This window comes from Pan paniscus, chromosome 18 (assembly GCF_029289425.2).
Source record: "Pan paniscus chromosome 18, NHGRI_mPanPan1-v2.0_pri, whole genome shotgun sequence".
NCBI classification, from domain to species: domain Eukaryota; kingdom Metazoa; phylum Chordata; class Mammalia; order Primates; family Hominidae; genus Pan; species Pan paniscus.
Window position 1 is genome coordinate 56160313 of NC_073267.2, and position 144179 is coordinate 56304491.

General features: G+C 43.9%; 2 protein-coding genes and 2 pseudogenes across 6 annotated transcripts; 1 reads left to right on the forward strand and 3 right to left on the reverse strand.

Moving 5' to 3' along the window:
• Positions 1–328: 328 nt before the first annotated feature.
• On the reverse strand, positions 329–64341 carry MYLK3 (myosin light chain kinase 3). 3 transcript variants are annotated; one of them, XM_055099278.3, is made up of 13 exons: positions 62023–64340; positions 39012–39102; positions 36665–37097; positions 31156–31616; positions 29541–29646; positions 28545–28638; positions 27975–28084; positions 26190–26331; positions 19153–19223; positions 10703–10831; positions 8687–8839; positions 7589–7721; positions 329–5808 (listed from the first exon to the last, which is right to left on the reverse strand). In XM_055099278.3, exons 4-13 carry the CDS (start codon positions 31592–31594, stop codon positions 5749–5751), a joined length of 1437 nt encoding a protein of 478 aa, XP_054955253.1. In that variant the 5' UTR covers positions 31595–31616; positions 36665–37097; positions 39012–39102; positions 62023–64340; the 3' UTR covers positions 329–5748. The 3 variants fall into 3 exon arrangements, with proteins under 3 accessions (XP_054955253.1, XP_034795989.1, XP_063453654.1); XM_034940098.3 differs by lacking the exon at positions 329–5808 and having other exon boundaries at positions 7181–7721; positions 62023–62066; XM_063597584.1 differs by lacking the exons at positions 329–5808; positions 36665–37097 and having other exon boundaries at positions 7181–7721; positions 62023–64341.
• A 24417-nt stretch (positions 64342–88758) lies between these two features.
• On the forward strand, positions 88759–90844 carry LOC129394115 (nuclear factor erythroid 2-related factor 3-like; annotated as a pseudogene).
• Positions 90845–100948: 10104 nt separating this feature from the next.
• On the reverse strand, positions 100949–130727 carry C18H16orf87 (chromosome 18 C16orf87 homolog). Of its 3 annotated transcripts, none has more exons than XM_034940099.3 (4): positions 130287–130727; positions 123627–123723; positions 108525–108707; positions 100949–101975 (listed from the first exon to the last, which is right to left on the reverse strand). In XM_034940099.3, exons 1-4 carry the CDS (start codon positions 130350–130352, stop codon positions 101857–101859), a joined length of 465 nt encoding a protein of 154 aa, XP_034795990.1. In that variant the 5' UTR covers positions 130353–130727; the 3' UTR covers positions 100949–101856. The 3 variants fall into 3 exon arrangements, with proteins under 3 accessions (XP_034795990.1, XP_034795992.1, XP_034795993.1); XM_034940102.3 differs by lacking the exon at positions 108525–108707 and adding an exon at positions 103231–103341 and having other exon boundaries at positions 101952–101975; positions 130287–130690; XM_034940101.3 differs by lacking the exon at positions 108525–108707 and having other exon boundaries at positions 130287–130678.
• A 9055-nt stretch (positions 130728–139782) lies between these two features.
• The window catches only part of LOC129394253 (creatine kinase B-type-like), a 6866-nt pseudogene continuing 2469 nt past the window's right edge, over positions 139783–144179 (reverse strand).

The following is a 144179-nucleotide window of genomic DNA, read 5'->3' on the forward strand; positions in this document are numbered from 1 at the left end:
CCCAGCCTACATCTTTGTCCTGTGCTGGATGCTTTCTGCCTTCAAACGTCGGACTTCAGGTTCTTCAGTTTTGGAACTCGGACTCGCTCTCCTTGCTCCTCAGCTTGCAGACAGCCTATTGTGGGACCTTGTGATCATGTAAGTTAATACTTAATAAACTCCCCTTTATATACATATATATACACATATTACATATATATACATATTACATATATATATAGATATCCTGTTCTGTCCATCTAGAGAACCCTGACTAATACAGATGCTTACTAGTTAGTGAATTCGTGTGTTTCAGTACTGTTATTATAAACACTTCTTGGAAGCTCACTTCTTTAACCGTTCTTCATGGTTTATTTAACTGATTAAAAAGTTTTTTTGTCATGAATGTTTTCAAATACATACAACAGTAAAGAGGACAGTATAATGAAACCCATACACATCACCTAGACCCAAGTTATTAGATGTTGCCATACTTGCTTAACTATACCTTCCTTTTTCTCTGAAGTCATCTAACCACATTGCCAATATCACACCTCACAAAATTAATAGTAACTATCATCAAATGTGAAATTCATAATCTAAATATCTCAAAAATATCTTTTTATTGCTTGCTCAAATCAGGGTCAACACAAGGTTCACACTTGACATTGAGTTGTGAATTTTTAATTATAAATCTAACACATGCAGGCCAGGCGCAGTGGCTCACACCTGTAATCCCAGCACTTTGGGAGGCCGAGGTGGGCAGATCACGAGGTCAAGAGATCGAGACCATCCTGGCCAGCATGGTGAAAGCCCATCTCTACTAAAAACACAAAAATTAGCTGGGCGTGGTGGCGCATGCCTGTAGTCCCAGCTACTTGGGAGGCTGAGGCAGGAGAAATCGCTTGAACTCGGGAGGTGGATGTTGCAGTAAGCCGAGATTGCGCCACTGCACTCCAGCCTGGCAACAGAGTGAGACTCCATCTTGGAAAGAAAAAAAAAAAAAAGGAATACATGCTCATTGTAAAAAAAAAAAAAAGATTCAAAAGGTTCAGAAAGATAAATGAAAAGTGGAATTCCCCCTCTCCCAATCACCCACTTTTCACACTCCACTGTTAAGTTTCTTGCATATCCTATGGTTTTTTAATGCACATATAAGCATATGTCTCTTCACAAATGGGATGATACCATATATACATTCTATAATTTGTTTTAAGAAAAAATGGCTTTCAGTATATCTAGATCTATCTATAACAGCTGTGAGGTATTCCACTACATGGATGTGGCAAAATTCATTTAACTAAAACCAAACTAATAGGCATGTGTTGGTTGTTTTTACTGGGCCATTAGCAACAGTGCTGTAGTAAACATCATTTTGAATAAATCTCTATACAATTGTTCAAGTACGGAGGGATAAATTTCTAGAAATAAAATTTCTGGATGAAAGAAAGCATGGGAATGACTTTTATTTGGATACATATCCATCAAAAGTGGGAGAATGCCATTTTCCCCACAACCTCACCAATTCTTCACCAATCTGACAGGTGGAAAAAGTGTGCCCCAACATCCTTTTAGAGTTTCTCTGCCCAGCAGTTTCCAGTGACTGTACATGCAAATGGAAAAGTCCCATTAGAAATAGTTGACCCAACACAGTTGCAATCAAATATTTGAGCTAAGTACACACCAGCAAATTACTAAAAATATCCAGAAAAACTCAAGCTTCATAAAACCTCAAATTTCAAAAAAAGGATGCTAAAATCCACATAGGTCACTTGTGTTGGCCTGGCCTAAACAGACCCCTCAAAGGAACTTTGGAGGGAAATTGTTTCTCTAGGTAAGGAATAACAGCATAAAGGGAAAAAAATTAAAATTGTTAGATACAGGATTCTCTCTAGATCTGCCCTGTCCAATATAGATGCCACTAACCACGTGTGGCTATTAAACACTTAAAATGTGGCTAGTGCAACTGCAGAACTGAATTTCTAATTTTATTTAATTTTAATACATGTAAAAGTGGATACTTCAGTTATTGGAAAACTGTGAGTTATGTTTCAAATAACTTGAGTATGTAAATACATTTTCCACAGTAAGTTTTAAGAAATCTAAATACAGATTAAGTACATCTGATGAAAACCTAGCATCTGAATTGACAGGTTTTTTTTTGTTTGTTTGTTTGTTTTTTGTCAGGGGTGGGGACAAAGTTTTGCTCTGCCACCCAGGCTGGAGTGCAGTGGTGTGATCTCAGCTCACTGCAACCCCTGCCTCCTGTTTAAGTGATTCTTGTGCCTTAGCCTCCCAAGTAACTGGGATTACAGGTATGCGCCACCACGCCCAGCTAATTTTTGTATTTTTAGAGATGGGGTTTTACCATGTTGGCCAACAATCTGCCCACCTTGGCCTCCCAAAGTGCTGGGATTACAGATGTGAGCCACCATGCCTAGCCTTGACATGTGTTTTTAAGTGTAAAATATACCAGATTTTTGAGACTTAGTATGAGAAAAAGAATATAAAATATCTCTTTTTTTTTTGAGACAGAGTTTTGCTCTTGTTGCCCAGGCTGGAGTTCAATGGTGTGATCTTGGCTCACTGCAACCTCCACCCCCTGGGTTCAAGTGATTCTCTGGCCTCAGCCTCCCTAGTAGCTGGTAAAGTATCTCAATTTTATGTTGATTACATATTGAAATATTTTTGATACACTGTTATATAAATTATTAAAATTGACTTTCAATGGGTTTTGTTAGAGAAGCTACTAGAAATGTTTTAATTATGTGTATAGCCTGTACTATATTTTTGTTGGGCAGTGCTGCTCTAGATATGGTAATTAACTGTCTTTTTCTGGGGAGATGTTTCATAGCATTCTCCAGAATCCTAAGTCGAAAACAAGGTATGAACCGCAATAGAACTATAAAATATACTCTCTAGCTCCTTCTGGAGGCTGCCCTCAAAAAACCTTTTAAAGAAAGATAACTGACATTTAAAAAATAAGACATTTTACCAAATCACTATCACTGTCTCATCAAAGGACAACTTCCAGCAGCTGTGTCTTCTGATGTTCATTCTTCAGCTGACCAACTTGGAGCAGGCCTAGACTTGCTGGTATTGAAACTGTTAGTTCCCAACAAGGGTTAGCCTTCCAGAGGAAACTTAACAACTTGAGAACTGCAGCAGCAGGATAACCTCTCCACCTGCCTACCTCTCTGTCAAAAAGCAAGAGCCTCTGTTACGGGACAAAAATCCTGAAAGGTAGTGAAACTGTTGCATGTCTAATTAAAATCTAAAATTCACAACATTGACTAAAGCTGCTCACCTGAGGCCAAGCACAGTGGCTCACGCCTATATTCCTAGCTCTTTGGGAGGCCAAGACAGGTGGATCATCTGAGGTCAGGAGTTCGAGACCAGCCTGGCCAACATGGCAAAACCCCATCTCTACCAAAAATACAAAAATTAGCTGGGCGTGGCAGCACACGCCTGTAATCCCAGCTACCTGGGAGGCTGAGGCACAAGATCACTTGAACCCGGGAGGCAGAGGTTGTAGTGAGCCAAAAACACACCAGTGCACTCCAGCCTGGGTGACAGAGGAAGACTCTCTCAAAAAAAATAAAAAACTAAAGCTGCTCACCTGAGAAAAAAAATGGGAATAGCACAAAAATCATGTAGAAGTAAGGAAATTTTAAAGATTGTATATTTTTTCATAATAAAGTACTCCTTTAACCATTTTACAAGTTGGTAAAGTATCTAAATATACATGTATACAAGTTCGTAAATGTGTTAGTTGAAGCTGGGTGTGGTGGCTCACACCTATAATCCCAGCACTTTGGGAGGCTGGGGCAGGTGGATCGCTTGAGCTCAAGACCAGGTTGGGCAACATGGCAAAACCCTATCTCCACTAAAAATACAAAAATTAGCTGGGTGTAGTAGCGGGCACCTATAGTCCCAGCTACTCATGATCGCCTGAGCCCAGGAGGCGGAGGCTACAGTGAGCCAAGATCACACCACTGCACTGCAGCCTGGGCAACAGAGTGAGACCCTGTCTCAAAAAAAAAAAAGTGTTAGTTGCTTGCCATGTTGAGAACAGTATGATTTCAGTGAAGGGATGACAGGGCTACTCTAATGCATGTAGAAAAGTGTTTAAATGTACAGTGGACCCTTGAACAATGTGAGGGTTAGGAGTGCCTACCCCCTTGCAGTAGAAAATCTGAGTATAACTTTTGTCTCCCCAATAGCCTAATGTTGACTGGAAGCCCTATCAATAATATAAACAGTCAATTAACACCCATACACACATATGTGTTCGTGTGTGTGTGTGTGTGTGTGTGTGTGTGTGTGTTTGTGTGTGTGTATATATACATATACTGTATTCTTTTTTTTTTTTTTTTTGAGACGGAGTCTTGCTCTGTTGCCTAGGCTGGAGTGCAGTGGTGCAATCTTGGCTCACTGCAAACTCCACCTCCCAGGTTCAAGCAGTTCTCCTGCCTCAGCCTCCAGAGTAGCTGACATTACAGGCATCCGCCACCACGCCCCACTAATTTTTGTATTTTTAGTAGAGATGGGGTTTCACTGTGTTGGCCAGGCTGGTCTTGAACTCCCGACCTCAAGTGATCTGCCTGCCTCAGCCTCCCAAAGTGCTGGGATTATGGGCATGAGCCACCACACCCAGCTTATATACTGTATTCTTACAATAAAGTAAGCTAGAGAAAAGTTACTAAAATCATAAGGAGGAAAACATATGTTTACTATTCATTAAGTGAAAGTGGATCATCATAAAGGTGTTCATCTTCATCATCTTCCTGTTGAGTAGGCTGCAGAGTGGGATGAAGAGGAGAGCATGGTGTTGCTGTCTCAGGGGTGACAAAGGTGAAAGAAAATCCACGTTTAAGTTGACTGCAATTCAAACCCTGTTCAAGGGTCAACTGTACATGTATATAGAAAGTGTATGTGTGGAGTGACAACATTGAGAGTGCTACAGCCTGAGGCAGCAGAAGAGCAGCTTTCCTTTATATCTCAGGATGTATCATTTCTGTGTTTCTCAGAAAGCTGAACCTCATTACATTCTTATCTCTTTCATAAATTGCCTATCAGCTTCCAGACTTACAAGACCAGAAATTTATAACTAAGACAGAGGGGTTAAGACAGGCAGAATTAGGAGAGAGGTGGAGGTGTGTGGAGATGTAAAAAGCACAGTCAAAATGATCACTTCTCTGATTTGGCTATGAGAGTTGACATATTTTGACATTTCAAGTGATGCTGATTCTCAAAAGGGAGCATAAGTTAAAGCAAGTTTGAAGATCACTGTCCTAAATCCACATGGCTTAACACAAGAATGGGGTAGTACAATAAAATGTCAGCTCACACCTGAGCAAATCAAAATTCTAGGAATTCTTTGTACTGGAGGAGATAATACTGAATAACATGGCCCCTGCAAAGTAGTCTACTGAGTTCCTTAATCAGTGTGAGTTTAGAATTTAAATTCGACAGATGCAAAGTATCTACCTAAAGCATCCCTACACTTACCACCAAAAGTAGGTATATTTGAAAGGTACTCAGAGCATTTCACACGTAGTGATCTTACAAGGCAGAAAAAAATGTTCTTAGGAAGCTTCTTTACAGCCACTTTTCATCCACAAGGAAGGCAGCAGCCATAACCATTTTTACAAAATAAGTGGAATCAATAATACCAAAAAGCCAAATTATTTAAATGTTTGAGTCATCTCTTCACTTCACCACTGGCCTCAGTAATTTCTGGACCCATTGGAGCAGCAGAGTTGAAGATTAGGGAGAAGTTGGAAATTTCCTTAACCTGTTGGCAGCAGTCACCACATAGAAATGTTTCTTGAGGCAAGGAGAGAATAAAAGAAAAGAAAAAGCATGTATTTTAGACCAGTTGCCTTATGAAGAAACAATAAAAGGATTTAAGTGAGTCCAGCCACTGGGGTTGGTTTAAATCTGATACCTAAAGGGAAACAAGTTTCTAAAATAATTATAGAATAGTCACATGACTTTCAGGGGCATGTTGGGAGTAAATATGAAGTGGGAAGATACATCATCCTTCCCTCTTTTTTTTCTTTTTTTGGGGAGGGGGTGGGGGGGGGGGTCAGGATGGGGTCTGGCTCTGTTGTCCAGGCTGGAGTGCAGTGGCGTGATCTTGGCTCACTGCAACCTCTACCTCCTGGGCTCAAGCAATCCTCCCACCTCAGCCTCCCAAGTAGCTGGGACTACAGGCAACCACCACCACGACCGGCTAACTTTTGTCTTGCTTGTAAAGATACAGTCTCACTAGGTTACCCAGGTTTATCCTGCCCTTTTCACATGAAAAATGGAGCACCCTAGAACAGTGTCTTATTTTTATTTTTCATCAGCCTACATCATGCTTTGATAGAACAGTGTTTTTCAAATTGTGATTCACAACCGAGCAATGGGTCATGAAATCAAATTGGTGGGTTGTGAACAGCATTTAAAAAATAAAATCAAGTGGCACAGAATAGAAAATATCAGAATACATCATATTCTGTTAGAGAAAATGTTGTGATTTTTTTTTTAAACAGAGATGGGAGTCTCCCTCTGTCACCCAGGCTGGAGTACACTGGCGTGATCACGGCTCACTGCAGCCTCAAACTCCTGAACTCAAGTGATCCTCCCCATTCAGCCTCCCAAATAGCTGGAACTATAGGTGCAGGCCACCACGCCTGAGTCAAATTTTTGTTGTGTGTTTCCCGGTAAGTGTGTACATGTATAGGTATTCTTGTGTACTGGCTCCATACATAAAGGGTTTTGTTTGTGCTTTTGGATCACCAGTGAGGATCTAAGTCCATATTAAATTGTTGGAAGCCACTTCCCTGGATCACAATTGCTTTTAAGATAGGTTTTATGTCCATGGGACTAAAGAATTCTGTTGTAAACAAAATTACAAAGTTTTAAAAGTTTAACAGGCCTTTCTTATCTCCCATTTCTGAAATGTGGAAGAATCAGGCCTCAAGCTCTAAGCAGTTAGTTCAGGAGCTTCACGATGATTGCCACTGAGAACATATGCTTAAGCTTCATTCTGTCACTTCAAGTGTCCATATAAGCACAAACCAAATGTAAGTTTTATGCCAGTTATTTTTGCTCTGTGACATTTTTAAATCAAGCTAGCAGCTTTTGACATGAGAGAGATTTTTCCCCCTAAATAATCTTTCTGTTTAGAATCAAAATGTAAGTAAAACCTTGGCTACAGGCTGGGTGCAGTGGCTCATGCCTGTAATGCCAGCAATTTGGGAGGCTGAGGCAGGAGGAGTGCTTGAAGCCAGGAGTTCAAGACCATCCTAGGCAACTTAACAAGACCCTGTCTGTGCAAAAAATAGGAAAGTTAGCAAGGCATGGTGGTACATGCCTGTAGTCCCAACTACTTAGGAGGCTGAGGTGGGAGTATTGCTTGAACCCAGGAATTTAAGGTTACAGTGAACCATGATCATGCCACTATACTCCAGCCTGGGCAACAGAGCAAGACCCTGTCTATAAAAACAAACCCAAAAAGAAGAAAAAAAAAAAAAGAAAAGGAAACTTAGCTGCAGTTTTTTTCCAAGGACAGATTAGGATGACAAATTCCACCTTTACTAAGAGAAAAACCAAATACCTTCCATTTTCTTTGAGCTATGTATTTCTGCAGCAGTAGTTGGGATTTGAGACGAGTTTTGGATCTTGAAGCTTTGGCAGGCAAATTATTCAGCCACTCGTGTTTCAGGCACTGTGTGGCACTCATTCTGCAGCTGTGAAATCAAAGGGCAGTTAAGACTTTTAGTTGGAGTTGCCTTTTCTCATCCAAAAATCTGTTCACTTGAGTAGGAAGCCTGAGTCAGTGGAACAGATTAATCATTTAGGCAGATTCATGCCATGTACCAAAAAGGGAACTCCTTGTGTCTAAAATTCCCTTCCTTCAAAGTGCCAGAAGGTTGTCAGCAAAATGTTCTCTGACCTCTATAGGGGGAACATATTCCAGTGATTCTGGGAGGAACCACTTCCCAGAGGGGGCTGAGAAGTTGAAGCAGGGCAGTAGGAAGGCTAGCTATGACTGGAATTGCTCTTAAAGAAGCAAAAGAACAGGAAATTTGAAGGAAGCTCATTTCTCCTTCCAGAGTATAAAGCCAACTTGTTCATCTGACTTAGAATTTTTTTTCCTCTCACATAAATTTTCACAGTCAGAAAGAAACAAAATTGTAAAAGTCAGGGAAATACAAGCTGTCTTAGAGCCCAGACTCCTGGGCCTTAGCCTTGGGTGGTTAATACCTTTGGTTATGTCCAGTTATTACCTTATTCTGAATATCAAAAAACTCAAATGGCTTGACCCATGACTTTGATATAGATGCTGAAGCCTAAATAGATCTTCTTCACCAAGAAACAAGGTATTCAGATCTTTATTCTGGAAATAACATCTGCATATCTCAGTTCTTTTCTTCAACCTTAGCCTATGACAACTGATAACTTGCAGATAGGACCAATCTACATATGCTTCTTTCTAAAACTATATTTTATGCCCCTACTTGTTTGTTGTTTCATTGATTTCCTTTGTCCCTTTCTCTGTTCCCTTTATTTTTCCAAAGAAGTAGCAAACTAAGAAATCTTGAATGGAATTTGTCCACAGGAAGAAGGACCTTCACGGTCAGCAGTCCTGCCCAGCTCCCAGACCTGGGGTCCCCATCAGAAGGGCCCATGAGTGACAAGCAATGAAAGGTACCTCTTCTCTTTGACCAGCAACCGGGAAACGAAGTCCTTGGCCTCCTCCGAGAGCCCTTCAAAGGTGTCAGCATCAAAATCCCAGCTACAGTTTACAATGAAATTCATGGTCTCTGCATCTGTTTCCCCTAGAAATGGGGACAAGCCACTGAGTCTATAGAAGAGAGAAAGGACCATCAGTAGGCGGAGGCCACATTTGCCAACATGCATTGGCAGAATAGAGAAGCTTACAGAGTTCAAGTGGACCTAGCCAGAACCAAGAGGGTTCAAAATAAAAGCACCTCCACTACTTCTCCACAGGATGGAGTCCAGTGTGTTCATTAAAGGGAGGAAGCGGAAGGATTTAAAATTTGGAGGCAAGAAGAATTTTTGGAATAAGTCCCCTCTTGTGCTCACCTCTTTCCACCTCATTCCTGAAGTAAAGAGTAAAATTAGGGCCCAACTTGGTATACCCAGTTATCAAGTACACATTGATTTAATTTTAGAAATAGCAATAGCCTTCCATGTCCTTGAGACAGCCAGGCTTATTTAGATGCTACCCAGGCCCCAAGCCAAAGGAAAATGGGCTTTATTAGGTTCCCGCCTGAGGGAGGGTAGAGAATCAGGACACCCTGACAGCCAGCCTCAGGGATCTGAACTTCCCCAGCCTGGCGCAGCTCCCATATCTGAGTGCAGGGACAGTGCGCAGCAGTTACACAATAATCCGGAGACCAGAAGTAAAACATGACTTTACCTCTGAGGAAGCAGCCACGGGAAGTCCACAGCCAGACAGAGAAGAAAACAGGGAGCACAGGGGTTCAATGATGCCACAAAGGGTATCCTGCCCTGCCCCCCACCCCCTTACCCCTTCGGTGCACTCCAGCCTCATTTGGGTTTTTATTTTGTTTTGTCTTTAAACAGTGCCTCATTCTGTCACCCAGGCTGGAGTGCTATGGTGCAATCATAGCTCACCGCAGCCTCAAACTCCTGGGCTCAGGCAATCCTCCCGCCACAGCTTCCCAAAGTGCTGGGATTATAGGCATGATCCAGCTCCATTTGTACCAAAGCACCTGCATGTCTTTGCTGGAGGGCTTTCTCTCCAGCTGAAGCTTGCTTTACCCACCCAGAAGTATCAGGAAATCAATTCCACCCCATCTCCATTAGTCCACAAGGAATAACTGGTAAGAATTAGTGTATAAATACCCCCTAGATGAAATAACTCTCAGGGGGTATTCCATGATGCATTCTGGAGTTCCCCAGTAGAATGAAACTCCAGTTGCCCACAATCGGGCCTTACTCTCGATGAATACCTTCGTTATTTCCAGTTATTACTTTTATGTCTCAGTACCAAAAAATTCAATGGCTCAAGCCATAATTTTTTTTTTTTTTTTTTTTTTTTGAGACATGGTCTTGCTCTGTCACTCAGGCTGGAATGCAATGGCATGATCATGGCTCACTGCAGCCTCAACTTCCCAGGCTCAAGCAATCCTCCCACCTCAGTCTCCCTAGTAACTGGGACGATAGGCACGCACCACAATGCCCAACTAATTTTTTTTGGTTTTGGTAGAGACAGGGTCTCCCTATGTTGCCCAGGTTGGTCTTGAACTCTTTGGCTCAAGCAATCCTCCCACCTTGGCCTCCCAAAGTGCTGCGATTACAGGCATGAGCCACCATGCCCAGCTCCACCCATAACTTTGATACAGCTGCTGAAGCCCAAGTAGGCCTTCCTCACCGAGAAACAGGCCTTTAGACCTTTGTTCCAGGGAATAATATCGGCACATCTCAATTTTTTCAATATTAACCTACTAAAATTATAACTTGGAAATACGACTGCCTTGTAAATATGGTAACTGGCTTGATAACATACCCTTCCCTGGCTCCTTTCCTTCCCTATCTCACTACCCTATTCCTCTATTGGGGTTTCCTGGGGTTACCTCCCAAATAGACTACTTGTGCTCAAAATTTTCCTTCTAAGATTACCCAAAGGAAGACAAATGACCCCCGTCCCCACTTCAGAGCCAGGGTGCTAAGCACTCACAGCATGTAGGTGATGACTCCCACACTCCACATGTCTGTGGGGAATGAGACAAACTCATAATTGACGACTTCTGGGGCCAGGAACTCAGGAGTGCCGAAGTTCACCTTCAGCTTCTCTCGAGGCTTGTACCTGGGGAGAAGGGGAGGGTACAAAGAAGCATGGGGTGAGGCCTGGGAGATGTGGTGCTGGGGCTCATTTCTGGTGGGATGCAGACATTCCCCACTTCCCATCAGCCATATGGCCTGGACCCCACACCCACATTACACCTGTGAATTACTGGGGAATAATCAGATCCCAGGCCCCAAACTTCTGGCTTTTCTAAGTCAGCGATAGAATCAGAAAACCACAGTCTTCCTCCTCCAGGCATTTGCTTCTTTCAGTAGTCAAATTTATGAAACAGAAATTAGGAAGGGGTTAGGGGCAGGCAGAAAATGGGAAGTTATTATTTAATGGGTATAGAATTTCAGTTTTGCAAGATGAAAAAGTTCTGGAGATTGGTTGCACAACAACGTGAATGTACTAATTGTATATATTTATGGTATATATGATGCCTTTTTTTTTTCTTTTTTTGAGACAGGGTCTCACTCTGTCACCCAAGCTGGAGTGCAGTGATAAGATCTCGGCTCACTGCAACCTCTGCCTCCCAGGCTCAAGCAATTCTCTCACCTCAGCCTCCTGAGTATCTGGGGCTACAGGCACACGCCACTACATCTGACTAATTTTTTGTATTTTTTGTAGAGATGAGGTTTCACCATGTTGCCCAGGCTGGCCTCAAACTCCTGAGCTCAATCTGCCTGTCTTAGCCTCCCAAAGTGCTGGATTACATGCATGAGCCACTACACCCAGCCGGTATATATGATGCTTTGATACATGTGTACATTGTAGGATGGCTAAGTCAAGCTAATTAACGTAAGTATTACCTCACATACTTATTTTTTGTGGTGAGAACACTTAAAATCTATTCTCTTGGCAATTCTGAAGTATACAATACATTAACTATAATCACCATGTTGTACAATGGCTCTCTTGAATTTATTCCTCCTTTCTAAGTGAAATATTGTATCCTTTGGCCGACGTCTCCCCAGTGCCACATGCCCTGTCTTCGGTAACCACCATCCAACTCTCTGCCTGTAAGAGTTTGTCTTTTTTAGATTCCACACCTAAGTGAGATCACGTGGTACTTGTCTTTCTGAGCCTGGCTTATTTCACCTAACATAATGCCCTACAGGGTCATCCATGTTGCTGCAAATGACAGGATTCCCTTATCTTTTGAAGCTGAACAGTATTCATCTGCATATATACACCCCAGATTTTTTATCCACTGATGGACACTAGGTGGTAACTTTTATGTTATGTATTTTTTTAACCACAATTCCAAAAATAAAAAATTAGAAAAAGTTCTGGACATGAAGTTTAAGGCTAGGAAGAGAGTCAACGGTTGAGTGGGAAAGGGGGGCAAACAGTGTGTTTTAGAATCACTCTTGAAGAAAAAGAGTCTCTAGCTAAAATTTCATGGGCACTTTATTTGCCAGATACTATGCTAAAAGTTTTATACATGTATAGCATCTCTTTCCCTCCTCCCAATAGCCCTATGAAATAGGTAGGATTATTGTCCCCATTTTATAGATGAGGCAAATGAGAATAACAATAATAAAATAAATAAAATGAACATTCTGCCAATATGCCCTGCTTCCTTTAAATCAGCTTTCAGAGAGCAGTCTCCTCTCCTCCAAATTTGCTGAGAGCCAGGCAGACAAAGACTCAGCGCCAACACAGCTGAGCCCATCCAGTGAAAGAGCAGCAAGGTGACGGGGGTTGAAGGACTGGGCCTAGGGGGGCAAGCGCTCCTCTGGCACCTGTCCCTCCCCTGCCCAGCAGCTGACCCAGGACTCAAGGATCAGGAGCCGAACTCCAACTAAGGGAACAGCCTTCCCCTCAAGGAGAAGCCCCCAAAGCCACTCTCCCCAGTTGCATTACTGTTCCCAGTGCCTCTTCGTGCCCCACAGCCACACCTCGTGTCATGTGACTTTGTAGTTCCCTCCACAAGAGGTGTAATATATCACCCCCACTGACAGTGGGCCCATGCCAACCTAGGCCATCAGAGCTTGTCCTCTTTCTCCTTCACCATCACCCTGAGAATGAGGGCACACGGAGCAGACCCACCCTCACTGACCTGCACCCTGGATTCAAGCCCAACTGTGCCCAGTCTAGATCAGCGACTCCCAGTCAGGGGTATGAGGGTAAATGCTTCACAATCATCTATTTGTTTTTGTTGTTGTTTTAAAGCCCTGATTTGTAGCATTTGCAATTTCTGTGGTGTAGATACCAATTTCACCATGGTCAATGTCAAGGTATTATCATGACGTCACTGAACGAAGGTGGGAAGAGCTGCACAGTGGCACCCCCCTCAAGTATTTCCACCATAGAGACACGATGGGCAGAAGCAACCTCAAGCACAGAGCACAGCAGCATAGTTAGGAAGCAATGGAGTCTGAATATTTAGTATCTTCTATTTTAATATAATTTCTTTATTTGTAAACTTACAGAATTTAATTCTTACTAATGGCTGTGTTTAACAACTGGATTACAAAACTCCTTATCATGAGCTAATACAGTAAGTACTAGTTAAAGTTGCATCCAGCATACCACTCCCCCAGCTAAATCACAAATGTGTGGATAGGAATAAATTACTGTCATGTTAAGCCTCTGGTTTTGGGGTGGTTTGTTACACAGCAGTATTGCAGCAATAGCTAACTGAGACATTCACCCCAAAGCTGTCAAAATATCCATCAAAACGCTCTCTTCATATTCTTAGCACAAGTCTGTCTATGGCCATAAGGTCAAATAGGAGACCGTATCCTCACAGGGCTCGGGGAAGGCATCCTCTTACTCTGCCAAAGGATCTGATGAAATGGGATCTTTTGTGCTCTGACTCTAGTCTGAGCACTGGACTGGGAGTCAGGGGACTCCCAAAATGTTTAAGATAATTTCCATTGTGTCTCCAGCCTTAACCCTGGACATGTCACTATTTAGATGCACTGATGGCTCTCACTGCCTGGCCTGGGATAACCCTGGTCCCTCTTGCTGGAGATCCTGATATCGGAGAATTGTACAAATATGTGCCTCCACTGCACCAGGAGCCATGTCCCTGCTGAAAACCAACTTTATTTTCTATAGTTTGTACTGGGGGGAAATTAGCATTCCCTTTGTCTTTACAAACATTTAGTTATTCTGCAGCATGGAATATGCTTCCTTAACCTGCAAAACCCCCACAGATCCTCTTGGAAAGACACCGTGCCCAGGAAGCAGGCCAGTTTGGCAAAAAACAATTTGCTAAATAAAACTGCTGAATGACCTGTGTGCCAGATGATGGAGGTTGTTTGTGACGTTTTCAGTCCACCTCACAGCCAGAACCCGTGTCTCTGCCAGCCCGGCCCCACGGAGTGCGGTTTCCTGCATTATCATGGGTTTTGGGTGCCTGCCCGTCACCAGAGCCCAGCTGTTTTCCATGAGTGGCCTGCTCTTACATGTGGCACCATGTTTATTTTCTGGAACTTGCCCTCTGCTTCTGGTCCCGCCAGCAAATTCTTGCCCTTGACCAGGTTAAGGAATTTGTCTGACACTTTTGAATGGATTGGGCACTGTAGTGTTATGGGATAGATAGATGGATAGATAGATAGACAGATAGATGTTATGAGAGATATATATAGCCCGCATATATATATATGTATATGTATATATATATATAGCCCACATATATATGTATGTGTATATATATATAGCCCGCATATATATGTATGTATGTGTATATATATGTGTGTGTGTGTATGTGTGTATATATATGTGTGTGTGTGTGTGTGTGTGTGTGTATATATGTTTATTCCTGGCTTCTAACTTGCATAGTCCTTGTTATAATGTTGGGACACTTTAGGCCTCAGGAGAGAATCTCTCTCTCTGTCCTTCTCCAGTCCTTCTTTCACCTGCCCAAGGCAGGACTCTAATCTGACTGTGGATCAAAAGACTCTCATTCTAGAGAGGGTCCTGCCCCCTACCCTAAAGGAAGGAATGCAACACAGAGAGGCTAAGAAAAAGACAGGCCTTGCTGGGTTTAGATCATGAGCTTTTTGTCCAATCACCTTTCTATGCCATTGTCAATCATGCCTATGTATTGATGCCTCCATAAAACCCCAAGAGGACAGGGTTGGAGAGCTTCCCGATGGCTGAACATGGGGAGATTCCTGGAGAGAGGGGGCACCCAGGGAAGGCATGGAAGCTCCATGCCCCTTCCCCCATACCTTGCCCTGTGCCCCTCTTCACCTGTATTCTTTGTAATATAAACAAGTAAATGTAAGTAAGTATTTCCTTGAGTTATTTGAGCCATTCCAGCAAATTAAGCAAACCCAAAGAGGGGGTCTTGGGAACCCCAACATGAAGACATTCCATCAGAAGCTCCAGAGGCCTGCACTTGTCACCAGTGTCTGGGGGAAGAGGGGGTATCCTTGAGGACTGAGCCCTCAACCTGTGGGATCTGACGCTATCTCCCAGTAGGGGATGTCGGAACTGAACTGCAGGACACCCAGCTGGCATCCACTGCTCACTGGTAGGGAACCCAGCTGCCCGCTTTTGATCACAGAAGTCTTCGGTGTTGTTTGCTGTGGTGTGAGAGCAGAGGAATTACAATTTGAGAGTTTTTCCCCAAACAGCCACTCAGCATGGAGGCTTTTGGCTTGACTAATTTTTGGTAAATTGACCTATAGCCCTTTTCACATCCCCACCAGGTAAGACTCTGTGGCCTATAGGATAATGTTCAGACGTGTGAGCCTCGCATTCAGGATTCCCCATTAGTGCCCTCATCTTCCACTGTATGTTCCCCCAACCGGCCCGCACATACACGGCATGCACCCTGTTCTCAGCCCATAACTCACAGGGCCCCCCCACCTCCCCTCCAGGCAGTGCTGCACTAGAGCCGGCTCTCAGGTGCACGGGAGTCCTGAGTGCCTCTCCTTCCAACTCCACCTTCAGTGATATCATCTTGGTAGTGTGTAATTAGCAAACCCTGGCAAAGATTACAAATCAAACCCATCCCCTCTCACTCCCCACTCCCCCAGGCTGGTGCTGAAGCATTTGCCAGCATAGCAGCATTGCCTGCAGACAGCAAATCCTGTCCATCAGTCTCTGCCAACTGCTCAGAAAAGCCTTCCCAGATTTCAGGGGTGTCCAATGATTGCTTCTTTCTTGGTGTTCACAATGTGTCCCTGCAAATGCTCATTTGGCAGTGGGCCATCAGGTATTTGAGAGTGTACTGCATACACCAGCGTGTGCATTCTCAGTGAAGACAATATTGCCCCATGGGGGACAAACATAGGTTCTTGGGGGACAAAACAACCTTAGCTATTGCAATGGTTTGTGGCTCTCCAAAGGGCCACAGAACATAAACAGATACACAGTACTTAATACCACTGATAGTGGTATTAAATTTCATGGCATAGGGGGACTAGGCGATTGGGGAAATAAAGTCAAAAAGGGCTCACTACAGGGCAGGCAGCGATAATGAAATAGGTTGAGAAACACTGCCCTAGTGTATACAACGTGCAAGCATGTGAGAGGCATCTGAATTTTATAGCACATTACCAGGGAAAATACTAAGCAATTTGCTAACATGATAGATTGAATGTGATTTTTTTTCTGTTCATGAACTACAATACACTGTGTGATAGAGACCCTGAAAGTCTCGTGGGATGATGTGAAATTCCTCCTGCGGTTACACTAGCAGCACATGGGGCACTGAAAATGCATCATCACACTGCAAATGGGTAATGTTTACACTTCAACCAGTGGAGGAGTGACCAGGAAGACCAGCACTGAGGGTGTAGGTGCTGCTTGGGAGGCAGGTGCTGGAAGGCAGAGCTGAGCTCAGGCGCGCGGCTCTGCATCCAAGGGCGATGCTGTGTTTCCTTCCACTCGTGGATGTGATAGAGGGTACCGCGTGGCCATGAAATAACAAAACTACTTCTGCATGGAAAACAGCCATCAGGGCCAGGCGTGGTGGCTCACGCCTGTAATCCCAGCACTTTGGGAGGCTGAGGCGGGCAGATCACTTGAAGTCAGGAGTTCAAGACCAGCCTGGCCAACATGGTGAAACCCTGTCTCTACTAAAAATATAAAAATTAGCCAGGTGTGGTGGCGGGCACCTGCAGTTCCAGCTACTCGGGAGGCTGAGGCAGGAAAATTGTTTGAACCCAGGAGGCAGAGGTTGCAGTGAGCCTGACAGAGCAAGACTCTGTCTGAAAAAAAAAGAGGAAGAAGAAAACAGCCAGCCATTAGGAGAGAGAAGGAGCTTCCAGAAGAGTTGAAAATTCAGCTGCAGCTCAAAGACCTACCTAGAAGATATGTGATTCGGCCTGCCGTGGTGGCTCATACCTATAATCCCAGCACTTTGGGAGGCCAGGCAGGCAGATCACGACGTCAAGAGATCAAGACCATCCTGGCCAACATGGTGAAACCCCGTCTCTACTAAAAATACAAAAATTAGCTGGGCGTGGTGGCGGCCACCTGTAATCCCAGCTACTTGGGAAGCGGAGGCAGGAGAATTGCTTGAATCCAGGAGACGGAGGTTGCAGTGAGCCGAGATCGTGCCACTGCACTCCAGCCTGGGTGACAGCATGAGACTCGGTCTCAAAAAAAAAAAAAAGAAGATATGTGATTCCCAGAGAAATGTCATTCTCGGAGGAAACAGAATCCTGGAGGAATCCTAGAAGCTGGGCATACAACTACTGCCATGTTTACGAACTGAGGATGCCTGAAGGTTTAGGGGAAGCCTTCCCAAATGCCAAGGGTCTGCTACTACCACTGCCAAGAACCCACACCACTGGGCATGCATGCCGTGGGCAGGAGCTCTCCAGGCGCACAGTATTCAGCACACATGTGACTGGACTTCACAGCACCTATCTGTGAAGAGAGTAGGGTGATGGTGAAGGGGGCCACTGAGTGGGGTGCTGGGCTGCTCAGTTCTGTGGGTTCCGCAGGCCTCCTGGGGCTAGGACATGCTAGGCTATGCGATGCATCTGTCACCACCCCTGCCCTCCAGGAAATGACCAGTTTAAATACAAAAAGTGAGTATGTGACAGTGTTGGGTGGCGCCATGGGTAGTGTGGCACCCCTGGGCTACACAGCAACATTAGCCACACTGCACTAGGCTTCAGGCATTTTAAGAGACTATGAGATTTTTAACATCATATACAATGGGCCTGATGTGGTGGCTCACGCCTGTAATCCCAGTACTTTGGGAGTCTGAGGCAGGAGGATCACTTGAGGTCAGGAGTTTGAGACCAGTCTGACCCACTTAGTGAAACCCCATTTCTACCAAAAATATAAAAATTAGCCACGTGTGGTGGCAGGTGCCTGTAATCCCAGCTACTTGGGAGGCTAAGGCAGGTGAATTGCTAGAATCCGGGAGGCAGAGTTTGTAGTGAACAGAGATTGCACCACTGCACTCCAGTCTGGGCAACAGAGCAAGACTCCATCTCAAAATAATAATAATAAATAATATACAATGTTTATTTATTATTTATTTTTAGACAGGGTCTAGCTCTACTGCCCAGACTGGAGTGTAATGGTGTGATTTTGGCTCACTGCAGGCTCAAGTGATCCTCCCACCTCAGCCTCCCAAGTAGCTGAGACACCACCATGCTGGGCTAATTTTTGTATTTTTTGTAGAGATGAGGTCTTGCTATGTTGCCCAGGCTGGTCTCGAACTCCTGGGGTCAAGAGATCCTCCCTCCTTGGCCTTCCAAAAGTGTTGGGATTATAAGCATTAGCCACTGTGCTGGGCCTACAATGTTTACTTTATGCCCTGAAACTTGAGAACCTAACCTCCTGGATAGGATGGGTCCACACTGTCTGTGTATTTTCTCATTTAACCCTCATAACCACCCCATGCCAGCAGGTAATGTATTATATCACCATTTCACCAAGATGTAAACCAGTCCTGAGTGGTTACAGAAACACCTACCCATGGCGCCACCCAACACTGTCACATACTTTTTGTATTTAACCTGGTCATTTCCTGGAGGGCAGGGATGGTGACAGATGCATCACATAGCCCAGCACCTCCTGGCCCCAGGATGCCTGGGGAACCCATAGAACTAAGCAGCCCAGCACCTCGCTCAGCAGCCCCCTTCACCATTACTCTCCTCTCTTCTGACAGGTGGAGTGAAGTTCAGTTAATTCCATAGCCTTTTAGGAAGAAGCAGAGCCCACAGCACAAAGCCAGCCCATGCAAGAGCAACAAGGCCTGTCTGCAAGTCAAAGGCCACCAGCTTCTGCACACAAGAGCTTTCTTGCATCAGTTCCAAAACTCAAGCATTAGCTGGGTCAGGAGTAACCATACCCAGAGAGCCACAAAGAGTCCCAAGGAATTTTGTTAAGGTATCTAAATAAAACCCCCTTACCTTCTGGCCAGCCCAAAGTCAATGATCTTAATTTGATGTCCTGTCTGATTGACGCACAATATGTTCTCCGGCTGGGAAAGAAAGAAGTCTGCTTAGCCCAAGCAATAGCTGAGGAGGTCTGCAGCTGCCACACTTGTCTATAGGCCTCTGTTTTCCAGCCTTCAAGGGACATGAATGGCTCAGGGCAGCCCTGCAAGGGCTGGATAGATAATGGAAATACATGAAGGGGCTGGTGAGACAATAAGGATTGGTGTGGAGTGTGGGGAACTCGAGGCTCCCAGCCTGTGTAAAGGGACAGCACTACCCAGTACCAGACACTGGTCACCATGTAGGAGTGCAGACACAACGCCAGAGTTTTTCAGTCCTCAAGAGAAGCCGGGAATTCAGGGGTTTTTTGTTTGGTCAGTTTTGTTTTTAATTTAAAAAACAGAGATGGGGTCTCGCCATGTTGCCCAGGCCTGTCTCGAATTCCTGGGCTCAAGAGATCCTCCAGCCTCAGCCTCCCAAAATGCTGGGCTTACAGGCGTGAGCCACCATGTCTAGCTAGGAATTCAGGTTTTTATGTGAAAATTCCATGCTTTTAAATGTTAACAACTAAACGAAATCTAAACTCACGTCTCAGAACCCAACAGAATACCTCTGTGATATATAATTGGCCCATGAGCTGCTTGTATGGGGCTGGGTTCCCAACCCTGGCTGTACATTGGAATCATCAGGGGAGCTTTTAAAATCCCAATGTTATACTGGAATGCTAAGAGAATTTTAAAAAAAAGAAAAAGAAAAAGTCCCAGTGCCGAGGCCTCAATCCTGACCAATTACATCAGAACCTCTGGGGTGAGACCAAAGCATCACTGGTTGGTTAAGGAGAGCAGAGCTGCTGAATGTCCACCTGCCATTCTGCAGTGACAGCTGTGGCCCATGGCATGAGGGTGGCAGCCTTGGCACGCCTCTCCTCTTAGGGCATTTGGATCAGCTCTGAGGCCCTGAGGGAGTCTGGAAGGATTCTCGCTGCTCATGCATGACAAATTTGGGGGTATGTGTGTTGGGGGCTTGGGGAGAGAAGCTGAGTGAAGATGTAGGGCTTATGATAGACAGGACTTGCAGACCCAGGGTCCAGTGCCTGAGGCCCAGGGGCTCATTACCTGGTTCTGTAGCCCGAGATGAGTCCCTCCCCATTCCTGAAGACTCAATGTCTCCATATGTAAAACGGGAGTAATAACCTCTTCCTGTCTGTCCCCCCAGAGGGTGTGAGGATAAAATGACATAACATGCATGAAACACTTTACAGCTTCCAAAGCAAATGTCAGCTACTGTTTCTCCCAACAGAAGTTTTCATTGTTATTTATGTTACAATGGGGTCGTACAATTCCTCAGATAGGTGTGAGACAATGGTGTTTAAAAATCTCTGTCTTCTATATAAGATCTAGAATAACACTGTCCAATAAAAATATAATGTGAGCCACATATATAGTAATTTAAAGTTTTCTAGAATGTACATTTAAAAAGGTCAAAAGAGAGGTGGGGGGGTCAGCCCCCCGCCCGGCCAGCCGCCCCGTCCGGGAGGGAGGTGGGGGGGTCAGCCCCCTGCCCGGCCAGCCGCCCCGTCCGGGAGGTGAGGGGCGCCTCTGCCCGGCCGCCCCTACTGGGAAGTGAGGAGCCCCTCTGCCTGGCCAGCCGCCCGGTCAGGGAAGGAGGTGGGGGCGTCAGCCCCCCGCCCGGCCAGCCGCCCCGTCCGGGAGGGAGGTGGGGGGGTCAGCCCCCCGCCCGGCCAGCCTCCCCGTCCAGGAGGGAGGTGGGGGGGTCAGCCCCCCGCCCGGCCAGCCGCCCCGTCCGGGAGGTGAGGGGCGCCTCTGGCCGGCCGCCCCTACTGGGAAGTGAGGAGCCCCTCTGCCCAGCCACCACCCCGTCTGGGAGGTGTACCCAACAGCTCATTGAGAACGGGCCATGATGACAATGGCGGTTTTGTGGAATAGAAAGGGGGGAAAGGCGGGGAAAGGATTGAGAAATCGGATGGTTGCCATGTCTGTGTAGAAAGAGGTAGACACGGGAGACTTTTCATTTTGTTCTGTACTAAGAGAAATTCTTCTGCCTTGTGATCCTGTTGATCCGTGACCCTACCCCCAACCCTGTGCTCTCTGAAACATGTGCTGTGTCCACTCAGGGTTAAATGGATTAAGGGTGGTGCAAGATGTGCTTTGTTAAACAGATGCTTGAAGGCAGCATGCTCGTTAAGAGTCATCACCACTCCCTAATCTCAAGTACCCAGGGACACAAACACTGCGGAAGGCCGCAGGGTCCTCTGCATAGGAAAACCAGAGACCTTTGTTCACTTGTTTATCTGCTGACCCTCCCTCCACTATTGTCCTATGACCCTGCCAAATCCCCCTCTGTGAGAAACACCCAAGAATGATCAATAAAAAAAATAATAATAAAAAAATTAAAAATAAAAAGGTCAAAAGAAACAGGTGAACTTAAATTTTATAACATTATAAGTAATACAAATAATACTGATTTTTACCATAAAACTCACCTTTTTTGGGGTGGGGGTGGGGACAGCGTTTCACTTGTTGCCCAGGCTGGAGGGCAGTGACACGATCTCGGCTCACTGCAACCTCCGCCTCCCAGGTTCAAGTGATTCTCCTGCCTCAGCCTCCCGAGTAGCTGGGATTACAGGTGTGGGCCACCACACCCAGAAAATTTGTTTGTATTTTTAGTTGAGACGGGGTTTCACCATGTTGGCCAGGCTGGTCTCAAACTCCCGACCTCAGGTGATCCGCCTGCCTCAGCTTCCCAAAGTACTGGGATCACAGGCATGAGCCCCTCACCATTTTAAAGTGTGCGATTCAATTATTTTTAGTATATTCACAGAGTTGTGTAATGATATCACTATCTAATTTTGGAACATTTTCATCACCTCAAAAAAAAAAAAAAAACATACCCATCATCAGTTCCTGTCCATTCTTTCCTCACTTCCCACCCCATGGCAATCATTAATGTATTCTCTTTCTCTGTGGATTTGCCTATTCTGGACATTTCATATAAATGGAATCATAAAACCTATGGCCTTTCATGTCTGATTTCTTTCACTTACCAGAATGTTTTCAAGGTTTATCCGTGTTGTGTAGCAGGTATCAGCACTTCATTCCTTTTCATGGCTAAATAATATTCCATTGTATGGATTAGACCATATTTTGTTTATCCGTTAACTAATAAAATTAATGAATATCTGGGTTGTTTACACTTTTGGCTATTATAAGTAATGCTGCTAAAAACATTTGTGTGCAAGTTTTTGTGTCAACTTATGTTTTAATTCTCTTAGGGGTATAGCTAGGAGTAAAATTGCTGGGTTATATGGTAATTCTATGTTTAGCATTTTTAGGAACTGCCAAACTTTTTAAAAAGCGAATGCACATTTTACAACCCCACCAGCAATGTATGAGGGTTCCAATTTTCCCATATCCTAGCTAATGCTTTTTTTTTTTTTTTTTTTTTTTGAGATGGGGTTTCGCTCTTGTCACCCAGGCTGGAGTGCAGTGCCCTGATTCCACTCACCGCAACCTCCACCTCCCAGGTTCAAGTGATTCTCCTGCCTCAGCCTCCCGAGTAGCTGGGATTACAGGCATGTGCCACGACACCCAGATAATTCTGTATTTTTAGTAGATATGGGGCTTCTCCATGTTGGTCAGGCTGGTCTCAAACTCCAGAGCTCAGGTGATCCACCTGCCTCAGCCTCCCAAAGTGCTGGGATTACAGGCATGAGCCACCGTGCCCAGACTTTAACACTTTTTATTGTCTGTCATTTTTACTTTTTATTGTAGTCAGTCTAGTGGATATGAAATAGTATCTCATTCTGATTTTGATTTACAATTCCCTAGTGACTAATGATGCTGAGAATCACTTCATGTGCTTAGTGGCAATTGTATGTTTTCATTGGATAAATATCTATTCAAATCCTTTGACCATTTTTTAATTGGGTTATTTCTTTCTATTGTTGAGTTATAAGAGTTTGTTATATGTTGTAGATACAAATCCTTTATCTGATATATGATTTGGAAATATTTTCTCCCATTCTGTGAGCTATTATTTTGCTTTTCTCATGGTATCCTTTGAAGTATGAGATTTTTTTCATTTTGATGAAGTCTAATTTATCTTTTTTTAATTATACTTTTAGTGTCATATCTAAGAAACCATTGCCTAATCCAAGGTCATAAGGATTTATTACTATGTTTTCTTCTAACAATTTTATAGTTTTAGCTCTTACATTTACGTCTACAATCCATTTTGAATTAATTTTTGTATATGGTATGAGGTAAGGGTCCAACTTCGTTCTTTTACATGTAGCTCCCTAGCATGGGGTCCCAGCACAATTGTTGAAAAGACTATAATTTTCTACTGAATTGTCATAGCACCATTGTCACAAATCAATTGACCATAAATGTAATGGTTTATGTCTAGACTCTCAAGTGTATTAATTTGATGCACATATCTAACCTTACATTAGTAATATGTTGTTTTGGTTTCTGTAGCATTGTAGAAAGTTTCGAAATTGGGAAAAGTTAGTCCTCCAAATTCGTTCTTTTTCAAGATTGTTTTTGTTATTCTAGGTCCCTTGAATTCCCATCTGAATTTTAGGATTTCATTAATATCTGGAAAGAAGCCAGCTATGACTTTGATAAGAATTATGTTGAATCTATAGATCAATGGGGGAGTATTGTCACCTTAACAATATTAAATTTTCCAATCCATGACCATGGCATGCCTTTCCATTTATTTAGGTCTTTGAATTATCTTAACATTTTGTTGCAGTTTTCAGAGAATGTCTTGCACTTATTTTGTTAATTTTTTTCTAAGTATATTTCTAAGTGTATTTTTTCTTTTGATATTGTCACAAATGAAATTATTTTCTTGATTTTATTTACAGATTGTTCAGTCCCAGTATTTAGAAATACAATTGATTTTTGTATATTTGTCTTGTATACTGCAACCTTGATGAATTTATTAATCCTAATAGTCTCCTCTCTTTAAGATTTTTTATATACAAGAGCATGTCATTTGCAAATAGAGACAGTTTTACTTCCTTCCCAATCTGAATGCCTTTTATTTTCTTGCCTAATTGCCCTAGTGATAGCCTCCAGTAAAATGTTTAATACAAGTTGCAAGAACAGATATCCTTGTCTTATTCCTGATTTTAAGGAGAAAACATTCAGTCTCCTACTACAAACTATAGTGTCAGCCGTGGGTTTTTCACAAATGGCCTTTATCAGGTTGAGGAAGTTCTGTTCCTCATTTGTTTATTATTTTCATCATGAAAAGTTTTTGGATTTTGTCAATTATTTTTTCTCATCTATTAAAATGATTACATGATTTCATCCTTTATTCTATTAATATGGCACATTACGTTGGTTGATTTTCATATGTTAAACCAACCTTGCATTCTTGGGATAAATTCCACTTTGTCATGAATATAATCCTTTTTATATGTTTTTTTCAGTTTGCTAATACTTTATTGAGAATTTTTGCATCTATATCCATAAGGGATTTTGGTCTGTAGCCCTCTTTCCTTGTGATGTCTTTGATTTTGGTATCAGGATAAGATTAGCCTCATAAAATGAGAAGCAAGTGTTCCCTCCTCTTCTATTTTTGGAAGAATTTGTAAAGGTGTTAATTCTTCTTCAAACATTTGGTTTTTATTGCATTTGCTTTTGGGTTCTTTCTCATGAAATCCTTGCCTAAGCCAATGTCTAGAAGGATTTTTTCCAATGTTATCTTCTACAATTTTTAGTTTCAGGCCTTAGATTTAAGTCCTTGATCCATCTTGAGTTGATTTTTGTATAAGGTGAGAGATGAGGATCCAGTTTCATTCTCTTACATGTGGCTTGCCAATTATCCCAGCACCATTTGTTGAATAGGGTGTCATTTCTTCACTTGTTTTTGTTTGCTTTGTCAGTCAGTTGGCTGTAAGTATTAGGGTTTATTTCTGGGTTCTCGATTATGTTCCATTGGTCTATGTGCCTATTTTTATGCCAGTACCATATACCACTCAGCACCTATTTTTATGCCAGTACCATATACTACTCAGCCATAAAAAGGAATGAATTAATGGCATTTGCAGCCATCTGGGCTAGATGTGGTGGCTCATGCCTGTAATCCCAGCACTTTGGGAGGCTGAGGCAGGATTGTTTGAGTCCAGGAGTTCAAGACCAGCCTGGGCAACATGGTGAATCCTTGTCTCTATACAAAATACAAAAATTAGCCAAGTGTGGTGGCACGTGCCTGTAGTCCTAGCTACTTGGGAGACTGAGGATCACTTAAGCCTGGGAGGTCCAGGCTGCAGTGAGATATGATGGCACCACTGCACTCCAGCCTGGGCAACAGAGAGAGGCCCTGTCTCCAAAAAAGAAAGAGAGGAGAGAAGAGAGAGAGAGAGAGAAAAGAGAGAGAGAAAGAAAAAGAAAGTGAGAGAAAGAAAGAAAGAAGAAAGAGAAAGAAAGAAAGAAAGAAAGAAAGAAAGAAAGAAAGAAAGAAAGAAAGAAAGAAAAGAAAGAGAGAGAGAAAGAAAGAAAAGAAAGAGAGAGAGGGGGAGGGAGGGAGGGAAGAATGCATCGTAGGATCTCCTTTTGTGTGTCTGTGAGTCATGCCAGCTTGCTCACAGAGAAGTCCCTTCAGCACGGAGGCCTGGCGGGAGGAACTTTCACTGTGTATTTTACACACTACTCTGTTGTCTATAGTTGTTACCAAAAGCCTATGTTCCCTTTTGAACTTTTAAAAAAAGTAATCTTAAAGATATTTTTAAAGAAGAAAAGCTCATTGTTTCACTTAATCTTCAAATAATACTTAAAGAGGTACCATTATCCAGATGGAAGAACTACAGCCCCAAGAGGCAGCAAGAGTGGCCTGTCCCAGACTCCAGAACTACAAAATGACAGAGAGCCAGGAATGGAAGCTGGGACTGTCTGTGGATAGAGCTCTCAATGGTGAGAGCACACCAGGGGCTAGGACACCAGGGGCCCCTACCGCATGCCCAGGGCAGAACCCACCTTGAGGTCCAGGTGCAGGATGTAGTGCTGGTGCAGGTAATGCACACCCTCACAGATCTGCCTGGTGAACAGGACCACATCCAGCTCAGTCAGGTGGTACTTCTCATCTGTGATCCGGTCGAAGAGCTCACCCCCGTCCACGCTGCCAGAGCAAAGGGAGAGGCAGGCACCAGCCTAAGCAAGGCTCTTCAGGGCTTGTCCACTGTCATTATAGGGCCAAAAGAGGCCAGCCCGGGTAGGCCCACCATCACACCCCATGGGTCACAGGGCTGCTGCCACTGCCCTTGGGTTTTTTGTGTGTTTTGTTTTTAGACAGAGTCTCACCCTGTCGCCCAGGCTGGAGTGCAGTGGCGCGATCTCTGCTCACTGCAACCTCCGTCTCCTGGGTTCAAGTGATTCTCCTGCCTCAGCTTTCCAAGTAGCTGGGATTCTAGGTGCTCACCACCACACCCGGCTAATTTTTGTATTTTTAATAGAGACAGGGTTTCACCATGTCGGTCAGCCTTGTCTCGAACTCCTGACCTCATGTGATCCACCCACCTCGGCCTCCCAAAGTGCTGAGATTATAGGCATGAGCCACCCCGCCGGGCCTGCCATTGGGGTTTTATTGGGACCTTTGCTCCAGTCCGCTCCCAGCAAAGATTAGGCGTGGTAAAAAGGAAGTGACAGGTCAAAGGGAAGAGGGGATGGCCATCAGTGTTGATGATCCAGGCACACTCTGGATGATTCTGACCAGGGCTGTGAACTCATTCACCTATGGAGGCCAACTCAGACCTTTGTGGCATAAGCCTAAATGGGCCAATAAGGCCATACATGAAGCAAACATGTTCTGAAGACACATAGTCTTTCGCTTATCTTTTCTTTTTCCACTTTCAATAAGGACATGACATGACAAATGTTTTACTCTCTTCAGCTCTGCCCATAAGGAAAACAGCAACACAAGCACAAATACGAACGGCCTCTGAGCCCTTGGCCCCAGCACTGGGGCGGTTGGTTTTGGGGATTGTGGCAAAGGAAGCCTGGTCACCCTGTATACAAACAGCAACCCCTGGGAGCTCCCACACATCACTTCCACTTGGAAAGGCAGGCCCGGCATTTACTACATCTTTTACGTTTTCAAGAAAAGCCAGATATCTAGGTTTTAATGTGAAGCTTCCTAATTTCCAATGGTTAACAACAAATCCCACATTGCCAAAAATAGGCAGAGTGTGGTGGCTCACACCTGTAATCCCAGCACTTTGGGAAGCTGAGGCAGAAGTATCACTTGAGTTCAGGATTTCAAGACCAGCCTGGGCGACATAGCAAGACCTCATCTCTACAAAAAATTTAAAAATTAGCTGGGCATTGTGGCACACGCCTGTGGTCACAGCTTCATGGGAGGCTACAGTGGGAGGATCACTGGAGTCTGGGAGTTCAAGGCTGCAGTGAGCTGTGATCACACCACTGCACTCCAGCCTGGGTGACAGAGTAAGACCTTGTCTCTAAAAAAAGTTTCAATTTAATTTAATTTTCAAAAAATCACTGAAAGTAGTATAGGTCAATTGACATACATACACCGGCAGGTCAAATCAGGCTCACTGGCCACTGGTTTGTGACAAAGTTGCTTTGTCCTCCACATTCCGTATTGGAGGTCAAATAGCCAAGCCAGAGAAGACAGGATGACACGGCCCTGGACGTGCCAGGAAGGGGAAAGGAGAGAGAGGGCTTTGCCTCGAATGAAGGCTCTAAGCCCCAGCACTGAGCCCTGGCTTGAGCCGAGGCGGCCGCCCCGCCTCTGATACTCACTACTCCATGACGAGGGTGCAGCTGTGCTTGCTCTCGAAGGCGTCATAGAGCTGGATCAGGTTCACGTGGCTGAGCTGGTTCATGATGTTGATCTCGTTCTTCACGTCCTCCTTGGGGGAACCAGAGGACAGAGGGATTTCCAAGCGAATGAGTCAGGAAGAGGAGCCAGCTGACCTCCCAAGACAGACACATAACTCCTCATTCTTCCTTAGTTTCCTATTCTCACACCAGGTCTCCCTGACTCAACACCCAAACCAGATTCTACAACACAAAGGGCCTGAGTGTGACCCACTCATCTCACAGACAGGAAACCTAAGGCCCAACAAGGACAGGACCTTCTTGCCCCAGGCCCCACAGGCAGCTCTACAGAGCTGTGCCTGGACACCTGCGCATGGAGGGTGGGTCTGGACCCAGGGCTGTGAAGGGGACTGCCTGACTGGAGGGTGGGAATTCTGGAAAAGAGCAGGAATAAGTAGCATTTCCAGCTCAGCATGGGAGCCTGGGGGCCCTGAGGGAAGGAAAGGAATCCTGAGGGTGGCCACAGGGACCTGGCCCAGGCAGACGCCTCACCCGGTCCTTGGCGCTCTTCACTTTGATGATCTTGGCAGCCAGTGGGAGGCCTGTGGACTTCTCTGTGCACCTGTGGACCTGGCCAAACCGGCCCCTGCAGAGACATAGCCACACGGCAGGCTGAGAGCCCAGAGGCTCATCCCACACCCATCCCTGGACTTCTGGGTCCGACTCATCCACACACAGGCCATGTGGACCATCCTACATCCCAGAGTGCAGCCTGTCATCACCCCAAAACCCTGCTGGCTATCCCGAAACCTGCAAAGCAACTCTTCACCCCACACCACCCAGGCCATTCCACATCCCAGGGAACATCCCCTCATCCCTCACCACTGAGGCCATCCTGCACCCGAAGGAACATCCCCTTCACCCCACACCACCCAGGCCATCCTGCACCCCAGGGAACATCCCGTCACCCCACACCACTCAGGCCATCCTGCACCCCAGGGAACATCCCCTCACCCCACACCACCCAGGCCATCCTGTACCCCAGGGAACATCTCCTCACCCCACACCACTGAGGCCATCCTGCACCTGAAGGAACATCCCCCTCACCGCACACCACCTGGGCCATCCTGCACCCCAGGGAACATCCCCTCACCCCACACCACCTGGGCCATCTTGCATCCCAGGGAACATCCCCTCACCCCACACCACCTGGGCTATCCACCCTAAAGAAGCTTCTCCTCACCCCACCTCATGTCGGCTTTCCGGCCACCTCCAGGCTGTGCCTCCCATACCCACAGGGTGCCCGCCCTCCTGAGCCTCCCCTCCCAGATGCCACGTGGGCTCTCGTGTCCTCTCAAGCTATTCTCTTTCCCCTACTCTGTGGGCCACCATGCACCCCATGCTGTACAGGATGTCCCACCCCAGCCTTGGCTCCATCAGCTCGAGAGAGAGTCATCCTGCAGCACCCACCCCAGTTCTCCAGGTGGTCCCGACCCTGCCCCGTGACTCCTGCTCTAAGCCCCCCCACCAAGGCAGATGCCCACCTACCCTCCCAAGACTTCGTGCTGGCACACCTCGTAACCCGCAGAGATGGAGGTCTCCTTGACGCTCACTACCCGGTGTTCAAAAGGAGCTGGTGGGGCCGGACTGTCATCTGCTCAGGAGGCAATAAGGACCTGTGAGCCTCCTCTGTGCAGCCCACACCTCTCGGTCACCTGTGCCAGACCCACTTAGCTTCTCTTGGTCCACCAGGCCCTACGTACAGCCCTGGTATTTGAAACCTTTTCTCCAAACCATCTCAGTAGAGCCATCCATTCGGCAGAGAAGGGAGCCCGTGACAGACAGCACTCAAACCCAGGTCTCCCGGCACCCAGGACAGTGCCCTTGGCAAGGCCGAGAAGTTCTATCCAGTCTGTTCATGACGTCTAGAAGGTGATCCTAGTGGATCTGTGTGGCCCACAGGAAACAGAGGGCCCATGTGGACAAGGTGATGGGGCAGTTAGTGACACCACTATTTTTAAAGGGACTGTAAAGTCAGGGCTGTGGAAACTCGTGAGGGTGTTATGAGAGGGAGGCAGCTGGGGAAATAAACATCCACCCTCTCTCCTCTCACCCTCCATCTCCTGCCAGCTGAGCCCAACCAGAAGCTCAGCATGACAGCCCGTGATGGAGCCAGAGGGGCAGGCCCCGGGGCACAGGATTGGGGAGGGGGTGGACAGGGGATCTGTCGGCAAGGGAAATAGAGGACGGCCAGCACTTGGAAAGGTTTGCTTGTTTGTTTGTTTTTTAATGGTTTAGGGTTGTTTTATTTTAATCTTGTCCTTCAGAGGTGATATGAATACCTAGAAATGTTAAAGGAAATAGACTAAATGAATAAAACAGAATCTAGAACACACAGCAAGTGCAGTGGTATGAACCGGTTGTGCACCAAGGGCTGGAAGGAAGTTGGCTCGGGCTAGCGTTTGTTCAGTGCTCGCCATGGGAGCACTTTGCCTGCTCTCCAACTACCGGGAACACCGACAGTGGTCCATGGACAATTCTCAGACCAAGGAGGGTGTGACCCTAGGGCTGGAGGGGTTGAGGGCTTTTAGATCATAAGAACACACCCTGGGTCACTAGCCCGGGTGGGTGGGAATGGCTGACAGTGGTCACAGACACCAATTCATGTCTTCGCTTTTTAACAGAGCTTTCTCTCTCTCAATCCAAAATGAGACTCATGGTGGCAAGCTCAGGTGGGCAGGTGGCGGTAAGAAATCTCCCCAGTGGCCAGGCACAGCGGCTTATGCCTGCAATCCCAAAGCTCTGGGAGGCCAAGGCTGGAGGATCACTTGAACCTGGGTCAAGCCTGCAGGGGACTATGATCATGCCACTGGACTCCAGCCTGGGCAACTGAGCAAGACCCTGTCTCCAAAAAAGGAAATGTACCCAGGTGGGCCACACGTGTCCCCTCTCCCTTACCCCTGCAGCCAGCCCAAGTTCAGGCCCCACATCTCTGCGCCTTGGTCTCCAGCCCCAGGATGTACCTGGAGATGTTCCCGACTCTTGGACGCCCCCAGACTCATATGATCTACCCCTGGAAGCTACAGGAAGACTCCCCAGGAGTAGGGGCTCCAAACTCCCTCCCCTCAGGGCTCGTGTCTAGCCAGGCAACAGCCCCACTTACCCAGAACCACGCTGCCAGCCTCGGCGCCTGGGGGCGTCCTCCTTACTGCTTCGGCTCTCACCGGAGCCCTGGCTGCACAGTCCTGCTCAGGCTCAGGGTTTCCCGCCCCTGGGCTTTTGCCCTGCTGCAGGCCCAGGGCCCCAACCTCATGGTCATTGTCGTCGCTCCTGGCCAAGCTTGGTCTCGTGCCAGGCTCGGCCCCAGCCCTTTGCTCCTCCTCTGCCTTCACTCCCCCGGGGCTGCTGCTCTCCTGCAGCGGGGAGAGCTCTCTGGCTCCTTCAGGGGTCTGTTCTCCGGGCTCAGTCCCAGGGGCTTGGAGGCAGCGCCCGGTCCCAGGTGGGCCCTGCTTGCCTGGCTGGGCAGCTGCTGGAGCCTCTGTGGTGAGGGTGGGTCCAAGGCTGCCCCTGCCTGTCATCAGCATCTCCCCAGGAGTATCCATCTCTTGTATGTGGATGGAGATCCTGGGGTGGAGAGAAACATGGTGCTGAGGTTAGAGGCAAGGACTCTGGAGTCAGAACAGACGTGGGTTCCAATGCCCACTGCTGCCATCATTGACAATGGCCCTGGGGCCCTGCTAGACAGGACACCAGGGCAGGAGCTGACTTCAGTGACAGTTGGTGCCATCAGCTCCCAGGATCCCACCAGATGAGGGTCCTGGGAAGCTTGAGAATGGACAGGGGTGAGGACCATACACCCCTGAGAACCTGCTTCTGTCCCAGGAGAACTGAGGCTTGTAGGCGGGAGGCCCGGGTCCCTCTACCTTCCCCTGGGCCCAGTTTCCCTTTCACTTAAATGAAGATAAGGAGAAACCAACTCAAACGTCACACTGGAAGCCCCACATCAGAAGTATTTGTTTAAAATCAGTCAATTCCAGCTGGGCACAGTGGCTCACACCTGTAATCCCAGTGCTTTGGGAGGCCAAGGTGGGAGGATCCCTTGAGGCCAGGAGTTTGAGACCAGCCTGGGCAACATAGCAAGACCCCACCTCTACAAAAAATAATTTTAAAAAACTTAGCCAGGAGTGGTGGTCCCAGATACTCAGGAGGCTGAGGCAAGAGGACTGCTTAAACCCAGGAGATGGAGGCTACAGTGAGCTATGATCATACCACTGCACTCCAGCCTGGGCGACAGAGTGAGAGACCCTGTCTCAAAAACTAAAATAAAATAAAATCAGGCAATTCTCATAAAAGACTAGACTTTCTGTTCATCTTGAACAAACAGAAGAGCTGGCTGTGCTGGGCCCACGTGCCCACATGGTTGAGGAACAGCTCTCCACCTCAGCACAGGCCCTGCGCACCCTGGCAATGCCCCAGCTCACTTCACTCATTTTCACTGTCCAGACTCTGCAATACTAGGGTTTGTGAGCCCAGATGGAAGTGGGAAAGGCCCTCTGAGCCCCGACCTCTACAAGGAAGGACCCTGATCCTGGCAGTCAAGTCACCCGGGAATCCAAACCCTCCCTCTCCGAGTCTCCCCACCTCTGGCTGCCTCTTGGTGGGGCTTCTTTTTGCTGGGCCACAATCCCACAGCACGGGGTCTATGTGTGTTAGGGGGTGAGGGTGACAGTGTCTGGCGGGGACTGAGTCTCAGCAGGGAGGCAGGTGGCCTCGATTCTGGGCTTAGCTCTGCCAGCAGGTTGCTGGACAGCTTTGGATAAGTCTGGCCTCAGTTCTCTCTTTTGTCTTCAGGGACGGTGATACCTTACAGATGCACCAAGAGTCAACCAAGAGAGGAAGGCACAAATGCAGGGGTTCAAAAGGGCTAAAATGGCACAACTGCTGTGGAAAACTGGAGGCTCTTCAGAAATTAAAAGTAGGATTACCGCATGTTTCAGCAACTCCACTTCTGGGTATATATCCCAGAGAATCCAAAGCAGGGTCTCCAAGAGACATCTGTACACTCATAACTGTAGCAGCATTACTCACAAAAGCCAAAAGGTGGAAGCAACCCAAATGCCCAGTGATGGATAATACATAGACAGAAGGTGGTGTCTACGCATTATATAGCACAGAATACTATTCAGCCTTAAAGAGGAGGGACGTTCTGACACACACTACAGCATCGATGGACCCTGAGGACACTGTGCTCAGTGAAATGAGCCAGGCACAAAAAGACAAATCCTGTGGCCAGGTGCAGTGGCTCACATCTGTAATCCCAGCGCTTTGGGAGGCCAAGGAGAATGGATCACCTGAGATCAGGAGTTTGACACCAGACTGGCCAACATGGAGAAAGTCCATCTCTACTAAAAATACAAAAATTAGCTGAGTGTGGTGGCACGTGCTTGTAGTCCCAGCTACTTGGGAGGCTGAGGCAGGAGAATAGCTAATCGCTTGAACCCAGGAGGTGGAGTTTGCAGTGAGTTGAGATCATGCCACTGCACTCCAGCCTGGATGACACAGTGAGACTCCATCACACACACACACACAAAAAGACAAATCCTGTATGATTCCACTGATATTAGGACCCTCAAATACTCAGATTCATGGAGACAGAAAGTACAATGGTGGCTGTCAAGGGCTGAGGGGCAGGAGGTGTTATTTAGTGGATGATGAATCTCAGTTTTGCTAGATGGAAACGTCCTGGAGATCTGTCTCACAACAACGTGAATATACTTAACACTACTGAGTGTACACTTTTAAAAGGTTAAGATGGGGCTGGGCACTGTGGCTCACACTTGTAATCCCAGCACTTTGGGAGGCTGAGGCAGGAGGATCACTTGAGGCCAGGAGTTCGAGACCAGCCTGAGCAACATAGTGGGACCTGTCTCTACAAAAACATAAAAAATTAACCAGGCATGGTGGCACATGCTTGTAATCCCAGCTACACTGCAGGCTGAGGCAGGAGGCTCACTTGAGCCCGAGAAGTGGAGGCTGAAGTGAGCCGAGATGGCACCACTGCACTCCAGCCTCGGTGACAGAGTGAGACCCTGTCTCAAAAAAAAAAAAAAGGAGGGGGGCGCTAAGATGTTAAATTTTACATTATGTGGTTTTTACCCCTATTTATTTATTTATTTATTTATTTGCGACAAAGTCTCGGTCTTGTCCCCTAGGCTGGAGTGCAATGGCACAATCTTGGCTCACCGCAACCTCCGCCTCCCAGGTTCAAGCGATTCTCCTGCCTCAGTCTCCTGAGTAGCTGGGATTACAGGCACCCGCCACCATGCCCAGCTAATTTTTGTATTTTTAGTAGAGACAGGGTTTCACCATTTTGGCCAGGCTGGTCTTGAACTCTTGACCTCAGCTGATCCGCCCGCCTCGGCCTCCCAAAGTGCTGGGATTACAAGCATGAGCCACTGTGCCTGGACAGTTTTTATCCCAATTTTTTAAAAGAAAACAGTGACGCCTTTCTCCAGCAGCTGAAGGCCCCGTCCCCGTGTCTGAGCTGCTGGACCTCTCTGACACACCTGTCCCTAGGTGCGTGTGACTCACTGGGTGGGAGGTAGAAATCCTTCCAACACTGTGCCTTGGGACTGGGCATGGTTCGGTAATGACAGGTAGGAAGGGAAGTGTGGCATCCATGGCAAGGCACTCCAAATCTAACTCAGGCCTCCTGCCAGACCAAGGGACACAGGAAACTGCTGCCAGTCAATGGTCAGCTGAGAAGGCCAGCAGTCATGACTTCCCTTTGGGTCTTCACTTCCAGGGGCATGAAGTGAAGCCCCTAAAGGCACTTACAAGCAGCTCCTGCCACCTTCAGTACCCAAAGCTGTCTACCCGCCATGTGGCAGACTCACGGCAGGCAGTGCTGACCAGGTCCAGCTCAATGCCTCAGTAGTCATGGCCTCAGGATCCTCTGGGTTTGTTTGTTGTTGTTGTTGTTTGTTTCAAATAGGGTCTCACTTTGTCTCCCAGGCCGGAGTGCAATGGTGTGATCATAACTCACTACAGCCTCAACCTCCTGGGCTCAAGTGATCCTCCCACCTCAGCCTCCCCAGTAGCATGCATGGATTACAGGTGCACGCCACCATGCCCACGGTAGCCCAGCTAATTTTTGTAGAGATAGGGTCTTGCTTTGTTGCCCAGGCTGGCCTCAAGCTCCTAGGCTCAAGCGATCCTCCCGCCTCGGCCTCTCACAGTGCTGGGATCAAGGCATGAGCCACAGTGCCCGGCAGGATCCTCTGCACAGGCAGCCATGGCCCGTCAGAGCTGATACTTGACTTCCAACCTATTTTCCTCAAAATACACCCATGTCTGAGGTGAGGAAGGGCAGGTAGTGATCTCCTCTCTTCCTGAGGCCGCTGCAGGTCTGCTGGGCCTGAATTTAGCCAAGGGTTGAACCTGAGATAGAGAACTTTTCTTCTCTGTCAGAATCTTTTGAGGCCCCTAACAACTTCATAGACAGTTCACCCCCAGCCCCAGATTCCACATTTAGTGTCCTGGTTCCGATCCCGGGATGCCTGCCAGGAACCCCTTCCTCCAGCCTGCGAGGCCTCCTGCGAGGCTCCCATTTCCTCCTAGAACCAAGTCTGACAAATGATCTGGGCTTCTCTGCCTGTCACCACAGCAAACACAGACACCAGATCCACTCCCTGAGCCAGGCCTGGGTTCTCCATGACAGGTCAGGGCCACCCTAGGCAGGCGCAGAAGATGCTAGGAAACACCAGGTCCCTCCGAGAGAAGCCCGGGGCCACAGCGCCCTTCAGCAGGGCTGCCCTGGGGACCGGGACGTGCTGGGGAGGGCATGAGAGTCTGCAGGTTCTTTACTCTGCTACAGACGTCTGCCTGCCGAGAGCAGGTCCTCAGGCTGCGTTCTAGGGGCAGGGCAGCTGCCACGACTCCACCTCCAGGACTTCTGCGTGAGCCTGCTGAAAGCTCCCGGGGCTGACTCAGCCTGCACCCCTCTCACATTCCTGAGGGCCCTGTCCTTCTCTCCCCACCATATTATTTAGAACTTAATTAAATGCCGACTTGAGGAAGCAGGATGGTGCAGTGATTGGGGCACAGGTTCCGGAATCCGGTAACCCGGATTCAGATCCCAACTCTATGAATTCCTAGCTGTGGGGCCCTGGGCACTGGGAGCCTAAGTATTCTCATCAATGAAATGGGGATAACAACCACATTCACCTTCTGTGGATGGCTTGAGAATAAAAGGTGAACCCGGTGAAATGCCCAGCCAATGGCCAGCCCAGGGGCAGGTGCTCCGTGAGCCCCATCTTTTAGCTACTGTTAGTACTGATCTAAGAGCTAGTGATTCTCAACCCTGTTCCCCATTAGGACCACCTGGGGAGCATGTAAAAAAGAAAAATCTAATTCCTGAGACTCACTCCAGACCAATTCAATCAACATCTCCAGGCATCTTTATTTTCCAAACTCCTCCCAGTTATTTCTAGTGGGCAGCCGGTGAACAGTGGTACTCTAAGCTCCCAGAGGCAGGGCCCAGGCCTCCTCCCCATTCCCCTCGCAAGAACAGCCCAGGAACATGTATGCAGTGGATGCTGCCCACGGCCGAGCTCCAGCAAGGGGCCACAGTCCATCCCCTCCCTCGCCCAGCCTGGAAGAGCTCCCCTTACCTTGGAGGTGTTTCTCCACCACTGTGGGCTGCCCTGGCCTGGGCTGGCAGCCCTGGAGGCCCTGGGCACTGGGGGCCAGGCCCTGGAGTCAGCCTCGTGCCTTCCTCTAAGGGCTCAGGGTCAGGCCTGCTGGACGATGCTCCTTGTCCTGCACCTGGTGCAACCTCCAGGCTCGGGGAGACCACATTGACCCTGCCGGGTGCTGGAGCCAATTCCAGGCCAGTCCTGAGGTTCTCGCTGGGTGTCTCAGGAGCCTTGGCTTCCACCTTTGTGGGCAGGGGCAGGTGGCCAGGGAATGCCTGGGCTGGGCCAGGAACACCATCTCCCTGGCCCGGTGAGACCACTGCCTGGGCGGGGTCAGCTCCCAGCCCTGACGCTCTGATGGGGGGCAGCCTCTCCACTGTCCCCTCCAGCACGTCCGCCTTCTGGCTCTCTACAGGAAAACAGGCAGGACAAAAATGCACTCCCATGTGGAGGAGTCTGCCACAAAGATACTGCAAGGAATCTGCACAAGGCCATTCAGTGCTCAGGTTTATAATAGCCAAAGACTGGAAGCAACCCAAATGAAAGGGGCTGGTTGACTAAACCATGATGCATCCAACAAGGAGTGCGGCACAGCCGTGAAAAAGGAGAAATTAATATCTCTATGGAAGCCTGGGCAACACAATGAAAGCTTGCCTCTACTAAAAATAAAAAATTTTTAATGAGTTGGGCATGGTCACATGTGCCTGCAATCCCAGCTACTTGGGAGGCTGAGGCAGGAGGATTGAGCACAGTAGATAGAGGCTGCAGTGAGCCATATTCACGCCACTTGCACTCCAGCCTGGGCAACAGAGTGAGACCCCGTCTCAAAAAAACAATCTCTAAGCACAGCTGTGGAGTGATCTCTGGATATACTGTAAGTGAAAGAAAGCAAGGTGGAGAATGGTGTGTCTGGCATCCTGTTTCTCTAAGAAGGGAGCATGTGTGAGTGTGCATGTGTGCACATGTGCACATAACCACTGATCATGTTTTCTAGTTAGACTGGACCTCAAGGGAAAGAAAAGACAAAAGTTTTTTAAATGGTTACTTACATATCAGGGGAGGAAGCAGGGTGCAGAGAACAAAGGTAGAAGATAGACTTCTCTTTTATTTATTTTTTATTTTTGAGACAGAGTCTTGCTCTTGTCACCCAGGCTGGAGTACAGTGGCGTGATCTCGGCTCACTGCAACCTCCACCTCCCTGGTTCAAGCGATTCTCCTGCCTCAGCCTCCTGAGTAGCTGGGATTACAGGCACATGCCACCATGCCCAGTTAATTTTTGTATTTTTAGTAGAGACAGTATTTCACCATGTTGGCCAGGCTGGTCTCGAACTCCTAACCTCAGCTGATCCGCCCACCTCAGCCTCCCAAAGTGCTGGGATTACAGGTGTGAGCCACCGTGCCCGGCCTCTTATTTTGAAGTAAAAAAAAATTTCATAGTGATGGAGTCTCACTATGTTGCCCAGGCTGGTCTCAAAACTCCTGGGCTCAAATGATACTCCTGCCTTGGCCTCCCAAATTGCTGGGATTACAGGAATGGACCATTGCACCTGGCCTCTAGACTTCTCTTAATACACATTGTTTTGTCTATTTGACTTTGGAACCACGTAAATATCATGCAAAATTATACAAGAAAATTAAAGGTTAAGAAAGTAATCCATAAACATTTAAAGCATTTGAGTAACAAGTTGGTGGCATAGCCTGCACAGAAAGGTACTACAGCTGGCCCTTGAGCAACACAGGTTTGAACTGCACGGGTTCACTTAGATGTAGATTTTCTTCCTCCTCTGCCACCAAGACAACAAGACCAACCCCTCACCTTCCTCGTCCTCCTCAGCCTACTCAATGTGAAAATGACAAGAATGAAGACCCACTTCCACTGAATGAATAGGGAATATATTTTATCTTCCTTGTGATCACCGTAATAACATTTTCTTTTCTTTAGCTTACTCTAAGAATACCATATTTAACAAGCATGTGTTAATTGCTTATTTATGTTATCAGCAAGACTTCCAGTCAACAGTAGGCTATTAGTAGTTAAATTTTGGAAGATTCAAAAATTATACTTGAATTTTCAACTGTGCAGGAAGTCAGTTCCCCAACCCCGAGTTGTTCAAGGGTCAACTGTATTCCAGGTGGTTTTGAAATGCAGCAATTGACTATGTGTCTCTGGTGGGATATATATGACAAAAAACCCTGCAAAAACAAGAAAAAAAGAAGCTTTGACAGTTGCCCAGGAATCATACTGTGGGCCGTGTTGTTGGGGCCTTTATTCTGAAGCTGTTGTGTCTGCAATGTTAGATAAAGCAAATGGGGTCCCACTCACCTTCCCCAGGCTCCCTGGCATCAGACTGCACCCCACTGGTGCTCAGCACATGCTTTGGTTTTCCTCCCTCTTCTTCCACTCGCTCTTTATTCTAAAATAACAACCATAAAAAATGTCATCATTATCATCAACATTGCCATTCAGGCCACAGACATTTGTTTAGCACCTCCCCCTTGTTTAAGATAAGGGCATTTAGGTTACTTCACACAGTCTCACAGTAACATTGGAGAGTAGATACTGCAATTGTCACTTCAGAGAGAAGGACACTGAGGCCTTCCCAACGTCATAAAATTTAAAAGAGGAGGCGCCCAGCTTCACACCCAGAACCACCTCCTTTTCCAGGGCTTCAACATATTCCCCATAAGGGATGAACCCAGCCCCCGATACAGGGTTCAAAATAGGCTGGACCCCAAAGGACTTAGACTACAGATGCAAAATAATCATTTAAAAATATATACACAAATATATATATATACATACATATATATATATATATATATATTTTTTTTTTTTTTTTGAGACAAGGTCTTGCTCTGTCATCCAGGCTGCAGTGCAGTGGCACAATCTCGGCTCACTGCAACCGCTGCCTCCCAGGTTCAAACGACCCTCCCAGTTCAGCCTCCCGAGTAGCTGGGACTACAGGCATGGGCCACCATGCCCGGCTAATTTTTGTATTTTTAGTAGAGACAGGGTTTCACCATGTTGGCCAGGCTGGTCTCAAGCTCCTGGACTCAAGCTACTCTCCCTCCTCAGCCTCCCAAAGTGCTGGGATTACAGATGTGAGCTACCACGCCCGGCCAGAGATGGAAAATAATCTTAATATGCCAACCCAGATCAACTGGTCATGGCTACTACAGCATTGGTTTCGGTTGAATTCTGAAGTCAAATCCATGCTTAGGGGGAAACAGTGCCAAGGTCAATTAGTAATGTGTGCCTGGGAGCTGGGTTGGGGGATCCCATGGTCACCTCTTTACAGTGTAGCAGTGTAGCCAGGGGCATGGACTCTGGAGCCAGCCATGCTGGGTTTGAACCCCACCTTCACCACTTGGCCAAGATCCTTAAATTCTCTGCATCTCACTTTCCTCATCTGTAAAATGGGGATAATCATGTTATCAGCCTTGTAGAGTCAGTGGGAGGATTTGGGAGTAATGTGCAAATGTCCTAGAAGTGTGCCCAGCACATAGTGGGTGCTCAATAGCTCTGCTGATTTTGTCCTGCCAGGAACCAAGAGCTATCAGTGTTAAATGAGCCCAGTGTAAGGAACTGGCCCAGAGAAGCTCTCAGAAGCTTTTCCTTAAATCCAAAGGGTCCACACCAGACCAGTGCCTGGCCTGCCCATGCTTTCACCCATAAAACAGCCCAGAGCCCTCAGTATGCTTAGCTAGTCCACACTCAAGCAAATATTTCCAGATGGTCTGACCTCTTGCTGGGTCCTCATGCAAGAGCATGGTGCTTCTGGGGTTTGGACCCTTCCGTGAAGTCCCTAAGATGAATCCTGGCACATGTTGCAGCAGCAGTGCCAGCCACAGCCCAGAGCCTTGCTGGGCCCCCAGGCATAAGGCACTCACCAGTCTCCGGGCTTCTGTGGCCAAGGCAAGAGAGGCCGCTGTATCAGTGAGTGCCTTATGCCTGGGGGCACAGCCAGGGCCTTCCCCTGCCTTGCCACAGAAGCCCTTAATTAGAAGCCCAGAGGCCAAAAACAGCTCAGGACATATTTTGTTGGGCTTGCAATTTTTTTTTTTTTTTTTTGAGACAGAGTCTCGCTCTGTTGTCCAGCCTGGAGTGCAGTGGTTGGATCCCAGCTCACTGCAGCCTCGACCTTCCAGGATTAAGTGATCCTCTCACCTCAGCCTCACGAGTAGCTGGGACTACAGGCACGTGCCACCACCTCCAGCTAATTGTTGGTTGATGTTGTTTTATAGAGACAAGGTACTCACTTTGTTACCCAGGTTTAAATTTTTCAATTTATTCCCAACTTTTAAAATCTATGAGATTTTTACAGTCAGGATCCATTTTGGGGTGACAGAATTGTTTCCCATTTTTATTGTGGTGATGGTGACATGGATGGAAACATTTGTGGAGCTATATATTTGAAATGTGCATAGTTTGTGTGTATGTGCAGTTTATTATATGTAAATTATACCATCATAATTATTATGTAATTACTATACCTTAATAAACTCACTAGAAAAAAAAAAATCTAAGTTCCCAGCTTTTCTTAAAAAATCTGAGGATGGCGGGGCGTGGTAGCTCACGCCTGTAATCCCAGCACTTTGGGAGGCCGAGGAGGGTGTATCACATGAGGTCAGGAGTTCAAGACCAGCCTGGCCAACAGGGTGAAATCCTGTCTCTACAAAAATACAAAAATTAGCCAGGCGTGGTGACAGGCACCTGTAATCCCAGCAAACACACACACACACACACACACACACACACACACACACACACACAGAAAAAAACCTGAAGATCTGGCAACTCTAGGCCAAGATGGCAAAACTCGGCTAGGGCAGTCCCCTCTAAGCAGGGCACCACAGCTGTCCCAAATGTCTCCCCAACCCTAAGGTGGTGGTTCCACTGTTTGTCTACATCATGCCCACTCCTCTCAATTACTACCTGCTCATTATTTTGCGATTCCAGGACACCAAGCTTTGACCTCTGAACAGTAAGGACATAGCACATGGAGAACACACAGCCCAGCACCGGTGTGGGGGAGGCACTTCATCAAAACTGCTCACTGCCGCTGTCACCATGATCACCAGCGTCATCAATGTGGCCCAGATCCCCTGCTCGGCAGACAGCTCCCCATTATCCTTCTGCAGGCTCTGTCCTGCTGCCCCCGGAGCTGGGGGAACTGGAGGCATGAAACAGACCTCCTCCTCTTTTACCCACTGGCAGAAAGGGACTTGGACAGACTGTCCTTTGGCAGACCTTGTTGGGCTCAAACTGTCCTCTCCTTCCCTTATCTTTAGGGTAGGCAGGCGCATGCGTACGCACCCCCCACCCCCAGCTGGGTGCTGTCTTCAGGGCTCAGCCTTCTAGTCCCTGCCGTTTCTGTGCTTCCTCACACACCATTCTAGAAGACTGGTGCCTCTGAACACATATGCCTGGGGCTGTTTTCCAAGAGACCGCACCTGGCTTCCAGGGATCATCGAATTCACTGCTGGAACCAAATGAAGTGCCGCTGGGGACTTCTGAAGATCTCAGGAGGACCTTCACAAAGTCCTGGCACGATTTTCAAATTTAACCGCCAGTTGCTAGGATTTAATTCCATTCCACAGATGGTTGCCATGCCCCACTCTCCCAGGAAACACAGTCCCCAAGAAGCCTCCATAATGCACGGCGTTCAGCACTGACGATGTGTTTAGCAGCTGTGGCTGTGTCTCAGTTCACCGCTCATTCTCTGAGCCCTTCCTGCAAGACCTGCCCTGGCCTCAGAACACGGAGGGAAGCAGAGGCTTCCTGTCATGGGCCAATCAGCAGCCGACAGCCTGATGGGGAGACTGGACCAAACCTAAAGACATTCCTAACATGTTTATTAAACGCCAGGGCCAGAGGAGAGATCTAGCAAGTTCCAGTGGGGCAGGACAGACGGGAAATGGCACAAGAACTCAGAAAAGAGGAAGCTCTGTGACTTCCCTTACCCAGAAATGCCTTCATGCAACACGTATAACAGCTAATTTCATTAATACATGAAGTGCTCTTACAAATCAATAAGAAAAAGGCAAAAAAACAAAATAGGAAAGAGGGGGAAAAGATATGAGCAGGCAGTTCACAGAAAATACAAAAGGTTTCAAACCTGTGAGTGATGTTCAGTCCTCTAGTAAAATAAATATAAATCAAAACTGTGAGACATAAACCAAAACTAGCTTTGGATATATTTGAAATTTTCCATAATAAAAACCTAAAATTTTTTCATAAGTTCAAAAGGTTAGCTTTAAGAGACATATAAATAATTGTCTTATCTGGGTCTGATACAAATAAACTGTAAATTTTATTTTATTTTATTTTATTTTATTTTTGTGAGATGGAGTCTCGCTGTCACCCAGGCTGGAGTGCAGTGGTGCAATCTTGGCTCACTGCAACCTCCGCCTCCTGGGTTCAAGTGATTCTTCTGCCTCAGCCTCCCGGGTAACTAGGACTACAAGCGCACGCCACCATGCCCGGCTAATTTTTGTATTTTTAGTAGAGACGGGGGTTTCACCATATTGGCCAGACTAGTCTCGAACTCCTGACCTCGTGATCTGCCCACCTTGGCCTCCCAAAATGCTGGAATTACAGGCGTGAGCCACCACACCCAGCTTTTTTTTTTTTTTTTTTTTTTAAGATGGAGTTTTTGCTCTTATTGCCCAGGCTGCAGTATGGTGGTGCAATCTTGGCTCACTGCAACTTCCAACCTCCTGGGTTCAAGCAATTCTCCTGCCTCAGCCTCCCGAGTAGCTGGCATTACAGGTATGCGCCACCATGCCCAGCTAATTTTTGTATTTCTATTAAAGACAGGGTTTCAGCATGTTGGCCAGGCTGGTCTCGAACTCCTGACCTCAGGTGATCCCCCGACCTCAGCCTCCCAAAGTGCTGGGATTACAGGCTTGAGCCACCTTACCCAGCCTAAAATATTTTTAAAGTATAAGATAATCAGGGAAATTTGAACACCGAACTTCAGTAATACTAAAAAGTTATCATTTGGCCCAGTGCAGTGGCTCGTGCCTATAATCCCAACACTTCGGGAGGCTGAGGCAGGAGGATTGCTTGAGCCCAGGAGTTCAAGACCAGCCTGGGCAATGTAGTAAGACCCCGTCTCTAAATAAAAATAAATAAACAAAGTTATTCACTTTTTTAGGTGTGATGATAGTATCAAGATTATGTTTTTTAAAAGAGCCCTTATCTTTTTGCTATAAATGCTAAAACATTTTTGAAAGAAATGATCCAACATCTCAGATTTCCTTAAAATAATCTGAAGGGGGAAGTGGGTGGGGAAAAGAGAAAAAAAAAAAACATGCACAATAATTTCCCATTTTCATTCACCAGAAAGGCAAAGAATCAAAAGCATTCCCACACCTTGATGGTAGGAGACTGATTTGGAGTAACTTCTTTGAAGGCTGACTTGCCTTTATCTGTATAAATTTACCATTTGGCTTGGTATTTCCACTGCCAGGAGTGTATCATGCAGATAAACTCACACTTGTGTTCAGTGACATACATCTATGGATATTCACTGCATCTTTATTTATAGTTGCTAAAAATAAGAAACAATAGAAACAAACTAGGATCTGGGCTGGTTAACAACTGAAGACACAGCCCCCAAAGGGAGTACCCGGATATATTCATAACGATATGAACATCAATCAATGCCCAAAATATATTAAGTAAAAAATTAGAAATCGGGGCCAGGACAATGTGAATAACATTTGAATTAAAATAAAACAATTCTGCCAGGAGCGGTAACTCACACCTGTAATCCCAGCACTTTGGGAGGCCAAAGCAGGCAGATCACTTGAGGTCAGGAGCTCAAGACCAGCCTGGCCAACATGGTGAAACCCCATCTCTACTAAAAATACAAAAAAATTAGCCGGGCATGGTGGTGGGCGTCTGTAATCCCAGCTACTCAGGAGGCTGAGACAGGAGAATCGCTTGAACCCAGGAGGTGGAGATTGCAGTCAGTCGAGATCGCGCCATTGAACTCCAGGGGTGACAGAGTGAAGCTCCGTCTCAAAAACAAACAAAAACAACAAAGCAGTTCTGGTGCTACAGATTGTGGGAAAAACAAAACAAAACAAAAGGGTGCTGTGGATACCAAGGTGCTTGTAGACACAGCCTCTATCTGGAAGGATTCAAAGGAACTCAGAATCCACGCTTGCCTAGGGGGCCAGGGTATTGGTGTTCTGGGGCCTGGGGGATGGAATAGGAAGGAAATGTATGCTCTTTACTCTACATGATTTTTTTTACCATGTGCATATTAATTTTGTTAAAGCTATTGATTAGATCTATTTTATTATTTACAGTCGTGACTCTGTATGTGCCAGGGATTGGTTCCCGGGCCCCCTCCACAGCAAAATCTATGGCTGCTCAAGTCCCTGATATAAAATGTCATGGTATTTGCATGTAACCTACACACACCCTCCCATACACTTTAAATCACCTCTAGATTACTTATAATACCTAATAAAATGTAGATGCTATATGAGTAGTTGTTATACTATTGTATAACAACTGGATTATTATTTAGAGAATAATGACAAGAAAGAAAAACCTGTACATGCTCAGTACGGACACACCGTCATAGGACTAAGTACATTTTGATCCGAGATTTGATTGAATCTGCAGATGTAGAACCCACAAATATGGAGGGCTGACTATAATTAAATTAAATTTCTTTATTTTTTTTTAAGAGACAGGGCCTCACTCTGTGGCCCAGGCTGGAGTGCACTGGCACAAACATAGCTCACCGAAGCCTCCATTTCCAGGACTCAAACAATTCTCCCACCTTAGCCTCCCGAGTAGCTGGGACTACAGGTTTGTGCCACAATGCCTGGTAAATTTATTTATTTTTTGTAGAGACGGGGTCTTCCTATGTTGCCTAGGCTGGTCTCAAACTCTTGGCCTCAAGCAATCCTCCCACCTCGGCCTCCCAAAGCACTAGGATTACAGGCATCAGCCACTGCACCCAGCATAATTTTAATTTTTAAAGCCGGGCTTTGTTAGGGTCACACTGCCCTGCAGGCCAAGCCCTCAGAAAAGGCACGGTGCAGACAGCGGGGGCTAGGGAGAGGGGCAGCTCTGAAGGAGCTGCAGGGCAGGGAGGGGAAGGGGCAGCAGGGGAGCTCTGGCCTGGTGCGGGGAGGGGAGGCATGCTCCTGTCCTCGGCAGGCAGCCGACACAGAGTCAAGCACGGACCCCTCTGACCCCAGCTCATCTCTTGCCAGAGGCTGGTGAGTCACTGCAGGGGTCTGAAATGGTGGCTCCAGGTTGTCTGAGTGTTGCTAAGTGGCTGACCCCTAGCTGTCCCCAAACAGGGTGTTCCCTCTACAGACCTCACCCCCCATATCCTTCTCTCAGCAGCCAAGCTTCCATTAGCCTGCAGGATTGATTATGCAACTCTTAGGAACAGCCGCTCCCAGGAATGCCACCCTCCACCCCCAGGCTCCGGCTCCTGCCTGCTGTCCCCCTGGGTCACTGTCAACACTCGTCTCCCCACAGGCAGCTGCACTCTCCACCCCCTCTGGAGCTAAGCTCAAGGTTGGGGACAGGAGGTGGCGGGTGGGTTTCTGAGCAGGGCTCCATCAGGACAGACTGGCCACTCCTGCCTGTCCCACCCCATGTGTGAAGGAGCAGAAGGGGAGTCACGGGGGTGTCAGAGAAGTGTGGTGGTCCTCCCTCCCAAACCGCCAGCGTGTCCCCCACAGCTAGGTTCCCTGGAGCTGCCAAGACCCTGCAGTCCTGGCCAGAGCCCCGCTTCTTCCCTTCCCTGGGGAGAATGGCAGGCAGTGTCCGGACTGGAAATCCACCTATGACCTGTAAGTTTCCAGCTCTCCTTTTCCCCATCAACAGGTCACACAGGAAGGGGACACCATGCCTCCAGCTCTCCAAACACTGGCTGCCTGGCCAGTCTCCCACCAGGGCCGGGGCCTCCCATCCAGCCAGGGCAGGGAAGCAGGAACCAACCTCCTCAGGGCTGTCACCTGGGCTGCCTCTCCTCCAGGGCACACGCCCCTGCATGAGGAAATCCGCCACCTTTGATTTCTGGAACGTGGCCCCCACCAAAGCGATGGCCCTGTCCACCGCAGCCACCATCCTGAAGAGGGCCTCCAGCCTGGCACCGTGCTGGGCCACATCCTGCTGCATGGCCCTCACCAGCTCCAGGACCTCGGGCCACCCAGCCTGGGTGTCAATGTGGGGAACCCCGTCAGCCCCGCCCGGGCCCGGTGCCCGGGAGGCCTCCAGCCTGTGCAGGCCCCGCTCCAGGTGGCCCATGTCTCGGCACATGCTCTGCAACTTCTCTGTGACATCTTCTTGGAAGTGCAGGAGCTGGTCCACCTTCTCGTTCAGCATGTTCAGCTTTTTGTCCATGGTTGTTAAGCAGGCCTTGCCCAACCCTGGCAGCCCCCCATGCCCCAGACTCTCCTTGGAGGTTCCTGACATGCTGGTGCAGGCTTGACAAGGGCAAGAGCGGGGAATGAGGAGAGGCACAGACCCCTGGTTCTCACTCAGGCGGTGGTGTCTGCAAGGTCATTGTCCTCCGTAGCTGACAGACTCCTGGCAGCACCAACCTCCACGATGGCCTGGGCTGTGTGAGGAGCGCAGAGGCCCAGGTTCTTCCTGTGCCTTTGCTTTGCTTATCTCCCACCCTACACGGGCCTGTGAGTGACAGGCCGAGGTCAGCCCAGGCCCTTCTCCTTGGGGCCCCTTTGACATCACGGCAGCATTTAACATTCCTCTCTGAGAGGCTGCTGATGGGCAAATATGTTAAGAATCTGCCCAGAGCCAGCAGGGTTCATGCAACTAATGGTTCGGAGGAAAGGAAAGGGTCCTTTGGAGAACAGCACCTGCCAGCTGGGCTCCAGGAGGGATCCCAGGGTGGAGGAAGGTCCTTAGAGGCCCAGAGCCCTGAGGCCACACACATCAGAGTCACAATAAAAAGCAAGACCAAGACAGAAAGGAATGTGAGACCACTCAGCAAAGTTGTGACTTCTGCCATGATGAAAATTTTGATGCTTCTGCAAATTTAAAACAAACTTCAGGTGCCCCTACTACACCAGCGTTCAGAACATGTGTTTAGACTGTCTGTGGGGTGGCCGGCAGGTCCCTCCCCACCGGAGCCCTCAGTGACTAGTCCCTTGTACCTAAAAATAGAACTGAGGGCAATGGCCCTGGCCACCTGCCAAGCGCTGTCCCGAGGGCCATGTTCTTCACAGGGCCCTCAGGGGGACACTCACCAGAGACACCTGCTCCCCCAATAACAACTATGCAGGTATCAGACATGCAATTTCCATACTGAAACAGACTAGCAGGGACCCAGAGCACAACAGGCCTGTGTTTCCTGTGGTTTACAAACATTTTTGCCTTATAAGCCCTTGGTTCAAATAAAACGTTTTACAGAAGTATCAGTCAATAAAGCAGACACAAGCAGAGATGCTAAGGTTACCCCCAAGGTGGGGCACAGGGAGCCCCTTAAAGTCCCAAGGACGCCACGGAGCAGTCTGACCTACGCCATTTCCATCCAGCTCCCCGTGGGCAGAGGGCAAAGCCCAGAGAGGGGCATTTGCCCAAGGTGGCCCAGGCAGGCACACGGCCTCCTGAGGATGGTCCAGCCATGGGCAGGGCTGCCCCCAAGGGAGGGGGCTTTAGTGTCCCCCTCAAGCTTCCCCCTTCTGAATAAAAGCAACTATGATAAAATCTGACCTGGACATTTGGAATCTAAAAGCACTATTAGGGCCGGATGCAGTGGCTCACATCTGTAATCCCAGCACTTTGGCAGGCGGATTGCTTGTGTCCAGGTGTTCGAAACCAGCCTGGGCAACATGGCGAGACCTGGTCTCTACAAAAAATAAGCCAGGCGTGGTGGCACGCACCTGTGGACCTACCTACTCAGGAGGCTAAGGCGGGAGGATTGCTTGAGGCTGCAGCGAGCTCTGATCCTGCCACTACACTCCAGCCTGGCCAACAGAACGAGACCCTGTCTTCAAAATAAATAAATACACGAAAGCACCATTAGAGGTTTTGCTATGTTAAACCATTAACCTATCAATGCAGTGAGCTTGCTATGCAAATGCAGCTTGACCACAACCTTCTCTACCTACCCTTCTATCCCGATAGTTGCCCCTGGGCAGCCCACAGAGAAATCCAAACCCATTCCTGAGAGCACAGCCCTGGGTGTCATTGGTGGAATGACCCAGAACATGCTAGAAAGAGCAGGGTCTGTTATATTCACCGCCACTGAAAACAAACACACAAATAAACAAAGTCTCCCTGGAAAAGGAAATTTGAGGGGTAACCCTGTGTTCCAGTCCCTCTGGGGATTCACCGTGCACCTCAGGAGGACCTCATCTACCACAGAAGACTCCCCCACCCGACCAGGGCAGGGGGCTCTCCCGACACTTCACACTTAGCACTTCCCTGCAGATCGGGGCTCCCTGGGCCAACCTTTGGGAAATGACTGCTTAGAGAAGTCTCAGAAGTCTAACACACCCAGCCCCTGTGCCTCTCCCCAGCTGGTGCCCATAATTTTTGTGGAATAAAATTCCCACCAGACAAGAGAGGCAGACCCTGGTCTCTGGAGGAGAGACTTTATTATTGCCACTGCTGTGGAGATCTCTGGAGAACCAGCATCCAGGCAAGTCCTGGGTTAATAAAGCCGGAAAGGGCCAGGTGCAGTGGCTCACGCCTATAATCCCAGCACTTTGGGAGGCCAAAGCAAATGGATCACGAGGTCAAGAGATTGAGACCATCCTGGCCAACATGGTGAAACACCGTCTCTACTGAAAATACAAAAATTTGCTGGGCATGGTGGCGTGCACCTATAATCCCAGCTACTTGGGAGGCTGAGGCAGGAGAATTGCTTGAACTGGTAAGGCAGAGGTTGCAGTGAGCCGAGATTGCGCCACTGCCCTCCAGCCTGGCGACAGAGCAAGACTGTGTCTCAAAAATAAATATATAGGCCGGTTGTGGTGGCTTATGCCTGTAATCCCAGCACTTTGGGAGGCTGAGGCAGATGGATCACCTGAGGTCAGGATTTCGAGACCAGCCTGGCTAACATGGTGAAACCCCATCTCTACTAAAAAAACACAAAAAATTAGCCGGGTATGGTAGTGCATGCCTGTAATCCCAGCTACTTGGGAGGCTGAGGCAGGAGAATCTCTTGAACCCGGGAGACGGAGGTTGCAGTGAGCTGAGATCACGCCATTGCACTCCAGCCTGGGCAACAAGAGTGAAACTCTGTCTCAAAAATAATAAAAATAATAATAAATAAAACAAATAAATAAATAAAGCCAGAAAGATAACTTCAAAGTCTAAATGAATCCAGAGGAAAACACCAAATACCCCAGCCATGTATCTATATCAAACATGAATTATCTGAGGCCGGGCGTGGTGGCTCATACCTGTAATCCCAGCACTTTGGGAGGCCAAGGCAGGCGAATCACTTGAGGCCAGGAGTTTGAGACCAGCCTGGTCAACATGATGAAACCCCATCTCTACTAAAAATACAAAAATTAGCAGGACATGATGGTGAGCACCTGTGATCCCAGTTACTCAGGAGGCTGAGGAGAAACGCTTGAACCTGGGAGACAGAGGTTGCAGTGAACTGAGATGGTGCCACTGCACTCCAGCCTGGGTGACAGAGCAAGGCTCTGTCTCAAAAAAGAAAAAAAAAAGAATTAAATTACAAAAGGATTTGTCATGTCTTCATTAAGCAACAAGTTTACAAGGTAGCTCATTTGCTAAGAAGGTGGCTGCGGCTGGAAGCTCCCTGAGGGCAGACCAAGCCTCTTGGGCTTGGCCTGGATTCCCGGAGGCACCAGCCGCCTGGCACATGGCAGGCGTTCAACATGGAGGACTGAGCTAAGGAGGAGGCAGCAGGCGGCTGAGCAGACCGTCCTGAGACTTCTGTGGAAGGAGGAGGCCTCAAAGTGAGCACAGGGCAGGAAACCCTGACAATCCGGGAAGGGAGCTCCAGGGAGCTCCGGGGCCCTCTGGGAGAAAGCCTAGAACATATTGCAGGCAGTTCCTGGGGCCTCTGTGGTGGAAAGGAGTAGCCAGAAGGACCAGCTTTAACCTCTTTCATTCTCACTTTAGGAGAAATGAGTTTGGAGCACATGGATTTCCTGCGGGGATGCTTCTCTCTAACTCTCCCTGATGCACAGGACACAGCAGGGGCTTGGCCAGTTTTTGGGTGATGGTGCTTGCCCAGAGGATGGGGAGGCATTGACCCCCCAAGCCAAGAGAAAGAAGACCAGAGAAGAGGTAGCTGAACTGGATTGACAGAGCAGCAAGTACAATAACCCCTTGTCTTTCCTGGGTAAGGACAGGGCAGCAGATCCTCTCGCGGAAAAAGACAGGCTGACCTCTATTCACCCTAGGGTGGGGCCAGCACGCACTAAGCCCCAAGACCCTTCCCTGGCCTTCTGGTGACCTAACAGTCTCGGGGATCATGGGGTGAGAGAGATTTCAACACCCTCATTTTATTTTACTTTGTTTTTTTCTAAGATAGGGTCTCGATCTGTTGCCCAGGCTGGAGTGCAATGGCACAACCACAGCTCACTGCAACTGGAACTCCTAGGCTCAAGCGATCCTCCAGCCTCAGCCTCCTGCATAACTGGGATTACAGGTGCATGCCCCCACACCCAGCTAATTTTTAATTTTTTTAAATGTCGTCACCCAGGTATTAAGCCTAGTACCCACTAGTTAATCTATACAACAAGCCCCCATGACACAAGTTTACTTATGTAACAAACTTGCACATGTATCACTGAACTTAAAATAAAAGTTAAAAAAAAAACTTTCTTGTAGAGATGGGGTCTTTCAATAACTTTCCAGGCTTTATTAACCCAGGACAGTGGTGGCTCACACCTGTAACCCCACACTTTGGGAGGCTGAGGCAGGAGGATTGCTTGAGCCCAGGAGTTCAAGACCAGCCTGGGCAACATAGCAAGACCCTGTCTCTACAAAAGAACATATATGTATATATTAGCCAAGCATGGTGGCATGTGCCTGTCATCCCAGTTATCAGGAGGCTGAGGCAGAAGGATCTCTTGAGCCTGGGAGGTTGAGGCAGCAGTGAGCAGCAATGGAGACACTGTACTCCAACCTGGACAACAGAAAAAGACCCTGCCTCAAAAAATAAAATAAAATAAAATGATATCAAGGCTCTGACTCAAGTTGAAAGGCTGACCTCTCATATTTCTCTCCTTCCCCTCCAGAGACTTCATGGTAAAGGAAGAAAATAAATACCCACCCGCAACGATGAACAGAATGGAAGGGGCCATTGGTGAATGAGTGTTATCAATGAATTTCTGGGAGATAGAAAACTGGTGGAGGAGAAGTAACTGGAGAAACAAGAAAAACTGCAGCCTCACTGGCCACAAAGGCGAATACAGATACAGGCGAATACAAAAGCTGGCATGGAGCCAGCTTTCCCTGTAGGACCCCAGAGAGGCTTCGGACCCCGATACCCCCGGTGGGGTAAATGGGGAGCAGGAATGCAAGACTGAAAAGTCCATCCCTCCTCCTGCCCCACACCTCAGCACAGAAGGGCCTGACCAGGCCCACCCTCCCTAGAGATCAGAGCCTGCTTCTGGAGAAATGTAATGGTCCACACCACAATAGTTCCAGGGGCTGGCTTTTGGGGTTCCTCAGGAGCGTCCCACCTGATCATCCTCAACAAAACCACGCAGTTAACAAGCCTCAACCACCCACCCAGCTGTTAGTACCTTCTTCAGAAATATGCACAGACAAAAAGGATCACTGGATGTTCAAAGAAAGCCTTCAAGATGAAAAGAGAAGACTAAAGCAAATAAACAGAAACATGATCATAGAAGAAACAGAGAAAATGAGAAACAGAAAGTTTCAAAAAGGCTGTCATTTTGCGGGGTGAGGTGGCTCACGCCTGTAAACCTAGCACTTTGGGAGGCAAGGGTGGGGGGCTCAATTGAGCACAAGAATTCGAGACCAGCCTGGGCAATATAGGGAGACCCTGTCTCTACAAAAAAAAAAAATTTATTTAGCTGGGTGTGGTGGCATGCACCTGTACTCCCAGATATTTGGGAAGCTGAGGTGGCAGGACTGTTTAAGCCCAAGAGGCAGAGGTTGCAGCGAACTGTGTTCGTGCCACTGCACTCCAACCAGGGTGACAGGACGAGACCCTGTCTCAAAAAACAAACAGACAAAGCTGTCATTTGTGGCCACAGAAAAGCGTGAAAGGCGATTCCATTCTTTAAAAAAGGAGAGGATGCTATGGAAAAAGACAACTGTAGAATAAAAGAGAGGTCTTGGAATTTAAAAATATGAATAGTAAAATTTAAAAATTCAATATAGGGATTCGAAGATGAAGCTAAGATAATATCCCAGAAAATAAAACTAAAAGATAAAGACATGTGCAGGAGAGAAAGCTGTTTGACAATGAGTCCAGCTAGCCTTATATCTAATTAACTGGAGTTTCAGAAAGAGAAATGAAAGAAGGAAAGAATTTATAAAAGAAATACTACAGTCATTATGCAATTTTAGAACACAGGGATAAAGAGAAGATTTTAAAACTCCCTGAAATTTAAAAGAAAAAAAAAAACACATACTTGTGAGAATTTGTCCCCTTCAAAATTCATGTCAAAATTTAATCCCAGTGTGGCAGTATTGAGAGGTAAGGCCTTTAAGAAGCAACTGGATCACGAGGTCCCTGACCTTATGGGTTAATGGATGAATAGGTTATCATGGGAGTGGGCCTGGTGATTTCATAAGAGGAGGAACAGAGACCTGAGGGAGCACACTCAGCCCCTTCGCCATGGGATACCCTGGGCCACCTCTGGACTCTACAGAGAGGGCCCACTAGCAAGAAGGTCCTCACCAGATGCAGCCCCTCAACCTTGGACTTCTCAGCCTCCATAACTAAAGAAACACATTTCTTTTCTTTATAAATTATCCAGTTTCAGTCATTTCTGAAAATAGACTACTACACATACCAAAGAACTAGAATCAGAATGACATGAATCTTCTCATCCTAAAAACAACTTGATGCTGGAAGAGAGGCTGGCTGTCAAAGTCTAGATAGGAAAGCACTTCCCCTTAGAATTTTGAAGACATTACACCACCATCAGAGAACAAAATGAAGGGTTTTGTGATTTGCAAAAATGCAAACAATTCGTGCTTTTTTTTTTTTTTTGAGACATGGTCTCACTCTGTCACCCAGGCTGGAGTGCTGTGGCGTGATCTCGGCTCACTGCTGCCTCAACCTCCTGGACTCAAGCAGTCTTCCACCTCAGCCTCCCAAGTAGCCAGGACTATGGGCGTGTGCCACCACGCTTGGCTAATTTTTGTGGGGTTTTTTTTAGAGATGGGGTTTCGCCATGTTGCCCAGGCTGCTTTTGAACTCCTGGGCTCAAACAATCCACCTGCCTCAGCCTACCAAAGTGCTGGGATTATAGGCTTGAGCCACCGCACCTGACCCACGCACGCTTTCTAAGGAAGCTGCTTTGACGATATACTCCAGCAAAATGAGGGGGTAAACAGCCTGGCCAACATGGTGAAACCCCGTCTCTACTAAAAATACAAAAAAATTAACTGGGCATGGTGGTGGGTGCCTGTAATCCCAGCTACTCAGGAGGCTGAGGCAGGAGAATTGCTTGAACTTGGGAGGTGGAGGTTGGAGTGAGCCGAGATCGCGCCATTGCACTCCAGCCTGGGTGACAAGAGTGAAACTCTGTCTCAAAAAAAAAAAACAGCTCCAAGAAACAATAGCTTCAACCTAGGCCCAAAGTTGAAGCAAGAAAATCAAGAGTGTTCAACAGGAACCCTCCCAGGGGAAAAAGAGTATACAATAGAATGCAATTAAACACATGCAGCAAAATGTGGAGAACATGGGACCTGGAGTCAGACTGCCTGGATTTAACTTCTGCCTCTGCCAGTTATTAGCCAGAGCCATGGGCCAGTGTTCACTTAACCTCTCTGAGTCTATACTTCCTTGTTTGTAACAGGAGAATAATAATAACACATACCCTCATGGAGTGGTCGGGAGGTGCCATGAGAATGCCTGAGAGGCACCCAGCAAGTGCTCAAACATTAGCCATCAGCATGATGATGGCAGATATGGCAAAAGGGGAACAAAAGGAATTAGAGACGCCAGGACAACTAGAGTTCTTTTTTCTTTTTTCTTTCTTTCTTTTTTTTTTTTTTTTTTTTTTTGAGATGGAGTCTTGCTCTGTTGCCCAGGCTGGAGTGCAGTGGCGCGATCTTGGCTCACTGCAACCTCCGCCTCCCGGGTTCAAGCAATTCTCCTGCCTCAGCCTCCTGAGAGTAGCTGGGACTACAGGTACATGCCGCCACACCCGGCTAATTTTTTGTATTTCAGTAGAGATGGGCTTTCACCGTGTTGCCCAGGCTGGTCTCGAACTCCTGAGCTCAGGCAATCCACCCGCCTTGGTCTCCCAAAGTGCTAGGATTACAAGTGTGAGCCACCTCGCCCAGCCCAGAGTTCTTACAAGAAAGAATGAGATTAAAATACAATCATTGATTTTGCATTGAAGAATATTTACAGTCATAGTAAAGTAAACCCTTTATTAAGTAAAAGCAGTGACATCTGTCTTGTGAGGGTGAGGGAGGGAAAGTGGGGAGTGTGAGAGAGCTAAGTCCTCATTTATCTTACCGGCAACTCCATATATCATGCACAAAACAAAGAATGAAGAAATATGGAGGCAAATATCAAAAGAAACAAAGAAACAGCTTCAACGTGTTTGCTTCTGGGGACCAGGACAGGAGACGGGTTATCCAGAACCTAAGGACAGCCTCTTAGGGGAGAAACACACAGTGCCCTTTGTTGATTTGTATATTTATTTATAACAGTCGTGTTGCAGCGTGTAGCAGTGAAAGGTCTTGTTCTAACAAAATCATATATGATGACGATTTTCCGAGGGAAGGAAGCCACATGTTGAGAGGAAAGTTTTCTAATTCACACAAAATGCCATAGGGGCTCACGGTGCACCTGGCACTTAGCCTCTGTGAACACAGGTTTCCTCATCTGCACTGGGGGCCCATTAACTGCAATAACCACAGGGCTGTTGGACATTAACGTAAGCAAAATGTCTAGCACAGCACCTGGCACGTGGTAAGTCCACGAAAATGGCAGCGATTGGAACGGCCATCCTTAAGACCAGCCACACCTTCTCCCCGTCTGACCGCAGACGGTCAGCCCAGCAAGGCAGCAATGTGGTTGCTCGGTCACTTCATTGTGGGGTGAGGGGCAGGAGGAGGAAGGGGGACAGCTTCCCAGTCCTAAGCCAGCGGACCTCCTCCCAGCCCAGGCCACCTCCCCGCCCGCACCACACCATTGCTGGAATGCACTGAGGAAGTACACACATCCCCTCCATGGCACCAAGCTCACTTAAGAAAGGAAAGCAGAGATGAAGAAGAACTCCAGAAAGCCACGCAGAGTTTAATGCGGACAACTTCAGGGGTAGCTGCCATCCACATTGTCTGTCCACCACACGATGCATTTGTTGCAGAAGGCCCAAGCTGACCATCCCCAAACTGTCCCCCTAAACCAAAGCTTTCTGCTGACTTTCTTGGCGCAAGAGAACCCAGGACCGGGGAACAACTGTCACCAGGTCTCCTTTAGTCCCGTGCCCTACCAATTGTTCCTCAGGCTCTTACTTCAAAGCACACTTGCCCAGAGCTGCCCTTACCGCAAATATCTGGGTGTAACCCGACGCCCGCTGCTGGCCTCTGGTGCTGGGACCGCGCAGTGCTGGAGTGGGGCATAGAGTCCTCATCCATCAGCCACTGTGACTGTGCCAACTCCGTGTTTACTCTGCCTAGAGATGGATGCTGCCCAACCGCCCGGAGCGCTGGGAATGAGGTGGGCTGGCTGGCCAGGATGATTTCTCTGGAAGAACTCAGGCAGGAGCGATAAGCCTGGCATTTCCGCTTATCTCTGACCCTGTCCAGGCCCCAGCAGCATCCAGAGGCTTCACTTGGTTATCTGCCTTGCTGGGCTCTATCTGCCTCCCCGGGGGCCTACTTCCTGCATCACTTAGCAAAGTGTCCAGCTGTGAAACAAACACCGTGTGGTCCAAGGAGGGAGGAATGAAGGGAGGGAGTCCTCGGGCAGAACTGACCTGAGTTCAAAACCCCGCATCCGGGTGCAGGGGCCCTGGGGATGTGCAGGGACTCCTTGCCTTCAGGGAGCCCTGAGGACAGAGGAGAGGCCGGGTCTGCAGCAGAGAGGTGGCGGCCCTGCAGGTCTTCAGTGGGGCTGCTTGTACCCTGGCCGGGCCTGGTCAGTCACTTCTGTGCTGGGAGGGTCCTGCTATTGGCCCTCCAAATAAAACTACTCAGGAGGCAGCAAAGAGGCACAGAGTCCCCAAAGCCTGGGGCTGCAGTGCAGGAGAAGACAAGGAGACAAGGACACGTGGCTCTGTCAGGGACGTGCCAGGGAGGGCTCCCTGGCCAGATCTTCCCAAAGCACCTGGGAGAGACCAAGCTATACACACACACACTGCCATACACACACACACTGCCTCTCTCTCTCCACACACACACACACACACACTCTCTCTCTCTCTCTCTCTCTCTCTCTCTCTCTCTCTCTCTCTCTCTCTCTCTCAACTTTGGGACCACAAATTAACTAGCTTGGCTGACGGGAAGGAGAGACAGGGCTGCCGGCTTCTGTACGCACTCACAGCCCCTGCGCTGAGCGCTTTGGCTGCCTCTCCTTATTTGAGACACACTGCAGCCCTGTGGGGTGGGTCATTGTTTGTCATCCCCATTTCACAGAGGAGGAGCAACCTGGGGAACTTTAACAGCTGCCCAGGGCCAGTCCCCCAGAAAGGCATGGGGACAGCGTTCCAACACCATGCTCATCACTCACACCCTCTGCCACTTTCACAGACAGGAGGGATCTCAGACACGAGAAGGGTCATTTCCCTTATTTTGTAGATGGAGATTCTGAGGCCCAGAGATGGGAAGGGGCTTTCTGAAGGTCACACAGCACGTAAGTAGCAAAGACAGGGCCAGATGGTAAAACCATTGCCCTTGGAATGACCTGGAATGACCTGGAACTCCCTGGCTCTGTGGGTTGAGAGGTGTGTGCGGGGTGCGGGGTGAGACTGGCCTACGCCCCCAGGCTCGGCTCTGACGGTTGTCTGAGAAGATGGGGAGAGGGCCGAGGGGCAGGGACTCCGAGATATTCAATATTGGTTGCTTATTCTTTCATAGTAAAATGTCTATGACCTGTCTCATCCTGGCCATACAGAAAGATGATAAAGCAACAGCCACAGCCCTGCCAGGATGAATCAAGGAGCTGAGCTTGGGAGTAAAACCAAAGTGCAAGTCTGACTTTACAGAAGTGGAGAGGGAAATGGCAGCCTCAGGGAAACCTGGCCTGGTGAGGGGGTGTCCCCACTGGCTCTCCGGTGCCACTGGGTTTGCTCCCAGGATCTTACTGCCTTCTGTGTGCAGTCCTGCACCCCTGGGCGAAGACTTCTCATTTACTCTCTTCCTTCTCCACATGCGAGTCAAACTGTTCCCTGCCTAAGCAAAGTCAAATGGAATCAGCCTGAAAATGCTAGAGAATAACAAAAAAGCACCCCCTGAAGCTAAATCCAGACCAATGGCCATTCATCCATCCATCCATTCATTCACTGAGCAACAACAAACACTTATTAGGAAATAATAACACTAGTGTTGATTGAGCCAGGCACTGTGCTACATCCTTACATCAATTACTGTACTTGCCCCTCACAACAATTCTAGGAGGAAAAAACTGTTATCCCCATTTCACAGACAAGTAAACTGAGGCACAGGGTGATGAAGGCATGTTCCAAAGTCAGACTCGAGTTTGCCTACAACTGAGGGTGGTATCACTGCAGCTTTCTTTTCTTTCCTATTTTTTCTCCCCTTTTCTCCACTTTTTTTTTTTTTTAATTTTTTTTATTTTTGCTCTGTCACCCAGGCTGGAGTGAAGAGGCGCGATCTCTGCTCACTGCAACCTCTGCCTCCCGGGCTCAAGCAGTTCTCCTGCCTCAGCCTCCCTAGTAGCTGGGATGACAGGCAGGCGGGCACCACCACACCTGGCTAATTTTTTGTATTTTTAGTAGAGATGGGGTTTCATCATCTTGGCCAGGCTGGTCTCGAATCCCTGACCTCAGGTGATCCACCCTCCTTGGCATCCCAAAGTGCGGGATTACAGGCGTTAGCCACCACGCCCAGCCCCTTTTCCACATGCTCTAATCTCACTGAAACTTTCTGCTTTCTGTCTAGAACCCAACTTTTTCTATGAGGGGCTACATCTTCCAGCTGCCAATTCAGAAGACTCAATTATGCTTAAGTTGGAACCAGGACAACCCGCCTCATGCAGGGTTCCATCTGCAAAGTCCTTGAGCACCAGTGCTCGTGATCTCTGCTCATCCAAGGGGGAGGGACCACTGCCCCATTTCACTCGTGGAGAGACTGAGGTCACAGGGAGAGTCCGCACGAAGCTGGGCCTCAGACCTGGCTCTGCTGCTCTGGGGCCTGTGTTCACTGTGGACGAGAGGGTTTCTGGACGTCCCTTCGACTCCTACAAACACACACGCAGCTTTGGGACCCCACCTCACCTCCCCGGCTGACAAGAATCAGAGAAGGGACTGCAGGGTCTTGAAGTTAACTCACTTCTCTCAGCCCGACCGTGGGCAGGCCCTGTGCTCAGCACCTTAGCTGCACTGTCTTATTTAATCCCCTTCACTGTGCCCATTCTTGTGGGCTCCGAGCTCTGCTTGTGCCATAGGAAACCCCAAAAGTCTGGACAGGAGTGAGGTTAACACATAGGAACAACAGAGAAAGTGGGACAGTCGCTAACTGCAAGGTGCAGGGGACATGAGTGAGATGGGATGACTATGTAACTCACCAGTGTTCCCAGCCCCACCCCACATCCCATCAAAAGAACTTTCTCTTCACCTGTGAACTCTCTCCCCTCAGTCTACCCCTACCCTCTGAACTGAGCCCAGTCCCAAGATGTCTTGGTATCAAATCTGAAGAACTGGTAGCAGAGGCGGGACCTGAGGGTCCATAGGAGAGGACTTGGTTGATCTGGGTAGCAAAGTCCCAACACTGGGGCAGGAAAAAGGTGACACAGACACCGAGCAGGGTCTGAGGTCTGGGGAGGGACAGACCCTCAGGCAGCCGCAGGATGTGAGAGAGAATGGGTAAGGGCAGAGGAGGGTTTGGAAAAATGTCTGCTCCAAGATATAAATGGTTGTTGGGGATCAAAAGTTGGAATGACACAGTGGCCAGGGCAGGCTTCTGGGGCCCCACATCTGCAGAAACTCAGCCACATGGTGCCAGCGAACTCAGCATGTAAGAGGGAGGCAAAAAAATTAGGGAGGACTTCTTGGAGGAAATGGGACTTGAGCTTAGCCTTGAATGATGGGCAAGACTTGGAAGGCTAAGAAAAGACGGTTCTAGTGAGGTCACAGAGGGAGCAAAGCTCAGGTGGAGCCTGGCAGGTGGGGGTGAGGATGCAAGGACCACCCTCCAGCCACACGACATCAATGGAGGCCCAGCAGGTGGGACCCTTAAGACAGTGGACCAGGAAAATTAGGCCGAGACATACAGACCTGAAGCAGCAAGACAGAGGGACAGTGATGCTATGGAACATTTTGGGGTGGGCAGTAACATGATAAAGTTAGTATTTAGGAATGAATGGAAGTGATTACCTGGGGTGGGGGGATTGGTGCAGAGAGGATACAAAGTGAATTCTGGGATGCTGGAGGTAAGTGTTTTATGTCTTGGGTGGTGTCACAAGAGTGTATGTGTATGTTCAAATTCCATAGGCTGAGCAGGGCACAGTGGCTCACGCCTGTAATCCCAGCACTTTGGGAGGCTGAGGCGGGTGGATCACCTGAGGTCAGGAGTTCGAGACCAGCCTGGCCAACATGGCAAAACCCGGTCTCTACTAAAAAATACAAAAAATAGCCAGGTGTGGTAGCACACACCTGTAATCCCAGCTACTCAGGAGGCTGAGGCAGGAGAATCACTTGAACCTGGGGGGTGGGGGTTGCAGTGAGCTGAGATTGCACCACTGCACTCCAGCCTGGGCAACAGAGCGAGACTCCATTTCAAAACAAAACAAAACAAAAAACAAATTCCACAGGCTGTAATGTGTGTGTATTGCGCTGCATGTAAGTCATGCCTTAATCAGTTCTGCTAGCATGAAAAAAAAAAAAAAGGAAGGAGGATAGAGGGGAGTGGTAGGGACCAGCATCCACATAGAAGCTCAAATCAGCAAGTGTTTACCACTTCTGGGAAGCATGTTGTTGCCAAAACACAGGGGCGCTAAGTGGAGCAACATCTCAAGGAACGAGTCTTTGAAAGTTCTTCCAAGGCCTCTCATTCTGCCACCCCGCAGGCGGGCAACAGAAGCAGGACCCCTCCCTGCTGCAGGCAAAAAGGCAAAAATCTCTAAGGATATGCAATGCTCTTCCAGGTTTACTAGGTAAAGACTTCACCTCAAGCGTATACATAGAATCCCATTTTTGTTGAAAATATACATGTATGTATGCCAGTATGGTTCATTCCGCCTATGAGAATTACAGATAATCTCTATTTTCTATATTTCATTTATATTTTTCTAATAAAAAATTAAGTGTGTAGTTTATTACTCAACAATTTTTTTCTATAATAGTCATCATTCACCTAGAGCCAGAGGAATTATTCTAGACAGATGATACGCCTAAGAGACAGGTTTAACTAACCAAGAACACGGAGCAATAGACTCCCGCAGGACCCCAGCTGACGGAAAACATTTACAAACGTTATTGGGAGGTCTGAGGTCAATTGCTTAGGCTTAAATGAACAGAAACATGTCTATTTAGCAGCCGCAGGAAGACTCCTCAGAAATCACACATGTCATGGGGAAAGAACAATTATCCTCCTGTGTGCTTTGTTTTTAAATCGATTCCCCACCCACCTTGGGAAGAAATGTTCCAGACTCCATGTACAACTCATAAACCACACAGTAGAATTGGGAAGTTTTGTAAAGCAAAGTTGGCAAATATTTGGGAACAATCACTACAGCATTCTCAGATGATCTGAGCACCGGTATGACTCATCACAGCGACAGGTGGAAAACAATTCTGAAGTCTGAGTTACACATGCAATTCTCCCAGACCTGTACAAAACCAAAGCAAACCCATGCACTTGCAACCAAGAGCTGCTCATTTTTCTTGTCGTTTTTGATCAGACTCCAAAAGTGTTTTCTGGTGGGTCTACAAGTCCCTAATACACTGCTGAAAACACGCCCCCCTACACACACAGTAAGTTTATCACTGCACTTACATACCACTTTCCATCCATGGGTCCCAAGGGATCTGTCCAAAATCTTGTTTTCATAAGTCTCCAGTGAGATGTGTAAATATTGTTACCTCCATCTTATACACAAATAAACTTAAACCTGGAGGCAGTTAAGTGGCTTGTCAACAGTTATAACCCAAGACAAGATCTGTGCAAGCTGCCCTCTGGTCTCCCTTCCTCTGCTGGTCGGCCCTCTGAGCGTTCTCGTTGGCTCCAGTTTAAATCATGTCCGTAGACCATTGTTTCCCTGGCAATGGAGGTGGTATTCTATTTCCTGCCCTGAATCTGGCCCGGGGCCCTGACTGCACCGCATTTAGCCACAAGTGCATCAGCCGTGCGTGAGTGGGGACAGCTTGGCTCCCTGGAAACCTAAGTGGCGTGTGTCAGCTGGCCCAGGCCTGCTCAGAGCCGCTCCAGGCCATGCTGCTAATTCCTCCATCATTTGCCCAGAACAACCCACAATGAAGGCGATGACTTCTCTTGGAGCTGGGCGAACAAATGGGAACATCTCAAAGGCAAACTTATTGGCTCTGCTGCAGTCTGGCCCTTGGGGAGAAATAGCTCTCAGGCATCTGGGACCCGGGTGCCTAGATCAAAACAGCCCTCCCTCTGCTCATTTCCGTGGATGAAATGAGCATCCACGCTTTGCTGTAGCAAAGCGTGCAGGTCACTTGTTACATTCCTGATGGGCAACTGAATTTGCACTTATAATTCCCAGCTGCCATGTTTACTTTTATGTTTATTAATTAAGTGTCCTGGAATGACCACTCAGAATTAGATCCAGAAAATAAGAAGTTACTGGGGCATCCACCAGGTAACAAAAATTACTACCTGAAAAGTGTTTCTCTGATGGCTACAGTCACACTAGAAATTGGAAGGGGAGGCTGGGCTGGTCGCTCACACCTGTAATCCCAGCCTTCTGAAAGGCCAAGGTGAAAATAGTGCTTAAGGCCAGGAGTTTGAAACCAGCCTGGGTAACATAGTGGCCCCTATCTCTACATAGAGACCCCTGTCTCTACAAAAAATAAAGATAAAAAACATTAGCCAGGCATGGTGGCAGGCACCCATAGTCCCACCTACTTGAGAGGTCATGATGGGAGAATCACTTGAGGCCAGGAGTTGGATTCCAAGCTAGGGCAACATGGCAAGATCCTGTCTCTAAAAAAAAAAAAAAAGTACAATAATTAGCCAGGTGTGGTGGTGGGTGCCTGTAGTCCCAGCTACTTGGAAGGGTGAGGCAGGAGGATCATTTGAGCCCAGGAGTTGAGGCTGCAGTGCTCTATGATCACGCCACTGCACTCCAGCCTGGGTAATAGCATGAGACCCTGTCTCAAACAAAAAAAAAAAAAAAGGAAATTGGAGGTGAAGATTTTTGGGTGAATTTCCTGCCAGTTGGTCAGTAAATACCATGTATTGTCACTTTTAACTAATTTCAACTTCTTTGCCTCTAAAGTGCCCTGTGGACCTTACTGGATAACCAAGCACATCACATGAACTAAAGTTGGGTTTGCTGAGTGGCCCATGTGCTCCCCAAAAACCCATGTGTGCTCCTATCAGAGCCAATTAGTGATCACAATACCTCATCTCGGTTGAGCATATATTCATGCCAGGCCTCCTGCCAAGCATTTTAAATTCCTTAGTTTTAAAAAATACTAGGCTGGATGTGGTGGCTCATGCCTGTAATCCCAGCACTTTGGGAGGCCGCAGTGGGCGGATCACTTAAAGTCAGGAGTTCGAGACCAGCCTGGCCAACATGGCAAAACCCTGTCTCTACTAAAAATACAAAAATTGGCCGGGCGTGGTGGCGCATGCCTGTAATCCTAGCTAGTCAGGAGGCTGAGGCAGGAGAATCGCTTGAACCCAGGAGGTAGAGGAAGCAGTGAACCAAGATTGTGCCATTGTACTCCAGCCTGGGTGACAGAGAGAGACCCTGAAAAAAAAAAAAAAAACTAGGTATGTATCATTAATATCCTTGTTTTACAGATAAGGAAACTGAGGCCTAGAGAGACCACACAGTTACTGTATTAGTTTCCTATGCCTGCTCTAATTACCACAAACTTAGTGGCTCAAAAGAAATTTATTCCTTCATAGTTCAGGAACTATGCTGACTAATGTGTGCTCTAGAGGCCTCGGAGGAGAGCCCATTCCTTGTATCTTCCAGTTGCTGGCAGCCACTGGCTTTCGTGGTTTGTGGCTGCATCGTTCCGGTCTCTGCCTCCAGGACCACACATCCTCCTCTGTGTATGTCACACCTCCCTGTGCCTCCCTTTCATATTAATACACGTGATTGCATCGAGGCCCCTCTGGCTAATCCAGGACAGTCTCCCAATCTCAAGATCCTGAACTTAATCACATCTGCAAGGTCCTTTTTTTGATTTGTAAAGTGACATTCACAGGTTCCAGGGATTAACATAGGAACATCTTTTTTGGGGGGGGCATTATCTAGTCTACCACAGTCACCCATCCTGTTACTATCAGGTGGTGGCTGCAGGTCTCCCTTCTCATGTGCTCAAGAGGGCTCATTAAGCCAGATGGGGTGGCTCATGCCTGTAATCCCAGCACTCTGGGAGGCTGAGGCAGGAGGATCGTTTGAGGCCAGGAGTTCAGAGCCAGTCTGGGCACCACAGGGAGACCCTGTCTCTACACAAAAATTTAAAATTAGCTGGGTATAGTGGTGCATGCCCGGAGTCCTAGTTACTCTGGAGGCTGAAGCAGGAGGATCACTTGGGCCCACGAGTTTGAGGATGCAATGAGCTATGATTGCACCACTGCACTCCAACCTGGGCAACAGAGTGAGACTCTGTTGAAAGAACGAAAGAACCAAAGAATGAAAGGAAGGAAGGAGAGAGAGAGAGAGAGAGGGAGGGAGGGAGGGAGGGAGGGAGAGAGAGAAAGAAAGAAAGAGAAAGAAAGAAAGAAAGAAGAAAAAAGAAAGAAAGAAGGAAGGAAAGAAAGAAAGAAGAAAGAAAGGAAGGAAGGAAGAAAGGAAGAAAGAGAGAGAGAGAGAGAGAGTTGGTTAGTGGTGAACGTGTAGCACAGAGGCTAAAAGCCCAGGCTTTGGCACCAGGCAGACTGGGTCTGAAGCCCAGCTCTCTCAGGAATCTGAAGCACTGTGTGACTTAAGTGACCCAACTGCTCTGGGCCTCAGTTTCCCCATCAAGGCCTACTGCATGGGAATATTTTGAGGATTAAGTGAGAAAATGAATGTGAAACTCATACAACAGTGCCTGCACATAGTCAGGTGCCCCCTTAGTGGTAGCTGCTCTTGTTAAGAGCAGGATATAAGCTGGAGTTCTGACCCAGCCTTGCAAAGGGACACCTGGTGAGTACCAAGTTTCTGCAGATTAAAAAAATGTGAAAATGGGAAGTAAAGTCATTCTGCCACACAGCCAGTGAAATTCAATGCTAATCTCAGCATAGCAGAACTCTGAAAATCTTTTGGTGTGGAATGGTAGAAAAGACCTGCCAGAACTGGCCATGTAAAGGATTTGTGCTCTTTCAAAAGTGAAGACCTCGGCCAGGCGCAGTGGCTCATGCCTGTAATACCAAGCACTTTGGAAGGCTGAGGCAGGAGGATTACTTCAGCCCAGGATTTCAAGACCAGTCTGGGAGACATGGTGAGACCCCATTGCTACAAAAAATAAAAAAAAAGTTAGGCAGGCATGGTGGCATGTCCCGTGCCTATGGTCCCAACTACTCAGGAGGCTGAGGTGACAGGATCACTTGAGCCCAGGAGGTCGAGGCTGCAATGACTTGTGATCACACCACTACACTCCAGCCTGGGCAACAGAGCAAGACCCTGCCTCAAAAAAAATAAATAAATAAAAAGAGAGAGGAGACTTCTCCCTTTCTCCAGGGAAGATGTGGATCTAGATCCTGAAAATGTGTGGTTTTGTCTATAGATGTTCTCTTCGGTTTGTTTTTTTGTTTTTGTTTTTGTTGTTTTCTGTTGTTGGTGGTGGTGGTTTTTTTGAGACAGGGTCTCACTCTGTTACCCAGGCTGGAGTGCAGTGGCACAACCACAGCTTACTGCAGCCTCAACTGCCCAAGCTCAAGGAATCCTCCCACCTTAGCCTCCTGGGTAGCTAGAACTACAGGTGTGTGCCACCATGCCCAGCTAATATTTTTATTTTTAAAATTTTTGTAGAGATGGGATCTCGCTTTGTTACCAGGGCTGGACTCAAACTCCTGGCTCAAGGAATCCTCCCACCTCAGCCTCCCAAAATGCTGGCATTACAGGAATGAGCCATTGTGCCAGGCCCATGTTCTCATTGCTTTAAATGGGATTTGACTGGAAATTTACATTGTGATAGTCCCTTTGAGGTTAAACTGATTCCAGTTTCAAGACCTATAACAAAAAGAACAACTGATAAATCAAGAACTTAGAGTGTGGAGAATAAGAAACATAGGCATAAAATAGTAGGAAACAAACAGTAGGGGAGAAACAAGGACATTTTAAACTTGGGCACTTGTTATAAATATATTTGACAGAAGAAATGCAAACTGGCTTGTCTCCTTAACTCGGAGCAAAATAAATTCGATTTGATTCTGCTTCATTCACGAACTGGGATAGAATAACACGCTTTATTAAAGAAGTTTTAGTATTTTATTTGGCTGATGTTGAAACTGCACTTCTAAGTTTTACCATATTTATGTATGATCTGCTCGACTTGTTGTATTTCATCCAATTAGGTTTTTCCATTCAACACACCAGGCTTCTTTACAGCTATGACCAGGATTTCTTAATTTCAGTGAGAAACATGCTAAGAGTCAATGAAACAAGAAAGCAACAGATTCTGCCTTTTTAGAAAAACTGTAAACTACTTAAATGTCAACCAGTAGGGGAAAGAATGATAGCTCTACATGTACCGACATGGAAAGCCACCCAAGGCATATGACCGAGTTAAAAAAAAATCACAAAATAACACATACAATTTAATCCTGTCTAAATTGAGAAGAGACTGATAATCAGACAGATGAACATGGATACGTAAATCCATTAATAATGGCTGGCAAAGATATACACCCAATTATTAACAGCAGCCACTTCCTGGGAAAAGAGCAGAACTGGGGTGGGGAAATAAAGGGAAAAGCCATCTTGTATCTGCATTTTTACAAGAAACATGTGTTTTTTAGTTTTTTTTTTCTTCCCTTCTTTTTTTTTAAGACAGTGTCTCACTCTGTTGCCAGACTGGAGTGCAGTGGCGCGATCTCACCTCACTGCAACCTCCACCTCCCAGGTTCAAGCGATTCTCCTGCCTCAGCCTCCCAAATAGCTGGGACCACAGGTGCGCGCCACCATGCCCAGTAAATTTTTGTATTTTTAGTAGAGATGGGGTTTCACCATGCTGCAGGATGGTCTCGATCTCTTGACCTCGTGATCCCCCTGCCTCAGCCTCCCAAAGTGGGATTACAGGCGTGAGCCACTGTGCTCGGCCTAAGAAGCATGTTTTTGTATATTACATATATATCTTTTAAAGCAATACATTATTTACTTCAATGGAAATAATATGTTAATTTACCGTTCTTTTACTAGAGATACTACCCATGGGATAACAAATACTAAACGTGCATGTGGGATTTTTTTTTCATTTTTCATTAATAAACCAGACAGGATGTCTCTGCCTTGACTCTTCAGATTGATGGACAAGAAGTCCAATAAGGAATAAACTCATACCCTGAGGACAGGGTAAGTGGGTACCACACAGGGATGAGAGTCCCTACACCCTGGAAGCTGAGGTCAGTTGGGAGAGGGTTAACAGACAAACAGCAGGCGGCAGGGAAGTGCTGCCAGGAGGCCTGTGAGCCGGGAAAGCTCTAGGGTGGATCAACTGTACCCACCTGCTTCTCTCTCTCCTCCCCCACCTTCCCCCATCCCCAGGCCCTCAGTCCAAGCAGCTGGCATCTACCCTCAGGCAAAAGTAAACAAACAAGTCCTTGACAGCTCTTTAAAGCAATTAAGCATTGATCGGGCGGTGGCTCACGCCTGTAATCCCAGCACTTTGGGAGGCCGAGACGGGCGGATTACGAGGTCAAGAGGTGGAGACCATCCTGGCTAACATGGTGAAACCATGTTACTCTACTAAAAATACAAAAAAAAATTACCTGGGCGTGGTGTCGGGCGCCTGTAGTCCCAGCTACTTGGGAGGCTGAGGCAGGAGAATGGTGTGAACCTGGAGGTGGAGCTTGCAGTGAGCCGAGATCTCGCCACTGCACTCCAGCCTGGGCGACAGAGCAAGACTCGGTCTCAAAAAAAAAAAAAAAAAAAAGAGAAAGAAAAAGAAAAAAGAAATTAAGCAATCCATATTGGAGAATCAAAGGCTTTTATTCATCACCTTGGTACACTAAAGTCCTCATTCTGGGCAATCAAGTGACCTCATCCTCCTCGACCCCACACCCAGAGCACCCAGTCAGAATTCTCACTGGGGAGAAGCCACCGAGTCACATAGACCTTCTTTTTAAGATATGACCAGACAACCAAAGATCACCAAGACATTCCCAGAACCAGCAGCCTGAAAAAGAAAGAGCAAGATATATAGGTGAAAAATGAACTCTGGTGGAAAGATCATCAGGGAATAGAAGAAAACTTGGCTCAAAGAGGTTTTTTGTTTTTTGTTTGTTTGTTTCGAGACAAGGTCTCGCTCTCTCACCCAGACTGGAGTGCAGTGGTGCAGTCATAGCTCACTGCAGCTGCAATCTCCCGGGCTCAAGCCAGCTTTGCAAAGTGCTAGGACTACAGACATGAGCCACTGTGCCCAGCCAACTAGAAGAGGTTTAAGAAAAAGTTTATAAAACCAGAACAGGTTGATCTGAAAAAAGAATAATCAGAAAACAAGAGAAAGCAATTAGATAGATTAAAAATATGATAGCTGGCCAGGCACAGTGACTCACACCTGTAATCCTAGCACTTTGGGAGGCCTAGGCAGGTGGATCACCTGAGGTCAGGAATTCGATACCAGCCTGACCAATATGGTGAAACCCCGTTTCTACAAAAAAAAAAAAAAAAAAAAAAAAAAAAAAAATTAGCTGGGCGTGGTGGCGGGCACCTGTAATCCCAGCTACCTGGGAGGCTGAGATAGGAGAATTTCTTGAACCAAGGAGGCAGAGGTTGCAGTGAGCCAAGATCACACCTCTGCACTCTGGCCTGGGCGACAGAGCGAGACTCCATCTTAGAAAAAAAAAATGATAGCTGAAATAAAATGTTCAAGGAATCATAAAAGAGGAAATTTCCCAGAACCTAGGGGAAAAAATAAACTGTGAAAGAACAGATGAGAAACAAAAGGACAATTCAAAACTCCACAATTCACTAATGGAGTCCCAGGAAAAGAGAATAAAGACTGGGGTGAACTGCAGTCTGCCATTCACTGCAATCAAAGACTGCGCTCCAGCCATTTCCCCACCTTTGCATCTTTCACTCCCAGGGCATCTGATGGGAATCTGTTTGGCGGCCACTGTGGGAGCTTAGCTCCTGGATTTACTATCCCACAAAGACTGCGGGATGGTATTTTGAGGAAGGGGCATTGACAGAGGGTGGTCAAAAAAATGAGAAATGTGCACGAGTTTTTTAACGTGGCCTGCTCGCACCAAGGAAGCCAGGGCCATAGCCTGTGTGTGGACGCTTGCTGTCTAGGGATAACTCATTTGAGTCATTAAAAGAAATGCTAAAATCAGAGCAGAGTGAGCAGAGCCCTTCAGCTCATCACTGACGACTTGTCTCCAGGGTGACATCAGTTCACCCTCTTTGGGTGTGGTTGTTCAATTGCTTACAATCGCACACAAGTCCCCAGCTCATGTTTCTCCATGTTTGGACAAGAACATCACAACTTTTGCAATCCCTTGGTCTACAGCATAGAGCAGGCATTGTCTTGCATGAGTGCCTGGCTAAACCCAGTCTACATTGATGGTAGATTTCTATCAATTTGAAACAACTGGATTTTCCATCCTAGGAAGTTAAAAATTGGTCTGGTAAGACACAGATTCTAGAGACAGTCTTTAGGTTTCAGCCTAGAGAGGCCATCAACGCCCATAAATCAGAAAGGACAGGGTGAAAAAAAAAACACAAATGAGGATGTACAAGACAAAAGGCTCAGATAACAAAGAAAGTATCTTTGTCAACAATGGGGGTTGTGGGGTAAGAGTAGGGCTGTGATGTAGATAGAAGTAGATTAACTAAGCAGGGATGGTGGATTACTCTGCCTGTAATCCCAGAACTTTGGGAGGCTGAGGTGGGTGGATTGCTTGAGCTCAGGAGTTCAAGACCAGCTTGGGCAACATGGCAAAACCCCCACCTTTACAAAAAATACAAAAATTAGCTGGGCATGGTGGCATGTGCCTGTGGTCCCAGCTACTTAGGGGGCTGAGGCGAGAGGATCGCTTGAGCCCCAGAGCCCAAGACTGCAGTGAGCCATGGTTGCACCACTGCACTCCAGCCTGGACAACAGAGCAAGACCCTGTCTCAAAAAAAAGAAGTAGCAGATTAACTGGAGACCTGGAGACTTTCAAACCTCAAATGAAGGAGCAGAATCCATTAAAGACAGGTTTAGGGAAGTCATTAAGGTTAGAGGCAGAAAGATGAGAACATGGTAAGAATTCTTAGGAAAGGAGACTTTTGAAATAATATTTTGTTCAGGAAGAAGTGGTGACACCAATGAAGAGAGAACACAGTAACTGAAATAAAAGCCAATCAAAATATGAACAAGGGCAGGCGTAGTGGCTCATGCCTGTAATCCCAGCACTTTGGGAGGCTCAGGCGGGTGGATTGCTTGAGTCCAGGAGTTCAAGATCAGCCTGGACAACACAGCGAGACCCCTGTCTCTACAAAAATACAAAAAGTAGCCAGGTGTGGTGGTGCACCTGTAGTCCTAGCTATTTAGGAGGCTGATGTGGGAGGACTGCTTAAGCTCAGGAGTTTGAGACTGCAGTAAGCCATGATCACACCACTGCAGTCAGCCTGGGCAACAGACTGAGACCCTATCTCAAAATCCAAAACAAAATATAAACAAAATACTTGAATCCACCATTTGAATCTGGGCCAGGTGCAGTGGCTCATGCCTGTGATCTCAGCATTTTGGGAAGCCAATGTGGGAGGATCGCTTGAGCTCAGGAGTCTGAGGCTGCAGCGGGCTGTGATCATACCACTGCACTTCAGCCTGGGTGACAGAGTGAGACTCTGTCTTAAAAAAATAAAAATAAAAATAGACCCCAAAATCCCCCAAAATTTGAATCTGAAAAGAAAACCTACAACATATGTAGCGAGAACACCTGCATCAACCAGAAAGGTTACAATGAGCACTTGGCCTTCTGCGCTTGGAAGTAACATTACCAACACAGCTTAAGGACAAAAAGGTCTTTATATCCACTGAAATCCTCTATTTTCTAAATAATACCTATGTTGCTTTCCTAGTCAGTTGCAATAATGCTAAGCTATTTGAAATGTGTTTTCCTGTTTCTCCTCCACCCAACAAGCTGTCAGTACTTCCGCTCCAAAAAAGGAGTCACACTGACCTAGGTTTGTATCCAGGCTCTGTCATGTATGAAGTATGTGACCTGGAGCAACTTTCTTAGCTCTTTGAGCTTTGTTTTCCTGATTTGTAGTGATCGAACACAATCATACATGGAAAGTATTTGGTACTGTGTCCATAGCAATGACTACTCCAGAAATGGTCACTCTTTTCTACTGTTTTTACTATTGTTTCTTGTAACCACATTCAAATGTTGGCACACCATAAAAGAATTCATAACTGCTCACATGTGTTCAAGTGATTTTTTTTTTTTTTTTGAGACAGAGTCTGGCTCTGTCGCCCAGGCTGGAGTGCAGTGGCACAATCTTGGCTCACTGCAACTTCTGCCTCCCAAGTTCAGTGCCTCAGCCTCAGCCTCCCCAGTAGCTGGGATTACAGGCGCATGCTATCATGCCTGGCTAGTTTTTTTTATTTTCAGTAGAGACAGGGTTTTGCCATGTTGGCCAGGCTGGTCTTGAACTCCTGACCTCAAGTGATCTGCCTGCCTTGGCCTCCCAAAGTACTGAGATTACAGGTGTGAGCCACCACGCCCAGCTTCAAATGATTCTTTTAACTTGTAACAAACATGAGTTCTACTTTTTTTTAGGTGTTTTATATTCTTACAATCTCAAAATCCCACTTAAAACTTTGGACCCCGGGTTTCCTGATGAAGAGCAGGGGTGATATTTATCCGTATCCCTAACGGCAAGGGCATGTGTCTCCCAACCGAAATGGGGCACCTGGCAAGCTTCTGGCAGAGCCATTGCTGTTGCTGGTGACGTGAAATGACAGCAACCAGAGGCCAATAAGTGAGCGGTTTGTTTTGTTGTATTCTTATTTTACTAAAGAGATAAAATTTTCCAAGCAAAAGAAAAGTGAAGCTTAACAGGTCTATCACGGGAGCCTTGGGAGTCTCATTCCCAGATCACATCCCTGGTCAGCCACTGGTTTGTTTTTTTTTTTGAGATGGAGCCTCGCTCTGTCTCCCAGGCTGGAGTGCAGTGGCATGATCTCTGCTCACTGCAAGCTCCGCCTCCCGGGTTCACGCAATCTCCCACCTCAGCCTCCCGAGTAGCTGGGACTACAGGTGCCCACTACCACGCCTGGCTAATTTTGTTTTTGTATTTTTAGTAGAGATGGAGTTTCACCGTGTTAGCCAGGATGGTCTTGGCCAGGATGGTCTTGATCTCCTGACCTCATGATCTGCCCACCTCGGCCTCCCAAAGTGCTGGGATTACAGGCGTGAGCCACCGTGCCCAGCCTTTTTTTTTTTTTTTTTTTTTTTTTTTTTTTATAGAGACAGTCTTGCTCTGTCGCTCAAGCTGGAGGGTGCACTCTCGGCTCACTGCAATCTCTGCCTCCTGGGTTCAAGAAATTCTCCTGCCTCAGCCTCCCATATATCTGGGATTACAGGCGTGTGCCACTACCACCTGGCTAATTTTTGTATTTCTAGTAAAGACAGGGTTTTACCATGTTGGCCAGGCTGGTCAGTTGAATTCCTGACTTCAAGTGATCCACTCGTCTCGGCCTCCCAAAGTTCTGGGATTACAGGTGTGGGCCTCCACTCCCGCCTCCTGGTCAGCCACTCTATAGCTGCATAGAAACAGAAAGGGCAGACTCTGGAAACAGCTCGGATACATGGGAAGCAACTTGAAATCACCATCTGCTTCATCTATTGCAAAGAAAAATCTGTCACATATGGGCAATTATCATGGAAACATGAAGCAATTTTCTATGGAGTACTTTCTAGATATGTTAGATATGAAACATCAGAAAGAATACCAAAACTCCAAAGATCACTTGGAGAGCAGATAGATTTGGGCATTAAGACATAACCCCTCCCAGGCCAAGTGTGGTGGCTCACACCTGTAATCCCAGCACTTTGGGCGTTCAAGGCAGGTGGATCACTTGAGGTCAGGAGTTTGAGACCAGACTGGCCAACATGGTGAAACCCCGTCTCTAATGAAAATACAAAAAACTAAATGGGCATGGTGGTGTGCACCTGTAGTCCCAGCTAATTGAGAGGCTGAGGCAGAAGAATCACTGGAATCTGGCAGGCGGAGGTTGCAGTGAGCCAAGATCGTACCATTGGACTCCAGCCTGAGTGACAGAGCAAGACCCTGTCTCAAAAAAAAAACAAAAAACAAAAAAACCACAATCCCCACTGAAACAACCCCATTCAACGGTTGTTCTCAAAAATGGTCAAGTGATTTAAATAGACATTTCTATAAAAAGGACACAGAAATAGCCAATAAGCACATGACAAGCTTCTCAGTATCACTAGTCATTAGGGAAATGTAAGTTAAAACCACAATGAAATACCACTTTACACCCATTAGAATGGCTATTACTTACAAAAATAGAAAATAACAAGTATTGGTAAGGAGGTGGAGAAACTGGGACACTGTGCATCGCTGATGGGAATGCAAAAATGATGCAACCACTATGGAAAACAGTTTGGTGATTTCTCAAAAAGTGAAACATAGGATTACCACATGATCCAGCAGTTCCACTCCTAGGTACATAACCGAAAGAATGGAAAACTGGAACTCAAACAAATACTGGTACACCTATGGTCACAGCAGTATTATTCACAGTAGCTCAGAGGTGGAAACAACCCAAATGTTCAACAGATGAATGGGTAAGCAAAATGTGGAATATATACACGACGGAAAATTATTCAGCCTTATTATTACTCATTCAGAAGGAATGAAATTCTGATACCTGATACAACATGGATGAAGCTTGAAACCATTATGCTAAGTGAAATAAGCCAGATACTGAAAGGCAAATGTTGTTATGATCCCACTTATATGAGGTACCTAGAATAGGCAAATTCATAGAGACGAACAGTAGAATAGAGGTTGCCAGGGGCTGGGGAAGGAGGGAATGAGGAGTTACTGTGTAAGGGGTACAGAGTTTTAGTACGGGATGATGAAAAAGTTCTAGAATTAGATAGTAGTAACTGATACACAGCATTGTGAATGCTCTTAATGTCACTGAAATGGACAGTTAAAAATGATTAAAGCCAGATACGGTGCTTCATGCTTTTAATCGCAGCACTTTGGGAGGCCGAGGCGGGCAGATGGCTTGAGCCCAGGAGTTTGAGACCAGCCTGGACAATATGGAAAAGCCCTGTCTGTACAAAAAACACAAAAATTAGCCAGGTGGGGTGGCAAGTGCCTGTTGTCCCAGCTACTTGGGAGGTTGAGGAAGGAGAATTGCCTGAGCCCAGGAAGTTGAGGCTGCAGTGAGCTGTGATCGTGCCACTGCACTCCAGCCTGGGTGACGAAGCAAAATCAGCTCCTGTAATGTGCTCACCACCAAGCCCAGCTAATTTTTTGTATTTTTAGTAGAGACAGCGTTTCCCCATGTTGGCCAAGTCTCCAGCTCCTGACCTCAAGTGATCCGCCCACCTTGGCCTCCCAAAGTGCTGGGATTACAGGCGGCATGAGCCACCATGCCTGGCCAGAAGTGACTTTTTTAATTGACAAAAAAGAAAGAGGCCAGGTGCTGTGGCTCACGCCTGTAATCCCTGTCTTGGAAAAAAAAAAAAAAAAAAGGAAAAGAAAAAATGGTAAATGTTGTTATATAGATTTTACCACAACTAAAAAATATGTAACTCCACCTCAACCCACATTCTAAAGTTCTTGGGCCATATATAATGCATAAAAATGTTTGATAAGTACATCTGGGAAACAGCTCAGCCTAGGAATGTGATACCATAATAGATAATAAATAATAAAAGGATCTGAAGTAGATTTCTCTTACTGGTAAGGTCAGAAGTGACTTTTTTTTTTTTTTTGGAGACAGAGTCTCATTCTGTCACCCAGGCTGGAATGCAGTGGCCTGATCTCGGCTCACAGCAACTTCCACCTCCTGGGTTCAAGCGATTCTCATGCCTCAGCCTCCTGAGTAGCTGGGATTACAGGCGCCCACCACCACACCCAGCTAATTTTTTGTGTTTTTAGTAGAGACAGGGTTTCCCTGTGTTGGCCAAGTCTCCAGCTCCTGACCTCAAGTGATCCGCCCACCTCGGCCTCCCAAAGTGCTGGGATTACAGGCGGCGTGAGCCACCGTGCCTGGCCAGAAGTGCCTTTTTTAATTGACAAGAAAGAGGCCAGGTGCAGTGGCTCACGCCTGTAATCCCAACACTTTGGGAGGCTGAGGTGGGTGGATCGCTTGAGGCCAGGAGTTTGAGACCAGCCTGGCCAACATGGTGAAACCCCATCTCTACTAAAAATACAAAAATTAGCCGGGTATGTTTGCGCACACCTGTAATCCCAGCTACTCAGGAGACTGAGGCACGAGAATCACTTGAATCCGGGAGGTGGAGATTGCAGTGAGCCGAGATCGGGCCACTGCACTCCAGCCTGGGTGATGAAGCAAGACTGTCAAAAAAAAAAAGAAAAAAAAGAAAGAGAAGAAGGAAAGGGAAAAGGAAGGAAAGGAAAGGAAAGGCAAAGCAAAGCCAGAGCTTTTTGAGAGCTATGTTGTTAATAAATACACAGTGAATGAAGATTAGTACGGAGATCAAAGTGAAGGCATGGGCTTTACCATGCAGCAGGAAAATTAGTTAGAATCTCAAGAGTTTTTTTATTAACAGCAACTCGTTAAAATCAATATGTAGCCTACTTGCACATTTTAAAACCTTACAGTAAATATAAATATGAGCTAAATAATAAAGGTGGGGTACTCCTACATTCAGCCAAGATAAAGCAGGACTAGATTTACCCTCCTAAGGTAACAACCAAGGATCTGGACAGGATATAGGAAAGATCACTGCTCAAGACACTGGACATGGGTGATGCGGACAGTGAGGCATGAGAAGTGACGAGAAAATGAGGTGAACCCTCTGATGGCCCCAGCATCCAGATAACTAGAGAAAAAGTAGATGTTAAGCAGAGACATGGAACACATTTTTACTTTTAAATTTTTTATTTATTTTTATTTTTTTGAGATACAGTCTCACTCTGTCACCCAGTCTGGAGTGTGGTGGTGCAATCTCGGCTCACTGCAACCTCCACCTCCCAGGTTCAAGCAATTTTCCTGCCTCAGTCTCCCGAGTGGCTGGGACTACAGGCCTGCACCGCTAAAGGTAGTGGCTGCTGTAATCACGCAGGCTGCAGCAGGGGCTACACACTCCATGGAGCCTGAGGGAGCCCCGCCCCTGCTAAGTTGGAGCCAGGAGCTCCCCGGGTGCAACTGCAGCCAGCCAAACCCCAGCTGCAGACCCAGACGTCCTGCCCTACGGAGCAGGCCAGGAGCCCTGCCCTCCCAAACTACAGCTGTGGATCCGAGCCTACCTGTGCTCTTGTGGGGGCGGGGTGTGGGGGGAGAGCAGGAACAGGCAAGATCTACCCTCCCAGGTGCAGCGGACCTGTGGCTGCAGACCTGGGCCTCCCACTCTACAGAGCAGGCAGGAGCTGGGGGACAAGCGTGAGCCTTCCGAGTTGGCGGGATGGGAGCTCCAGGGTGCAGCTGCGGCTGCCCTCCCAGGTGCAGGACCGGACATCTCTGCAGCCTGCACCCTCCAAGGCCCCAGGAAGGACCCTCCGCCCATCTCTGCAGGCTCAGAGGTGTCCGCTCCCACTGCCTGGCCTCTCTTGGCTCCTGGCGCCTGCTCTCATCTCAGAGTGGGGTTGGGGCCCAGCCCCAGGGCCATGAATGGCAGCAGGAGACAGACAGAGTTCTGGGCAGAAGCAGGTCCCCAGGAAGTCCCCATCTTCAGACCAGGGAGGGCCAGAAGGCTGGGGACTGGGCTGCCAGTCCAATGGACTGGAGTGGGGACTTTTGCTGCCTTTTCCTGCTGGCCTATGGCGGCCCATGACACCCATGGACCAATGGGCACACACTTCCTCCCCTCTGAGGTCCATAAAGGCCCTGGGCTCAGCCAGAGCAGGGCAGCAGACAGCCAGAGGATGAAGGGGGCAGAGAGACAACAGGATGACCAGCTGCAGAGAGGAGTACCCTGTCTGCTGAGAGCTGGAGAGGATGGGACAACCACCTGCAGAGAGGAGCTACCCTCTCTGCTGAGAGCTTTAGTGACTACCTGACCGCACAGAAGAGGCACCCTTTCCAGGGCCTCCTCTCCACTGAGAACTGCAGATATCTGGGACAACCAGTTGCACAGAGGAGCTACCCTCTCCAGGGCCTCCTCTCTGCTGAGAACTGAACACTTGGTGGATGACCTGCCTATAGAGAGGAGCTACCCCCTGCAGGTCTCCTCTGAGCTATTGTAACACTTAATAAAGCTCATTTGCATTTGCTGAGTTGTTGTAATACTTAATAAAGCTCATCTTCATGTTCACCCTTCACTTTGCTGAACGCTGGACAAGAACTCAGACAATTGGTCACCCTTCACTTGTCTGCTCTTCCTGGACACAGGACAAGAACTCAGGCAAAGGTGCCATGGCCTGCAGAGGTTTCTGGGAAGAAAACTGACATCCCAAAGATCCCGGCCATGCTTTAGTAGATGTTGACCAGGCTGTTCTCAAACTCCTGCCCTCAGGTGATCTGCCTACCTCTGCCTCCCAAAGTGCTAGATTACAGGTGTGAGCCGCCCACTGGGCCTGCCTGGAAAACATTTGTTGAAGTCCGAAGTTGAAATTCTAGAGATGAAACCTAAAACATTTTAGATGAAAAATACACTGGATGGGACTAAAGGCAGGTTAAACACTACAAAGGACAAAGATTAGTGAAGATTAAGACACAGTCATAACAATAGAACTATCCAAAAAAAAGAGGAAAAAAAGAGCAGTAAGCTGTAGGACTTTAAGTGGCCTAATATATGTGTAATTGGAATGTCCAAAGGAGAGGGGAGAAAATAATGGCCACGTCATTTCCAAATTTGATGAAAACTATAAACTCAGCCAGGTGCGTTGGCTCACATCTGTAATCCTAGCACTCTGGGAGGCTGAGGCTGGAGGATCACTTGAGCCCAGGAGTTCAAGACAAGCCTGAGCAACATAGTGAAACCTCATCTCTACAAAAAATTTAAAAAATTAGCTAGGCCTGGTGGCATGAACTTGTAGTCCCAGCTACTTGGGAGCCTGAAGCAGGAGAATCGCTTGAGCCCCGGAGGCAGCATGCAGTGAGCCAAGATCGCACCACTGCACTCCAGTCTGGACAACAGAGCCAGACCCTACAAAAACAAAGAAAATAAAATGAAAGAAGAAAGAAAGGAGAGAGAGACAGAGAGAGAGAGAGCCAACTATAAATCCACAGATAAAAAGAAGAAGCTCAATGAACCTCAAGCACAAGAAACATCACTCTGTCATCAGGCCTCAGTTAAATGTCATATTCCCAGAGAGACCTTCCCTTACCAGAAAACCCTAAGAATCATTATATCATTAACTTGTCTTTAAAGTGGTTTCCTTTTTTATTGCGTATCCTTACCCCCACCCTAAAGTAAGCTCCACAAGGACAGGGACCTTGTCTGCATCCTCACCACCGAGTTCCCAGGGCCTAGCAGAACACCTGACATTTAGCAGGTGCTCAATACGTACTTCATGAATGAAGAGTAAATGACCTCTTCCATTCGTAAGCTTTAGGAATCAATTCCTATTTCAAAATCCCTCTCAAATGATCAAAAACCATTCTTTTTGCAGTCCCAACCTTTCCTTCTGCTCCCAGACTAATATAATGTTATCATTCAACAATATTGGCCAGCTGCAGTGGCTCAAGCCTGTAATCCCAGCACTTTGGGAGGCCAAGATGGGTGGATCATCTGAGGTCAAGGGGTTTGAGACTACCCTGACCAACATGGTGAAAACCTGTCTCTACTAAAAATACAAAAATTAACCGGGTGTGGAGGTGCACACCTATAGTCCCAGCTACTCTGGAGGCTGAGGCAGAAGAATCACTTGAACCCAGGAGGCAAAGGTTGCAGTGAGCTGAGATTGTGCTACTGCACTCCAGCCTGGGCAACAGAGTGACTGTCCGTCTCAAAAAAAAAACCACAAAAACAAAACCCCAAAAAAGGCCAATATGGTGTTTATTAGCACTAATTCTATCTATCATCTATCTATCTATCTGAGTCAGGGCCACTTTTTAAAAATTTGACATAATTGTACATATTTAAGAGATACATAGTGATATTCTGATAATATAGTGTAGAGTGATCAAATCAGGGTAACTGGCATATCCATCATTTCAACCAGTTATCGTTTCTTCGTGTTGGGGACATTCAATATCCTCTTTCTAACTATTTGAAACTATATATTAGCCTGGGCAATATTATGAGACTCTGTCTCTACAAACTACTTTTTAAAAATTTAGCCAGTCATGGTGGCACCCACCTGTAGTCCCAGCTACTCGGGAGGCTAAGGTGGGAGGATTGCCTGAGCCCAAGAGTTTTAGGCTGCAGTGAGCCAGGATCGCTCCACTGCACTCCAGCCTGGCCAATACAGTAAGACCCTGTCTCAAAAAAAAAAAAAAAAGAAAGAAACTATGTATTATTAACTATAGTCATCCTACGGTGCTATGGAACACTAGAATTTATTCCTTCTCTCTAGCAGCAATTTGTAGCACTAATTCTTTTTGACTAATAGTAAAGTCACTCCATTTCCTGAGGAATGACCTATTAAAAAACTATCCTTCCTCTCCAGACTGACTCCAGGTAAGGTTCCAGCAACCCCACTGCCTGGCGTGCCATCCAGCTCTACCAATTGTGTATTCCTAGCACTCCAATAGACCATCATTTTCATCGATACAGCAGTTTACTAAACAACTGCTCTGGTAAACACTTTATGCTTTATATACATTGTCTAATCTATGAGGAGTTTACAGAGGAGCAAACTGAGATCTAGGAAGGTGAAGTGACATACCGAGTCACATCATTAGTAAGTGGCAAAGTCAGAATATAAATCCAAGTCGGTCTGTTTGACTCCAAAATGTTGTTCTTTATGCCACACTAAGATGAAATTTAAAGTGTTATGAAATTGTAGCTAAGAATCAAACAGCATACATCTCTCTAGGAGGGTCATAAACTTTTAATCATCTTTTCTGTCTGATAAAATGAAAAAAACCAAATTCTTAATATGTATGTTTGACAACTCAGTCACAGAGCCTCTGCTAGTGCCTGAAATAAGAATCAACAACAAATCATTGCCTCAGCCAAAATATTTTCTCTTAAAGCTAGAAACATTTTAAAATCTGAAGTCTTGGAACACAAAAATTATTTTACAGAAATTCATGTATCAAAGACATGTAATTGAATCAAGAAAAATAAAGTCTCTATATTCTAGGGATTGGCTGAAGCAAAACATATTTCATTGACTTTAAGATGCGCTTTTTAAAATGTTGTTGTTGTTGTTGTTGTTGTTGTTTTGGAGATGGAGTCTTGTTCTGTCACCTAGGCTGGAGTGCAGTGGTGTGATCTCGGCTCACTGCAAGCTCCATCTCCCGGGTTCATGCCATTCTCCTGCCTCAGCCTCCCAAGTAGCTGGGACTACAGGCGACCGCCACGACCCCTGGCTAATTTTTTGTATTTTTAGTAGAGACGGGGTTTCACCGTGTTAGCCAGGATGGTCTCAATCTCCTGACCTCGTGATCCGCCTGCCTTGGCCTCCCAAAGTGCTAGGATTACAGGCGTGAGCCACCACGGCTGACCCTTTTTTTATTTTTTATCTTAGGTAAAGACAGGGTTTCACCATGTTGCCCAGGCTGGTCTTGAACTCCTGAGCTCAGGAGATCCACCCACCTCAGGCTCCTAAAGGGCTGGGATTACAGGCGTGAACCACCATGTCTGGCCAAGATGCACTTTCTTCCCCCACTTTTTAACATCTCTGAAATTCACGTGCATCATACAATCAATGGTATCTGACACCATCAGCCAGGTAGCAGTTGTGGTATGGTTATCATTGTCTGCACATGAGTGAACTTGGCCACAGCTGTTCATCATCATTAATTCTATGTCTAAATAAGTCTAAAATAAATTTTTTTTTTTTTTTTTTTTTTTTTTTAGAGACAGAGTCTTTCTCTGTCACCCAGGCTGGAGTGCAGTGGTGTGATCACAGCTCACTGCAATGTCAAACTTGTGGGCTGAATCCTCCTGCCTCAGTTTCTTAAGTAGCTGGGTCTATAGGTGTGCATCTTGCCTGGTTAATTTTTTTTTTTTTTTTTTTTTTTTTGTAGAGAGGCTGTCTCCCTATGTGGCCCAGGCTGGTTTCAAACTTCTTGTCACAAGCAATCCTCCTACCTTGGCCTCCCAAGGTGCTGGGATTACAGGCATGAGCCACGATGCCCAGCCTAAAATAATTTTTAAGTACAAAATTAAAATGTTAAAGGTTAATTGGCTTCCTTATATGTGTTACATGACACAAAAGTGTATTTGACAGCTGACGGTGTCTCGAATGAGGTTCAATATTTTGTTCAGAAAGACTTTTTTTTTTTTTTTTTTGAGACAGAGTCTCGCTGTGTCGCTCAGGCTGGAGTGCAGTGGCATGATCTCGGCTCACTGCAACCTCTGCCTCCTGGGTTCAAGCAATTCTCCTGCCTCAGCCTCCTGGGTAACTAGGATTACAGGCGCCCACCACCACGCCCAGCTAATTTTTTTGTATTTTTAGTAGAGACGGAGTTTCACTGTGTTGGCCAGGCTGGTCTCAAACTCCTGACCTCATGATCCACCCACCTAGGCCTCCCAAAGTGCTGGGATTACAAGCGTGAGTCACCGTGCCCAGCCGCAATAAATTTCTTAATGGTTATCTCCTACTGGTCCTCTTTCCTTGGTTGAACCCTGACTGACAATGCTTTACCCTCAACAGATAAAAGCAAAAAGGAAACCCTATAGTAAGATTAGGGCATAAAACATTACAATATTTCAAATGGCCATTTTGGGGGGCATCCTGGAGGTTTTTGCACTCCAGAAAATGCTCCACAGTAAGATTCAGATGAGTGAAGGTTTCAACTTTATTTTGCCAGGTTGGGGAAGGACTGGAGAGAAAGGGGTGGTAGAAAAGAACTTATATGATGCCATAGTAAATAATAAAATAGAAGTTGAGGTTCTGGAATTGAGTTCCTTAAAATTACCAGTTGGAGATAAATATAATAGAGAATAGAAAACCAATAGAGAGAATCAATGAAACCATAAATTGGTTCTTTGAAATGATCAACAAAATTAACAAACATTTAGCTAGACTAAGGAAAAAGAAGAGGCAAATGACTAAAGTCAGAAGTGAAAGTGAGGACATTACTACTGACCATACAGAAACACAAAGGATTATAAGAAAAGACTATGCACAATTGTATGCCAACAAATTAAATAACCTAGATGAAACAGACAAATTCCTAGAAACACACAAACTACCTAAATGACTCAAGAAGAAATAGAGAATCTAAACAGACACATAACGAGAGATTGACTCAGTAATCAAAAACCTTTCAACAAAGGAAAGTCCAGAACCAGATGGTTTCACTGATGAATTCCATAAAACATTTACAGAATTTTTCTTTTTTTTTTGAGACGGAGTCTCGCTCTGTTGCCCACGCTGGAGTACAGTGGCATGATCTTGGCTCACTGCAACCTCTGCCTCCTGGGTTCAAGCAATTTTCCTGCCCCAGCCTCCCAAGTAGTTGGGATTACAAGTGAGCACCACCATGCCTGACTAATTTTTGTATTTTTAGTAGAGATGGGGTTTTGCCATGTTGGCCAGGCTGGTCTCAAACTCCTGACCTCAGGTGATCCCCCTCCCTCAGCTTCCCAAAGTGCTGGGAATAGAGGCGTGAGCCACTGCACCCAGCCTAAGGAATTTTAATATCAAATACTTCTACAAAACAGAATAGGAGGCAACACATACTAACTCATTCTATGAGGCCAGCATTACCCTGATATAGACAGACAAAGACATCAAAAGAAAAGAAAATTAAGCTGGGCACAGTGGCTCACGCCTATAATCCCAACACTCTGGGAGGCCAAGGCAGTAGGATCACTTGAGCTCAGGAGTTTGAGACCAGCCTGGGAAACATAGTGAAACCTCATCTCTACAAAAAATTTTTTAAAATCCGCTGGGTGTGGTGGTGTGTGCCTGTAATCCCAGCTACTCAGGAAGCCTGAGGCCAGAGAATTGCTTGAGCCCAGGAAATTGAGGCTGCAGTGAGCTGTGATCATGCCACTGCATGCCAATCTGGGTGAGAGAGCAAGACCTTGTCTCAAAAAAAAAAAAGAAAAAGAAAATTACAATAAACATTAGCAAGATGGCAGAAAAGGAGAATGCTGACTTCATCTCCTCTCACAGACACACCAAATAAACACCTACGCACAAATTAAATCCCTCTGAGAGAATGCCAAAAACTAGTTGAAAGACTCTAACACACTGAGCAACTGAGAAAATATTCACATCAAAACAGGTAGTAAAAGCTGAGACACCTTTGTGCACAAACCCCACCACAGGGACAGCACTTTACAAACAGGAAGCATCCCCCAACTCCCAGCTTCTCCCTCAGGAATGAAGTGTTTGTTTGTGAGCTCATCTAACTTGTAGAGTTAAAGGGCACTTCCAGTGGCTGTAGCCCACCCAGGATCAGTCCAGAGAGAATAAGCTAAGAGGCCCAGCTCCAAGTATCTCTCTGAAAGAGGTCTGTCTGCATACTTTTCCAGCTACTGCCTGAGGGTCGGGCTTCTGGCTAGCCTGTATCTGGGAGCAAACAGAGCAGATAAACAATAAACCTCTGAAAGGCTCTAGGGAAGAATGGGCACTTCCTGTACCTTCTCCACCAGCTGAACTAAGTGATAAATCCAGGTCTGCAGATTTCCTGGAAAAAGTATATGTATGCATCAAGTGCCCCAATTTTAACAGTTCCCATATGAGGAACTGATTCCTAAATCACCTAGCTCTGGGAGTTGACAGGGCTCTGTATTCTGGAGTCTCCCCAGAACACAGAAGACAAAAAAAGCTGGTTGCTAAATGGGTGCACATCCAGTGGATTCCTTTGAAACTCGGAATGTGCAGACTGCATAAAAGTGCAGGCATTTGCCCCAGATCCTCTTCCAGGCTTAGGACAGAGTAAGTGGGAGATAAACTCTAGCTCCCAGCTTCTCCCTGAGGTAGAAGGAATTGGAACATAAATCTAGCACTCCGACTTTTCAAGCTGCATCTCAAGGGACTGGCTTCTATCTCACATATCTTGGGGTGCTGACAGAACTTGGCACACCCTAGTATCCAAAGGGCCATGAAGAACAAAGCAATTTGGACAAGCAAAAAGATAGGAGAGGCATCTCGAATTAGAATATCTGGTAGGGCTGGTTGGTGAGGTCCATCTCCCAGATGAGGCCAGTGTGACAAGACTAGAAGAGGTGGCTGTCTTACCTACTGTGCAAAAACCAACATAGAAAGTCAAGAAAAGTGAAGAAACAGGGAAATATGTTACAAATAGAACAAGATAAATCTCCAGAAACAGAACCTAGGGAAATAAAGATATGTGATTTACCTGATAGGGAATGTGAAATAGGTCATAAAGACGTTCACCAAGATTAAGAGAGCAATTCTTGAACTGAAAATTTCAACAGAGATAGGAAATATTTAAAATTATCAAGCAGAAATCGCAGAGCTGAAGAATAACTGAACTGAAAAATTCAATAGCATTCAACAGCAGACTAGATCAAGAAGACAGGATCAGTGAACTAGAAAAGAGGTCAATCACAATCACGCAATCTGAGAAGTAAAAATAGAATAAAAGAGTAAAGATAACTTAAAAGACTTATTGGAAAGCATTAAGGAGAACAATTTATACATTACTGGAGTACTAGGAGGAGAGAGAGAGAAAGAGATGGCTGAAAACTTCCCAAGACTGGGGAAGAAAAGAGAAATCTGGATCCAGGAAGCCCAAAGGATGCCAAAGAAGAAGAATCCAAAGAGATCTACACAGAGACATATTATAATCAAACTAACAAAAGGTAAAGACAAAGAATTTTGAAGCAGCAAGAGAAAGGCAGCTTGGTACATACAAGGAAATCCACATTAGACTAACCGTTTTCAGCAGAAACCTTGCAGGACAGAAGGGAGTGGAACAGTACATTCAAAGTACTCAAGGAAGAAAACTGCCAACCAAAAATATTATGCCCATCAAAACTATCCTTAAAAAACAAGGGGCTGGGCCAGGTGGGGTGGCTCATGCCTGTAATCCCAGCACTTTGAGAGGCTGAGGCAGGCGGGTCACCTGAGGTCAGGAGTTCGAGACCAGCCTAGCCAACATGGTGAAACCCCATCTCTATTAAAAATACAAAAATTAGCTGAGCGTGGTGGCAGGTGCCTGTAATCCCAGCTACTTGGGAGGCTGAGGCAGGAGAATCACTTGAACTCGGGAGGCAGAGGTTGCAGTGACCCGAGATCACACCATTACACTCCAGCAAGAGTGAGACTCCAAAAAAAAAAAAAAGAGGGGCTATAAAGACTTACTCAGACAAACAAAAACTGAGGGAGTTTATCACCACTAGACCTGTCTGACAAGAAATAAGAAATGATATGGGGAGTCCTTCAAGCTGAAAGAATGCTGAACAACAACAGGAAAGCAAAACAAAGCATAAAACTCATTGGTAGATGTAAATATACAGGCAAAAAATCTTTTATTATTCCAACCGTGGTGAGTAAATAGACTGCAATCTTACTATGAAAGTTTAGGCCAGGCACGGTGGCTCACACCTATAATCCCAGCACTTTGGGAGGCTGAGGTGAGTGGATCACTTGAGGTCAGGAGTTCGAGACCAGCCTGGCCGACATGGCAAAACCCCATCTCTACTAAAAAGAATACAAAAATTAGCTGAGTGTGGTAGTGCACACCTGTAATCCCCCAGCTACTTGGGAAGCTGAGGCAGGAGAATCACTTGAATGTAGGAGGTGGAGGTTGCAGTGAGCCAAGATCAGGCCACTAGCCTGGGTGACAGAGCAAGACCCTGTCTCTTAAAAAGCAAAAAAAAAAAAAAAAAAAAAAAAAAAGTTTGAAGTATTAGGCCAGGCTCGGTGGCTCACACCTGTAATCCCAGCACTTTGGGAAGCTGAGGCGGGCGGATCACCTTAAGTCAACACAGCAAAACCCCGTCTTTACTAAAATTACAAAAAAAATTAGCCATGCATGGTGGCGGGCACTTCTAGTCCCAGCTACTTGGGAGGCTGAGGCAGGAGAATCTCCTGAACCGGGAGGCGGAGGTTGCAGTAAGCCAAAATTGCGACATTGCACTCCAGCCTGGGCAACAAGTAAAACTCTATCCCAGAAAAAAAAAAAAAAAAAGGTTAAAGTATTAAAAACAACTAATACTAAAATATGTTAATGGATACATAATATAAATAGTAGACAATTGTGACATCAATAGCATAATGTGGGAAGAGAAGAGAGAAAAGCATTCTTGCATGCAAGGGAAGTTATCAGCTTAAAGTAGACTGTGAGAACTATATTCTGTGTAAGCCCCATGATAACCACAAAGAAAAAGGGAATCAAAACCTAGCAATGCAAAAAAAAAAAAAAAAAGAAACAAAATGACAGCAAGAAAAAAAAAAGGAAATAAAATAACCACAAGACAAATAAAACAACAAAATGGCAAGAATAAATCCTTCCTTATCAAAAATTACTTTAAATTTGAATGGAATAAATGCATTAAAATCATGCTGAAGAGGTATCTGCACTCCCATGTTTATTGCAACATTATTTGCAATAGCTAGATATGAATTCAACCTAAATATTCATCAACAGATGAATGGATAAAGAAAATATGGTATATACAACAATAGAATATTATTCAGCCTTTAAAAAGAAGAAAATCCTCTCATTTGTGATACTGTGGATGAACCTGGAGGACATCATGCTAAGTAAAATAAGGCAGGCACAGAAAGACAAATGCCACATGATCTTACTTATATGTGGAATCTAAAAAATGTCAAACTCATAGTACTAGAGTAGAAAGGTGGTTACCAGAGGCTGGGGGTTAGAAGAAGGAGAGAACAAGGAATCAGAGTGTCAAATAAATGATCTAAGAGTACAAAGTTTCCATTAGGATGAAAAATATATAAGATCTAACACACAGTAGGGTAACTATAGTCAATGATAATGCATTATGTATTTCAAAATAGCTAAGAATAAATTTTAAAGGTCTTACAACAAAAAAAATGAGGTGATAGGTATGTTAATTAGCTTAATTATTCTACATTATATAATACATCAAACCATTACATTGTGCCCCATTCATGTATACAATTATAATTTGTCAAATAAAAATATTTTTTAAAACAAAAAAATGTAAATGGAATAAACTCCACAAAAGAAAGATGTAGAGTACCTGAACAGATTTAAAATTTATATGTTGTCTACGAGAACCTCATCTAGACTCAAGGACACACAAAGGCTGAAAGTGAAGGGAAGAAAAAAGATATTGCATGCAAATGTTAACCCAAAAAAGGCAGAAGTGGCTATAACTCATATCCAACAAGGCAGACTTTAAGTCAAAAACTGTCACTAGACACAAAGAAGGTCATTTAACAAAAAATGGGTCAACAAGATATAACAATTAGAAATATATATACACCAAACTTAAAAGCACCTAACAAAGCAAATATTGACAGATCTAAAAGTACAAATTGACAGCAATAGTAGTAGGAGACTTCAACACTCCACTTTCAGTAACAGACAGAACGTCCAGACAGAATATCGGTAAGGAGTGAACTTGAACACTATAACAAATGGACTTAACAGACATAAATAGAACTTTTCACTCAACAGAATACACATTCTGCTTTTCTTCCTCCCCCTCCCCCTCCCCTCCTCCTCCCCCTCCCCCTCCTCCTCCCCCTCCTCCTCCCCCTCCTCCTCCCCCTCCCCCTCCTCCCCCTCCCCCTCCCCCTCCTCCCCCTCCTCCTCCCCCTCCCCCTCCTCCCCCTCCTCCTTCCCCTCCCCCTCCTCCTTCTCTTCCTCCTCTTTCTTATTCTTATTCTTCTTTTTTAAGATACAGGATTTCAATCTGCCACCCAGGCTAGACTGCAGTGGTGTGATCAGAGCTCAGTGTAATCTTGAACTGGCCTCAAGCGATCCTGTCCCTTCCGCCTCACAGTGCTGGGACTACAGGTGTGAGCCACCAAGCCTGGCCTACACATTCTTAAGCACACACAAAACATTCTCCCAGATATATTGATCACGTTAGGCCACAACAGAAGTCTTAACAAATTTAAGGTCAAAATCATATCAAGTATGTTTTCCAACTACATGGAGTGAAATTAGAAATCCGTAACAGCACACACACAAAAAAGGAACATTCACAAATAGTGAAAACTAAATAACATACTCCTAAACAGCCACTGGACTAAAAAGGAAATAAGAAAATGGACCTCACCCTCTGCCTGCCACCGCCCACCCAGCTCCGCCCACCCTGCCAGCTCCGCCCACCCTGCCAGCTCCACCCACCCCGCCAGCTCCGCCCACCCCGCTACCGCGATGAGCTGCTACTCCCGAAAGGCCCGGCCAGCTCCGCCTCCGCGCTCAGCCCCTTCCCCGCCTCGGGAGGGTGAGCGGGCCAGGTGCACACCAAGGGCCAGCCGCTCCGGGAGGTGCGCGCGCTCGGGGGTCCCCTGCATCCCCCGCAGCCAAGTGGATTCGTGGCTGGTGCACAGCGTGGCAGCTGGGGATGCAGACGTGGCTCACGGGCTGCTCGGCGCCACCGCCACGTTGGCCAGAGGAGTCGGCGCCAGCCAGGCTGCGCAGTGGGGGCGGCGGGGATCCCCAAGCAGCTCGGAGTAGCCCCTGGGCCGGCGGGGAAGAACGAGGAAAATGAGGCACTAAGAAAAGAGCATGAAGCTGGGGCTCCCAGTTCCCGGCACGAGGAAAATGTGTCAACCCAGAAGAACTCATTACAAAGCAGAACAATGAAGATGAAAACAAACAGCAGATAAAACTGACTGGGAGGCAGAAAAGACCACTGAATCTAGAAATGAGACATCTGAATGGGACAGATACTTCTTTCTCTCTGGAAGATTGTTGTTTTCATCATAGCCTGAAAATTCACTGGAGGGATCTCATCGGGAGATATTCCTCCTCTTCCAGGCAGTATCAATGATGGCATGAATTTCTTCAGCATATTATAATGGAGAGTTTACCCAGGCTGTAAGTCACGATGTCAATATTCATGAGGCCATGTTGCTGTGTCCCAACAATACATTTCGAGGAGATCCAGTAGGAAGCACTTCACAGGCACAAGAACCATTTCTACAGTTACATTCTCATACCACCAATCCTGGGCAAACCCTTCCTAGAACTAATTTGAGAGGATCTCTTCCACATGTTGACAATCAGATGACGAATCTAAAAAGCCAAGACCTACTATATGACCTTCCCGTAAATGTATTTGATAAACTTAATGTCATTAGCCACAGACAATGACTTTGGATGTTTCTCGGCTTTCTGAAGAACCAGATTCTGATTCTGGCCTTTCTTTAGACTCGTCACAATAGCACCTCTATCACCAGGTCTAATTCTTCTCACTCTGTGAAGCTGCTATAGGGTTTTAGTATAGTCTCGTTCCCATCATGACTTAGAAGGTGCTGTAGGAGGCTGCTACCCAGAACCCAGTATGTTTTATCACATGGATCATAGTAGTGATTATGGTTTCCATGAGGATCTTGCATTTCAAGACATATTTTATAACCACACTTATCACTTACAGCCAAATGCACGAGAATCTACTTCGGAATCTTTTTCAGGCCTGGAAAGTCACAGAAAATAAGGAGTAGGTACCTCAGTGACTGATAGAAACTTGAGCTGTGATGAATGGCATGCTAAAGCTTTGCATATCCCTTTTTCTGTAGATGAAATTGTCCACATGCCTGTTTTTTGTTTTTTTGAGACCGAGTCTTGCTCTCTTGCCCAGGCTGGAGTGCAGTGGTGTGATGTCATCTCACTGCAACCTTTACCTCCTGGGTTCAAGCAATTCTTCTGCCTCAGCCTCCCAAGTAGCTGAGAGTCCAGGCACCCGCCACCACGCCTGGCTAATTTTTGTATTTTTAGTAGAGACGGGTTTTCACCATGTTGGCCAGGCTGGTCTCGAACTCCTGACCTCAGGTGATCTGCTCAGCTCGGCCTCCCAAAGTGCTGGGATTATAGGCATGAGCCACTGTGCCCAGCCCACCTGTTGATTTTTTCAGTAGCACATTAAATAGGTACTATCTGACAGACCTACAAGTCTTGCTCATCTGTGATATCAGATGAAGAGGGAAAAGTAAAGTTGCTGCTCAGAACTGTTACAAATGCAAATTAGACATAATTTTGAATCTAGAGGATGATGTATGTAAATTGCAAGCAAAGAAGGAAACTCTTGAGAGTGAGCCCAATGTAATAAAGCTATTAACATAACGAAACAGAAACTGCATGACATTTGTGATGTTTTTAGATTAATAAGAGATGACCAAGGTAGGCCAGTCAACCCAAACCAGTATGCTCTTCAATATAGCTGTGATGGAAGAAGAGCAAACACTCAGGTAAGAAAGAAGCTGTAGCAGGAAAGAAAATAAAATTAAAAAAAGAGCAAACACTGGGGATCTAATTATTTTAAGATATATTTCAGTTTTTTATGATTTAAAATGCAAAATAGCCTTATTTTCATTTAGTTTGTTAGCATTGAAGTAGTGGGCTTTTCAAACACTATTTTAGTTTAATCTTTATATTTAGCTTATAAATTTTTCTATATGGAAATAAATTTTATATGCGAATTTTTAAAAAAGAAAATTTAAAAATATCTCAAGCTGGGAATGGTGGTACACACCTGTAGTCTCAGCCGCTTGGAAGGCTGAGATGGGAGGATTGTTAGTTTGAGCTCCGCCTGGGTAAAATAACAAGACCCTGTGTGTATATATACATACATATACATACATACATACATACACAGAAATGAAGACAAAAATACTACATATCAAAACTTACGGGATGTAGCAAAAGCACTACTAAAAGGGAATTTTATAGTGATAAATGCCTACATTATAAAAGAAGAAAGATCCCAAATAACCTAAGTTTACCCCTCAAGGTACTGGAAAAAGAACAAACTAAACCCAAAGTTAACAGAAGGAAGGAAATAATAAAGATCAGGACAGAAATAAATCAAAGAGAGAATAGAAAAACTGCAGAAAATCAACAAAATCAAGTTGGTTTTTCAAAAAATATAAAAGTTGAGAAACCTTTAGCTACACTAAGAAAAAAAAGAAGACGGCCGGGCGCAGTGGCTCACGCCTGTAATCCCAGCACTTTGGGAGGCCAAGGCGGGTGGATCACGAGGTCAGGAGATCGAGACCATCCTGGCTAACATGGTGAAACGCTGTCTCCACTAAAAATACAAAAAAAAATTCTCCGGGCGTGGTGGTGGGCGCCTGTAGTCCCAGCTACTCCGGAGGCTGAGGCAGGAGAATGGCGTGAGCCTGGGAGGCGGAGCTTGCAGTGAGCCGAGATCGCGCCATTGCACTCCAGCCTGAGCGACAGAGCAAGACTCCGTCTCAAAAAAAAAAAAAAAAAAGAAAAAGAAAAAAAAGAAGACTCAAAACCGGAAATGAAAGCGGAGACATTACAACTGATGTCACAGAAATAAAAAGGACCATAAGGGACTATTATTAACAATTATATGCCAACAAATTGGATAACCTAGAGAAAATGGGTATTTCTAGAAACATAGAACCTACAAAGATTGAATCAAGACTAGAAAACCTGAACATACCTATCACAAATAAAAATATTAAAGTTGTAATAAAATACTTTTCATCAAAGAAAAGCCCAGGACCAGATGGCTTCATGGTTGAATTCTACCAAATATTCAAAGAATTAATACTGACCAGGTGCAGTGACTCATGCCTGTAATCCTAGCACTTTGGGAGGCTGAGGCAGGCAGATCACCTGAGGTCAGCAGTTTAAGACCAGCCTGCCCAACATGGTGAAACTCCATCTCTTCTAAAAATACAGAAATTAGCCAGGCTTGGTGGCAGACGCCTGTAATTACAGCTACTCAGGAGGCCAAGGCAGGAGAATCACTTGAACCCAAGAGGCGGAGGGTGCATGAGCCAAGATCACACCATTGCATTCCAGCCTGGGCAACAAGAGCAAAACTCTGTCTCAAAAAAAAAAAAAAAAAAAAGAATTTATACCAATCCTTCTTAAACTCTGCCAAAAAGTACAAGTTCTGAACTCATTTTCTGAGGGCAGCATCACCCTAATACTAAAGTCAGACATCGCAATGACATAACATCCTTTTATGATAAAAGAACTCTCAACAAAATAAATATAGAAGACAAACTCCTCAATGTAATAAAGGCAATTTATGAATAGCCTACATTCTCAGCTAATATTATTAATAGGGAAAAAACGGAAAGCTTTTCCTTTAAGATCTGTGTAAGGCAAGGATGCCCACTCAATACTTCCACTGAACATAGCACTAAAGATACTAGCAAGAGCAATCAGGCAAGAAAAATAAATAAAAGGCATCATATCAGAAAGAAAGAAGTACAATTATCCATTTGTAGATGACATGATCCTCAATATAAATAACCTAACAACTTCACAGAAAAATTATTAGAATAAATGAATTAATAAGTTGTAAGATACAAAATCAACATACAAATATCAGTTGCATTTCTTTACACCAATAACAATCTATCCAAAAAAAAAATCAAGAAAAAAATCACATTTACAATACCATCAAAAGAATAAAATATTTAGACTTTTTTTTTTTTGAGATGGAGTTTCGCTCTGTTGCCCAGGCTGGAGTGCAGTGGCGCGATCTCGGCTCACTGCAACCTCCACCTGCCAGGTTCAAGCAATTCTCTGCCTCAGCCTCCCGAGTAGCTAGGATTACAGGCACCCGCCACCATACCCGGATAATTTTTGTATTTTTAGTAGAGATGGGGTTTCACCATCTTGGCCAGGCTGGTCTTGAATTCCTGACCTCGTGATCCACCTGCCTCGAACTCCCATAGTGCTGGGATTATAGGCGTGAGCCACCGCGCCCAGCCCAGAAATAATTTTAACTAATAAAGATCCGTACCCTGAAAACTATCAAACATTGATGAAAGAAACCAAAGACACAAAAAAAGGAAAGATATCCCATGTTCATAGATTTGAAGAATACTATTTAAACTACCCATACTATCCAAAATGATACAGATTCAACACAACCCCTATCAAAATTCCAATGACATTCTTCACAGAAAAAAAAAAAAACTCTTAAAAAAACACAAAAGACCCCAAATAGCAAAAACAATCTTGAGAAAGGAAAACAAAGTTGGAGGCATCACAATTCATGATTTCAAACTATATTACAAAGCTAATCAAAACAGTATGGTACTAGCATAAAAACAGACACATACACCAATGGAAAAGAACAGCAAGTCCAGAAACAAACCCAATCATATATGTTCAACTAATTTTCAACAAGGCCACCAAGAAGACACAATGGAAAAAGGATAGTATCATCAACAAATGGTGTTGGGAAAACAGGCTATCCATATGCAAAAGAACTAGACTGGACCCTTACCTTACACCATATACAAAAAATCAACTCAAAATGGATTAAAAAACCTAAACCTAAGACCAGAAATCATAAAATTACTAGAATAAAACAGGTAACAAGCTAGAAAAACTCCTTGATATTGGCCTTGGCTATGATTTTTGAATATTACACCAAAAGCACAGGCAACAAAAGCAGAAACAAACAAGTGAGACTACATCAAACTAAAAAGCTTCTACACAGCAAAGGAAACAATCAAGAGTGAAGAGATAATCTGTTGAATGGGAGGAAATATTTGCAAAACATACATCTAAGGGGTTAATATCCAAAATACATAAGTAATTCAAACAACTCAATAGCAAGAAAATAACCCAATTTAAAAATGGGCAAGGGATGTGAATAGACATTTCTTAAAAAGAAGACATACAAATGGTGTACACATATATGAAAAAGTGCTCAGCATCACTAATCATCAGGGAAATGTAAATCAAAACCATAATATCAGCTCACACCTGTCAGAATGGCTATTATTAAAAAGACAAAAAATAACAAGCGTTGGTCAGGATGTGGAGAAACAGAAAATCCTGTACACTGTTGGTGGAAATGTAAACTGGTACAGTCATTATGGAAAATGGTATGGAGGTTCATCAAAAAACTAAAAATAGAACTACCTTATGATCCAGCAATCCCATTTTTGGGTATATATCCAAGGAAATGATGTCAGTACGTTGTACGTTGAAGAGATATCTGCACTCCCATTTTCATTGTAGCATTATTCACAATAGTCAAGATATAAAATCAATGTAAGTGTTCAACAGATGAATGGATAAAGAAAATGTAGCATAGGCCGGGCGCAGTGGCTCACGCCTGTAATCCCAGCACTTTGGAAGGCCGAGGTGGGCGGATCACAAAGTCAGGAGATCAAGACCATACTGGCTAACACGGTGAAACCCCGTCTCAATTAAAAAATACAAAAAAATTAGCCGGGCATGGTGGCGGACGCCTGTAGTCCCAGCTACTCGGGAGGCTGAGGCAGGAGAATGGTGTGAACCCGGGAGGCAAACCTTGCAGTGAGCCGAGATCATACCACTGCATTCTAGCCTGGGCAACAGAGCGAGACTCCATCTCAAAAAAAAAAAAAAAAAGAAAATGTAGTACATACACACAGTAGAATACTCTTCAGCCATTAAAAAGGAAATCCTGCCATTTATGACAATATGGATGAACCTGGTGAATATTAAGTGAAATAAGCCAGGCACAAAAAAACAAGTATTGTATAACCTCACTTACATGTGGAATCTAAAAAAGTCAAACTCATAGAAACAGACAGTAGAATGGTGGTTACCAGTGGTGAGGGAGGGGAGCTAGGGAGATGCTGGTCAAATGAAACAAACTTTCAGTTAGGAGGCAAAAGTTCAAGAGATCAATTATACAGCATAACGACTATAGTTAATAACATATTGTATACTTGAAAATTGCCAAGAGAATTGTTCCAGCCACAAAAAAAATGGTAAGTATACATGATAATGCATATGTTCATTATCTTTACTTTAGACATCCTACAATGTGAACATACATATTGAAACATCATGCTGCATACAATATATGATTTTGTTAACTGAAATAATTTATTAAAATAAAATAAATGAACAGAGGTTCTGAGATCTGTGAGATAATACCAAAGAGTCTAACACTTGCATCACTGGAGCCTAAGAGGGAGGAGAAAGTAGAGCAGAAAATATCTGAATGGTTTAAAACTTTACATAATCTGATGAAAGACATAAACTTACACATTTAAGCTCAACAAATCCCAAAGAGAATAAATTCAAACACCCGGGCACATCATAATCAAACCAATAAAAACCAAAGACAAAGATTCCTGAAAATAGAGAAAAATAACATGTTTCATACAGGGGAAATATTACTTTAATGGCTGCACATTTCTCATCAGAAACCATGGAGGCTGAAAGAACTGTCAACACAGTATTTTATATCCAGCAAAAATATCTTTCATGAATTAAGGCAAAATAAAGACATTCTCAGATGAAGAAAAAATAAGAGAATTAAATGTCAACAGACCTGCACTAAAAGAAATTTTCCAGATGAAAAGGACTGATACCGATGTAAACTTGGAACATCAAGAATTAAGGAAGATTAATACAAATGATAAATATTGTGGTAAATGTGATAGACTGTTTTCCTCTTGGGTTCTTAAAAATATCTATGATAGTTGTAAGGAAAAAATACATTATCTGATGAGTCTTATTTTTTATTTTTATTTTTTGAGACACAGTGTCTAGCTCTGTCACCCAGGCTGGAGTGGAGTGGAGTGATCTTGGCTCACTGCAACCTCTGCCTCCTGGGCTCAAGTAATCCTCCCACTTCAGCCTCCTGAGTAGCTGGGACTACAGGAACATGCTAACACGCCTAGCTAATTTTGTGTATTTTTTGTAGAGTTGGGGTTTCACCACATTGTCCAGGCTGGTCTCGAACTCCTGGACTTAAGCAATCTGCTCGCCTCGGCCTCCCAGTCCTGGGATTACAGGTGAGCCACTGTGCCCAGCCAAGTCTTATGATTTATAAGAAAATTATAACATAAAGGGGAGAGGGTAAAGGAATGTAAACAGTGGTAAGATTTTTCTACATTCCACTTGAACTGGTAAAATATTGACTTGTAAGTGAACTGTAAAAAGTGAAGTATGTTTATAGTAATCCCTAGAGCAAATACTGCAAAACTATTCAAAGAACTATAATTTTAAAAAACAATAAATTACAATCAGTAACAGAAAGATAACTGAAAAAAACTCTAAATATTTGAAAATTATAGTAATACCAAGAAAAATCAGAATATTCTAAATTGAACACAAAATTACAACACAATAAAATTTGTGAGATAAAGCAAATGGGAAATTTATAGCATTAAATGCTTTTGTTAGAAAAGCACAAAAAGCCTTCTGATCAGTGTTGAATTAAATAAATAAATAAATAAATAAGTAAATTTTAAAATCAATGATCTGAGCTTCCGCCACAATAAGCTAGAAAAGGGAGCAAATAAGCCCAAAGCAAAGAAAGGAGAAAATACTAAAGATCAGAAATTAATGAAACTTAAAACAGAAAAACAGCAAAATATCAATAAACCAGAGCAGGTTCTTACAAAAGAGAAATGCAGCCGGGCGCGGTGGCTCATGCCTGTAAAGGCGGGTGGATCACCGGAGCTCAGGAGTTCGAGACCAGCTTGGCCAACATGGTGAAACTCCATCTCTATTAAAAATACAAAAAGAAGCTGGGCGTAGTGGCGTGCGCCTGTAATTCCAGCTACTCAGGAGGCTAAGGCAAGAGAATCGCTTGAACTCGGGAGGCAGAGGTTGCAAGGTTGCATTGAGCCAAGATCGCACCACTGCCCTCCAGCCTGGGCAACAGAGCGAGACTGTAATCCCAACACTTTGGGAGGCTGAGTCAGGAGTTGAAGACCAGCCTGGCCAACATGGTAAAAACCTATCTCTACTAAAAATTCAAAAATTAGCCGGGCATGGTGATGCACACCTGTATACCCAGGTACTTGGGAGGCTGGTGAGGGAAGCTTGAACCCAAGAGGCAGAGGGTGCAGTGAGCCAAGATCGCACCATTGCACTCCAGCCTGGGTGACAGAGTGAGACTCCGTGTCAAAAAAAAAAGAAAAGAAAAGCTATCAGTATGTTTCACCATATGAACATTCTAAAGGGGAGAAAAAAGGTCCTATCAATTATGCAGAAAAAGCATCTGACAAAATTCAACATCTGTTCCTGACAAAAAACTTCCAACAAGCAGAAATAAAAGAGTCTACCCTCAATCTACTAAAGGGTATTTTTTCAAGCCCACAACAACAACAAAGTTATTTAATGCTTAATGACTGAATGTTTCCCCCCTACAACTGGATCAAGGCAAAAAGTCCCAACCAGTGCAATAAGGCAAAGAAAAAAATAAAGGAATTATCAATAAAAGAACAAAACAGATTCCTTAATAATGTAAAAGGCAAATACTTGACTGGGGTAAAAAGAATTATTCTATTCCAGACTCTGTTATATGTCTCATACTTTTAATCCTGGAGAGTCTGCTTTGTATGTTAGGATACTTATTAGTATAGTTGTAATCTTTGAGCAGTAAGTACTACTAATATTCAAACTATAATAAATGGGTTAAGGCAGCACAAAAGAATAATTTAAAAAAATAGTTCCCCAGAAAATAGATCCTGAGAATAAAAATATATAAACATATATACATGTACTTCCAAATGTAAAAATGAAGCTTGTCATGTAGTAAAAGAAAAAACCCAGCTGCACAGAAAAAACTTTAATTAACTTAAATAAGAGATTTGTTAACAACAATATGCCTTAAAGGCTAGAAAGACAGAAAATACTAGGGAAAAAATGCTTTTAACTAGCAAGAATATAAGGCATCAAACCAAACTAGAAGGTAAAGTGGAAATAATTAAGAATGAGTTTCAAAGAATGACGGACAAAATGTTTTAGAGAAGAACACAATTTGGCAGAATGACTACCTGTATCTAGAGCATATTTTGAAAGTGGAATCAAACAAATTCAATACTTTTTTCAGACAGGGTGTTTCTTGCTCTGCCTCCCAGGCTGGAGTGCAGTGGCAAGATCATCACTCACTGCAGCCTCGAACTCCTGGGCTCAAGTGATCCTTTAGCCTCAGCTGCCTAGTAGCTGGAAGCACTACACTCTGCTAATTTTACTTTTTGTAGAGACGCGGTCTCATCATGTTGCCCAGGCTGGTCTCAAACTCCTGGCTTCAAACAACTCTCCTGCCTTGGCCTCCCAAAGTGTTGGGATTACAGGTGTAAGCCACCATGCCCGGCCAATTAATACTTTATATAAAAGTAAGTAAAGAGCTTAATTTTTCTAAATTTAAGACAAACATGCAGATTGAAAGGCAAGCCAAAATTAAATATTGCCAAGTCATTTTAATGATCAGAATTAGAGAATCAAGTGCAATTACTAGAGTTAAAGAAGTCAAATACTTTTCAATTTGAAATCTTATCTGAGGGAGAACACTATCTGATTACTTTTAGGAAGCAACTCAGAGGTCATACTGACCTTTTTTTTTTTTCTTAAGTATTTCTGAAATTTAAAGAAATAAGAATAGACTGGCTAAATTTTCAGGTCATTTGCAATTTTAAATTTTCTCATCATAAACTGCTTCAAGCTGTTTGATCACTTCCACTGATTACTACACAAGAAATAATTTGCAGAATTTCCCTTACTTTTGTATCATTTACATTTAAATACAGCCAAAAAATACCCATGAAAATCTAAGAAATGTTCATTTCTAAAACTAACAAACAAAATCAAACTACAAGTATTAAAGTGCCCACAAAAACATTTTGGAATACCATGGAGTTGAGGCAGGGAGTAACAACTCTCAAACTACTTTTATTTAATCTTACTCATATTTAAGAATAAGTTATCTTCAACAGACCTAATCTAATTGTGGAATCATTTCAAGGTATTTTGAATAATCATATCATTTATAGATATCAGAGCAGAACAAATTTTGGATTAAGAACTATAATTATACTCTTAGGACATCTGCTGATGACAGAGGTTTCTCTGACACCAGTGACAAAGTAATATTTTCTGGGACCATTAAAACATGCCTAGACAAATTAAATTTTTTAGCTTTATAACAAGAAAGCTCATAGAGTACAATTTTTTGAAAAATTGGTTAAATAGGTTATGTCACAGAGGAAACCTAATTTGCCTCTCTGCCACGGAAATTTTTAAATAAGCCAATAATTTAACATTATGAGATCTGAACTAATTACTTTTCTATACGGCAAGCTCCAGCCCAGCCACCAGTACCTCCTTTACCATATCCAATGAATATTTTAACATGACTTTCCTGTAATGGTCTTCAGCTTTAAATGGATAGACTCTGACATCGATAATTCCTTAAAGACGTGCTTATTCCACAAGCTGTTCTTGCTTTTTCTGAGGACATATATATGTATACAAGCATTTTTAGATATTAATCATTTTTAAGCTTTTTTGCTTAAAATCAAAAGTTTCCTTACAGTATGTTTCAAAGATAAAATCACGTTACATTATTGGGAAAACTACTAGTTAAGACTCTAAAACGCACACAAGGCTGGGTGCAGTGGCTCATGCCTGTAATCCCAGCACTTTGGGAGGCCAAGGCGGGCAGATCACCTAAGGACAGGAATTTGAGACCAGCCTGGCCAACATGCTGAGACCCCATCTGTACTAAAAAATACAAAAAAAAAAAAACAGCCAGGCGTGGTGGCACACGCCTCTAGTCACAGCTACTCGGGAGGCTGAGGCATGAGAATCACTTGAACCCAGGAGGCAGAGGTTGCAGTGAGCTGAGATAGTGCCACTGCACTCCAGCCTGGGCGACCGAGCAAGACTCTGTCTCCTAAATAAATAAATAAAATGCATACAAAATAGTTGCAGTAGTACCTGCAGATAGATACAGGGATTAAAGGAAAAGGAATCCTTAGGAAAATTCTTTATCCTATCTAGAGTACCTCTTAAGCTCCCTCTGCTGGTTACCATTTAAATAAAGTAGGAAAAAATGTTGACCTTTTTTCTTTGAGGAGGTGATGGGAGATGCAGGATGAAGTCTGAAGTTGATAATGTTACGGCTAAAATTGAAAGGGAGATTCTCTTAAAAGGGGGCTAAATCTAACTGATGACTGTCTTCTGTAAGATGGCTTTAAAAGGATTTCTAAACAGATTGGGGGAAGAGCGACTGAAAATAAGGGGAGTGATTACCAAGTTTGAATATGTTAATCATTAAACTGATATGCCAAAATGCAAAAGCATTTAATATAAATCAACTATAAATGATTATGACTTAACACTAGAAAAATTAAGAATTTAAATATATTTCACAAACTTCACCAGAACAAAAAACTTTTATCACACTATTTAATCTACTTAGTTTCAATATTAAGGTTTATTTTTTCTTCCAGATTGAAAGTAACAATTTAAATAATTATCAGGATATAGAAACAAATATCCATTCAGATAAAACATTACTGCTTAAAAGTGGCTAAGAAATATTTTGCATGTAATAAATATATTTCATGTTTAGGTTAACAGGCACCATCTTGAGAGCAGAAGTTTTTTTTTTTTTAACTAATAAATAAATTACATTCAAGAAAACAAGGTGTTTATATCTGAGTATATCATTAAATGTTTTTCTTCATATAGCACCCAAACTTCAAACTGTCTAGAAAGTATCTCCTAAAATATAACTCATACCTTAAGTAATAAAAATAAAGGCCAAGAAAAAAAATCAATTTAAGACAAAATTTACAGTTTATATTCTTAATTCCCCATTCAATAAAATATCGATTGCCAATTTAATAAAAGTAAATGAACTGTATATATGCAATCTGTTAGCACTGAAAATCTGAAATATATATTTTTAAAAATCACTCTTTCTGACAGTATTTAAAATATTGCATCTCTGGTGGCAAACCTGAAAACAATCAAGCATCTTATTACCCTAGTTTTCATACCTACCCCATACCCCATCACTTTTTATCCTTTAACATCCATCCAGCATTTTTGTTGGTTTTTTGTTGTTGTTGGCAAATACACTTACTTATATCCCAAACACAAAACACTGACAATACTCCTTGGTAAACAAGGAAATCCCAGAACAGTCCAAGCCTACACAGCTTTGCTCCCAAAGTGTGGCACAGGCTAAACGACAGGCGAGAAAGAAACAATCGATGGCCCTTATTGATGCAGTCAGAATGCTCCTGAGAGTCCATAACTGTTTAAGAATTTGCTGATGTTATCCTGACAGAAGTTTCAGCAGATTTTGCAAACAAGTATCAGAGAATAAGTCTTTGATTGATAATTTTTCTATTTATTTCTGCCAAGGCGACTGAAAACACGAAAGCCTTTTCATCAGACAGGTTAGCATAGATGTCAATTTCCTTTTCCTGTTTCTCTGTTAAAAGAAAAAGGGAAAGTTTAATATAAAGGCAGTAGATGCAGTAAATTTAAATTTTTTAAAGCTTTCAAGTATTTCTTTAAATGACAGTATTATATATAATACTACAATATACATTAAATGTTACTATGCTACTGAACTAAAAAGTTTTTAAAATTATACAAAGGAGTTACTGAAATGAAGACAATATTTATTTCTATACACAGGCACTCTAACAGCTACATCATTTCTCTAAGAATCTCATACATTTCTATCTCCTCACTGTCTCAATCAAAATGAATTTTCTCTGCTAGACGAAATTCACTCTGAGAGATGGTCCCCTTCTGAACATCAATGGTGACTTTATGAATACATTAACATATTCATCTTCATCTTCTTATACAGGAAATGACATTTATTTTTATTTTTCCCCTCTCGATTACAAATGTAATCCAAGTTCACAGAAAATTTGAAAAAGAAAATAAAAATCACTCATAATCTCATGAGTCAGCAAAAATCACAATTAACATCTTGGTGTATATTCTTCCAAGTTACTTTTTCAGGATCCCCTGATTCTATTTTTGTTTATTTTGTTTTGACAGTCTAATCAAAGTTAAATGCATATAATTTACAATCAAATCATTTTTATAAAACTTGTTAAAAAAAAACAGAAGTCCTTTGCCCCATGCACATTTCCCACTCTCCAAATGCAACTACTTTTTTTGTGACTACTTTTTTTTTTCAGTTGTTCCTTTTTGCTTTTACAAAAACAAATCTCTAAGTAACATTTGTACAAGATGCTACTTCAGGGTTTTAGGCATTACTGATTCACTTTCCACCATGGAAAATAAGGGTTACACTGTTTTGCATCTCTTGCCCCAATAAACACTCTGCCCATCCCTCATCTTCTCACTATAATTAAATCACAACTTTAGTAACATCAGTTTTCAGTGATTACATTATTATGCCTATGGTAAGTGATTTTTCACTTTTCCTTTACATTGTTTTCCCTGAAGTGATTCTCTTTTTACTTGCTTAGTTTTCCTTTCTAACTCAACCCAAAGTCTTTCCTAGTTGTATAAATTGTTTTTCAGGATGTTTACATGTATCAGGTATTTTATCATTTTTATCTTCTTGAAGAAATCGCTCCAAGTCTTCCAACCTGCTCCAGTATGAAATGGTTGCTCTCTAGGCCTACTGCAAAATTATCATCTTGTGCTCTTTCATCAGCATCATGCTGGAGACTCTCATCTCTAGAGTTGGGTGGACCCACCTTTGTCTTGAATCCAAAGATCCTTTCTTGGTTTATTTCTTCATTTTGGTAGCAGGTAACTTGTAGGGGCTTCCTGAGAAAGGCAGTATTGGTAGCAAATTTTTTGAGACCCTGAATGTCAGAAAATATCTTTAGTCTACCTTCACATTAATTCATAGTTTGATTGAGTATAGACTTGTAGGTTTCTGCTTAGAACTGTGAAGGCAGTAAACTGTCTTCTGACTACTGGTGCCATTGTTGAGAAAACCAATACCTTTTTTATAGTTATTTTTAAAATCAATGATAAATTTACATACAGTGAAATACACAGATCTTTTATGTGTTCAACTGGAGGAGTTCTGACAAACATATACAAACATGTAACCCATGTCACAATCAACATATAACAAATTTCCTCCAGAAATTCCTCATGCTTCTTTCCAGCCAATCCCTCTCTACACCTACAAGCAACCACTGTTCTGATTTCTATTACCACAGAATCATTCTGTCTGTTCCTAAACTTCATATAAATGGCATCATATATAGTATGTACTCTTTTGTGCCTAGCTTATTTTGCTCAACATGTTTTTGAAATTCATTGATGCTAGTCATATATCAGTAGTTTGTTCTTTGCTGGGCAATATTTCATTGTATTAGTTCCAATATCATTTTGCTTTTCTTTTTTCTGAAAACCTGAAAAATTTTATTTAACCAAAGATATGAGATATGATGACAAACTCTGGTATAATTTCTCTTTTTAACCATCCATTAGACTGGGAATTTGTAGGCCCTTTTAACAAAGAAACTCAATGTCCTTCAGGTTGGAAAAATTTTCTTGAATAAATAATTGTCATTGTTAAAGTCGTTAATGACTTCCTTCTCCTCCATCTTCCATGTTCCTTATCTGAAACTTTAATTATTTACAGATGTCAGACCTCATACTGATCCTCTAAATTTCTTAAGGTTTCCATTCTGTTTTTTCCATCTCTTTTCAATTGTTATACTTTCTGGAACCTTTCTTCAATTTTATCTTTAAGCCTTTTATTAAAGTTGTTCATTTCTGTGTATCATCTATGTTTTGGGGTTTTTTGGAATATTTTAAAGTTCATTTTCCAACTGGCTTTTTGACCTCTGCAATTTCCTTTTAAATATCATCTTGTTCATTTTACAATTACAATTGCTTCTTTTGCTAAAGATATTAATAGTAGTTTATAGTTTTTCTTTTCCCTGCAAAATCTTGCTTTTTTCCAAGTTATTTTTTCTCTCCTGTTGATTTGGTCTTAGCCTTTCATACTATAATAGATACTTTCTTCCAGATATCTGGGTAATTCTTGGCAATATGCTCATATTTAGGAGAGTGACCAAAGAAGCTGATTAGAAACATACACATACGTGGAGCTTGACTGTAGTCATCAGATTAGGATGATCCAATTAGGCCACTTCTCTGTGAATCTCTAATGAGAGTATCTTTATTTGGGGCCTTTTCTCTTGGGTCCTTCGGATTCTCTAGAGAAGATATGTTCAAACTTTTTTACTTTTTTTACCTGGACGCTAATAAGCCAAACTCAAGAACTCAGCATTTACTATGTCCAATTTTCACCTAGGCTTCCTGATCTTAACATGGTATCCTGGCCGTCAACAGACACCTGGTGTTCCTGAGACCAAAGACTGTATTATTTACCTTTTTCAAAGGATAAACTTGGGGGATAAGAGGGTAAACAGTCCTGGTGGGCTACTCATAAAAAGACTTGCAAACAATCCTCTCATTTTTAGCCTCAATTTCACTTCTATTTCCAGACATAACTGATACACAAATTCCTGACTTTTAGGTAACTGTGTAATAAAAATCAGTTTCTTTCTTAGATTTCCCCAAAGGAGTTTAGAGCTAGATGTGTTTCTTCAATCCACAATCTTCAGCTTGAAGTCTACATTCATTCTTTTTTTTTTTTTTGAGACGGAGTCTCGCTCTGTCTCCAGGCTGGAGCGCAGTGACGCGATCTCAGCTCACTGCAACCACCGCCTCCTGGGCTCAACTGATTCTCCTGCCTCAGCCTCCCAAGTAGCTGGGACTAGAGGCGCGCATCACCACGCCCGGCTAATTTTTTTTTGTATTTTTAGTAGAGACGGGGTTTCACCATGTTGGCCAGGATGGTCTTGATCTCTTGACCTCGTGATCCACCAGCCTCGGCCTCCCACAGTGCTGGGATTACAGGCGTGAGCCACCACGCCTGACCCATTCATTCTTAAGTTCATTAATATGATGTTCAGAACTGCCTAACATATTTTAATCAGTCAAAATGTCACTTCTATATTATAATATCCAGAATACCCTTATATATAAAACGAAGACTTACATTAGACTAACCAGAAATTGTTAATGATTTGTTTTTATGACTTTATAAAGATATATTATTATGATGATGTCTAACAAGCTTTCCTTTTCCATTCTTCCTTCTTATTCTGTTTCAAAATAGAAAAGTCATTTTTTCCCCCTTTGGATCTCTCATCTGACTAGATAGAAAAGTCCATTTTTAAGTTAGGTTTTTTAGACACATTGTCAGGTTTTCCTTAATTCATGGTTAAAATAAAGTTAAAGCTTGCTTCAAAATTTTCAAATGCTCTAAGAGCGAGGAATCAATAAAAACCAACTAAATAGCTATTTAGCACTAAGAAGCATATCCAAGAAATCTATCCTAAAACACAGACATTTCAAAAGTTCATGTTAGATTGGTATAAAAGTAAAACCGCAATTACTTCTGCACCAACCTAATAGTTCTTGTCCACATTATATTTAAGAGTACAATGGTTTACAACAAAGATTGGCAAACTAGGCCGAGTGCAGTGGCTCATGCATGCCTGCAATCCCAGCACTTTGGAAGGCCAAGCTGAAAGGATCCCTTGAGCCCAGGAGTTTGAGACCAGCCTGAGCAACATAGTGAGACCTCATTTATACTAAAAGTAAAAAAAGTAGCCTGGTGTGGTGGCATGCACCTCTAGTCCCAGCTACTAGGAAGGCTGAGGCAGGAGGATCGCTTGAGCCCAGGAGTTTGAGGCTGAAGTAAGCCATGATCACTCCACTGCACTCCAGCCTGGGTAACAGAGTGAGACGCTATCTCAGAAGGAAAAAAAAAAAAAAAGCAAGGAAAGAAAAAGAAAGAAAGAGATTGGCAAACTATAGTACAAGTACCAAATGTGGCCCACCACCTGCTTTATAAAGTATTACTGGAACACAGGCATGCCCATTCATTTATGCATGATTTATGGCTGCTTTCCAGCTACAATGGCAGAGCTGAGTAGTTGTGACAGAGATAGTATGGCCCACAAAGCCTAAAACATTTACTATCTGGCTCTTTACAGAAAAAGTGTAATGACTTCATGGTCTACATAAGATTCCAGTTTGTGCTACAAAAATTAATTTAAGTAATTTCCTACAATTTGTATCAAAAACAAAAAATTAAAAGCATATCTTACTCTAGAAATAGCTTTCTTAAAATTTTTCTGTAATAAACAGAAAATGCCTAAAAAATATTTACAGCTAAACAAATGCTTCTTTTTTCACGTAATCATGAAATAAAAGCTGAAATCCTGCATATATACAGTTCTACCACAAGTATATAGACTTCATTTCCCCAGCTAAAGATGGTCATTATCTGCTTTCTCATCTTCTCTCACCCACCACCAGAAGCACTCTCTTCTTTCAGCTGCATTCCCTCTACTTCAACTGAAAAGAATGTTGTTTTCTGAGCCAGGCAGTATTTCTCTCTTTTCCTTTTTCTCTGCTGACTTTTCTTTACCTAGTTTCCCTTCTAAAATAGGAGTCCTCGGCATAGGTTTTCTGCACCCTATTGTTAAAGAAACATACAAATTTAACAAATAACTCAAACCCTCTGGAAGAGCATAATAGAAAGAGAAAAGCAGTAAAATTACCCAAGGAATATGGAGTACCTTAGTACAGCCTTCCTAGAATACAGTCAAAACCGATATAAACCTTACTCCTTTAGCCATACAATACTAAGACACCTTTAACTTTGATAAAAGCTAGGAATGGCTATACTGGTGAAGCTGTTTTCTAGCAATAGTAACTTTATTCAAATAAAAGCACATAAAGCAGAGAGAAATAGCAAACTGGTAGAATGGTCTTATTGTCTAAAATAAGTGAAATTTACATTTATACAAAAAGCACTTGAGTATCTAAGACAGAACGTCTGAAAAGCAAAGCATAACTCACAAATAGTGTAAGAAATTAAAAATGCATTTCAGTGAAGATGAAATCATTTTGACAGAGGTTTTTAAAGAACAATAAAGAGCAACTATCCCTTTTTTAAATTAACTACCAGCTTGAAAGTCTCAATTTTAAAAAGGTATTTGTGGACATAGAGAGGTTCATTATACTATTTTCTCTACTCTTGCATATGTTGAAATTTTCTGTAAGTTTTTAAAAAGATGCATAAATCAAAGAAAAAGAGAAACTGAAGTTTTAATGTCTAAAAACAAGTTATTGGTAGATATTCGTCAGAAGAAAGAAGACCTGTAAGGAGAAAAAGAAATATACTCTGGACCAAGAAGAATTCATCTATGCAAAAGCTGCCTCAGAGTAGGAAGCACACAAATCTCCCAATGAGCAATTAAAAACTCCACCAACAACACTTTCAATAGTAAAATTTTAAAACTCACAGTAAAATAGTTTGAAGTAGTCTTAACAGAACTCAGACATGTCTTTAAAAGACAAAAAAAAAAAAAAAAAAAAAAAAGAGGTCCCAACACTTTGGGAGGCCAAGGAGGGCAGATTGCTTGAGCCCAGAAGTTCAAGACTAGCCTGGGCAACATGGTGAAACCCCCCTCTACAAAAAATTAGCTAGGCATGATGGTGCACACCTGTAGTCCCAGCTACTCAGGAGGCTCAGGGGAGAATCACCGGAGCCCTGGAGGTTAAGGCTGCAGTGAGCCATGACCACGCCACTGCACTCCAGCCTGGGTGACAGAACAACACGCTGTCTCAAAAAAAAAAAAAAAAGTACAATCATTTTAACAGGCTTCTTCAGGATGTCATATACAAATTATCTTTGAACTCTATTATCATCTGTTTATAGCAAGGTAAATTTTACCTGACTAAGCCTTTAGGTTTCCAATAAGAATTAAATTCCTGTGATTAAAAAAATAATAAGCATCTACCACAGAGGAAATGCTTTCAAACTAAAATATGAGTTGTGATTTTAAGTCCAGGAGCTCAATGCCTCCACTTTCTTCACTACTACCTAATTAAGATCCCAGATCAATTTAATACTTGAAAAAAAAACTGCTTGATTTGTTCATACCTCTTTCTTCCTCATGTTTTTTGGCAGATGCACTTTTAGGTCTTCCTCTTCCTCGTCTGATATGATCTGAATGGCTGTTACTTCGAGACCTCTTTCTGTTTTCTAAATCTTTATTTACTGTAGAATTTATCTTCTCTCTCCTAACTCTCTCTGTTCGCCTCCTCTTGGCCTCATGCTTGTTTTCTGTATGGATGAATAAAAGTGATATATTTTAGGGCTTAGCAAGAACTGTTTGCCCAAGTTCTCATTGTCTTCCTTTTTCTTTCTAAATAGCACTAGAGTATGCTTCCTGGCATATTTCACAGAACTACAACCATAACATATATGTCTCCCCCACACCCTCATAAGAAAAAAAGAAATTCAATAGAATTCAGATCACAATAACACATGAAGTAGGAGGAATCTTGGAAGAGAAAACAAGTTTCTTCATTTGGCAGCTTAAATTTCAGCCTCTACAAGTTCACACAATTCCATAGCAACCTTTCTGCCTTTTTCTTCCTGTTTCCAAGCTAAAAATAGTGAAATATTAAGAAAGGAAAAAAATTGCATGCCCTTTTGCCCTCTACCTGAATTAAAGATTAAAATATGTGAAATATGCAAAAGCAAAACTGATCTTAGAGATAACGTATTAAGGTTACAATAAAAATCAAACAGAAAGCATCCATAACAAATATAAAAACCCTGGGCAAGTGAGTAATTTTCACTTTAGCCACAGATAAGGTAATTTCTGATATAAGAGCATGTTGTTCCATAAATGGAATAGCAATAGGGAAACTTTACTAAATATGGTGATTTAATTAGTGCAAGAAGCCACCCCTCCCACTCTAAACAAATCAAAATGTTGGATAAGACAAACAATAAACTTAAAGAAAAAAACAAAACAAAAACAAAAAAGATGATACCTTGCTTTAACACATACCTGCACTCAAAAGCAAGAAAGAGAATTCCCCAAATGCCAAAAATCACAGTGGTAAAGGGGCAAAACAAACAGAAAAATTCATATCCAAAGAACTAAAGGGAACAATGTGAAAGACTATAAAATAAGTATGCTTAATAGACTGCTGTAAAAAAATTAAAAGTAAAATAGTAATATTATCCCCAAACACCATATCCTTGGAGAATTAATCTGAAGTTTCAAATTAGACATATACCAGATAATACAAGAACATTTAATTATCCCAGATTGCAAGAAAGTTATCAAAGACAAGCAGGGTGTTGTTAAGACTTGGGCTAACATGAAGAGGCTCCCACTATTACAGGACAATTTGAGCATCAATAAAAATAGTAACTGTAACAGATTGAAATATATCAAGCATATGAGTACATTAACATTAAAAACAAAAACTACTTGGCCACCATACAAAGATACTAAAGAACCAACTCATTACTTTGAAAACTTAAATATAGGGCAAGAACAAAGCATTTCTTCTGCTTTTTCTATTTAAACTGTGCTACTCATGGGGTAGGGTAACCAAAGGGCAAATGAAGAGGTTTCTCATATTAAAGCTAATAAATGAAGAAGGAATGACAGAATCAGAGTATCAACATTTTTCAACCTGCAATGAACTAAAGGTTCTAAGCACTAAACATCAGCAGGTACTAACATCACTAAAAGAGAGAAGCAGGCCAGGCGCGGTGGCTCACACCCGTAATCCTAGCACTTTGGGTAGCCAAGGCGGGTGGATCACCTGAGGTCAGGAGTTCGAGACTAGCCTGACCAACATGGCAAAACCCCGTCTCTACTAAAAATACAAAATTAGCTGGGTGTGGTGGCACGTGTCTGTAATCCCAGCTACTTGGGAGGCTGAGACAGGAGAATCGTTAGAACCTAGGAGGCAGAGGTTGCGGTGAGCTGAGATAGCACCATTGTATTCCAGCATGAGCAACAAAAATGAACTCCATCTCAAAAAAAAAAAAAAAAGAGAGAGAAGCAGACTTTAAGCACCTCTGGATAGAGGTACACATCACTACCTATTAAGTAGTCTTGTAAAAAAAAAAAAATTCCAATCTCTCCAGCCCTTAGATCTAACTTACAACTAACAGGAAAAAGAGGTTATTCAAGGAATATGTTAAGTGACACCATGGGGATACAAACAGCACATACAAATGGACAGGTGATGCCATTTCTTCAACATCTAACTTGCAAGGAGAAAAAGAGAAAATAATAGATAATAAGAGGGTTAAAAAAGATATAATCTAGCCAGGCTCAGTAGCTCATGCCTGTAATCCAAAAGCACTTTAGGCATTTGGGAGGCCGAGGCAAGAGTATTGCTTGAGGCCAGGAGTTTGAGACCAGCCTGGGCCACACAGCAAGACCCTGTCTCAGCCTGGGTGACAAAGCGACACCCTGTTCTTAAACAAATGACGGGGTGTGGTGGCTCATGCCTGTAATCCCAGCACCTTGGGAGGCCAAAGGGGGCGGATCACCTGAGTTCAGGAGTTCGAGACCAGCCTAGCCAACATGATGAAACCCCATGTCTACTAAAAATATACAAATTAGCCAGGCATGGTGGTGTGCGCCTGTAGTCCCAGCTACTCAGGAGGCCAAGACATGAGAATTGCTTGAACCCAGGAGGAAGAGGCTGCAGTGAGCTGAGATCGTGCCACGCACTCCAGCCTGGGTGACAGAGCGAGACTCTGTCTCAATAAATAAATAAATAAATAAATAAATAAATAAATAAGATAGCACCCATATGCAATTTGTGGACCTTATTTAAAATCTGTTTTTAAAATTCTAAGACAATTTTTGAGAAAAGTGAAAATGTGAACACAAGTTGGATATTTATTAATAAGGAATTATCATTAATTTTTTATGTTATAATGGCATTGTGCTTACATTTTTTAATGTTCATCTTTTGGAAACATAATGAAATATTTATAACTGAAATTATATGGGATTTGCTTCAAAATGATGCAAGGGAAGAGGTAGACAGGATTGTGGATGGGGCAGGGTTGGTCATTTTCTACTTTTGCATATGCTTAGAATTTCTCAAAAAAATAAAGGTTAAAAGAACTAGTGATAGATGAAGCTTTAAATAGTATGCCTATTAAAGTCTAACACTGAATTTGGGTTTGTTCCCCCAGCTACCCAGTCATCTCTGCAAACTTCTTCACAGCCAAACTTCTCAAAAGAGGTACCTGTACTTTCTGCCTTCAGTTTCTCATCTCCCATTCACTCATCAAATCTATTTCAGTATAGTTCCTATCCCACTGAAACTGACTGTCAAAAACAACAAAAACCTGTTACCAAATCTTAATAGACACCTCACTTACCATCTTACACCATCTCTCAAAACTTCAACAAAGATGACTACTACTTTCCTTGAAATTATTTTGCTTCTCAGGCTCCCCCAGTTTCTTCACCTCATCAGTCACTCCTCCTAATCGCCTTTGCTGTGTGCCCTTCCCCTAGGTGCTTTCCCAATCTAACGTCAAGGCCCCAGGATTCTGTCCAGAGCCCTCTTCTCTTACTTAGACTTTGCCTAGATCATCTCGTAAACCCACAGCATTAAACACTATTGTTATGATGGCTCCAAAGTTTTCACCTTCTGCTCTGATTTCTTCCCTAAACTCTAGACTGCCTACCTGACAACTTCACTTGAATGTCTCAAAGGCATTTCAAATTGTATCAAAAAATAACTCTTGATTCTCCCTCTCCCAAATCTGTTACTCCTACTACTTTCATCATATTAGTAAATAGCATCACCTGGTTGTACTAGTCAAATAACTTGTAGTCGTTTGTGACTCATCTTGCTTCCTGTACCATCGCAAAGGTCCACAGATACTCCTTGCAAAATATACCCATAATCTCTTCATTTCTCTCCACCTCCACAGGCAACATCCCAGTCAAACCTATTCTCTACGTACCAGCCAATATTATCTTAAAAAAAAAAAAACAAAAATCAAACTGCATAGCTTCCCTTCTAAAGCCTTTCATAAGCTTTTTTCCATATTTAAACTAAAAATTCCTTACCAAAGACAAGTCCCCAACAGATCTGGCATTTGCCTCTTCCTCCAGTCTCATGATGCTCAAGCTCACCACTTTGTTCACTACACTCCAGACGTGCCTTTCTTTTAATAAAACGAGCTCCTTCCTCCGCTGAGTCTATGTGTACGCTAATCCTTCTGCCTAGAGCTCTCTTCCCAAGGCTCTTCATAAGATAAGCCTTTTTTTCTCTTCAGATATCCATATACAGGTCACTTGCTCTGATTCTCCCAGCCCAAGTTACTTCCTGTAATCTACTACAGCTATAATCTGTTATTTATTTACTTATATGCTCAATGCGTCTCCTCCATCAAAATATAGGCTTTATGAAAGTTGGGAATCCTTGGCCTACCTTATTTGCAGAACCCAGAACATTACTTACACAGACTGTTGAATAAATAAAATCGGATAGGACACACATTTACCTCACCACCTTCTCAAAATCCCATTGAATGAGAAGAAACATGGGAAGAAGGGAAGGAGAAAAAGGAAAATATATCTGTGGTGCTGGAAACAAGAAAAAGGTACTATTAATGACCCAAAATTACAGAATTTCAGCAAACTGGCAACCTGATGGTTCTGATAAGAAACAAGAATAAAATAAACTACAATCCAAATATAGGAGTAAGTGATAGCTGCTATAGAACGGAGAGCTGTTCCTCCCAAAGGAGGATTCTCAAGGATAATCCCAGGGCAGGACAAAAAGTACAGTAAGGGAGAGCAGGCCACCAAGGTGATCATCAAAATAACTAGACTATTGCAGTACAGTTGGGCCTATGTATACAGAGCAACTGACATAAGGAAGCTCTCAGGAACAGAGCAATGTGCAAGAGAACTTCAAACCTCCATAATATAGGAAAAAGCCAGCTCCTCACAGGAATGAAATACTGTAAGAGATTTCACATTCCACCCCAGAATGAAGCCTGCCTTATTTTGGCAATAAGGGAATTCACCAGTGTACTGCCTGCTCACCTCCTGCCACTAAACTCCCAATTATACACTGAAGAGACCTTTTGTCAAAACAGACGTTTAAAACAGTGTAGGATATTCATTAAACTTACCTACACTGATAAACCAAGTCCTTCATTTGTATCACACCAACAGTCAATTAAACATTACTAGCTATAAGAAGAAAATAATAGTCAAGAGAAGAGCCAAAATAAAACAGGAAGAACAAAGATAGTTCAACAAACAAGCAAACAAAAAATTAAAACATTCTAATGCATACCTTGAGAGATCTGAAAGGAGATTATCATTAAGAATAAGATTATTTTTGCAGAAACAGAAAAACCCATCCTAAAATTCACATGGAATCCCAAGGATTTCCAAGTAGCCAAAACAATCTTGAAAAAATTCAAAGTTAGAGGTCCCACACTTCTTGATTTCAAAACTTACTACAAAGCTATAATAATCAAAACAGTATAGTACCGACATAAAGACAAATATACAGACCAAAGGAATAAAAATAAACCTCAGACATAAACACACACATACAGTCAAAGGATTTTCAATAAAAGTCTGAGACAATTCAAGGTAAAGTACAGTATCTTCCACAAGTTGTAACAGGAAAACTGGGTATCTACACAATGTAGCATAATTCACACTAGCCAAAAAATGAAGTTAGACCCTTATCTTACTCCATACACAAAAATTAACTCAAAATGGATCAAATATCTAAATATAACCACTAAAACCATAAAACTGTTTAAAAAATCATGGAAAAGCTTCATGACATTGGATTTTAGCAATAATTTCTTGGATATGATACCAAAAGCAAAAGCAATGAAAGAAAAAAAAAAAAAACAGACAAAATGGACTTCATCAAAATTAAACTTCTGTGTATCAAAGGACACTATCAACAGAATGAAAAGGCAATACATGGAATGGGAGAAAATATATGCAAATTATTATAAGAGATTAATATTCAGAATAATATAAAGAATTTACAAGTCAACAACAACAACAAAAAAATCCCCAATTCAAGAATGGGCAAAAGACTTGAATAGGTATTTCTCCAAAGAAGATATATAAATGGCCACTAAGCACATGCAAAGATGTTCAATATCACATCAATAAGAAAATGCAAATCAAAACCACAGCAAGATACCACTTCATACTCTTCAGATTATTATAAAAAGCAAAGCAAAACAAAACCAAAAAATAAAGTGTTGGTGAGGATGTAGAGAAACCGGAACATTTGTACACTGCTGGTAGAAATGTAAAATGGAGCTGCTACGGAAAACAGTAAATTCAGTCCTCAAAAAATTAAAATAGAATCAACATACGATCCAGCAATTCCTCTGGGCATATACCCAAAAGAAATGAAAGCAGAGATCAGGACAGATATTTGTATACCATGCAGCATTATTCACAATAGCAAAAAGGTTAAAGCAACCCAAGTGTCCACTGATGAATACATAAACAAAATATGGCATATACATACAATGGAATATTATTTAACCTTAAAAAGGAAATTGTCATGCATGTTACAACATGAATGAAACCTTGAGGACACTGTGTTAAGTAAAATAAGCCAGACATAAAAGTACAAATATTGTATGATTCCATTTATATGAGATGGCTAGAGCAGTGAAATTCACAGACAGAGAAAGCAGAATGGTGGTTGCCTGGGGTATGGGGGAGAAGGAAGTGGCTGTCATTGTTTAATGGGTACACGGTTTCAGTTTGGAAAAACAAGTTCTGGAATTGGATGGTAGTGATGGTTAAGAATACAATATGAATGCACTTAATGCCACTAAACTATACACTTATAAATGGTTAAAATAGAATATTTTGTTATATTTTCCCACAATAAAAGTATTTTCAAAATTCTATGAAAAAGAATAAATTAGAAAACAAGATACCCTGCTAAAGCGTAGGTGCTAATAAGCTAAATTTGACACGCTTGATGACAAAATTATAGATGTAGAAAGGAAAATCAACAAAATTTCCTGGAATAAAGCAAAAAGACAAAAAGAGAATGTGACAGAAAGTAAAGAAAAATAAAGGAAAGATCCAAGAAACCTAATAGATATCCCTATGACAGAACTGCTAATTATCTACCCATTATTCTTTCTCCCCATCTTCTTTAAGAACAGAATCTTGGCCGGGCGCGGTGGCTCACGCCTGTAATCCCAGCACTTTGGGAGGCCGAGGCGGGTGGATCACGAGGTCAGGAGATCGAGACCATCCTGGCTAACACGGTGAAACCCCGTCTCTACTAAAAATACAAAAAATTAGCCGGGCGTGGTAGCGGGCGCCTGTAGTCCCAGCTACTCGGGAGGCTGAGGCAGGAGAATGGCGTGGACCCGGGAGGCGGAGCTTGCAGTGAGCCGAGATCGCGCCACTGCACTCCAGCCTGGGCGACAGAGCGAGACTCCGTCTCAAAAAAAAAAAAAAAAAAAAAAAAAAAAGAACAGAATCTTGTTCTGTTAAAGAGGACAATATGCCTAAAATAGGTATACATTCTCAAGACTCTCCCTGCAGGTGAGGTGGCATCTAGCTCTAGCCAATGACAGGTAAGTGAAACTGGGTAAGGTTTCCAGAAAGATTTTTTTTCAAGGGAAGAAGCATAGCTGGCATGTCCCTTTGTCTCTCTGCTCTTCCCTCTTCTTCCATCTTGAAATGTGTATAGGATGCTTAGATGTGCAATAAGAACTACCTCAGAACCATGAGGATAAGCCACGTCTTCTTAAGGTGGAAGAAAGAGAAGAGACTAAGTCTTTGATGACATCACTGAGCCAATATCCTTGTACTGCCTATCTTTATCCTTCTTCCAATACAGTGTCAGTTTCCAAGACAGTGTACAAGGCAATCCTAACATGATCCTATAGGCATGCCAGAATGAAAAGAAAAGGAAATGGAGGGAAAAGCAATAATGGATAGAAACCGCCTTGAGTTGAAGACCTGAGCTTTCAGATGGAAAGGACCCACTGAATGCCAAGGAAGAATGAGAACAAAATTAAAGTGTGAATGCAAAACAAAGGCACTCTCCACAATAGAAGATAGGAAATGTACATTATGTCTTTTCTGGAAAAGTTTTTCCAGAAATAAAACAATTTCTGGGAAATTTATTCCAAAAGTAAAAACATATGGGTAAAAAAGAACAAAGACATAGTATGTAAGAAAGAGTGGTACCAGGTGCAGTGGTTCACCCCTGTAATTCCAGCACTTTGGGAGGCCGAGGCGGGCAGCTCCACCTGAGGTCAGAAGTTCAAGACCAGCCTTACCAACATAGAGAAACCCTGTCTCTACTAAAAATAAAAAAATTAGCTGGGCATGGTGGCACACACCTGTAATCCCAACTACTAGGGAGGCTGAGGCAGAAGAATCATTTGAACCCAGGAGGTGGAGGTTGCAGTAAGCCGATATCAGGCCACTGCACTCCAGCCTGGGTGATGGAGCAAGACTCTGTCTCAAAAAAATAAAGAAAGAAAGAAAGAGTGGGATTATCCTGGGAGTACAATGGAAAGAAATCCTAGTACAATAGCTGTACGGCAGACCTAAAAACAATCAGTCTTAATTAGAAGTCAAAGAACTCTATGAAAAGTGTTTTAAAGATGAATATAGATATCATAGACTATATGATTAAGAACCTAAAAGTACAGGCTCAGAGGTAAAGGTATGCATTTTTTTCATCAAAAAGCAAAAAAAAAAAAAAAAAAAAAACCACAAAAATCAACTATATAAAAGCCATGTTCCATACAGGAATGTACAGCACTTTTATGCAATTAGCATGTAAGGGAAGATGCTTCCTTTTCTTTTTTTCTAATTTTTGTATTTTTAGTAGAGATGGGTTTTTACCATGTTGGCCAGGTTGGTCTTGAACTCCTGACCTCAAGTGATCCATCTGCCTCAGCCTCTCAAAGTGCTGGGATTATAGGCATGAGTCACCGCCCCTGGCCAGCAAGTAAAGAACAATACTTTCTGAATAACAGAACCAAACCTCCACAGTCAAGTAATTCAGAGTTGAGGACCACTTATACTACTGAATTAATACTCAATCACTTTGGATTTATAAAAGGTACAGGTGATAATCATTTCTCCATTTTTTTCCCTTAACTAAAAGTGAACTTGTCACTTATGAACTTCTTTGCTTATCAGCCTTAGCCTATTAACTTATATTAAAGAATAATTTGAAAACTAAGTTGAGGGTTTTTTTCCCTTTTTTCTTTCTCCCAGTAAAAAAATGAGGAGGTTATTTATTTGACTATGCTTACTCTAAACCTTTTACTCACTGAAAATTTCATAGTTAAAATACTAATAAGCAATTATAATTTCCTACTGTCTCAACTATTTTTTCTTTCCTTTACAGGAAATTCTAAATCTTAAATTTTATTAAATTTTAAATTCTAAATTTTATGAACTAGTGTCCATTTAGAAATTTACTTTTTCTTCTATAGTTTTTATAATTAAAATTTTCTTCTTTTTAAATTTGAGATAGAGTCTCACTCTGTCACTCAGGCTGGAGTGCAGTGGTGAGATCACCGCTCACTGCAACCTCTGCTTCCCAGGCTCAAGCAATCCTCCCACCTCAGCCTCCCAAGTAGCTGAGACAACAGGCACACACCACTGAGGCAGAAAAATAGGGTCTGGAGGCAGGGAACTAAGGCAATCTCACACTTCAGCTATAACAGGAAATACCCTCTTCATAGGGCATAGGCCAAGTAAATGACTTCGTAACTTTACTTCATCCTCTCCATAGGGCATAGGCCAAGTAAATGACTTTGTAACCTTACTTCATCCTCTCCTTTTACATAGGCTGTGCCCCAAATACAGGGTATTTAAACTCACAAAAACTCTGTAACTAACAGGGCCTTTGAGCCCCTATGCTCCAAGCCCACTCCCACGCTGTACTTTCATTTTCAATAAATCCCTTCATTCCTTCCTTGCTTTGTGTGTTTCGTCCAATTCTTTGTTCAAGACACCAAGAACCTGGACACCCTCCACAGTTAACATCACCATGCCTGGCTAATTTTTTGTATTTTTCTTTTTTACAGACAGGGTTTCGCCATGTTGCCCAGCCTGGTCTCGAACTCTTGAGCTCAAAGTGAACTGCTCGCCTTGGCCTCCCAAAGCACTGGGATTACAGGTGTGAGACCTTGTGCCCAGCCTGTAACCTCTGCCTCACTGGTTCAAGTGATTCTCCTGCCTCAGCCTCCCGAGTATTTGAGATTACAAGTGCACACCACCACGCCCAACTAATTTTTGTATTTTTAGCAGAGACGGGGTTTCACCATGTTGGCCAGGCTGGTCTCAAACTCCTGACCTCAGATGATCCGCCCGCCTCGTCCTCCTAAATTGCTGGGATTACAGGCGTGAGCCACCGTGCCGGCTGAGCATTTCTTAATACAGTGTTACTGCTAACACGCATCTCTTTCTCTCACCAAAATTAATTTTAAACTTTAAAAAACTCAATTCCACCGGGCGCAGTGGCTCATGCCTGTAATCCTAGCACTTTGGGAGGCCGAGGCGGGCAGATTACCTGAGGTCGGGAGTTTGAGACCAGCCTGACCAACATGGAGAAACCCCACCTCTACTAAAAATACAAAATTAGCCGGGTGTGGTGACACATTCTTGTAATCCTAGCTACTTGGGAGGCTGAGACAGGAGAATGGGTTGAATCCAGGAGGCAGAGGTTGCAGAGGTTGTGGTGAGCCAATATTGTGCCATTGCACTCCAGCCTGGGAAACAAGAGCGAGACTCCATCTCAAAAAAAAAAAATTTCATTAATTCCTGTAATAGATTTTATATATACATATTTTCAGCTACACTAAGTTCTATATAGTTTTACTCTACCACCTCCCTATTTCTCTGCATGTTATGAAGGTATAAATAATTGATTAGCATATATGAAAAACATGAGTTTTAAACAATTCATATCTAGCTAAATCTATTCAGCCTAACAGATTCTTTTCTCCTGCACATCACAAACTGTGTACAATAATTAAATAAGAGCTTTCAACCTGGTGAAATTTTAAAAATATCTTTTACAGCTTTATTTTTAAAATCAATGAGCTTTAATTATAGTTTTTTTAAAAAGATGTTTACTTATGCAAACAAGTCTTCCTTGACTCTGTACTTGTTATATAGTTACCTATCTATCCATTTATGTATTTACTTATTAATACTACATGTAGAAATCATTTTGTGGGGTTTTAAAAACAAACAAGCTCATATCCAAGTATTGTTTTGCAGTTTTTCCTTAAATTAACAATGTTTTAGAGATCTTTCCATTTCAGTACATAAAATCTGTATCATTCGTTCAAACTAGCACATACTATTAACTAAAAGATAATTTAGCTACTTAATTTAACCATTCCCCTACTGATTACATCTGGCTTACTAACAACCTTCTGCTATTATAAAGTGTTGCCTTGAAAACCCTAGTAAATGCTTCATTGTGTATATAAACAATTAGGCTCTCTAGGCTACCTACCTACTGATTAAGAGCTCTGCATTCTAGGTTATGTGTATTTAAACCTTTTAACAACTACTGGTAAGACTGGTCTCCAAAATGGCTGTACCAACTAATGCTCCCACCAACAGTATGAGACTATCCATTTTGCCATACTCTTGAAAGTACTTAGAAATTCTTTACATTTATGTGAACTGTGGGCAAAAAGAATGGCATTTTGTTTCAACCACATTTCCCTGATAATTAGTGAAGTTGGTTATCTTTCAGATATATAGTGTATATTTTCATTTCTCCTATTAATTCTCCACTACTTTCCTTAAAACTGAAATGTTCTATATCTCACTGACGACATTAAGCACTTGATAAATTGTAGTGACCTTAAACTCTTCTCAATTCCCTACATACCATGGGATTATCCAAGGCAAATCTTACTTCTAAGAAATTTAATTGTAAAAACGAGAATTACTGAGTACATAAAACTTACCATGCTTTGCAAATGTTAGACATTTTCATATGTACTTCAATCCTCTAACATTGGTACTATAAATCTATCTTATAAACAAACAACAGTTGCTCATGGAGGTTAACTAGGCTGCTTAGAAAGGGACAGAATCTGAATCTGAAGCCAGGTTTTCTGACCCCCACGTCTGTACTCTACCAAACTGTTTTTGAGGCTTTGAATACTCTTAATCCTCTCCCTAAAATCTTTTCCTCCTGTGGTTTCTATGGCACAGCCTATCCTTGATGTTTCTCCTTCCTTTCTGGTTTGGTTTTGTTGCTGGTTCTTCCTCCTCCTGCAGGGATTTCTGGGCTTCAATGTTTCATCTTCACTTCAAAGTCAAAAGACCACTCTTACTAAACAAGGAAATCTCAGGAAACTCCAAATACAAAATAATAATGAATTGCTTCTTAAAACTCATCGCCATGACTTACATAACATTGTGCTGTTGGTTTTTCTCCTACAGCTGACATTTCTTCTTAGTAGATCTGACCTGTCTGTAAAATTGGTGTCTGTCACAGTTTAGTCCCTGAATGCCTTCCTCTTCCTAACTTACAAACTCTGCACCGCGAGCTCATCCATTTTCCATGATGACAAGTACCATCTAGTCACTGATGGCTCAAAAGTTTTACCTGCAGCTGAGGCTGCAGACTATATGTCCAACTGAAAAAAAAAAATCTACATGGATGATGTTTCTATACCCAAAATTAAATTCTTCATCTTTCCCCCACAGCTTGTTTTCCCTCTTATATTCTCTTTTAACTAGCAATCCAAGTCAGAGATCTGGGAATCTTCTAAATTCTTCCCTCTGGTTTAACTGGTTAAACTTAACAACTCATTAACACTTGTATCATCTGTTCCTTCTTTTTTTCATTTTGTTTTAGACAAGGTCTCACTCTGTCACCCAGGCTAGAATACAGTGGTACAATCACAGCTCACTGCAGCCTCAACTTCCCAGGCTGATGCGATCCTCCTGCCTCGGCCTCCCAAAATGCTGGAATTATGGGCATAAGCCATCATGCCTGGCCCTGTTCCTTCTTTTATCTTTGTTGACTTTCTTAACTCATTTCTCATCTGAATCACTGGTACATAAAAGGAGCTCAAAAATACTTGAATTAAAAAAATAAGCACTTTGTCTCCCTAAGAACAAGGACCATGTCTTATTCATTTTTAGAAACTCAGCACTGAGCTGACACGCCACCCCAAAATAGCTACCGAGTGAATCATCATCTCAGGGTTCCTTTATCTAAACCAAACTCTCAGAGAGTAAGATCCAGAAATGCATTTTTAACAAGTTCTCTGGATGAATCCTATACAGCCAACCCAGCAACCGCCTTTAAGAACCAGTGAATTATGTTCATTCTCATGATGAGAAGAGAACTGAAACAGTGACAGAAATGGAACTAAACAAGTTTCCTGCCACTTCTATATAGACCTAAGATAAATAAACCTCTCAGACATAAATAAAAATTATTATTGAATCATCTGCTACTATAATCAGTCTTTGTCTAACTCAGTATTCTTAGTTAGCCTACTGCAATAATCCACTTCCATATTTGTACCCCTACAAACTATTCTCTACACAGCAGCTAGAATGATCTTTCTAAAACTCAAATCAGAGGATGCCATCTTCTCCTCACTTCATCCCACCCCATCTCAGGGACAGTTTCTCCTCACAGTTTACAAACAAAATCCAAACTTCTTACTCTGGTTTACAAAGCCCTATATAATCTAGCCTCTGCCTAGCCCTGTGAACTCATCTTCCACTCTTCTAATCATACTGTCTACACTGCAATCGCAATGGTCTTTTTTGTTCCTAAAATATAAAAAATTTTTTCCAACCTTAGAACTTTTGCACTTGCTATTTCCATCTGTCAAGAATGTTCTTCTCCCTGATCTTATCATGGCTAGCCCCTTCTATCCACTGAGACTCCATTTAAATGTCACCTCCTCATAGGGGCCTTCTCTAACCACCCAATCAAAAGTAGCCTTCCAGTCACTTCATAGGACTATAAAGCATTTATCACAAGGTTACATTTTCTCTGTATATTTGTTCACTGTCTATCTCCCACCCACAAGAATATAAGCTCCATGACACCAGTAAATCTGCCTTAACAGTAGAATTCAGTGCTTTGTGCCCAAGGCTTGGAATAGTGTCTAGCATATAGCAGGTGCTCAGTATATATTTGTAATGAACCTACTCTTATTTCGAGGTCACCACCGTATGAAGGTCTGCTTTTAGCCAAGAATAAGTAACAAAATTGTATCTTTTAATATTAATAAATATGTCTATTGAATAAATCCAATTTGTCTACGTTAATGGAAAAGCAACAAGTTCAAACAAAATCATTATTTGGATATCCTCAGTCAGGAAACTGTAAAACATAGCCAACATGTCTAAAAACATTTTCATACCAAAACCAAGCTATATTTTTCAACGGTCACTAGTTTAAAAAAAAAAAACAAAACTTAAAAGTTGCTGCAAATTTTACCACCATTATGAGAGAAAAAATTCAAATGTCCATCAACAGGAGAATGGATAAACAAATCTCCATACAAAGACTCCTACACTAAGCAATAAAAAGGAATGAACTCTTATTGGTACATACAACATGGCTGAATCCTAAATAATTACACTCAGTGAAAGAAGCCAGGCAAAAAAGAGTACATACTATATGATTCCATAAATACGAACAGTAACAGAAAGCAGATCTGTGGTTACCTGGGGTGGAGGTAGCAGGAAGGAGGGATTACAACGGGAACTAGGACACTTTTGAAATTGATGAATGTTCATAATATTGATTGTGGTGATTGATTGGTATATACATATGTCAAAACTTATCAAACTGTGCACTTCAAATACATCCAATTTACTCAATGCCAATTATTACTAAAGCTATTTTTTAAAAAAGTTTTTATATCAGATCAGGTCACTCCCTTGCTAAAACCTTTCAATGGTTCTCCACCTTCAAAAATAAAAAATTTGTTACAAGCGTTATCAGCATTGTAAGGGACTTAACATTTAAATGGAATGCACATGAAACCAACATCGTAAACTAATTCCAATAGTTAATAAAAGCCAAAAACACTTGAATAGATTTAAACTTTTAACTTCAACAAAAAATGTAAATAGTAACTTCACAAAAATTAACTTTACATTTCTACATCAAAAAGCTAAAAATGTATTAAACTCACAGTTACCTGTAGAAGGTGGTGATTTCTCTGAGTGTTTTGCATTTAAAAGTTTTCTGCTAATAAATATGTAACCACAAGGACATGATTTACATGCAACAGGAACCTGTAGGAAAAAAAGAAAAATATATATTATTACTATTTTTCTATTGTTAAATTTCTCAGTGTCTATGTGGTCTCCTCAAATGAATGATAAATTACTTGAAGGAGGAATCATGTATTTATTTAAACCTCAACTCCTTACAACAAATTATCTGAGATGAGTATCATATCACATAGATATTCACATTCTTTTTTTTTTTTTTTTGAGACGGAGTCTCACTCTGTCACCCAGGCTGGAGTGCAGTGGCATGATCTAGGCTCACTGCAACCTCCACCTCCTGAGTTCAAGTGATTCTTCTGCCTCAGCCTCCCAAGTAGCTGGGACTACAGGCACACGCTACCATGCCCAGCTAATTTTTGTATTTTTAGTAGAGATGGGGTTTTACTATAGTGGCCAGGTTGGTCTTGAACTCCTCACCTCGTGATCCGCCCACCTCAGCCTCTCAAAGTGCTAGGATAACAGAAGTGAGCCACCACACCGGGCCTGATACTCATATTCTTCTACTGCTTAACAAAACCATGAAGACTATACCATACCAATACCATAAAAAATAAATGTGTATTAAATATGCACTGATGTGAGTGACCAATAGAAAACTGTAATAGGGTCAGAGCAAGGGGAAGTATGTGGAAAAAAAGGTAGCATTTCCTAAAATGTTAGTTTGACAGCTTTTTACGGTATAGAACAAATTTGAAAAGGGTGAGTGGGTAGGAAGTCATTAAAGTAATCCTGGTAAAAGATTATGAAGGACCAAGTGGAATAGTGAGAACGGAAATGGAAAAAGGTAGATCTGCCAGAGTTTCCAAGGCAAGAAAAATAGACAAAGGCCCAAACTGATGACTGGTGATAAAGTGGGAAGAAGTGAAAATAACTCAGGATTCTAACATGAGAGAAGAAGATATCAACTACCACTGACAAAGAATAAAGAATAGTTTACAGCAACCAGATTTTTCTTAAATTGTTGTGGGTAGATAGTAGGTGTACATGTTTATGGGGTACACTAATATAGACATGCAATGCGTAACAATCACATCATGGAAAATTGGGTATTCAACCCCTCAAGCATTCTTCCTTTTTGTTACAAACAATCTATACTCTTTTAGTTATTTTTAAATGTACAATTAAATTATTGTTTACTATAGGACTGGGCACAGTGGCTCACACCTGTAATCCCAGCACTTTGGGAGGCCGAAGCAGGTGGATAACTTGAGGTCAGGAGTTTGAGACCAGCCTGACCAACATGGTGAAACCCCATCCCTACTAAAAAAAATACAAAATTAGCCAGGCGTCATGGCACATGCCTGTAATCCCAGCTACTTGGGTGGCTGAGGCAGGAGAATCGCTTGAACCTGGAAGGCAGAGGTTGCAGTGAGCCAAGAGCGCACTATTGCACTCTAGCCTGGGCAACATGAGCAAGACTCTGTCTCAAAAAAAAAAAAAAAAATTATTATTGACTATAGTCCCCCTGTTGTGCTATCAAATATTAGGTCTTATTCTTTCTAACAATAACCAGTTTGAGGGGCAAAAGTATGCTGACATAAAAAAAGAGAATGTAGGAGAAAGTAGGAATTTAGATCCAGAATCTTATATCTTAGTTCCAGGAATGACTCCGGACAAGATATTTAAGATCTTCAAGCTTCTGTTTCCAAATCTGCAAAATACGTAAATTTCCTTTCTCTACTCCAAACTTATAACTGTTTTTTAAGCCAAGTGCTACTGAAAATCATTGAAAAAACTTTTTAGTTTTCCCCATAATCATTTCACCCATATCAAAGTTAATGATCCTTGGAATCAAGACATGTTCACCAAAAGTCTGAAACTAATCTCAACGAAAAAGTATTTACAGAATAATTACAGTAAGAAAACTGCAATTCCCTTTGTAAGATAAATTCCCCCATTTGGCAGTTGTTCTGCTATGTAAAAACTGAGTTAAAATTATGAAGCTTTTTATCTATGTATGTACAGAATGCCTCATGTTATAGAATCTAAACACTTGATCTAATTGAGCTAAATTGAAATTTTGGCAGAATAATTCCTTTTCTTTGTATAAAAACATTGAACAAAGGATCTCCAATTTGTATTTAAGAAAAATAACAAAGAAATCAATAAAAATAATCAAACTCCAGATTTGTCTAACAGCTGGCTTTGTTAAGAATGTAATGAGATCCCTTCAAATCACGACAAAAAAATGCTACATTTTTTAAATAGTGTAAAATCTGTCTAAAATAGATGTCTGACATTTTTTCAAATTTCGTATCTTCATAGAAACCAAGCTCAAAGGAACTGACTCATTTCCTTTACACCTAAACATATTATTAAGGGCATCCACAGTAATGTAAATTGTTTTAAATTAATGCTATCCAAAATACGCAAATGCATGTTCTTACTCAACAGCTCCTTTCCTAATCAGCAAGCATTTTCTTCCAGCTACTGAAACTCAATAAATTTGAATTTGGGTTTCAGTCTTATACAAAAGAACTTCATATCAATCCATCTCCAGAATTAACAGTGTTGCAGTTAGATGAGAAGTATACATTTGGCTTTGGGACCCAGAATGCACAAACACTGACTAACTGAATTGACAGGTTGATTTTCATCCACAAATGAAAGTGTTTTATGCTCAATAAACCCTCATGTGCCTGAGTTAATTCATTCTATAGTTTGAGTTAATTCATTCTATAGTCTGAGTTAATTCATTCTATAGTCCTATTTAAAATAAAAAGTTCCTTCCCCACAACCTCTGCCCTGGAAAACAAAAAACAAAAAACACACCACCACCACCATCACCACCCTAGATCATGTAAAAATAATTATCAAATAGGTTGGACAACTTCAGTAATATTAACCTCATTTCATTAATTATAGTATAATTTAGATTTTAAACAAACACACTAAAGTTTCTTTAAATTTCAGTTGATAATACTAAACCTAACAGTAATGAAATTCTAATATTACACTTTCAGGATTTTAAAAAAAATAAAATATTCAAAGTATTGTTTACTGATAGTTTACTGGGCATTAATTCACTTTTTTAAAAAAAGATTTAGGTTGTTTGTATGTTTTATAAGTAAAACAGATTTTTTATTTATTTATTTATCTTTTTTTTTTGAGACGAAGTCTCACTCTTGTCCCCCAGGCTGGAGTGCAATGGCGCGATCTTGGCTCACTGCAACCTCTGCCTGCCAGATTCAAGTGATTCTCCTTCCTTAGCCTCCTGTGTAGCTGGGATTACAGGTGCCTGTCACCACGCCCGGATAATTTTTGTATTTTTAGTAGAGATGGGGTTTCACCATGTTGGCCAGGCTGGTCTCGAACTCCTGACCTCAGGTGATCCACCCACCTCGGCCTTCCAAAGTGCTGGGATTACAAGGTGTGAGCCACCATGCCCAGCCTGGATTTTTTAAATCTGAAAAAAAAAAAAAAAATTCTGGTCCTATAGTGTTTCACTGATTTTTTTACTTTTTTTTTTTTGAGACGGAGTCTCTGTCGCCCAGGCTGGAGTACAGTGGTGCGATCTCGGCTCACTGCAACCTCTGCCTCCCGGGTTCAATCAATTCTCCTGCCTCAGCCTCCCGAGTAGCTGGAACTACAGGTGCATGCCACCACACCCAGCTAATTTTTTAGTAGAGACAGGGTTTCACCGTGTTAGCCAGGATGGTCTGGAACTTCTGACCTCGTGATCCACCTGCCTCGGCCTCCCAAAGTACTGGGATTACAGGTGTGAGCCACTGCACACAGCCATTTAACTGATTTTTTAAAAGCTCCAAAATAATTACATTACAGAAAACTCATTTATATTCTTTACTACTGAAAGAACCAAAGGAACTTATACCAGACATATTTTATATACATCACATAAAATGTCCTTTAAATTTAAAAAAAGCTGCTCTATTTTTTTTTAAAATGAAGGCAAAAACAGAAGCATACACAAAAGATACCAGAAAACTGACAAGAATCTTGAGCACTGATGCACACAAAATGGCTCAGTAATTTTGAGTGATTGATGGATATGAAACCCCTTGAAAATGAAAAGCACTGTGGTTTAAGATGTTTTAGAATGATATGTTCAATAGAAGCCTGCAAAGGAGATGTTACAAAGCAGTTGAAAATCTAGCTTTTTCTTCTTTGCTGATCTCTGTACCCATTTTTCAAACTTACACACACACATAAGTAAATCTAATCAACTGGGAAATCTCAAATTTAAAGATTTTACATTTATGTTTATAAACTATACCTAAATTCGAATTTAATTTTTTTTAGGCAACTTAGAATCATAGCAGTATTCTAATGTTTAGAAAATGGCTTTCTGGATTATAATCATATTCTGGCTTATAACTAAAAGAAGCTAGTACTTTTAAATAATGAGAAAGCTAAAATTAATCCATTATTTTTTCACATCAGGTTCATATCACCAAAAGTTTTAATTAGTCCTTATGTATGTTATATTCACTTAAGTATTTGGAATAAAGGACAAAACAAACCAACTCATTAAATTATGTACTAGTTTGCTATGGGTGGAATTATGCACCCCTCGACATCCAAATTCATATATTGAAGCCTTAACCGCAATGTGATGGTATTTGGAGATGGGCCATTTGAGAGAGAATTAGGTTTAAATTAAGTCATGAGGGTGGTGCCCTCATGATGTGATTAGGGACCTTTTAAGAAAAGGGAGAGAGCTTGACCCTCTTTCTGCCATGTGAGGACACCAAGAAGACAGCCATCTGCAAGCCAAGAAGAGAGCCCTCACCAGAACATAATCATGCTTTTGTTATGGCAGCCAAAGCTGGGTAAGCTGATTTTATATGAAAGAATAAATATGGGGGAGGGGGTGTATAACAAAATGAATGTGATCTTTCCAAATAAAACGCTGATCTTGTTTTGTTGAACAGTTTTTCAGAAACTCCTATAAGTTTATTATCCTTTGCTCTTTTATATAATAATAGCCATAAAAAGTGGCTATTTTTCCCAAAAGGTTGCTTTATGCCAATTAGAACAAAGTCAGGATTTGCAAATACTTGTGCCTTACAGAAATTGGAATGCATAACGCATACCATGTAAACCTTACACTTCTACACAATTAACTGCAATAATTGGAAATGATTTAAACACTGAAATAATCTCCCGCAAAGAGTCATATTGCAAAGTCCAGTTTTGTCAAAATTTAACAAATTTAGTTCAGTAGTAAGAATGAAAGTAACTCTTTGGAAAACATGACTAAACTGTTTTTATACTGCATACTGGTATAGCTCCTACACTGTATTTCTTGCACAACCTTTTTCTGATAAGCATTTTTACTACAGCCCATAAAGGATACTTAATAAAACATGTAACATGTTTTCTGTTAAAAGATTTGAAAAACCTACAAGAATTCTCCTTGAAAAATGCACTAAAATCAGCTTATTAAAAAGTCTCCAGCCATTTCAAATTACTCTTGATTTAAAAAAAAAAAAAAGGCGGTGGGGGGAGGGGAGGAGAGAAAGGTAGTCATTTTTAAAAAATCCACTCAGTGGAAAAGGAAAAAACACACCCAGATCTACATGTTGGTAACAAACGAGGGCCTTACGAATGGTTTTAACTGAAGTAGTTTTAACTCATTAGATGTTAAGGCTTAAAGGAATGTCTATTATTCCAGTAAAGAATTGAGACACGCTTCAACACAGCGATCACTGAAATGAGATGTTTTAAATTACAACTATTACACCATGAACTCAATGTAGAAAGGAATCGTTTCAAATTCAAGAAACGAGATAGAGAGATAGAGACAGAGAGAGAGAGAGAGAGAGAGAGAGAGAGAGAGAGACATTCAGACAGACAGGTATACAGATCTGGAAGCAGACAGGCCAAATTTGTAACTGTGGATACTGCGAGGGGTGGGGAAGTAAGGAGCGCCCAAAAAGGAGGAAGGGCTTAAACAGGGGCTTTATTCAATCATGACCCATTAACAACGATGTAAAGGCAGGATTCGCGATTGCACAGCAAAAATATAATAAATACATGAGGAAGGGGAAAAAATCTCCAAATTCGCCGAAACTCAAAATCATTACACGCGGCCCCCTTTGTCCCACTCAGGCGCCCGCCCCGGTCGCGGAGGGGCCGTTTTGGGGAAGCCCCGCACCCGTCGGAACCGGGAACAAAGCCGCCCCGGCCGCAGGAGGGGCTCTCGGAGCCAGGGCCTGGCCTCGGAGGCGGGCGTGCGGCGCACTCTCGCCGGGGCTGCGGCCCGCAGACTCCCACCGCTGTCACCGCCGCCGGCGAGGAGAGTCTGGGGCTCCAGACAGCCGCCCGGTGAGCCCACCAAAGGCGCGCTCCTCCAGTGGCCGGGACACATCAAGAAGGGGCTTGGCCGTCTGGCCGCCGCCAGGTGGACGCTGGCGGGCCACGGCCCCGGGCTTTTCCCGGGAAACCCCTCGGTGCAGCCCGACCGGCCCCGGACCCCCGCCGCCGCCGGCGGGCCCCAGGATCTGCCCACCGCTCGGCCTCCGGGAGCCCGGCGAGGCCCCCTCCACAGACAACGGCCGCCAAGCCACTGCCGCCCGCCCGCGCGCCCGGCCCCCGGCACCCACCTGTTGGTCGCACTCGGGGCATGATTTGGTGGCCATCTTCACTTTCTTGGCTCGAGTTGCAGACATGCTCCTCTCCCTTAGCGGCGGCAGCAGCGACGGCTCGGGCTCCTCCCCTCACACTTCGGCAGCCCGGCCTCCGCCCGCCTAGTCCCCGCGGGCCTCAAACAAGCCTCTGGCGGGTGCGCGCGCGCGCGTGCGCGAGCTCGCGCGGGACCTGCGCGCCAAGGGGGCGGGGCGGAGCGTCGGCCGGCGGCTCCTGGGGACCGCGACACGCGCTCCCACGGCGGCTCGCGACCCACAGCCCGCCCGCGAGCTCGCCCAGAGTATCACGAGACGAGGGGAGACCTTCCCCCGCCTCCGCCAGACCGCCCCGGCGCGGCAGTGGCCACGCCTCCTCTCGGCCTGGCCGACTGCGAGGGGGCAAGGCCTGGGCGGGACTCGGCAGTAACGGGCGTCGAGTTCGACCAACGAATGCATAGGTAGGGCGGGCCGTAGTGCTGGGCACGCCCCATCCCCACAGAGACCGTGGGAGCGAAGGCTGGGGAATGAATGGTGAAGGGCGTTGCGTGGATCCTGGCATTTAATAAACTTAAGTAGATGTTACCAAGGCTAATCATTGAGAAATTATGATAGACATTTTATGAGACCACTGGACCCAGCAGCGGAGTGAAAATTCATTTATTTATTCAATATATAATTGCCTAAGTCCCACTGTCAGGAAAATTTGAATAAAATGCAGTGTCAGCCTTCAAGGAGCAGCCTTGCTGTGTAAACCAGTGCTACTCACTATCAAGATGAGGGATCAGATGTTTTTCTTTTTCCAATCTGTCCGTGACTGATACTTACTAAATTAACATTAAAATTAAATTATTCGAGGCTGGGCGCAATGGCTCACGCCTGTAATCTCAGCACTTTGGGAAGCCGAGGAGGGCGGATCTCTTGAGCCCAGGTGTTCCAGACCACCCTGGGCAACATAGCGAGACCCCCATCTCTACAAAAAGTAAAAGATTTTTAAAAATTAGCTGAGCGTGGTGGCCCATGCCTGGAGTCCTAGCTAGTAGAGAGGCTGAGGTGGGAGGATCGCTTGAGCCTATGAGATTGAGGCTTCAATGAGCCGAGATTGTGGCCACTGCACTCCAGCCTGGGCGACAGAGCGAGACTCCGTCTCAAAAAAAAGAAAAAGAAAGAAAAAGTGAAATTTAAAAACAACTATGCAAAACGTAAGCTTACTTTTAAATATTTAATTTGACAGACCCAAAGTTATACTTAATAAACAATCAGAACAAACATAACAGAAAGAAAATTTACAAACTGTACACTTGGCTCAGAGAAAATTTACCAATATGCATTTATTACAGAGACTGGCTATTCCACTGATAACTTTTTATTCTACAATTGTTAACTAAAGGAAAGTTATGAGTTACAATTTTACATAGTAAATGCCTGTAAGCACACTTTGTATAAATAACAGGTATATAAATGTTTAAAGCTTTTAATATGAAACCCACGAGATTGCTTCCTGTTTGGTCCATTTACAGGCATACCTTGGAGGGACTGGGGGTTCAGTTCCAGGCCATTGCAAAAAAGAGAGCCACACTCAATTTTTTGTTGTTGTTTCCCAGTGTATATAATAAACATGTTTCCACTATACTGTAATATATTAAAAGTACAATAGCATTATGTCTAAAAAACAGTGTACACACGTTGATGTTAAAATTGGGCTAAAATTCCTGGGCAAAATGGTGAAACCCGTCTCCACAAAAAATTTAAAAATAGCCATGTGGTGACAGCGTATGCCTGTAGTCCCAGCTACTCAAGAGGTTGAGTTGGAGGATCCACTGAGCCCAGGAGGTCAAGGCTGCAGTGAACCATGATTGCGCCATTGCACTTCAGCCTGGGTGACAGAGAAAATCCCTGTCTCAAAAAAAAAAAAAAAAGGAGTTAATCTTCTCAAACCCTGCCACTGCTTTATCAACTAATATTTATGTAATATTCTAAATCCTTTGTTGCCATTCCACTATGTTCACAGAATCTTCCCCAGGAGATTCCATCTCAAAAAACCACTTTCTTTGCTCCTTCGTAAGAAGTAACTCCTCATCTGTTCAAGTTTTATCATGAGATTGCAACATTAATCCCAGCACTTTGGGAGGCTGAGACAGGAGGATTGCTTGAGCTCAAGAGTTCGAGACCAACCTGGGCAACATAGTGAAACCTCATCTTCACAAAAAAATACAAATCTTAGCTGGGCATGATGTGCACCTGTAGTCCCAGCTACTTGGGAGGCTGAGGTGGGAGGAATGCTTGAGCCCAGGAGGTCGAGGCTGTAGTGAACCACAATCGTGCCACTGCACTCCAGCCTGGACAACAGAGTGAGACCCTGCTGTGTGTCCCGCATTTGCAATTACATCCTCCACTGAAGTCTTGAACCCCTCAAAGTCATCCATGAGGATTGTAATCAACTCCTCCCAAGCTCCTGTTAATGTTTATATTTTGACTTGCTTCCATGAGTCATGAATGTTCTTAGTACTATCTAAAATGGTAAATCATTTCCAGAAGGTTTTCAATTGACTTTGCCCAGATCCATCAGAGGAATTGCTATCTATGGCAGCAATAGCCTTACAAAATGTATTTCTGAAATAATAAGACTTGAAAGTCGAAATTACTCCTTAATCCATAGGTTACAGAATGGATTAGCAGGCATGAAAATAACATTAATTTCTTAAACCTCCATCAGAGCCCTTAGGTAACCAGGTGCATTGTCAATGAGTAATAATATTTTGAAAAGAATCTTTTTTTCCAAGCAGTAGGTCTCAACAGGGGGCTTGAAATATTTAGTAGACCATGACAGATTTGCTGTCATCCAGACTTTGTTATTCCATTTATAGAGTATAGGGAGAGTAGGTTTAATATGTTCCTTAAGGGCCCTAGGATTTGGGGAATGGTATATGAGCACTGACTTCAACTTAAAGTCATCAGCTGCACTTGCCCCTAACAAGACAGCGAGCCTCTCCATTGAAGGTTTGAAGCCAGGCCTTGATTGCCTTCTTCTCTCTAGCTATGAAAGTCTTAGGTAGCATATTCTTCCAGTAAAAGGCTGTTTTGCCTACAATGAAAATTTGTTCTTCAATGTAGCCACCTTTACTAATAAAATTAGCTAGATCTTTTGGATAACTTGCTGCAGCTTCTACATCAGCACTTGCTTCCCACCTTGTACTTTTACATTATGGAAATGGCTTCTTTCTTTTTTTTCTTTTTCTCTTTTTTCTTTATGACGGAGTCTCGCTCTTTCACCCAGGCTGGAGTGAAGTGGCATGATCTTCGCTCACTGCAACCTCCACCCACCTCCCGGACGAGTTCAAGCAATTCTCCTGCCTCAGCCTCCCCAGTAGCTGGGATTACAGGCACCCACCACCATGCCTGGCTAATTTTTGTGTTTTTAGTAGAGATGGGGTTTCACCATATTGGCCAGGCTGGTCTCAAACTCCTGACCTCAGGTGATCTGCCCTCCTTGGCCTCCCAAAGTGCTAGGATTACAGGTGTGAGCCACTGAAACTGGCCGAGTTGCCTTCTTTCTTTAAACCTCAAGAACCAACCTCTGCTAGCTTCAAACTTTTCTTCTGTAGTCTTCTGTAGAATTGAAGAGAGTTAAGGACTTGATCTGGATTAGGCTTTGACTTAAGGGATTGTTGTGGCTATTATGATCTTTTATCCAGACTACTAAAACTTTCTTCATATCAGTAGTACTGCTGTTTTTCATTCTCATCATTTGCATGTTCACTGGAGTGGCACATTTAATTTCCTTCAAGCCTTTTTCTTTGCATTCATAACTTGGTTAACTATTTAGCCCATAGTGTAATAGTTAAAATTTAAACTATCTTCAGTGGAAAAATGGATTTCAGATCTCTGATTTTTCTATGCAGGAATTTTCTTTTCAGGGAAAATAAACTTCCAACTGTTCTATCACATTTGTAAAATGTTTAATTATACCATTCACAGAGGTGCAATGTCAGGTTCATTGCCTTCTTAATAATTACTGTGAAAACATGGAACATATTATAATAATATGTAAAATCTCTGTTCTTTCAAGTTTCTAACTTAAATTTGCATCCCTCAATCATAATTACCAGGGAAAAATATGCTGCTTTCCTTACTTGCACTAAAATTTTAAGATCCAAAAATCCTGCACAGAATACTAGCAAACCATCTTCAGCACAGTTTAAAGGGATTATACATCATGATCAAGGAGGATTTATTTCTGTAATTCAGGAATGATTAAACATACAAAAATCGATCAATGTAATATACCACATTAATAGAATGAAAGGGAAAACGACATGACCTTTTTGAGACAGGGTCTCACTCTGTCACCCAAGCTGGAGTGCAGTGGCTCGATCTCGGTTCCCTGCAACTTCTGCCTCTCGGGCTCAAGTGATCCTCCTTCCTCAGACTCCCAAGTAGCTGGGATTACAGCTGTGCACTACCACGACCAGCTAATGACATGACTATTTTAATTGATGCAGAAAAAGCATTTGACAAAATTCAACACCCTTTCATAATAAAAACACTCAATAGCAGAAAACAAGTGTTGATATGGATATGGATATGGAGAAAATGCAACCCTTGTGAGAATGTAAAATGGTGCAGTTGTTGTGGAAATGCAGCCTGGAGGTTCCTTAAAAAAGTAAACATAGAATTACTATTTGAGGCCTGGTGTGGTGGCTCATGCCTGTAATCCCAACACTTTGGGAGGCAGAGGCAGGCAGATCACTTGAGTTCAGGAGTTCAAGAAGCCTGGCCAACATGGTGAAACCCCGTCTCTACTAAAAATACAAAAATTAGCCAGGCATGGTGGCATATGCCTGTAATCCCAGCTACTTGGGAGGCTGAGGCATGAGAATCACTTTAACCAGGAGGCAGAGGTTGCAGTGAGCCAAGATCGTGCCACTGCACTCCAGCTTGGGTGACACAGCAAGACTCCATCTCAAAAAAAAAAAAAAAAAAAAAAAGAATTACCATTTGATCTAGCAATTCCACTTCTAGGCATATACACAAAAGAATTGAAAGCCAATACTCAAGCAAATATTCGTATGCCAATGTTTGCAGCAGCATTATTCACAATAGCCAAAAGGTAGAAACAACCCAAATGCCCATTCACAGATGAATGAATAAACAAAATATGTTACGTACAGTCATGCACCATATAACATCATTCCAGACTACACATTCGACAGTGGTCCCATGAGATTATAATACCATATTTTTACTGTGTTTAGATCCACAAATACCATTGTGTTACAATCACCTACAATATTTAATATAGTAACATGCTATGCAGGTTTGTAGCCTAGGAGCAATAGGCTACACCACATAGCCTAGGTGTATAGTAGACCATACCATTCAGGCTTGTGTAAGTACACTCTACGATGCTCACACAATGATGAACTCACCTAATGACACCTTTCTCAGAACATTTCCCCATCGTTAAGTGACTCATGACTGTGCATACAACAAAATATTATTTAGCCATAAAAAGAAAGGAAATTCTGACACCACAACATGGATGAACCTCAAAGACAGGATGCTAAGTGAAATAATTCAGACACAAAATACCAAATATTGTATGATTCTACTTAGATGAGAGACCTAGCGTCATGAAATTCATAGAAACTGAAAGTAGAACAGTGGTTGTCAGGGCCTAGAGGAAGGAGGGAAGGGGGCATTATTGTTTAATGGGTATGGAGTTTCAGTAGGGGATGATGAAAATGTTCTGGCAATGGATGCTGGTGATGATTGCACAACAATGCCAACGTACTTAATGACACTAAACTATACATTTTTAAATGGCTAAAATGGTAAATTTTATGTTATGTATATTTTATCACAATCAAAAAGAAAAAATATTCAATCAACTAGGAATACAAGGAAACTTCCTCAACATGTTAAAGGCCATATATGAAAGACCCACAGCCAACATCATATTCAATAGTGAAAGGCTGAAAGCTTTTCCCTTAAGATCAGGAACAAGACAAGGTTGCCTGGTTTCACTTCTATTCCACATAGTATTAGAAGTTCTAGCCAGAGGAAATTAGGCAAGAAAAAGAAATCAGAGGCATCCAAATTAGAAAAGAAGTAAGCCGGGTGCAGTGGCTCACGCCTATAATCCTAACACTTTGGGAGGCCAAGGTGGGCAGATCACCTGAGGTCGGGAGTTCAAGAACAGCCTAGCCAACATGGTGAAACTCCGTCTCTACTAAAAATACGAAAATTAGCCAGGTGTGGTGGCACATGCCTGTAATCCCAGCTACTCAGGAGGCTGAGGCAGGATAATCACTTGAACCTGGGAAACAGAGGTTGCAGTGAGCCGAGATCACACCATTGCACTCTAGCCTGGGTGACAGAGCAATGCTCAGTCTCAGGAAAAAAAAAAAAGTAAAATATTAGGATCATTAAAATACTGAAGATATTAGAAAAATTAGCACATCTGATTGACCAATCCTTGTCTTTAAAAGTTGGCACTTGGCCAGGCACGGTGGCTCACACCTGTAATCCCAGCCCTTTAGGAGGCTGAGGCAGGCGGATCATGAGGTCAAGAGATCAAGACCAGCCTGGCCAACATGGTGAAACCCTGTCTCTACTAAAAATACAAAAATTAGCTGGAAATGGTGGCACGTGCCTGTAGTCCCATCTACTTGGGAGACTGAGGCAGGAGAATCGCTTAAACCTGGGAGACGGAGGTTGCAGTGAGCCAAGATCACGCCCCTGCACCCCAGCCTGGCGACAGAGCGAGACTCCGTCTAAAAAAAAAAAAAAAAAGTTGGCACTAAGCTGGGTACATGCTCATAATTCCAGCTACTCAGGAGGCTGAGGCAGGAGGATCGCTTGAGCCCAGGAGTTTCCGACCAGCCTGCACAATGCAGCGAGACCCCATTTCAGAAAAAAAAAAAAAAAAAAAAGTTGATATCTCAAAATTGTACTGGAAGTTCTGGCCAGGGCAGTTAGACAAGAAAATGAAATAAGGCATCTAGATTGAAAAGGAAGAAGCAAAACTATCTCTATTTGCAGATGACATTGTCTTATATGTAGAAAATCCTAAGAAGTCAACCTATTATTAGAATGAATAAATGAGTTCAGCAAAGTTGTAGGACACAATATATAAATATCAAATCTATTTCTATACACTTGGACTCAACAATATGATAATGAAATTAATTCCATTTATAATATCATCCAAAAGAATAAAATACTTAGGAGTAAAACAAAAACGTGTAAAACTTATACTCTGAAAACTACAAGACACTGTTGAAAGGAATTAAAGGTCTAAATACATGAAAAGATATCCTGGCTGGGTGTGGTGGCTCACGCCTGTAATCCCAGCACTTTGGGAGGCTAAGGTGGGCAGACTGCTTGAGCCCAGAAGGTTGAGACCAGCCTGGGCAACATAGCGAGACTCTGTCTCTAGTTTTGTTTTGTTTTGTTTTTTAATGTATTAAAAAAATAAGATATCCCATGTTCCTGGATTGGAGGTCTTAATATTAAAATGGCAATATTCCCCAAATTGATCTGCTGATGAACACAATCCCTATAAAAATCCAGCTGGTTTCTCTGCAGAAATTGACAAAACGATCCTAAAATTCATATAGAAATTACAGGGACTCTGAATTTTTTCCCCAAACAAGCTTGAAAAAGAATAATGAAACAATCTTGAAAAAGAAGAGCAAACCTGGAAGACTCACACTTCCAGATTTTAAACCTACAAACCTACATAACAAGCCAGTGCAATACTAGCAGAAGGATAGACATACAGATCAGTGGAATAGAGTTGAGTGTCCAGAAACAAACCGCATGCATGGAGGAAGGCAGCCTCTGATCTCTTGGCCAGACTGACTTCACTCACATACCCAATATCTTGGCAGACTGGAATCAACTGGGCTCCTCTCCCTCTCCACATAGACTTAGAGCCTTGCCGTATGGTCTCTCCTTTTACACAGTCAAACCTCTTATGTGGCAGTTTAGGGCTCTAATAACAAGTATTCCAGAGACCAAGGTGGAAGCTGCAAGGCTTTTATGGGCTCAGAAGTCATGGAGAATCGGCCAGGTGTGGTGGCTCACACCTGTAATCCCAGCACTTTGGGAGGCCGGGAGGCTGAGACCAGCCTGGCCAACATGGCAAAACCCCGTCTTTACTAAAAATACAAAAAATTAGCCAGGCATGGTGGTGCGTGCCTGTAATCCCAGCTACTTGGGAGGCTGAGGCAGGAGAATTGCTTGAACTCAGGAGGTGGAGGTTGCAGTGAGCCAAGATCACAACACTGCACTTCAGCCTGGGCAACAAGAGCAAAACTCCATCTCAAAAAAAAAAAAAAAGTCATGGAGAATTGCTCCCACTGAGTTCTATTAGTAACACAGGGTTAGGCCATATTCACTGGCCTGGTGGAAGAGAGCTACACAAAGACATGCAGTTGATTATTGTTATTTGCAGTAGTTATGTTCTAGAAAGTCACTGTGAACACCGAATTAGCAAATTCTGACCATTGCTCCCAGGGAATATGCAGGATTCGTTTCCTGCAAGCCTCTGGTCACATTTTTCTCAAGAGATTAATCCAGAACCTTAGTCTATGTGTACTTCTGTTTAAAAACACGTTAGTTAATATATATTGTTCATTCATTAACATTGAACTCATGGCCAGCAGCACAACAATTTGTGCCTGAAGCTTCTCCAACACATGTATTTTTTCTGTAAAGCACATCAGACTTCTCGCACTTTGGAACACGAGGCAGCACTTCAGCATTGTGCTTGGAGGGGTTTTTTGTTTGTTTTTTTGTTTTTTTTTGAAATGGAGTCTTGCTCTTGTTCCCCAGGCTGGAGTGCAACGGTGCCATCTCTGCTCACTGCAACCTCCGCCTCTGGGGTTATCGCGATTCCTTGGAGGCCATTTTAAACAGCAAAATCACTAACAACACCCCCCCACCCAAAGTGTCACTAAATAGATCACAAAATGGGACGTTTGTTTACAGTATGAGAGCCAAAACAAGAAGCAAAGCGTCGACTTTGACCACTGCTGGGAATGGGAGTGTCAGTCAACTCAATTTTTTTACCACTCTGAACATGTCCACGAATGACTGCAAAAGCACTTCAAGTATTGATTTTGGGATTACAAATAAATTTTAGTGAGTAGGCTAATTTGCAAATACAGCATCCATGAATAACGATTCATAAATAATAAAGATATCAGGACTTGCTACAAGCTACTATGGCATGCAATAACAATTGTTTATGATCACCTTCCATATTATCACCTAACAAAAAGAATAATCTCAAATTTAATGCATTCACTTTTACATAATTCACAATTTTTACTATATGCCTAACTGCACTGTTTATTTCAGCTGACTTTTTTTTCATAGCATGACTTTCTTAAGGAAAGAATCATTGTTTTCACTCACATTTTGATCTTTGCTCCTTAAACTGGTTACCTACTCCAGGGTATTTTTTTGTTGCAGCTCTGCCATCCAACGTACTTCTCCACAGTTCTAAAGCTCCACACCACATTTGTTGACAATATCAGAGCTAGTTGTGTTTGTGACCAAAGAAGCAGGAAAACAATTTTTTTCTTTGTATCACCTTCATGTTCAAAATGCACACCTTAGCAATATCTCAGCATGTATTATGTTGCAATGAAAAATACTTTGCTAGCTTCCTTTTTTCTATTATTATTATTATTTTTTTTTTTTTTTTTTGAGATGAAATCTTGCTCTGTCACCCAGGCTGGAGTGCAGCGGCACAATCTCGGCTCACTACAACCTCTGCCTCCTGGGTTCAAGCGATTCTCTTGCCTCAGCCTCCGGAGTAGCTGGGACTACAGGCGTGCACCACCAGGCCCGGCTAATTTTTTTGATTTTTTAGTAGAGATGGGATTTCACCATGTTGGCCAGGCTGGTTTCGAACTCCTGACTTTAAGTGATCCACCCGCCTCGGCCTCCCAAAGTTCTAGGATTACAGGCTTGAGCCACCACGACCAGCCCTTGTTCTATTATTCTTGCCATAGATTCACACAATATTGTGTGACCGGAGGATCACTTGAACCCAGGAGGTTGAGGCCGCAGTGAGCTGTGATTGTGCCACTGCACTCCAGCCTGGGTGACAGAGCGAGAGCCTGTCCCCCTCTCCCAGCCCCACTCCCCACCAAAAAAAGAGAGACTGAGGTTGCAATTACTTTCATGACCAAGTCTCAAAAGTCACAAACCATCATATGTGCTATATTCTATTTATTAGAAGTAACTCAAGTCTGGCCCACATTCCAAGTAAATATCTTTGTCATCTTATGGTTTTATTTATTTTATTTTATTTTTTATTTTGAGATGAAGTTTCACTCTTATTGCCCAGGCTAGAGTGCAGTGGTGCAATCTCGGCTCACTGTAACCTCCTTCTCCGGGTTCAAGTGATTCTCCTGTCTCAACCTCCTGAGTAGCTGGGATTATAGGTGCCTGCCACCACGCCTGGCTAATTGTTGTATTTTTAGTAGAGACGGGGTTTCACCATGTTGGCCAGGCTGGTCTCGAACTTCTGACCTCAGGTGATCCACCCGCCTCGGCCTCCCAAAGTGTTGGGATTACAGGTGTGAGCCACCTCGCCCAGCCTATCTTATGGTTTTAGTGCACCCTTATAAGAAGCCAAAAAGCAGTAATGTTTATGTGGGAAGTATTGAATGTCTGCTTCTGCTGGCTTTAACAGTAGCTTTATAGAGATATAATTCACATACCACTTAAAGTGTGCAATTCAGTTTTTAGTATATTCACAGATGTTATGTAACTATCACCACAATTTAATTCCCAGATATTGTCATCCCTGCAAAATGAAACCTTATACCCAATAGCAGCCACTTCCCATTCTCTGTTCTCAGCCCCTGACAACCACTAATCTATTAATACTTTCTGTCTCTTTGGATCTGCCTATTTTGGTCATTTCCTATAAATGGAATTCTACAGTATATTCCTTTTGTGTTTGGTTTCTTTCATTTAGCATAATGTTTTCAAGGTTTACTATGTTATAGCATCTATCAGTACTTGATTCCTTTTTATGGCTGAATAATATTCCATTGTATGGATATACCACATTTTATTATCCATTCATCAGTTGATGTACATTTGGATTGTTTCTATGTTTTTTTTTTTTTAGGCCAAAATTCTAGTTTATTTCAGCGTCAGCAATATCTTACCATTAAAAAAAAAAATGCTAGCAAGGTGACGGAAGTCTCTACAGCGAGGCTAAGGGCTCGCCAGGTGGCCAACATCAGGGGTGCATGGCAGGCACTGGCCGGGCGATAAGTTAGGAAGCAGCAAGGGCTGGTGGTGGGTGCGGGCTGGGCAAGCATTAGGCCATAGGTGGCCTGGCCCTGGTGATGCCACTGCTCCATCTCAATGAGCAGCTTTATGATGCCCACCCGCATCTGCACCAGCACCACCTCTGAGAAGCCCCGGAGGTCAGCGTTGGAGACGTCAAAGACCCCACCCACCACGGCCACGTCCACACCGTCTGTCCCTCACTTCTGAAGTCACAGCCTCTTTTTTTTTTTCCTTTTCTTGAGACGGAGTCTCTCTCTGTCGCCAGGCTGGAGTGCAGTGGCACTATCTCGGCTCACTGCAACCTCCGCCTCCTGGGTTCAAGCTATTCTTCTGCCTCAGCCTCTGGTGTAGCTGGGAGTACAGGCGCGTGCCACCACGCCCAGCTAATTTTTGTGTTTTTAGTAGAGATGGAGTTTCACCATGTTGGCCAGGATCGTCTTGATCTCTTAACCTCGTGATCTGCCCGCCTCGGCCTCCCAAAGTTTTGAGATTACAGGCGTGAGCCACCACGCCTGACCGTTTTTTGTTTTTTGTTTTTGAGACGGAGTTACGCTCTTATCGCCCAGGATGGAGTACAATGGCGCGATCTCCGGTCACCACAACCTCCACCTCCCAGGTTCAAGCCATTCTTCTGCCTCAGCCTCCCGAGTAGCTGGGATTACAGGCATGCGCCACCATGCCCAGCTAATTTTTTGTATCTTTAGTAGAGATAGGGGTTTCTCCACGTTGGTCAGGTTGGTCTCGAACTCCCGACCTCAGGTGATCCACCTGCCTCGGCCTCCCAAAGTGCTGGGATTACAGGCGTGAGCCACCGCGCCCAGCCACAGCCTCTTTTTTTTTTTTTTTTTTTTTTTGAGACTGAATCTCGCACTATCGCCCAGGCTGGAGTGTAGTGGCGTGATCTTGGCTCACTGCAACCTCTGCCTCCCAGGTTCAAGCGATTCTCGTGTCTCACCCTCCCAAGTAGCTGGGATTACAGGCATCCACCACCACGCCCGGCTAATTTTTGTATTTTTAGTACAGACGGTGGTTTCACCATGTTGGCCAGGCTGGTCTCGAACTCCTTGACCTCAAGTGATCCGCCCGCCTTGGCCTCCCAAAGTGCTGGGATTACAGGCATGAGCCACCGCGCCCAGCCTGAAGCCACAGCCTCTTAAGCACCTCCGAGAACTCGTGCTTGCCCAGGTGGGGCAGCCTGATGTGCACACTTGCCCCCGCAGCCCTGTGCCCAGGTTGGGAGGGCAGGTGAGGATGGAGCCCAGGTGAGGATTCCACATGAACTCGTCGTTCCTAGACTTGAAGAGTTTCAAACCGGGAGAGGCCGAGGCAGAAGCAGTAAATGCCTCCTTCGTTTGCCCCCCTGTTGCACGGAGATGGCCCGCAGGTGGTCCTCGTCGCCGCCCCACACCAGGAAGGTCTATACTGTCCTTGTGCCAGATGCCGCGGGCGTTGGGCCATGCCCGAGGCCAGGAGCAGGGGCGGTACAGGCTCGTGGAAGAGGAAGTGGCTGTCGAGGAGCTGCTGTTGCTGTTCCGCGTCGGTCCTGCTCCTGCGCGCGTCGTCCGGGCCCGCCAGGTCGCCGACCAGTCTCTAGGGCGTCCACCGCGGGACCCACGGGAGGCAGAAGTCGAGGCCGTGCGCACCGCGAGCTCAACACAGTTGGGGGCCAGGTGGCCGCCGCCCGGCAGGTTGTCGGGGTTGAGCTGGGTCTTGTGCTCATCGCTGGGCTTGTAGTGCGGTGCCGGTCCTCAAGGATGGGGCCGAAGAGATCCTTGAACACGTCGTAGGACTCCTCGTCGGCCGCCACGCGGCCCACGGCCCTGAGTACTGGTGGCCCGGGCTGTCCACGCGGGTCTGGATGGCGCCTCCAGCGCGAAGCCACCCCTGGCGCGCAGCTCCGCGTTCAGCTGGGGCAGCGCCTCGGCCACTGGGTCTTGGTGGCCGCTCAGGTCGGGAAACTCGTCCTGCGCCGGGAAGCGAGCTTCAGCGCCCCGCGGCTGTCGGAGAAGGGCATGTGCGGGCGCTCGGTGGGTCCGCAGCTCTGAGCGTGGCCACTTTTTAACCGTTATAAATAATTCTGCTATCAACATTCATATGTACACTTTTCTTATGAGCATATTCTTAGTATTGAAATTGTGGGATCATATGGTAACACTATGTTTTGTTGTTTTTTTTTTTTCCCAGACTGGAGTGCAGTGGCCCTATCTCGGCTCGCTGCAACCTACCCCTCCCGGGTTCAAGCGATTCTCCTGCCTCAGCCTCTCGAGTAGCTGGGATTACAGGAGCCCGCCACAACACCCGGCTAATGTTTGTGTTATTTTGGCAGAGACGAAGTTTTACCATGTTTGTCAGGCTAGTCACTGACCTCAAGTGATCCACCCGCCTCGGCCTAACAAAGTGCTGGGATTACAGGCGTGAGCCACCCAGGTTCTATGTTTAAATTTGTAAAGAACTGCCTGTTTTCCAAAGGAGCTGCCCTATGTTTCTGTTTTCTCTTTAGCAATCTTTGTTTTAAAATATTATTTTGGTTTTGAATTTATTTCTTTGGGT

What these genes read in the sequence shown, in the direction of transcription:
- C18H16orf87 (XM_034940099.3), bottom strand. Translation starts at nt 130,352, where the DNA reads ATGTCTGCAACTCGAGCCAAGAAAGTGAAGATGGCCACCAAATCATGC. An exon ending in GCCCCGAGTGCGACCAACAG is followed by an intron (nt 123,724 to 130,286) that starts GTGGGTGCCGGG and finishes TTTTTCCTACAG; the next exon opens with GTTCCTGTTGCATGTAAATC. An exon ending in GAAATCACCACCTTCTACAG is followed by an intron (nt 108,708 to 123,626) that starts GTAACTGTGAGT and finishes TCATCCATACAG; the next exon opens with AAAACAAGCATGAGGCCAAG.
- MYLK3 (XM_063597584.1), bottom strand. Translation starts at nt 31,594, where the DNA reads ATGGATACTCCTGGGGAGATGCTGATGACAGGCAGGGGCAGCCTTGGA. An exon ending in CAGCACGAAGTCTTGGGAGG is followed by an intron (nt 28,639 to 29,540) that starts GTAGGTGGGCAT and finishes ATGTCTCTGCAG; the next exon opens with GGGCCGGTTTGGCCAGGTCC. An exon ending in GGAGTCATCACCTACATGCT is followed by an intron (nt 8,840 to 10,702) that starts GTGAGTGCTTAG and finishes TCTCTTCTATAG; the next exon opens with ACTCAGTGGCTTGTCCCCAT.